Raw genomic sequence first — 144179 nt, forward strand, 5'->3', positions numbered from 1 at the left:
CGTTAGAAAAGGTCAATCAACTCCGTGGTGAAGTGGTTTGAACAGAAGGTCGCGGGTTCGATCCCCGGCCGCGTCATACCAAAATATGGCCTGGCGCTCGGCATTAATGGGTAAAACAGAGACTGGTCGGCTCGGATTCATTATAATGTGTCTGAGTGGGGTGTTCATGCTTATCTGCGGCATGGTATCTCAGCGTGCTAGCACTATAAAACCAGCTTAAGTATGGGATAGTACAAGCAGCCGCACATACGCATGCACTTCGTCATATGAGTGAAATATTCGTCATCTCACCTCATCTCCAATCAGAGCATTTAGGGGATCATTTATAGTTATCAACGAACCAGAACGTTGATATAAGATGTCATGAACCCAGCCAGGTCCTATATTGTACTCACCCAAGCCCCTTGCGATGAAATTGCCTTCAAAAGGAAGAGTATACAAGGCCGCCTTTGTTTTAAGAATGGTGTGATATTTCTGAAAATATTATTGTTCGAAATCAACATGGTTATGTTGATATTAAGATAAATTATAGTATTACCCTTTGCGCTTGATTCAATAGGCATCAGACGGGCGGACAGTCCGGTAATCAGGCTGGTATTAACACTGTAATTGATGCCATGGCATTTGATAGCGAACAGAGCTTTGTGGTCTTTCAGTCTGTGTAGAAATTCACCTTTCCGAGTCAAACTTGCGGTGAACGGACATTATTACTATACTAGCAGAACTCGGTGGCTTAGTTCTGTCTGGTGAGTAATTACTATTATTGTATTGGTGAAACTGGGCCTGGATTATGTCTAAGATTACATGGCGCATTCAGTTTCCCTCGTGTGAAGACTCGATTCGATCTAAAGCTTTACCATAATCGTGCGAAATCCAGAGTCCACTGAACCAATTTGACAATATCACACTCATGTGTTTCTCTGAATCATTTTAAATGGTGATAACTCCAGTTTATTTCGGACATACCGGGTGTACCCTGCCTCATCAACAATTCGTCACAAACACATGCATAGGCAAGACAATTTCTAAAAACGGGAATACATATCGATAAGTCTATCAAAGCACCATTTCATAGCGTTGCTAAGGCCTTGAAATGCTGAAACCTTAATAAGTGTTCCAGCATCAGTCGTGTGACGCCCTATCAAATCTTCGCAGATTAGGCATGCTCAATTGTCGTTGCGATATGGATGGACCTGACGGAACTGCTGGAATATTGGTAGGAATGTTTTCATACAGTCCTTCCAATATCTTAAAAAATATTTTTCTGCACTGATATGAAAACGTCAAGATCGAACCGTCAAATAGGTGTTGACTAATGGTTTCTTTTTTGTATGGAAAGGGTTGTGTCATAGTAAAAGCTTTGAAACATGTCCCCTTCAACAAACAAAAAAGTTGGGAAACCTCTTAATTCGTTCCTAATTTGATATTTTCCTTTACATCCAGGACACAGATCTCATTTGTACGTCGCGCACCAAATCATTGAGCATACTCGCTTCCCTCACATGTGAATCACTTCCTGCAAAATGTGTGACAGCGATATGACTGAAGATGAATACCATGTCCTTCTGATCTGTCCACAGTATGAAGATCTAAGGAGCTATTATACACCATCTAAGTATACGTCCTGTCCCACATTTTACAAATTCTGCATGCTAATGTCAACCGAAAATGTGCAGCTACTTCAGAATATTGCCATGTTTATACACCGTGCACTGTTAAAACACAAACATGCTTGTATCACTTATCCATTATAAGTGTTTTTACGTGTACTACCAGCCTCTGACCTACAGTGCAGGAATAAAGAAAGAAGAATCCCTTCTTCCGGACTTATTACTCACATCTAAGTTATAGGATATGGTATAACTGACACACTGATGAGATATAAAGTTCATTATTCTTCACTTAGTAGTACCAATGTTATTTGAAGTCTTTTGGACCCGTTAACATCCGGGTTAGAATTGATCTTCAGAAGCCCATGCTTGTCGTAAGACGCGACTAACGGGATCAGGTGGTCAGGCTCACATGCCATCGGTTCCCAATTGCGTAGATCGATGCTCATGCTGTTGATCACTGGATCGTCTGGTCCAGATTCAATTATTTACAGACCGCTGCCATTTAGCCGGAATATTGCTGAGTGCGGTGTAAAGTTAAACTCACTCTCTCACTCAGGTGACTATACATTCCGGTGAAAATGTTTGAACAAAAGCCCACATACAAACATTTATGAGGTACTAAATAATTAATTGAAGCACAAGTTCGTGTCTTGAAAATTGTGCTGTGATATTCAGGAATTTCGCAGAAACTCTTTCACTCACTTGAACTCTGGGCATTTGCAAAGAAACGTAAGAGAAGTTACCCTTTCCATAAACACCGAACTGTATCTTTAAATAGAACATTGACTCAAAGTACATCCTTTTGGTTGCATTAAACGATTACCAATGACGTATTCATGATCAATTCATGAAGACTTAAGTACATCACGCAACGAAAAACGGGTAAGTCAGTATGAAATACTTTGAATGAGGACAACGTATTTACGTCATTTAGAGCAATTCATTCTTAAACCTTTCAAAAGCAAATAGTGGAAAAAACACGGAGATGCTATTTCAACGTCCGATGAAAATGACTTGTGTAAATCGTCATTGACAGGACGCGGCGTGTTGTTAGCGAAACTGACATCCCGATCGATGCTTCATCAACATATTTCCTTCTTTTTCAGGACGAGTAACACGAGCTGTATGAGAATACTGACGAAGACAGGATCTCTAATTCAAGGCGAATAGTGTTCTCAAGTGCTGAATAACCTTTCCTCCTACGCTGGCTTGTAGGTGAATATATTCTAAAATTACCATACAAACAGGAGATGGCGTCAAACACCACACGGATTATCAACAATAGTGGTGACCTCTTAAACGATTCTTCTTGGAGAACTGTCGATAGCGTTGCTTTTGACATCCAGACGTATTATCTGTGGGTTATTCTCGCCTTGGGATTCCCCGGTAACTGTGCCACCATCGTTACAGTCATCAAAATGTCCCCTGCCAGATCTCTAACTGTCTACATAGCACTGTTAGCAGTTGTCGATAATCTCGCAATTGTTAATAAACTTCTCCTGATCGTTCTTCTTGACCACAATATACACGTTGGACAAATCGGGTGTAAAGTTCTCGGATACTTTGGAAATTTTCTCATTACCTTTGCCAACTGGCTTCTTGTTGCAATGTCCATGGAACGATTTGCCGCTGTGTGGTTTCCTCTGAAAATAGGACAAAGCTGGACATTTAAGAAATCCATTCTCGCAGTTGTGCTCTTATCCCTTCCATTATGTGTTTTGTTCCTTCATCTCTTCTGGACAATGAAGTTTCTTGTGGAAAAGGAAACCGGAACCTTCCATTGCGATATTTATAAGGAATATGAATATTTCATGATGCACATCTGGTATTGGATAAATATTATGGTATATGCATTTATACCTTGTATACTTCTCTTGCTCTTTAATCTGCTGATCATAGCAGGAATAATGAAATCCGACAAAGAACAAAAGTTTTTGCATTGTAACCATGGCAACAAGAACGCAAGTTCGGGTGTGGATCGCCATCGTCCTATCACAATTATGTTAGTAACGGCAGCAGCTGTCTTGGTTGTCCTAACAACCCCGCGATGTGTTATGCTTATTTTGACACCATATTGGAATCCTAATCACCAGAGTATGGAGGGGGCTATTAAATACCTCTTGGATACACTGGCATTTCTGTTGTGTGACTTGACTCATGCCATTAACTTCTATGTTTATTCCCTAAGTGCTAAGAGATTCAGAGGTCAATTTATTGAGCTGTGTTTATGTCGACATCACAAAGCTTCTCAGAATACAACTCAGGATGTTATTATTCCATGTCGAACATCAGTAAGAATAAACATGAAGTCACTTACCGGCGAGAAAACAATGATGTGAAGACACAGCCAAATCTGAGGAATCAGATACAGGGACCATTCCCGGTTTCTTATTCGTTGGAACCACATTTGTGACAGTTAAGACATATAGACACATAAAATCAAAGTAAATATTCCAATATGCATCTCAGTTGTCTTTTCGTCAAGCAAATTCTCCTTCAGATACGCTGAAGGATCTTATCTGCTGCCAAAATATACTGTATTAATAAGGATTATACTTGTCCTTATAATATAATGCGTAGGGATATTCTTCAAGTTTAACATGAACACTTACACTTTGCATCTTGTGTTTAGACAATTTGATAAGTTATATGTCAACCAAGTGAACATGTGGTTTATGTTTAAATTGGAAATTGTATCGAGCATCATTTTGGCTACTTATGCAACTAATTTGGAAATGACTTTTACATGTCTTCCGCAACCTGTTGACAGCAACATTACGAGCCATCTTGAATGCTGTTACTTGAATCAAGCAAACTTCTGAATAGTGAGTGAGTGAGTTTAGGTTTACGCCGCACTCAGCAATATTCCAGCTATATGGCGGTGGTCTGTAAATAATCGAGACTGTACCAGACAGTCCAGTGATCAGCAGCATGGACATCGATATGCGCAATTGGGAACCGATGACATGTGTCAACCAAGTCAGTGAGCCTGGCCACCCGATCCCGTTAGTCGTCTCTTACGACAAGCATAGTCGCCTTTTGTGGCAAGCATGGGTTGCTGAAGACCTATTCTACCCCGGATCTTCACGGGTCAACTTCTGAATAAGAGCTCTATGATTTCATTGTGGACACAGCAGGTTCGATTGTACCCCATATCATGCAGATACCAGGATGCAATAAGAATGTTGATGGTTTGATATCCATAACTGTTGGTCTGACATTACGCCACTTCTAACGTGTTTACTTACATCATAGCTTGATATGTCATACGACGCCTGAAGTGTCACGGTCACATAAGAGACAGATAGGTTAAATCTTCTCAGTTGAAATGGCAATATTCGTTAAATGTTCCTTATAAAGTAACAGGTATACAAATCGGGGTCTAATATTTAAAATACAGCAAAATTATAACGAATAATTGCAGCAACAATACCTTCATTACATAATTCAGGTCATATACGAAACCTGAAAACGTGTGATATTATGGTCGCTTTTCGATGTTTCTATTTCCACAACATATGGTTGATATTGGGTATTTAGAGGATGGTTTTAATTTTAGCTACACAACAATATATGTTCTGAAGATTCACATCTGCGGAATAACTTTGAATGGAAAACTAAGTTGAACAATCTGTCAGACAGAACATGTATCAGGTTCAACATGTCGTGGGGTGTAATTGTATCCTGGGGACAGAACAGTTTGTATCGTTATTTCATGGGAATAGGTGCCTGTACACTTGACACAATGATAGTATTGTTGCACAATCGTTTTCAGTAGACTTATTATACTGGATCGTAACTTCCTCGGGGGCGGTGGGATAGCCTTGTGGTGAAAGTGTTTGCTCGTCACGCCAAAGGCCCGGGCTCGATTCCCCAGATTGGTACACTATGTGAAGCCCACTTCTGATGTCCCACGCCGTGATATTGCTGGCATATTGCTAAAAGCCCCGTAAGGTTAGGCTCATTCCTCTCGTCCAACTTGATATTTTCATGTTCCTTATGCTATATTTTGTCGAATGGATAGCTTTGTTAAATCCTTGAATAGGGTATAGTGAGCACATAGGAAGCTATCACAGTGATGACACAGGGAAGATTGGCATTCATGTTCCATCAATAGTGAAATGAGGTCAAAGTCTCCATGAAATTGGTAGGATTAACATTTAATGTTTTTTTCTCGTTCTCGTACCTCGAGAGTCGGTCGCTTATTTTGAAACACTATTCCTCCATGGATTCGTTAGGTTTCAGCAGCAACATCCGGAAAAGCAATTTTTGTCCATCGGTTCTTGAAATATTGCCTATGCTACTTTAAATTTAACTCACTCGCCCACTCCTGATGGTGTGTGCTGACAATTTACCACGAAGCAACTGCTAGTAACTGCTATCGGGAATATGTACTCATCACTCAGATCAAGTGAACATTTCATTTTTGCGAACACCTGTTATCATTACATCACGTATTTGATATTATGTCGTCAGTGACACGGTCGAAGTCTTACAATGGACACATATCTTTTAACCATGTCAACTTTTTTTAACCATTGTGTTGACAAGTTCACTTGTGCATAAGTGACCGAAGAATCGTATTTTATTCTCTGTTGACTTGTCATGGAGGTTTAGGCGACCACCGTGGAAGGAGATCTGATATCATTAGAAGCAAATTGTATGCTTGCATGTGTCACATTTGAGTGACATGAAGAGTGAATGGCGATAACGAGGGTTGTACCCTTACATCAAGACAGCAGCCTAGGCATGTTCTGAGTGAGTTATTGTTTACACAGTCATTTCTTATTAAATGAATTGGACACAAGCTATCACAACTTGAATACCATCTCCCCTATATGCTCATTTACAATTAATACATCAAATGACAGAAAGAAAAGAAGAATAGAGAATTATACCCTTGTACATTCCCGAACCTCATTTCGTTCACATGAGTAGGCATTACAAACTTACACGAAGTCACTGCTAACATCACAAGTATGTTTCGCAATCAATTCGTTTCTAACTGATTTTAAAAAATGTAGACCTTCATTTCAGAAATTGATATGAGTCTACACAGTGGTTTCCACATCGGCATTTTCTATCCTCGCTTAAACCTTCTTCTGAATGAATCATGTTTTCATTCACTGTCACCATGTCTTAGTTTTGTATGCATTGTTTTCCATGATCGTTCAGATACATGAGACAATCATATCGACAAGCGTCGTGATGGTAACCCCTTGCATATGAAGTCACAGCTGGGGGATAGTGCTCCAGATTGGCAGGCATTTGGGTGGCGTTGACGATTCCGGTTCCTCAAAGGGTGCAACGTCTAAAGTCTTCTTATCAATGCAGTAAAGCGATTCCTAACGCTCCTATGACACAGAAGCTGCGTATAATTGGGCGTGAGTAGCCAGCGTCCTGGTTGATCTTAATCTGACAACATATCCTCCGTTCAAAGTGAACAAGACTAATTTCAAACGGTTAGACTATAACGTACCCCAGCTGCATTAGGTCTGTAGTTGCAGATGAAGCCATGCCATCCTCTCGCCATCTTGACATCGATCATGCTTTGCAAAGGAAAACTGCCGTTTCGCTCAGGAGGACGCCCTCTGAGACAAATCTAGTTTCCTGTATGGTCGAGGGAAACTCCTGTTCTTAAATGAAGATAAAGTGAATTTCAAACGCTGATTTGGGAGGGTGTGTGTGTGTGGGGGGGGTTCTTAATTCTAAGGCCGCACTGTGACTTCACATCACACGTTTATCCACGCAGAAACTTTAACCTTCAAATCAAACTAATTTGAATTGTTGTGATCTTTATGAACACGTAGGAGTGGGATCCCCAACCTATTCATTTCGTCTGTTTGTGCCCTACTGTTGTACTTTGTCCTGTCCTGGTTATCCATGATTCTATAAGTGTACAGGACGAGTGAGTGAGTGCGTGAGTGAGTGAGTGAGTTATAGTCACATCAGCAGTATTTCTGCCATATTGTGATTATGAGAGTCCCTTTTTAAAATAAACTTAGTCAAAATATATACATGTCAACGAATGACAGTAAAATAGGGGGGCGGTGGGGTAGCCTAGTTGTTAAAGCGTTGGCTCGTCACGCCGAAGACCCGGGTTCGATTCCCCACATGGGCACAATGTGTTAAGCCCATTTCTGGTGTCCCCCGTCGTGATATTGCTGGAATATTGCTAAAAGCGGCGTAAAACTAGACTCAGTCAGTCAGTAAAATAGGTATACTATCACAGATGAACATTTAAAACCAGCATGTAACTTATTAAGAGATATCACGACAGAGAACAATAGGAAAAAATAGGCTATATAGATCGCCAATCACTATTGATCACCATACTAGTTGCCATGGGGACTTTTGCTACCTGCATTGGCCCTAGCCGACTGTACAGCATCCACTCAGTCACTGTCGATAATTGGTACGTCTAGCCAAAAATTGAAATCACATACGTTTATAAGTGCGTTTTGAAACTCAGGCATAAAAATGCTTCAAGTTATGTGGAACTTACATAGTGTTTACAGGGCGAAGTATGGAAGATCGAAGGGGCGGTGGGGTAGCCTAATGGTTAAAGCGTTCGCTCGTCACGCCAAATCCCGGGTTCGATTCCCCACATGGGTACAATGTGTGAAGCCCATTTCTGGTGTCCCCCGCTGTGATATTGCTGGAATATTGCTAAAAGCGGCGTGAAACTAAACTCACTCACTCACTCATGGAAGATCTCTCAATCATTATAGCATCCATTCTGGATGCATTTCCGCGAAAATGTTGCATGGCCTACATTAGATAGCGCATTGTTTCCACTGAGTGAGTGAGTTGGGTTTTAAGCCACCTTTAAGCAATACTCCAGCGATATCGCGGCGGGGGACAACAGGAACGGGTACACGTGTGGGAAACGAACCTGGGCCATCGAGCGAACTCTTTAGCCACAATGTTACCTCACCACCCCTTACAGCTGCCAGATTCGCTATATGAACTCTAAACTGATATATTACTATCTACTAAGTGACAATTTTAATCTCCAAATATGATTCACTAGACTTAAACACTGGCGTCTCCTTCTCAGCAACGGGTCCGGCGAGCAATCACTATGTGTGCTTTTACATCTGATGATAAGGAGGTGGTCACGAAACTGTAATTTAATCATTTAGAACACATAAGTAACCCAGTCGGGTTCGTAAGGGCTTTCTATCGTACGATAAACACGGTTAATATCATTTTGCGTCATGCTTATTTCTCCTGACACGCATATGAAATCTAAGTAGTGTATCCGCAACCTTGAACGATTTAATGTCTCGTTTCAGCTCACACTCAGACTTTGCAGACTACGGATTACTTGTAAGGAGTCATCTTAGACACGAGCTGTCATAGCTTAAGTACCCTCCTTTGGCCAGCGCGTTCCTTTTTGAGACAGCCTCTGTTAAAAGCATTGTCTCTCCTGAAACAGCGAATCACTTGAAGGTGCAAGGCAATCGACAGACTCTTGCATCATATGTGTAAGCCTCCTCCAACTCCTCATTAACTCAAAATGGAAAACCATGATTATGTGCGGAACATTGCTCAAAGCGCTTATTACTTGTGTTTGTAAGTAACTTCAACGGTTACAAACACCGTAACTTTATTAATCTATACAGGATGAAGGCCTATGCACATGTAGTTGAGGTAGGTTGCAGCTTATATATGACGATACCAGCATGTCACCTCTATCTTTAAAGTATGGCCGCGGGGCCACAAGTATCAAATGGTCTTTTCCCTTGAGCAGCCAAAGCGTGAATGCTACATTGAATCAAACTAGCATTTGTCTGTGAGTGCCTTCGAGACAAACACGCTATCGTGACATTATTGGTAAAGTGCTCTGATCAGTCTTCTTGCTAATCTACGTATTCCTGGATCTGGCCTTTACGTCCCCGATATTCTGTGTGATTCTGAGTTTTGCAACAAATTGTTGGTTCCACTTATTACAGGAGTATTTACACTCTGCCACATCTAGCGTACAATATGTAGAAATAGCGGACGTTTTAGGCATAAAGTCGTGTGCATCGATAAACATGTATACTGGACTTGGAAACCTTAAACCTTGAGAAAATATATGATATGTGTGAAGGTATATGGGTTAATATCAGATTGATCTAATGTATAGATATGTGTAGGTACTGAAATCTTGCTAGAACTTCGCAATGTAGCATGCGGTTGGAGCTCCATCATGAATACTAAGCAAGGCATGTTTTCGTTCTACACCTCACGCCCTTGTTAACACATCATATTGCCCACAGTCGGTCATATCAAAGTGTCAAATTTAAACACAATTGCCACCAAAATCATGAAATACAGTATCTTTGTAGATTTCTATCGTGGTTTCAGCACGCAGAGGATTGCTACACACTTTTTGAATATTGTAGTTGCAACATCTTTGCATTTTATTTTGCAACCTATAATTGAAAGTGACTACTGGCAATGAATGAAAAAGAAATATTCTTGAAATATTAGCTCCAATATGCGGTGGTTTCTTTTGACTTCACAGAGTCTGTAACAGGCAATTTAATTTCTAACTGCGTATAACAGGTTTCAATTGATGCAGCTTTTGATATGACAGTTGGTGCAAAGCATTATATTTATGTAAGATTGACTATCACTTCCGTTGGCGCAAATGATTTCCTGAAAACAATATGATCCATTTAACTTTACCTCGCACTTAAGCTTACCGAATTTCTTTATTTAAATGTTAAAATTCGTTGATGGTGATATAGAAATAAGAACCCCAATTCCGCCATGTCGAAGCTGCTCCTTAAAAGGAAACGCATATTCATTGTTTTTGGAACGTGCACACATTTATTCATAACTTATCCCCTCATTGATGATGACATATTGCAAACAGGACAACACTGACATATATCCGGTATGAGTGAGTAAGTGAGTGAGTTAACATTTAGCGTCACATCGGCAATATTGCAGCCATATCGTGACGATAAGAATTTAATTTATATCAATATTATAATCATTAGATTTAGAACGTAAAAACCTGTCATCGAAGGACAGTAAAAATACTAGATTATCACAGCTCTTAATTTAAAACTAGTACGCTATCATAAAAATAAATCCCTAGAGACAACAGTACAATACAAACGGGCTATAGATCACCAGCAACTGAAGGTTGATCACCATACTAGGGACCATGGGGACTTACAGTACTTTTGCTACCTGCATGGACCCTAGCTGGATTTACACCATACCTTCAGCCGATGGTGATTGTAGGAAAGTAAACCCATAATAATATCACAAAATGCTACTTTTAAAATCTGGTATGTTTAAATGTACTTTAACCCCCTTTGAGGATAAAGCCACTAACAATCTCAGTTACTAATTCCAACATCCAATTATAAAAAAAATATATATCTAAAATACATATCAATCAAAAATTTTCAATAAGTTCCATTTTCTTTAAAAATTAAATAATTAAAAGATAATTAGCATTACAAAAAAGATCCTTCAATGTTTTGACATTGAAATACTTTTCCCTCGTGATGGAAAAATCAACACGGTCAAGTGTTTGGTATGAAGACGTGTCACAGACCAAGCTGATCACGGTTACTAGGTCAAGGTCATGCTGTCACATGTACACGAGATGCATTTCAAAGGTTCACAATGAGAACAATATGCTCTGTTTGATTTCACCTGTACATGTACCAGGTATGTTAAACTCATATGAAAGATACCCCCACATTAAAACGCCTCCACCTCTAAATCTGTCGACCATCCACATGCAGACGGCGGAAGCATGTTCAATTCGACACTGGTATCAGCGGCATCAGCATGATGCAAAATAAATCTCGACTCGTTCAACAATTCTCCATACTGTTTGGAAATGCTCTACGTGCTTGATACCTTTGTCGTTTTATCGGATACTGTTTTGCGCCAAAGCAATATCAACAGTTCAACAGTTCTGAATTCAGTTCAGATACATCTGAATTAATACAACTATTGAGGACGTTGCTGTACACTTGTGCCTCACAAAATCAGCCGTATAAAATGTTCCAGAATAGTCATTGAGTCAGTGGGGCGGCTTACCATGCTGCTGCGAGCATTATAGATTTTGCTTTGGAGGACAGTGTTTTGACTGACCAATGCTTTTCTCCTGCATCCAAGGACGTAGTTCCCTGGTGCTCTATGAGTAGTGTTCAGTTGACTTGACTGTGAGATTGCTTATCGAGCATATCTTTAAATATGTAGGCTGTCAATGCTTGGAATGACACAATAAGCTTCAAGTTCCTCTCAGTCATCTTACATAAGTACACACATAAGCTGACACAACTTTCAGAGCAACCCTAAAATACAATGGCTATTAACGTTTACTCACTCAATGTGCCCTCCTTAATATAATAGGTTAGTCCTGAAATATAGGATCAAAGACGAGGACGCAACGGGTCGTAAAATCTTCAGAACAGGCGGCGGTTCATCGACATGTTTTACCACACGTTACACTATTTGTCTAGGCACCAGTCTAAGTAAACTTAGGCTGAGTATTATTCGTCACACTCCTATACTGAGTCTAACAAACCCTAGTAGAAAGTCCCGTCAGCTAACCTTTTGAATTGACCAATCAGAACACAGCTTACCAGGTCACGAAAGTTAACATTTGCACATACCGTTTGAACGTTTACCTCGAAACCGTTTGTACTCGAACGATTCCGAATGCTATTTTCATCACGATCACTTCTGAGTGGAACACATGGAGGACACTATTATTTACAACAGTGAATAAACAGTCGCTGAAAATAGCGTTTTTATCAATATTCCAGAATGCCATCAGGCGGAATATAAGCTAATAGTAACCATGCCATCAGAAATCCCTAAGTGTATACAATTCAGGTCACATATCTGTGTTTTATGCAGATTTTCGTTTGTTGAGAGATCAGTGTCAACAATGGGGGAAGAGAAAATCCAAAAAGACTTCAAACAGAAAGTAAACTGAATTCTGCAAGAACTGAAATGATTAAACAAGTCATTGGTGATTTTGTAAAAGAAACCGTAATTCCCGCCGAACTCTAGATAGTAGTCGTTGTCTGATTGGTTAAATTCGTTCGTCCGTCTCGCGTTTGATTGGACGGACATAGGTCGCTCAAAGGTTAACTGACGCGATCTTCTACTAGAGTTTGTTAAACAGTGTAACGAAACTGTCCAGACACTAATCACACATTAACCAGTATAATTATTTACGAAAAGTGATAAACTGATTTTGAGGTTAATGCAAACGGAAAACATTGTTGACAAGAAAAGGTCATGTACCTCGGAAAGGTGTCGATGCATCTTAGGTGATTAGTTTTCAATCATTCAGAGATGATATTTACATACATGAGTGTGTGTGTGTGTGTGTGTGTGTATGTTTGTTGTGTGTGTTTGTTGTTTGTTTGTTTGTTTGTGTTTGTGTGTGTGTGTGTGTGTGTGTGTGTGTGTGTGTGTGTGTGTGTGTGTGTGTGTGTGTGTGTGTGTGTGTGTGGTGCAGGATAGATACTGAAGGAATAAAACAACTGTAAGCACTGATCACTGTCACTCGCGTCGACAGTTTTTGTGTACCTTTCTATACTTCGATCCATAAGGCCTCCTAGCTGTCATTATCAAAGACTATGATTGTATTGAATATGTGTCTAAACATTCAGAAAGCACGTTTCTGAAATCATTCGAGCTTCGCATTTTCCGGGATTTGGAACATGGAAGTAATCAGCCAGAAAATGTGTCATTCATAATGTGCCGATGAACGTCAGATGTGAGGTCACATGACAGGCATGTCTTCCAAGGTTTTTATCGTTTAATCGCGGAGCTATAATTGTGCATGATATTGACATACGCAAGTGTTATTGATTTTACTCGCAAAAATCAACAATAACAGTGCTCTGCCCACTTTGTATGCCTCTGTACAGAAAAATCGCCACATGTTCTGTGGGAATGGGTACAATTCACGCCCGGTGATCCTGAACCGTTTAGTTGTTTGATCTTAGATAACCAGTTCAACATCCGCTGCCTGTCATATGAACATACGTGTGTTGGAGTAGGATATTTATAACCTAATCTATCAATAAATCCCTTGTTACATTCTAAACTTCGAGTGAATGAAAGTACACACACGGATTAATCGATGTTGACACATCAAGATTTACATGAAAGGATTCAACTACAATCATATTTACACTACAGTGGCCACTTTCGGCTAGTATGCTAGATAACTACATATACACTATACCAGCAGTCCGTAACACCCCACAACTGAAGTGCCTCAAACAAACCAAAGAAAGCTATCCTCTGAGTAGAAATTGATCCAGACGTTAAACTTTGAGATTGCTTGGGGTATTCTGTGTCTTTGTCCGTTATGTCCCGGATGTAAATTGTTGATGACATCAACACTATAAAACAGACGGCGTTAAAATATAACACTCGATATCGATCACTGATTGCATTGATCAGGTTTTAAGTTGTTCTCGTATCGTTAATTTGATAGAGATGAACAGCCCCGAGGGGACTACAAATGGAATGGGCAATGCAGATTGGATTGTAAAGGCTCCGACGATAGTTTCATTGGTTTTAAAGATTGAAAATTGAGATCTAACAAACACCAATGCAATATGGGGCTTGGATGTTTGGTTTGGGTTTGGATCTTGTGTTAGATAAATAGAAAGACTAATGTAAGATTGTTTACGTCAAGAAAACATTATTTCGGCAATAACGCAGTCTGTCAGTTCATGAAATGAAGTCTTTAGTAAATTGATGAGAGGAAAGTTCTGGTGTGTTGGATTCGGTGTGGAAAGGAGAAGGTGGAGAGCTGGTATGTGGGAACGTGAACACTGGTATGATGGATGTAGTGTGGTATGAAGAAGATGGTGAGCTGGTATTTGGGAACGTGAACACTGGGATGATCGTTACTGTGGTATGAAGCTGGAGGTGAGCTGGTATGTGGGAGTGTGATAACACTAGCTAATTGTATAAGGAAATGTGACAACTGCAGTGAGCTGATACAAGGGAATCCAAAGACGGTAGCCAACGGATATGAGGGAACGTGAAGACTGTATTGAGTTGGTATGAGGGAACGTGAAGACTGTAGTGAGTTGGTATGGGGAACGTTGAAGACTGCGGTTAGTTGGTATGGGGAAAGTTGAAGACTGCAGTTAGTTGGTATGGGGAAAGTTAGAGACTGCGGTTAGTTGGTATGGGGAAAGTTGAAGACTGCAGTTATTTGGTATGGGGAAAGTTGAAGACTGCGGTTAGTTGGTATGGGGAAAGTTAGAGACTGCAGTTAGTTGGTATGGGGAAAGTTGAAGACTGCGGTTAGTTGGTATGGGGAAAGTTGAAGACTGCAGTTAGTTGGTATGGGGAAAGTTGAAGACTGCGGTAAGTTGGTATGGGGAAAGTTGAAGACTGCAGTTAGTTGGTATGGGGAAAGTTGAAGACTGCAGTTAGTTGGTATGGGGATGGTTGAAGACTGCGGTTAATTGGTATGGGGAAAGTTGAAGACTGTAGTGAGTTCGTGTGAGGGAATATGACAACTGTACTGACACGGTAAGAGGTACTTTACCACTGTAATAAGATGTGGGAATACGCAGTCTGTGTGGTGAAACTGAAGTAAAGTGCACATAACGTATTCCAGTGCTATTACCGGTTATTCTACCCTGGGAGATGCCCTGCGCAGCTGTTAGTATAATAATCACTGATTCCACTGGTGTCCCTTGATACTGACAAGGCTATGGACGACAGCTAAATGTCTGTCACTGGGCCCCGAGACGCGGAAGTCAGGAGGTTTAATGTCGTTTCGTGTGATTATGCTGGCGGTCACTGTAGGATCACTCACACCAAAGCTGTGTCTGTAATTTCTAAAATGGCATTGTCTGTACCTTCAGTCCATTTTGGTCTTATAATCATATACTTTTATAAAACGTAAATGCAACATTTAACATCGAACACCTTAAAGGGAAACATAATTCGCACTTACTCGTGTATAACATTTTGATAACGGTTGTTATGTACCCCTGTAATGCTTGGTAAAACTGTGTTGTGGTTAATTCTGTTAAGTACACGTAGATGCCAGTGGGAGACAGACACATTACACCAGCCTAGTTCAATCAGGTATGTGACAGAATGTTGCAGAATATATTTAGGCAATATATGTGGGGCACACACATATATACTCTCTTCAAAAAACGAAAATTGACATTAGAACAAATTGAATTTTAGGAATATATTTGACACAAACCAATCCATGCTCATCCCCAACTTGTATAGTAATGGTTGCCCACGACAAAACGTTTAAAAATAGAAACGTTGAACAAAATGTAACGTTACACTCACGTTTGTAGTGAATCACGCTACATGAAATGCATGTGCACCATGAACTTGTGTATCCCCCTGAGCTGAAGCCTATGACGGTAAGCTATATAAAGGCACATCAGCTGTACTCCACATGCATTGCTTTAAGCTACTATAGACGACAAAAGACTATAGATACCAAGACTGACAGACGCTCAACGACACAGCGCCATCGGCCGTTTGCAAGTAGGTGGCATTGCAGCATGAGGTGGCATGGCACTTCGGCGTGTCCGACAGACCATCTCAAACTTATTGACCCGATACAAATACAAATACAGGGAGTGTTCATGACAGACCTAGGTCAGGTCGACCTAGAGCTACCACCGCCGTCCAGGATCGCTACATCTGGTTGAGACATCTTCGTTCACGCACCACGACCGCAACATCCACAACAACCCAAATCCCTGGACTGCGCCGAACTTCCGACCAGACCATGCACAATCGGCTACGGGAAGCCAGACGTTTTTGCCAGAAGACAAGTTCGGCGTAACGTCTTGACACAAAGTCACCGGGCTGAACGTCTACAATGGACGACGAGTGAGATGGCCGCGGGCAAGATGGAGGACAATTCTAGCGATCTGTTCTCAGATGAATCTCGGTTTCTTCTCAGTCGCACTGATGGACGTTCACGTGTATACAGACGTCGGAACGAACCTTACGCCGATCACTGTGCACAGCAGGTCGATAGATTTGGTGGTGGGAGTGTCATGGTGTGGACAGGTATCCATCATAATTGTAGGACAGCTCTCGTGCACGTGGCATGTGCATTGAATAGGGTTCGTTTTAAAGACAAGATTTTGCAACGTCACGTCGTTCCCTTCATCAACGTCAACGCTGGAATTTTCCAGCATGAAAATGCTCGACCTCACGTTGCACCCGTTTGCCTGGACTTCCTCCAGCTAAACAATGTTCAGGTGTTATCATGGCCTTCTCGATCCCAAAACTTGTTCCCCATTGAACATCTATGGGATAATCTTGATCGACGCTTGCGCCAGCGTAATCCGCCACCTCAGACACTACAAGAACTGCACGCAGCACTTCAGCAAGAGTATAAAAACATTCCTCAAGACAGCATTCAGCATCTCCTTTATTCTATGGGCCGCCGCTGCCAAGGTGTTATCGATGCTTATGGTGGTCACACCAAATACCAAATACTGATGGTACTAATGGTTTTAATAGTCCACTGTGGTTTTACCAAACACTTTCTGGATAATCATATTTCAGAAATTTGTAAAGTGATGATTTTATTGTAATTGAGCAATGATGTCATGGTTGCATCAGTTATATGAGCACAGTTAAAAAACTCCCGAACAGCATGTCAAGTTCCTTTTTTTTTAAGAGTCTATGTCATCTCTCAGGGGACATCAAGACAAGCACTGTGTAATGATGATTTTTCATCCTGGATTTCAAGTCTAGACCAATTTTGGAACCTTGATAACTGTTGTTTCTTTGCGAATATGACCCTAACGGCTTTCATTCCCATAATCAAGAATACTAATATATTTTGTCGTTGTAAATGTACTACCTTTTGAATTTTAACAACCAGCTATAATGTACTGTCATTCTTTTAAAGTAATTTGTATAATTTTGTAAACTTAATTATTTTGCAATACAGGTTGTAATTGTATATCATGTCCTTACTGTTCGTTCACGCCAAATTCTTTTAAGTACAAATTTCTGTTAAACTTGGAAGTCTACATGCGGCAAGTACCAATTTCAACTTTAAAACATTACTGTTTCAAACACAAATCTGTGTTCTGGATATGCGTTTCATTATAATATGCCTAAATGAAATGGTAAGAATAATGTCCCAAAAAGTATTGCCTGATAAGTTTCAAATCAAAATATTCAAGCAAAGATGAGCTTGATAGTAACAATAACTGGACTATTGCAACGGATGCAAAAGGATGCTTTCAATGAAAGATAGTGTGTATAATAATTCATTCACCATATATATTTATCTTAACTCACAAATAAATGTCATTTTCTGATTGGCTGAACGCTCTTCTATTATTTTCAATGTACCCCGCTTACAAGCGAGTAACATTTCAATGTACCCTGCTGTCAATGGCAACTCATTTGGTACTTCGTGGTAGTAATTCTTTATCTCGAATAACATTGAATCACGTATGATGTACAGAAATTACCGATGTTTTGCGAATGCAAATCGATGAAAGGGAGATTACTCTAAATCAGTTTTTCTTGTCAGCAAAATCTAGCGATGGCTATAAAAAGGATTGTACCCGTGCTTCAAACAATTCAGAATTAAAATTAAGGTGTTCGGTAAGATAAATACGTTGTTCACTGGTCACGAGGGGCCCATGGGTTGATGTGCCCTCGATGTTTGTTTATGTTCCCTGAGCCCTCGATGTTTGTTTATGTTCCCTGAGGGCTCAGGGAACATAAACAAACATCGAGGGTACATCAACCCATGCCCCCCTCGTGACCAGTGAACAACTTATGATATATATAGGTTTAAACAGCCTTATGAACATTTGTTCATTTTCCACCCGTAATTGTTTATCATTGTTAAACAATTGATAAAACGCTATTGTCACTAACTGCTTAACGTCATACGCATGATGACGACATAGCTGAGATTTGGCAAGAAGAATTATCTGGACTCATATGTGTTATATTTATGGCTTATACACCTGCAGAAATCACTCGTTTATTGCTATAAGAATATAGTATGTATGTATGCATGTATGTATGTATGTATGTATGTATGTGTGCGTGCGTGCGTGCGTGCGTGCATGTGGGTGTGGGTGTGTATGTGTGTGTGGGTGTATGTGTGTGTATGTATGTGTGGGTGGGTGATTTCTGTGATTCCTGCAGGTGTACATAAGCAATAAATATATAAAATATGAGTCCAGTTATTTTTTCTTGCCAAAACATCTTGTGGTGATATAAAGGAATTTTAGCAAGAAAACATATCTGGACTCATATTTTATGTATACACATATTGTTTACTGCATAAGGAAAAAGGTTAGTGAACACTGGTTTCATCAACTTTGGAATGATAGTGGTCAGTGTAGTAGTAATAAACTGCGGACATGCCGCTTGTTTAAACATTCGTTAAATACTGAAGTTTATGCTTCTGCTTCTCAGTACATTTAGTAAACTACGCCGTGGCACCCTTTCCCCCTAGAAATAGAGCTAGGTAGGTTTCCCTGCCCTAAAGTGCCTCTTGAACAAAGAATCTGTAAATTTTGTAACAATAGCACTGAGGATGAGAACCATCTTCTCACTGTCTGTAATTTCTACTCTGGTTTGAGGTATGAGTTTTGGAAATTTGTATCGGCTGCTGATCTATTGAGTTTACATCTCAGTCCGGCTGACCCGGCTCTGTATTTATTGTCTAACGGTAAGCTGTGTGAGCCGCTGGCTGCCCTAGTATATAACATGTATAGACGGAGGTTGCTCCTTACTTAGCTCAACTTTAATCACCACATGGGTACAATGTGCTAAGCCCATTTCTGGTGTCCCCTGACGTGATGTTGCTGGAATATTGCTAAAAGCGGCGTAAAACCAAACTCAGTCAGTCAGTCAGTCAGTCAACTTTAATCTAGTCCATTTATTAACCCAATGGTTCACACACACACACACACACACACACACACACACACACACACACACACACACACACACACACACACACACACACACACACACACACACACACACACACACACAAACACACACTTATAATGCCATTTCTGTTATGTATTTGTATGAGCACATGACACCGAAATAAAATATTTTTTCTTCTTCGTTCCGTATCCTTGGTCTCTGTTGATGAAATGTTTATAGTGGCGGATTTCGATGGCTTCCATAAGTTTTCTTTTTGTGAAGTCCTGATTCTTGGTGGTTAGATTTTGAATAGGTCAAACGGGTAGGGAATTTCTCAAGAAGTTGTCATCCATAAAGTTGTAGGTTTCATTTGTATTAGTTCTTTAGTTCCTTAAGGATTATGGGATTAAAAGTCACGAGGATATGATTGTTTGTTTAACTTACTATGAGCTGGATGGTAGCAAACAGATTAATGAACTCATGGGATTATCAGATAATTCTCTTACTCAAATTCAGCAGCACAGTTAATTCAGAGATATCACGATATACTGGATATCCTGGAAGTGCAGTTTCATTCTAAACAGTTATTAATTTTCCATTATCACTTTAGTCATCCTTTATGTCATGGTTCAAGCTGATTTAACGCACTTTGCAAAATAATTAACATAAACCATTTACCTTTGAACGTCTACTGAACAGACAATCTATTGTTTCAAGCACCAGTTAATTACTTAATGACCGCAACTGTAAAAGCAAAGTGTAACAAACCTGATCTAATTAGCGCCAATTACCATTGTGTCACGGTCTTTTGACATCAGCTATAAAATTAATTTGAAATCCAGACGAAAGCTGCAAAACAAACCGTAGTTAAGCTCATGTAATTTTCCTGCCACGGTCACTTGACTACACCTCCAAAACACCGTGTGGTCTTATCCAATTAGTTACTATTAGTAAAAATATCTGATCTATGTCAACCATCAAAATCGTAATTAATAGACCTACTACATGTTTTTGGCCAATCGCAAAAGAATTCCAATATTGATCAGTGATGTTTCGATTATAAATAGGTCAGTGATTTCTTATCGACACACTTGACCTCAAAATATATATTGAAACATCTCCTTGACTGATACTTACTTACCTCATTCTCGATTCTATTTTAAGCATTAAAACTTGTTATATCATAACGAGCCGGGTAACAAAGTGGGATTAGTGCTCCTGCTGGCTTTTGTAAGCATTAATTCTTTTCCTTTTGCAACCGTCTTGGTGCTAAGATCGCTTCATTGAGTAAACTGACCAATTGTTCAGAAAAGTCATTTCAATGTTAAATCCATGCAACTGTACAGTGAACGTTTTGTCAGTGCGCCATATTGATTCACTTTATTGATTAATCTAACAACAATTTGACGATTTTGCAGCATTTACAATTTTATGCATAAATGAACTTTCCTTCTCTATTCATTTCAGGTGAACAAGAAGACCATTTCACAAGACCGTTGTCGGTTAGCTAGATCCAGAATAGAGGAAGTGAGACAGTTCAACGTAAAGCTGTCCACGCAGAGTAATAGGATAACGACTCAGTATAGAACTGATGCTTCACAGCCATGTTGTCACCAATGATGTTTGTTCTTGTCTGTGGTTATGTGTCTGTACAGGCATAACCCAGAAACTCCACAGGTGAGTTCCGCCTCTACAATGACATTATCTGGAACAACAACCCATACGAAAGGCCCATATACAACAAATCGAGAAATGTTCCGGTTCAATTTGATTTTCATCTACATACTGTGAGCCGATACATTAAATCTCAACAACAACTCATATGCACAGGCTGGTTTACCGTGACGTGGATAGATCAGTTTCTTACCTGGGATTCGGAGATGTATGACGGACTTGACTTCAACAGGCCTCCGGATAGCTACGTCTGAAAACCGGATATTGTTGTGGCCAACTCCTTCCAACAACTGGATCGCCTCGGGGGAGATTTCGTGTAAATGAAAGTTTTCCCTAATGGACGCTTGCAGTGGATGCCAGGAGACTTATTCTACCTCCCGTGTAGTGTGGACGTTCAGCTGTACCCATTTGATAGCCTGGAGTGTACAATGGAGCTGGTTGTCTGGTCACACTCAGTCACAGAAGTTTACCTGAAACCACTTAAATCTCTTGCTGGAGTATCTACTTCCAAAATACGGGGGCAATGGAGTTTGACGTCAACATCTATCAAGTCGAAGGAAAAAAGTTTGGACAACAAAATTATACCTAGCAAAACAAGTACACTCAGTTTGGAAAGACTCCCAACCAACTTTGTCTTCAACTTCATGATTCCCGTCATGATTCTGTCCCTTTTAGGGACGTTTGTGTTCCTCATTCCAGCAGATTCAGGAGAAAAGATATCATTTGCCATCACTATTCCTCTTTCATATGGCGTCTACATGAGCTTTCTGACAAACATGGTACCATAGAGCTCCGAGGGAGTGTCCACTTTCATTATATTCCTTGGAATCACGTTATCGATGTCTGCATTATTCTTTATCCTGAGTATCTTCACCGTCAGAATCTCGGAACGCAGTAATTTAAGACCCGTTCCTAAACCATTCCAAAGATTCACCATCTGGGTTGAACATGCTAAACACTGTGGGCGACACAGGAAGACGAACACAAGCCATGTTGCTAAGGTCACGGAACAATCAGATGATGGCGAGACTTAGGAACATGCTCAAGTAATAACTTGGAAGCGAGTGAGCAAGGCACTGGATCTGTGTTTCTTCTGGGTGTTGTGTTTACCTTTGTTGATAGCCATTCCGGTAATGTTGCTGTGCACAGCTTTCCCATTGTGACACAGTTTATCAACCGATCCGTTGATCATGTTTGTTGTGTTTAACAGACTAGATTGCACTAATTATTTGAGACAGCCATTCATTGCAAAATATTTCCTTTGAGAGAGCTATTTATTCAACGAAAACAAAAGTGTATGACGATGTTCGTTTTCTCTTAGCAGCCTAAAGCTTTGAAACGTTTTCTTAAGAATGGAATTTTGCTTGAATCAGCCACAGTGTTTGTATTTTTGTTCTTTAGGGTATGCATTTTCATGATATGAAGTGTATCACGAGGGAAAATCATCTCCATCATCAACTGCGATTCCATCGTGCACAAAAGGTACATAAGAAATACGATATGAATTTATCACAACAATTTGTTGGTGTACAATCAGCACCTACCAGCTGTTATTCGGGGGCATTTCAATCCAATTTAACATATGGTTATTCTTAGTGCATGGAATTCTTTAGGAAAGTGGCAATTGAGGCACTGTGATGATGTGTAGCATGAGGAAGTACAGACGAAAGGGCATCACATATTCAGATCTGGTTCTCGCTGCATTGCCGTTGATTCCATTTTGAAAATGTGAACCTTGTCAAATTTGACAAAACGTTGCATTGTACTGTTCCAAAAATATTGGGGATGGGGAAATCCAGATTTGTGAGTGCTGACCATGACATGACGTGGACACTTTGCTGTTGGTCAGTGAGTGAGTGAGTTAATATTTATCGTCACATCGGCAATATTTCAGCCATATCGTGAAGAGAACAATTAATAATTATATTTGAGATCAATAAAATAAGAAAATATATGCCTGTTGACAAAGAACAGTAAAACTACTAGTGTATCACAGATATGCATTTAAAACCAGTAAGTAAAACATTTGAAATAGAAATGACAAGACAGTGTAAAAGCAGGCTATAGCGTCCATGAATCGCCCATTATTATATATCCAAGCTAGATTAATTTGGTCGTGAAAGACGAGTGCAAATCTTATTCACTTTACAAACGCTGTATGATGAATACTGCTACTTTATGTGTCATTGAACGTGTTTAATAAAATGTTTTTGAGTTGATCTTTAGCAACCCATGCTTGTCGTAAGGGGCGGCAAACGGGATCGGGTGATCAGGGTCGCCGATTTCGTTAACAGATTCAGTGGAGAAAGTGTCATGGTGTGGGGTACGATATCCAGCACACAAAGATCTCATTTAACCCATTTATACATAGGTTCTTAGATTTTCATCAAATTTTGTGAGCTAGTTTCTTTTGGCAAGCAATGAAAAGAATGGGGTGTCATTTCATCAGTAAATGCTTTTTTTTCCACACTATCTTTACACTGCAAAAGTGCGTCCTAAAATGGGACGATATGTACAGGGCTATTGTACAGTGTTGGGTAGGTGCATTCACACACACATATCTTTCGTGGAGGAAGTGAAGGGTCTTGAGTAAGTATTTCTTGGTATGTTATACTCAATCATATACACCTTTAGTTTTGTTTCTTACATATTCCACATTGTATGCCAGTAAGTAGATTATTGATTTCTAAGTGCCAAACTAATCGTTTTATTGATCATGCGTTCCAGTTAGCTACTAGTTAGTGAAATTGGTAGATAATTTGAAGGATTCATATAAAAGGCAGTTCGGTTGTATTCCATAAAAGCTTTCAAATGAAAAGAGTCAATTTGAAGATTTAAGAGGTTGATCTCCCCTACCTTAGCCTAATAAATTACCTAATTTAAGTTCTCTTATCTGCATAGTGTCCCTTTTTGGGGACGGTATTTTGGTGGAAAGTTGAGTATGGAAAAAATGCAAACCATTTGAATAACGAAAGTTTTAAACAGGGACCAAGAAAAAATCATCTTACCCAACACTTCGCCGAATTGGCAGGGGACCCGCCTTGCCTCTGGAGATGGCCATGCTTAATGAACTTAAACTCTCCAAGTAATGTGAATGGTTCAACCACTAAACAATTTACTAAGCTTCATTCACGTCTACACTGCAAGTTTCTATCTTCAACGATAAGAGAGAAATGGTTTTGGTCCCCCAAAATAGGTATGATATGCATAAATGGGTTAATGGTGGTTCAGCGGAATTTGATAGCAAATCGGTACATCAAAGGGATTCCGATTATGGACCGACAGAGGGAGTTATTACAGCATGACATGATCGCTACTTCACATACAGCACGCCTTACGGCCCGCTACCTTGCCAATTCTAAAGTCAATGTCTTTTCATGGCCTTCCCGATCACCAGATCTAAACCCGATAGAACATCTATGGGATGAACTCGATCGACGTGTACGTCAACGTCAAAACACGCCTCAGCAACTTCCAGAAAAGAAATTGCAGAAAGATTAAGGAAGAATTCCGCAAGTACGGCTTCGTTTACTTGTTCAGTCTGTGCCGAAACGGTGCTGAGCAGCTATTGCTGGCAATGGTGGCCATCCAAAAAACAGACTTTGACGCCATCTTGTAGACTCAAGCAAACAGAAACACAACAACAAAGGCTGCTGTTGTGTTGGCAAGCTCTGTCTTTTCACCTTTTTACCATTGAAAGGACATGCAATAATTGCTCGTTAACTAACGAAATACATTCTTCTAACATATCTTATGCTTTCCTTTTTTCTTTTTCTTTTTTACTGAAAAGAATGTAAAGAATGTATTATCATTCTTTCAGGTTAATGTCGCCCGTTGATTTGTTTATCATATTTTGCGCAGTGAAACTAATGGTTTTCTTCGTATACCCATAACAATTGAGGTGTCGACTTAAATTGTATACCTTATAGAAAGTATGACTTCACTTTGATAACGAGCACATATGATCGATTCCTTGATACAAATTATACAATGCATGACCATTTCTACAAGGTATTATAGTGCATTGATCAAAAACAACAAATGACCCTGAAAATTGTATCAAGGTCAACGAAAGTGTCATCGAATGCCTTGATACAATATGCGATCAAATTCCATTAGGTTTTGAGATATTGTATTGCTGTGACCTTGAAATTTATCGGAAAGTCACTGAATACACCATGCGTTAGTCGATACTTGGAAACACAGCTTGGTACTACTTTTAAGTAACATATCTTAATTCTTTCGCTTGTTTTGGCGCTAAAAGACAAGGTATGTGCAAGACAATAAAATCTTAGCTGTGAACTAAAAAATAGCACAACTGGGATCAAAATTGCATACAAATGATAAGAATATTTCTCAAGAGTGTGACGTCCTCCATCATGGAGTGAGTGAGTGAGTGAGTTAAATTTTAAAGTCACATCGGCAGTATTTCAGCCATATCGTGACTAAGAAAGCTGTACATATATTAATGAATAAAAAGAAAGTTAGCAAATATACTTACCTGTCTGCAAAGGACAGTAAAAACAACTACATTATCACAGAAATACATTTAAAACTAGTAATTACATTATAAAAAAATACTTTAACTATAAATGACAAGACAATATAAAAACGGGCTATAGATCGCCAACAACTGAAGGTGGATCACCGTACTAGGGACCATGGGGACTTACAGTACATTTGCTTCCTGCATGGACCCTAGTGGGATTTACACCATCCCTTCAGCTATTGGCAGTTTTAGATAATCTAGCCATAAATTAAAATAACATATATGCTACGATTAAAAATAGTTGTTGGTTTAAATTAACTTTGAACTATTTTGGGACTTACTTACCCTCTCAGGAGGACGCCACCATCATGGAGTAGTTGGGTTAGCTCATTGTTTAAAGTGTCCCCATTTCACGCCGAAGGATTGAGTTTGATTCTCAGCAACTGTACAATGTCTGAAGCAAAGGACTAGTGATCTGCGACTTTATATTTCTTGTAGATTGCGTAAAACTGCGTAAGACCATACTTATTCTCAAGCTAAATTAGTTAAAAAATGCTCGAGAATTTCAGAGGAAGAGAAAGTTGAAAGTTATCAGTTACTTTTGTCGTACAGAACATGTACGAGAGAAACACCTATGAATAGTCTTTTTATCAGTTTGGAGAATGCATGTGCTGATCAAAGTACTGCTCCACCGAACCATGTAAAGCAATAAGATCAAGGTCAAAGGTCACGCTAATGCGATTTGTTGCTATTCGTGCTTGAAATTCTATGTTTTACTACGCATCTTTCTTAGCTTCTGAGTATGATATAAGTACAGCACCATGCATTTAGTATCATAAGACACCTCACAAACTCAGCTTTCTGACAAAATATATTCAGACAATTAATTGTTAAGACACATGGGATTTAGGGCGTTTCCGCGGTTACCATGCATTCTGTTAATTGTATCACACAAATGCCGTTATGTAACTAGATATTTCTTTTCAAGATTGTTTACAGGAGCTCATGATCATCTGCTCTCTGTGTGATAGATACATATGCATTAACATCTTCAAGGTCAAACGTCAAAGGTCACATCCATCAATTTGTATTGAATATTGAATATTTAGTGAATTTCTTCACAAATTGTTGGTATGTCAACACAGATAAGACCAGCTACATTGGTTCAGAGCCACTATTGTGTTGAACCAAATATTGCCAAAATGATAAGTGTAAACAAAACTTATTTTTGGGGTCGTCCGCCTGTCACCCATGAGTTTCAATGATATTCTGAATGTGAATAAATCAAAGATGAGAATTACAATTTGCTTTATGCATGTTTCAGTGATTGTTTGTGTATCATACAACCCAACTGTTTACAAACACGGACATGAACATGGTTTAAAGCTCAATTGTTTCAAGTTCAAGGCCACATGAAGATACTTGATAATTTCAAAAACATGTCGAATGTTTAGAACATTATTTTTTACATAACTTAGAACTTACTAACAGGCTTTTACTTTACAACCTTTTCACACAAATTTGATTACAATTAACACCATGTTGATTACAATCGCCGTGCTGGATTATTGCTAAAAGCGATGTAAAACCACACTCATTCACCCCAAGCAGGACAAGAAACTCATACGAGGATGTGGCAGTGGCAATACACCGCTAAGAATGTGTGCACCTGTGTGTTTACTTGTACTTAGCTTCTCTAATCCGATGTAAACTTCCATGTGAACAATCTAGAAGTGAACGTATTGATAATAGGAATCAGGAGCAAATTACATTGTGTGACGCATTAATATCACATGTCAGGCTGTACTGTTTTGTTCTTGTAATACAGTATTGGGGCCCCTGGAGGGAGCCAGTGGCCCTTGGAGCCATTGAACATGCGTAAATTAATCCCCAAAAACACAACAGAGAGTGTAAATGACAAGATAATGCTACGCGTTGAACTTTCAGTGCAATATCCAACCATAAGATGTAAAGAATCTGGCTACTGACATTTTTTTAACAGCCCAGTCTTATGAATTGCCCCAGATATCGGTCATGTTTCTGATTTTATTAACGCATCACTTACTTGCTTAGCTGGTTATTTTGGCCCACTGCTCTACGACCATAGTTCCAAGGTGATCTTTCCCAATTCCCACTACACTTATTGGTTGTCTTTGAGCGTCATGCAAATAGTTTTCGAAATAACACAACGGACTATGTTCCACAATGACAATACAGTAAATTCATTGTTTACTATTACTACCAAGGGACGTAACCTGTATGACCATGAAGGATTTAACGCTTCAGAGATTGAAGGAACTGCTAATTCATATCACTGTTTCTTCTGGCAAACTCTATTGCGCGAATAATTACATTGAAATACATTGCCTAACCCTACACACGTTGTGTATGTACGTTATATGTGTGTATATCCTAAGTCAGTAAACGTATGGCGAAAATTGTCCATACAAATATACATGTGTATGCATTCACCGTGTGGCAAACTCGTTGTAGTCTTAGTTTATCCCTTCTTTCTTTCAACTCTTACATTATCTCGTCGTTCTTTCGACTCTTGCCTTTCACCTTTTACTCTTTTCTTATCATGTCCCATACATCCCTTCCTTCGTGTAATCGTTATAGTATAAGTGATATATCAATTCTCTCTATGAATGCCAGGTGGCTATGAATTAACCAGATGAAGTGCAGAGATATATTCTATTTCCTACGAAGTAAACACTCAGCTATAATGTTTTGCAGGACTCATACGGCACTATTCAACATGATTACAAATAGGCAGCTAAAACGATGATTTTCTTTGTTTTGCCAAAAGCCATGTTTCACTTGTTTGGAGAAATGAATAATGGTGTTGCCACTGATAGTATTCTAAATAGTACCATAGCAATAAAAGGAATGATATTAGATTAATTGATTGATCATGGGGCAAAGCTGTAGCGCCTGACGGATTATGAGTAAACACAGAAGTGATATGTTGATACTATATTTACATGTACTTTTAGTAACGTTATGAATTATGTGGATTTTCCTGTAAAGAGGTCTAGAAGCATAATTGTTCTTCTTCACAAGAAATGCAACCTGAAAGATCGTAATTCATGTATTTACAGAGGTATTCCTTAATGGACATTTGCGGTAACATCTTTACATATAATCTTGACAGTAGACTGAAAGATTTGTTTAGAATTGTGCTATAAATACCGAGAATGTCAGACAGGTTTTCATCAACGGATAGAGTTGATACTGTTTTTACACCTTGGTCACTGACTGAAACGTTTGGAAAATCTCAGGGTAGATTCTGATTCTGTGAAACGTCCAGTTAGGACACTGGCCGAAGTCCGGATAGTTTACTACGGGGAACAACCGAAGTTAGCACCGCCGAAACTAAAGTACCCGTGAACACTGTGGAGGAATTTTTTTTTACTTTCTTTTTGTTGGAATGTCAACGGACTGTTGAGTAAAATCAGTGACTTTAACTTCATCCAATACCTTCGACAATATAAGGTAATATGTCTTGTTGAAACATTTGTCGTGTCTATCCCGAATAATTGGTTAGTAAACTATGACATTTTTTACAGTCCTGCCATTAAAGTATCCGACTACGGTCGTCTATGTGGCCGTGTATATGTGTGCATACACCGGTCCTACAGTAAATTCTGTAAACTGATTCCTTCCACACAAGATAACTTACTATGGTTACACTTGTCAAAAGAATTATTTAAGTTGGACAGTCATGTGAATTTGATATGTACCTATATTCCACCGTCTGGCTCTTCTTACTACGGTGGTTCCAATACTAAGTGTAGTTTAGAATATTTAGAAGAATTAATTTCAGACAATTCATCAATTATTCAGGACTCTCACACTATAATTTGTAGCGACATGAATTCTAGAACGGGAGAAAGGAATAACGCAAAAGTTCAAGAAAATGATGATGCAAATGATAATATTCATTTACCTTGGCCAGAGGAAGACGATACCATAGTTAATGATCGTAAATCTCATAATAAAGTTATAAAAAGGTTGGACAGTACCTGATTGATATTACTTTATTTGTTCACCAAATTTCTTCGAGCACATTGATAAGTTCAATGTAGGAGACATGTTGAATTCTGACCATTTTCCATTGGAGTTAACATGTAAATTTGCTGACTCGATAGTGAGTGACACAGGTAATCTGTTTGATGAAAAGATCATTTGGAATGATTCTCTTTCTGAAATATATGTTCATAATTTACAGGAACGGTTGTTGGCCTATGGTGAGAGTTTAAGCGAGACAATCGAAGTGAACGTGAATCATGCTATTGATGACTTTGTAAAGATTATAATAAACTCCGCGGATTGTATGAAAAAAAGGTTTTATTTAAATAGAACTAACAGGAAACGTCAGTCAACAAATCCACAATGCATAAATGCAAAACGAGCAGCGCGCAGAGCCCTAAGGCAGTTTAGAACTAAGCACACTGATTATCACCGCGCAATTTATTGTAGACAGAGGAATGCATATAAGACTTGTTGTAGAAAATATAAATCTGACCTCGCTAAAGTACGACTAGATAATCTTTGTAAATCTTCAAAATCTCCTTCAAAATTTTGGAAACAAACACGATCGCTACAGAATCGGGAAAAGATAACTTCTCCTATTTCTAAATCTGAATGGCTCGGACACTTCAAAAATATATTTGCAAATACTGATATATTCAACAACAATGCCACTACAATTGAAGATGATACCATATACTCCGATTACGATGATAGCGTTGATGAACAGGTTTTAGATTCTCCAATAACAGAAACGGAAATAAGGGAAGCTATAAGACATTTAAAGAGGGGGGAAAGCAGGTGGGCCTGATAATGTTATTATAGAAATGGTAAAATGTTCGCAAAATAAAACTATGCCTTTTCTTATAAAATGCTTCAATTACCTTTTTAACAGCGGTACTTTTCCCGCTAGCTGGTCACGTTCTATCATTATTCCACTGCATAAAAAGGGAGACTCTAGTAATCCAGATAATTACAGGGGAATATCTCTAATGAGTTTATTAGGGAAGATATTTTCAACAATATTGAACAATAGGATATCCCAATGGGCAAATATGCGCGATAAAATTCCAGAAACACAAGCAGGGTTTAGAAAAAACTACTCCACGACTGATCATATCTTCACTTTATATGAAATTATTCAAAAATGTCTATCACGTAGTAAACATAAATTATATGCTGCATTTGTAGACTTCAAAAAAAAGCATTTGATACAGTTGATAGGTTCAAACTCTGGAACTGCTTAAGAGATACTGGTCTCAGGGGCAAAATGTATTCCATGCTGAAGGAAATGTACTCAAACATAAAGTCCTGTGTCCGTTGTGAGACGGGTACAACAGACTATTTTGATTGTCCTATAGGTTTGCGACAAGGTTGCATCCTCAGTCCCATCCTATTTTCATTTTTTATCAGTGAATTATATAATGATATTGTTTCTTATGGAAAACATGGTATTCAACTGTTTCCAGATTATTTGGAAATTTTAATGCTTCTCTTCGCAGATGATGTGATTTTACTATCAGATACGGTAGTGGGATTACAACGACAACTTAACATTCTAGATAATTACACTAAGGAATGGAAGCTCTCAGTAAATCTTGACAAAACCAATGTAGTTATTTTTCGGAAGGGTAGTCACAATTCTCAAAAAGATAAATGGTTCCTTGGTAATCAACTTGTGAAAACAGTTGATTGTTACACGTACCTCGGTGTTCGTTTTTATCATACCTTCAATATGAACAAAAGTGTTTATGATCTCTCCCGGCGTGCTAAGAAAGCTCTTTTCCAGTTAATACCGGTTATTTACAAGACTGGAATGTTAACACCAGGTCTATTTTTCAAACTTTTTTGATGCCCAAATACAACCAATTTTATTATATGGTTCAGAAATATGGGGATTTCAACGTTTCGATTGTTTAGAAAAAATACATTTATTAGCATGTAAAAGATTTTTGGGAGTTGGATCGTCAACACCAAATATTATGGTGTATGGGGAGTGCGGGAGATACCCACTTTACATAAATTCACAGATAAGATGTTTAAAATACTGGCTTAAAATTCTTAACATGCCTAACCATCGTATTCCAAAACTGTCCTATAATATGTTGGTTCATTTAGATAGTATTGGCAAAGTAACGTGGGCATCAAGTTTAAGATATTTATTATTTTCTCATGGTTATGGGTATGTCTGGTTAAACCAAACTGTTGGTCATATCGATGTTTTTATTAATGATTTTCGCAATCGAGCTATTAATATGTATCACCAGGAATGGCAATCACGTTTGAATAATAGCACACGCTATGATTGTTATAGGACATTTAAAACTTTACTACAACCAGAAAAATATTTATCTGTACTTAGATGCAACGATTTAAGGTATACGTTTATAAAATTCAGACTAGGTTTGCTAAATTTAATGGTAAATGAAGGAAGAAAAATGTCCATCGAGAGGAATCAAAGAATCTGTCCATTATGCAAAGAAGCAGTAGAAAACGAAATTCACTTCACCTTTATCTGTAAATTTTATGCTGACATTAGAAAGAAATATATACCGGAGTATTACCTGTCAAAACCCCCGATGTAGCTTTTAAATCACTATTATGTTCTTGCAATGAACAAAATATTAGAAATCTGTCATTGTTTATAAAACACTCCAGTAAGTTAAGAGATGAATTGTTGAAACATTAGTTACAACTTACTTGTAAAAATACTTATGTACAACTCTGTAAACTGTATATGGGCCGGAGGCCTTGAATACAATAAAATTCTTGACTGGACGTGTTGGGAGGTTGTGTGCGGAAGTGGTAAGTGCAAAAGCCCTCATGTTTGGCACTTATTTGGGCCCGTTTTAGCCTAACCCTAACCCTAGCCTATACAAGTTGAGGAAACGGTGAGTGTTAGGATTATAGCTAGGGTTAGGTCATTTCGGACCCTTTTGGTCGATTTGGGTGCGGTTTTGGCCTTTGGGCATGTGCGGGGGTGCTGGGTGGATGTGGGAAGCGCAAAAACCCGTCTGCTTGGCACTTAATTTGGCACGTTTTGGGCCTATTTTGAGTCCATCGGCGGGGATCTGATGTTAGCGTTGTTTTGCCTGTCCACGGCGCTTAGTATGACGGGGGAGGGAAGGCGTATGGGGAGGGGTGCGTTTGGCGTTTGTGCGTGTGCGGAGACTGCGTGCAGATGTGGGAAGCGCAAAAAACCGCATGTTTGGCACTTATTTGGGCTCATTTTTGGGTTTTTCGACCCGCTACGGGGTGGCTTAGTGTGAGAGCTAGGGTTACGGGGGCGGCTAACGTTAGGTTTATTTCGACCCTTTGGGTAGATTTGGGTGCGGTTTTCTTTTGAGCGTGTTGGGAGATTGTGTGCGGAGGTGGTAAGCGCATAAAAACGCATGTTTGGCGCTTATTTGGTCTCGTTTTCGGCCTATTTAGAGTGCATCGGCGGGGATCTGATGTTAGCGTTGTTTTGGCTAAGTCCACGGCGCTTCGTATGACGGGGAAGGGAAGGTGTGTTGGGAGGGGTGCGTTTGGCATTTGTGCGTGTACGGAGGTTGCGTGCGGATGTGGGAAGCGCAAAAAAACGCATGTTTGACACTTATTTGGGCTCGTCTTGGGGTATTTCGACACCGCCACGGGGTGGCCTAGGGTTAGAGCTAGCGTTACGCGTCGGAGCTAGGGTTAGGTTTATTTCGACCCTTTGGGTAGATTTGGTTGCGGTTTTCGTTTGGGCGTGTTGGGAGGTTGTGTGCGGAAGTGGTAAGCGCAAAAAGCCGCATGTTTGGCACTCATTTGGGCTCGTTTTCGGCCTATTTTGAGTGCAACGGCGGGGATCTGATGTTAGCGTTGTTTGGGAACCTAACGAGAATAGGGGTTCTGGGTTTTTGTTTTGGTCATCAAAGTGTGTCGTAATGAGAGAGGAGTACTTTCCTTTCATTACTGAAGTTTATCGGATATTAAGCCAATTACCTTTTTAGAGGATATTGGTACTCTTCAATCTCTGATTTTGGATGGTATTTTGCTGTTTGTTGGTGGTTTTCAGCTAACCCTAAGGTTTTGATTCATGAAATGTCCCTCCTGACAGATTACTATCAGAGAACCTGGGCCGAAACCCCTTTCGTTTGTCAACTGAAAGTCGACCCCTACATCAAGCAATATAAGGCCAATTGTCACTTAGGAGGCAGTTTCAGTATTGATTTAGTGATGTATCTTTCACGATTGCATGCTTTACCTGATGACCATACCAGGCAACATCACGGGTAATCAGTACTCCCAAGATGGTATAGAACCAGCTGATGTCCAGCACTCCATTTGACCACAGTCCATGGATGATAAAGCCAGACACTGTCGTTTCTCTGCAGTATGAGACTGCCTCCAGAATAACGATAAGTCCACCATGACCCCCGTAATGGGCGACGGCAGTGATAGGCCTCACACACTAGATGTAGGCACTCGTAAAACAGGTCGTCGGCGGAGTGGGCGACAGTTTTAACCTGAGGGATAAAATACTGCTCTCTCATCTTTAGAATATGACGACGGGTAACTGGAACTCAAGCCTTAACCAGGCACATAATGGTGAAACCTTGATTCAAATGTATAGTTGCGCATTAAAAAGTGTCTGTCAGAAATTGAAAAAATGCACATACAATGTACTTCTTAAACATGTAAAATGAGAAATGTAAATGTCTTCAGGAGTTGATGTATATTTCTACACAAGGTGAAAATCCAAATAAAATATTGGATGCTATAGTTTTGACTGCCTACACATGATGTCCATAGAACAAATTAATTGGAATTAGATTCACAACATCAGATACAAGTCGACTTATCCATACCTGTAATTATTGGATTGGTTTCATTGATTGGAACAGCAGGGATCGGTTACAAAACAACGTTTTGCTTAAATAAATACATCTAACGGAAATTGAATTATTCTATTTGATTACAATTTCTAGTGATCAGTCACACAGTATTTAACGTGATCAACACTTGCCATGGAAATCACTATATTCACATCCGATGTTGTGAGACACACCACTCGTAATCACATTGGTATTGTGCAACGGATTTCCAGACAGCTGTCTGCATGTGGTGGTTATACATTAGTCCTGATGGCATCTGTGTAGATCAGTGTTGGAGGTGACAGGTCCCCAAAGCCGTTTGTTATGTTATTCGCCCTGGACGTGCTATACCGGGAATAGTGGAGGCCGACACGTCCATATCGGTTCGCCGTCATCGATCTGTGTATAACAGATTTGGTATTATGGTGGGTGGATATTTTTCGACGATTCAGTGTGTTTTGACGTTTTAACAGAGCAAATATGAGCTTACTGCAAGTGTAATTGTGAAACCAGGACATTACACCATCACGGGGACTACGGATTAACAAAGTTCTGGGCGTTTCACCAAGCAAGTTACTGGAACTGTCCTGGTAATGTGTGCTAGGAAGCGTGATGACTCCCAACAAACCTAGATTAGTTCCCTGGAAGGCTTTTGGAAGCATTAATGTTTATTTGTTACGACTTGATGCTAAGGTCGCTTTACGGAGTAGGGCTCTGGAAATGTTGTTTTGTAATATTCTCCATTTTCTCATAAAAAAAGCTATTTCAATGTGAAATTCATCCGGAAATTCATTTTGTCAGTATGCCTTTTGGATTCCTTTTATTGATAATATAACAATAATTATGTAAATTTAAATATATTTTAACAACAAATTAACGATTTTGTAGCATTTACAATTTTACGCACAAATGACCTTCGCTTCTGTATTGATTTGTACTGTAAGTCCCCATGGTCCCTAGTATGGTGATCTACCTTCAATTGTTGGCAATATATGGCCTGTTTTTACCTTGTACTGTCATCTATAGTTAAACTGTTTTAGATTTAATTACTAGTTTTAAATTCGAATCTGTGATAATCTAGTTATTTTACTGTCCTTCGTTGACAGGTTTTTACAATTTACCATTATTTACTATGTATAAAATCAATTGTTCTCGTCACGATATGGCTGAAATATTGCCGATGTGACGATAAATTTTAACTCACTCACTCACTCACTCACTCACTCACTCACTCACTCACTCACTCACTCACTCACTCACTCACTCACTCACTCACTCACTCACTCACTCACTCACTCACTCACTCACTCACTCACTCTGTATTTATTTCAGGTAAGCAAGAAGACCATTGTCGCTTTGGTAGATCCAGAAGAGAGGAACTGAGCCACTGAACTACACATTAAGCTGTCAACGCTTAGTAAGAGGATAACGACTCAGTATACGACTGATGCTTCACAGCCATGTTGTCACCAATGATGTTTGTTTTTGTCTGCGGTTATGTGTCTGTACAGGCACAACCCAGAAACTCCACAGGTGAGTTCCGTCTCTACAATGACATTATCTGGAACAACAACCCATACGAAAGGCCCATATACAACAAATCGAGAAATGTTCCGGTTCAATTTGACTTTCATCTACGTACTGTGAGCCGATACATTGAATCTCAACAACAACTCGTATGCACAGGCTGGTTTACCGTGACGTGGAAGGATCAGTTTCTTACCTGGGATTCGGAGATGTATGATGGACTTGAGTTCATCAGGCCTCCAGATAGCTACGTCTGGAAACCGGATATTGTTGTGGCCAACTCCTTCCAACAACTGGACCGCCTAGGGGGAGATTTCGTGTCTTTGAAAGTTTTCTCTAATGGACGCGTGCAGTGGATGCCAGGAGACTTATTCTACCTCCCGTGTAGTGTGGACGTTCAGCTGTACCCATTTGATAGCCTGACGTGTACAATGGAGCTGGTTGTCTGGTCCCACTCAGTCACAGAAGTTTACCTGAAGCCACTTAAATCTCTTGCTGGAGTATCTAGTTCGAAAATACGGGGGCAATGGAGTTTGACGTCAACATCTATCAAGTCGAAGGAAAAAAGTTTGGACAACAGAAATGTGTCTAGTATAATAATTACTCTCGTTTTGGAAAGACTCCCAACCAACTTTGTCTTCAACTTCATGATTCCCGTCATGATTCTGTCCCTTTTAGGGACGTTTGTGTTCCTCATTCCAGCAGATTCAGGAGAAAAGATATCCTTTGCCATCACTATTCCTCTTTCATATGGCGTTTACATGGGATTTCTGACAAACATGGTACCACAGAGCTCCGACGGAGTGTCCACTTTTATTATATTCCTTGGAATCACGTTATCGCTGTCTGCACTATTCGTTATCCTGAGCATCTTCAGCGTCAGAATCTCGGGACGCAGTAATTCAAGACCCGTTCCTAAACCATTCCAAAGATTCACCATCTGGGTTGAACATGCTAAACACTGTGGGCGACACAGGAAGACGAAAACAAGCCATGTTGCTAAGGTCACGGAACAATCAGATGATGACGAGACTAAGGAACATACTCAAGTAATAACTTGGAAGCGAGTGAGCAAGGCACTGGATCTGTTTTTCTTCTGGGTGTTGTGTGTACCTTTGTTGATAGCCATTCCGGTAATGTTGCTGTGCACAGCTTTCCCATTGTGACACCTTTTCTCTACCGATCCTTCGATCATGTATGTCATGTTTGAAGAATAGATAACACTGATTATTTGAGACAGCTATTCATTGCAATGTGTGTTTAAATACTTTTAACAGAGTCGCAATGTGTATTTAACATTTTCAGAGTGGCGTGCAAACGTTTTAACAGTTATTCCAGTGGTCTTATATCTGTGTCACAGATGTTTCCTTTGAGAGAGCTATTTATGAGAGGCCTAAACCCTGGAACCTATCTCTGTGGAGTACAATTTTGTTTGAATCAACCTCAGTATTTTTTGTATTTTTGTGCTTTGAGCATGAATCTTCATGATATGAAGTCTATCACGAGAGAAAATCACCCCCATCCTCAGCCGCGATGCCATCGTACACAAAAGGCACACACAAAGAAATACGATATGAATTGATCACAACAATTTGTTCGTGAACAGTCAGCTCCTATTTGAAATGGTTTGGACTGTTCTTCAATGAGAGCACTTGTGGGGGGATAAGAGGCCAGCAGATAATAGAAAGAACAGTTGTCGGCGAAGACCCGATAATAGAAGGACCAGTTGTTGGTGAAGACAAAAATGTCAGTCCAGGAACAGAGTGATCATACATCGCACTTTTGGAGCATTGCAGGTAAAAACATTTCAATCCAATTTAACATATGGAGATCCTAAGTACATGGGAGTCTTCAGGAAAGTGTACAATGATATTAATTGGGGCACTGTGATGATGTGTCCCTGTTTCTCCCATCCCTGGTTAAACCTGTATAATATATCCCACCTCGTGTAGAATGAGGAAGTACAGACGAAAGAGCATCACATATACAGATCTGGTTCTCGCCGTATTGCCGATGATTCCACTTTTACCTTGTCAAATTTGACAAAACGTTGCAATATACTGTTCCAAAAATACCGGCGATGGTTGAAATCCTCAATACGTAAATTGACGTAATATAGTAAATACACACATGGGTTCGGGGGTATAGATGTAAGTATTTTGAAAAGTGTTGCACAAAACGTAACAAACATTGTGTACATGTTGCGATATCACCACAGATATCGTACCCAGTTGCACCGTTAGCTGCAGCTCACGTTCCTCCGAAGACAAGGCTGAGTGCTGACAATGGCATGACGTAGGCACTTTGCTGCTGGAGGAATTGGGGCACGATGAGCAAGTACATCAACATGAAAACGTTGTTCACCGAGTGGTGCACATGCAATTATTTGTCCAGATAGTGTGTGAATTTGACGGAGAATGTGATTAGCGTAGATCGGCCTATTATTATGCGACCAACCCATGCCATTATGTGCTTTCACCCACGCCCCTCCCAAACAAACCCGATAATAACGTTGGTCTTTAGCAACCCATGCTTGTCTTAAGGGGCGACTAGCCTGATCGGGTGATCAGGCTCGCCGATTTCGTTCACACCTGTCATCGATGCTCATGCTGTTGATCACTTGATTATCTGGTCCAGACTCGATTATAAGCAGAATGCTGGAATATTGCTGGAATATTGCTGAGGGCGGCGTTCTTCGATTATGCGAGACTGGTGGAACAAAAATGGACATTGCCTATGTACGAGGTAAATTGTAATAAAACGTAATAAAAATTGACGTAACTTGTAAATAAAATTGACGTAAATTGTAATAAGAATTGACGTAACTTGTAATTATTTTAGTTGCGATAAAATGTAAGAGATATTTCGGTAAATTGTAATAAGTTTTAATCATTCGTACATACGCGTGTGTTTATTTTTCGTTGCATATCATACATCATATAAGCTTGTTAGAGCGACAACTCAAAAAAGAAATAATGGTACCAAGGTGTATTGGCGATATTCACCAACACCAGTTGAATTTAGCTACTTTGAGATAATTGTGCAAGGTCACAGTTTTGCCAATATAAAGATTGTCTATGCGATGTAATAATATCGTATCAAGGGTGCTCTTAGCTATATTGGGGAAAATCCAAACTTGTGTAGCTGATGTTTCTTTGGTCAAATGTCACTTGAGGTTTTGATATGTATACACATATAGGGTGGGGTGGGTTTTGTTTCGGTTCTGACGGGTGTAGCTACCATCCTAAAATACATGTATGGGGGTGGGGTGGGTGTTCTAATGGGTATACCTAATATACTTAAATGCGGGGGCAAGCGGGGATATATAACATACAACAATATATATGATTCGATGCATGATACGTGACAACATATGGAAAAGGGAGGGTCATAATATTTTTATCGCTTAATACTAACCAAGCACGTCTACAAAAATATTTTACGGAAGCTCTCAAAATCGACTCGACCAAATTTTATTCAAAAGTCTCCATAGCAGCCAGGGTTGAGCATCTTCACATCATCTTCCCTTTTTCTTCTTGTGTTTTCGTTTATTATCATTTCATCATATTTCCGTGTCTCAATAAATTCGTCCAAAGGGATTTCCTCCTGCTCTACTAATTCATCTAGTTCATCTATTGGAAAGCGACGCTAGTGTCCGATCACCTGCCATTTTTATCAAAGGTTGCCGCAAATAAACATTAGGTCATTTTATTGTGTTACATTCCATGACGTCGCACACAAAACTAAGGGGTCACATGTCGGTTTTCTTCCCCACTCGGAGCAGGGAAGATATGGGTTATTATGGATATGGACCCAACGACTTCGCCAATATCGAGGTAGCAATAAAACATGGATATACAGGGAAATTATTACTGTATTAAGTGATAATCATTGTTACACTTTAAAAAAACAACCGCACATGTGATTTTGAGAGTATTGGACAATACAATACAAATTATACTATTTCTTTCAAAACCTCATCTTTTCAGTGATCATAAACAACTTCCGCGCCAAAACGCGGCAATTTTAACTTCTTCCCTTGTTTTAGAAGCGCTTGAAGAAGTATTCGTCAAAAACGTCACAAAGGAAACATGCAAAGCAAAATGCACTAGCAAGTAAGCGGAAAAGCATGCGGTATCGATCACTATAAAAAGGCAAACGTTGTGTTTAATTTTGTTAATTACTTTTGCCTGGAAAAGAGGAAATCATCATGCCACGGCTGAGTGCCGCCAATCGAAACATCGCCATAGGCCGCCTTGAAGCTGGGGAGTCGCAGTCTGCACTTGCCCGACATGTCAACGTTCACCAGAGCACCATATCTCGCCTTTGGGATCGTTTCCTGCAGACCAATCCGTCCAAGATCGCCCGAGAGGCGGCCGCCTAAGAGTTTCCACCCAAGTCCAGGACCGAATCAATTCGAAGAGGGGATTCGACCAAGAAGGCCAGTTGTTGCAACCGTTTTGAGAGACTTCCACCCCCCGCAATAGCTTGTGGTGATGTTATAGATCTTGAACCTTAGAAACTGAAGGCGAGTTTGGTTCAATGATTATTCACGGTTTCTTCTTCACCAGCAAGATGGAAGACAGCGTGTTTACCGTCGGAGAAATGGTACAATTTTACCATTTGTACCATTGAAAGTACATGAAACAGTTGTTATTAAACTAACGCAATAAATTCTTCTAACGTGCCTGACCCGTGAAGATCCGGGGTAGAATAGGTCTTCAGCAACCCATGTGCTTGCCATAAAAAGGCGACTATCTTGTCGTAAGAGGCGACTAACGGGATCGGGTGGTCAGTTTCGCTGACTCGGTTGACACATGTCATCGGTTCCCAATTGTGCAGATCGATGCTCATGCTGTTGATCACTGGATTGTCTGGTCCAGACTCGATTATTTACAGACCGCCGCCATATAGCTGGAATATTGCTGAGTGCGGCGTAAAACTAAACTCACTCACTCACTCACTCTAACGTGCCTTATGCTTTTCTTCTTTTTTGGTATTTATTTATTATTTTTTGGTGGGGGGGAAGAGTATATTATCATTCTTTGAGGTTAATGTCACCCGTTCATTTGGTTGTTGTATCTTGCCCGGTGACACTAATAGTTTCCTTCGTATACCTACAACACTTAAAGTGTCAACTTACATTGTATACCTACAACACTTAAAGTGTCAACTTACATTGTATACCTTATAGAAAGTTTGACTTTACTTTGATAACGAGCACATATGGTCGATTCCTTGAAACAAATGATACAATTCAATAGCATTTCTACATGTTATTTTAAGTGCATCAATCAAATACAACAAATGAGTAGACAGACTGATTGCCATGTGTCACGGAATAACCAGGCACCAGCGAATCATCATATCCTTATAAAATGTAACATATAATTCCCTCTCATAAAAGTAGTAATACGATGAAGAAAATAATGCGAACAAGGCACAACTGTGACAACGTAATGTATGAATATAGGATCGAAACATAAATCAGAATAAATCACATATGATCAAAGCATGAAATAAACTTGTACTTGCGTCAACATTAAAAATTACTCCAAAATGAAGAAGAATAACTGTACTTTTCAAACCCTAAACAAACAATATTCTGTTGTTATTTTTTTATATGCCATGAAGAACTTTAAAATATAACAGAATTAACATTAAATTATTGGAAGCTATTTCTCGTAAAATATGTCCTTGTGTCAACATTGAAAGTAACTCCATAATGAAAAACAATTCTAAACAATATTTAAAACAGACACAAATAATCTCTGATATTTTTAAGACGTGCCACAAATAATTTCATAATTGGTTTCAAATTAACATGAAATTATAGACACCAATTGCTAACAGAAGTTTGAACAACCATAATGAAAAACTGTTTGTAACAAACATGGCAATTACCCCCGCCATTTGTCAATATCTGAAGCTCGCAATAGTCCTCTGCGTGACCCTGAAACTTATCTCAAGGTCACCGAAACTGTTATCGGATGGCTTGATACCAAATGCGAACAAATTCTATCAGTTTTTTTAAATATCACAATCATTTTCGCTGTGACCTTGAAAAATGTCCGAAGGTCACTGAATTCGACTGGGGTTAGACGATACTCCCAAAACACCTTTCGTGTGTTTTCGCACTAAAACGTTAGACATGTCCAAAACAATAACATTGTTGCTGTGAACTTAAAATTAGCACAAGTTTCCCTATCAACTGGGATCAAAATCTAATTATTCTTTCTTGAGTTCTCCGCTACCAAGGTTGCCATGTGCAAAACTGTTCAATCTTCGCTGTGACCTTTAAAATGACCTCAAGACCACCAAATGCGTATGGTTCAAACTTATATTACAATTTACGTAAGCATCTATTACATTTTACTGCAAATAAATAAATACAATTTACGTCAATTTTTATTACAATTTGCGTATTACAATTTACGTTAATGTTTATTACAATTTACGTTTTTATTACAATCTACGTCGTAAAAGCCTATACACACCGCCCCTTGTTTGTCCGTGCGTGAGTTTATGGCACTGTTAGGTGCACGTGCGAATTGGACTGTATAGAAAGTTATCATCAACAATAGGTAAATAACAGGCTCAAATTGATATTTTCCTTTTTAAGCTTCTCCTTTATTTTTATCAGGAAGACATAGAACAGATAATTTCTCAAAGTGCGTAAAAACTGAAACTTTACTATTTCAAAATGTAAAAGGATTACTAACAGATGATAATAATATTTCTCAAGTGTGAGGTACTCCTGCATGGGGCCGATGGAGTGGCCCATTGTTTAAAGTGTTCCCCTTTCACACCGAAGGACTGAGTTTGTTTCTCAGCAACTGTACAATGTCTGAAACACAGAACTAGTGATCTGCGACTTGATATTTCTTGAAGATTAAAAACGGCGTAAAACCTTACTCATTCTCAAGCCCAGCCATTTAAAATGTTCACCACGCTCGAGAATTTCAAAGGAAAAGAGAGTTTCTGATATCTGAAAAATTACAGTTACTTTTTTCGGACAGAACATGTACGGGGTAAACACCTTTTCTGAGAAACCAGGCATCGTGACTATTAGACAGTCATAATGATGATCAGAATCTCTCCGGCCATCCATAGTTCGAATGGCGACTCACTGGGGAGGTATTGTACAGATTGTACATATACTTATGAATCATTAATCATTTGGAATGATATTGCTCACATTGAAGGATGAGGACTATTTTTATGGATATACAACTTCTTTATTCTGTATAGGCGACGTATACAGATTCTGTATAGGCGACGTATACAGAATAAAGAAGTTGTATATCCATAAAAATAGTCCTCATCCTTCATCTACCCAACTTCTAGAATGCCAATCAAAGAAGTCATTGCTCACATTGCATATGTGAACTTGATATCAAATCAGAAAGCCTGACTGAGCAGGGAATGGTGGATGGTATATTGTGGCCTATATGTGTAAATATGCAAAAGAAAAAATTCAGTTAAAACTAGCACCAACTGATTTACTAACTAACCTTTTTCTCAGTAGAGCAACAGGTGACAGATTGTATGATCCTTCAGGGCAGATTAGGCAGTATCTGAAATCGGCTAACAATTTGAAATCGCTTGAGAATCATGTTCTTCCAAAACATGTTTAGGCGATAAGCTCAGGCGGTTCATTCTGCCTCACCTTACCGATTATCAAGCCGTTACGGCTACGGTTTATGGACACACTCTTCAGACAGGCAGGCACAAAATTTCCATTTCTTAGACAAAGGATGGTACTACTTTCGACGGATTTGTACAGGAAAAGGAAACTCTGATTGACATGCGTACTTCTTAGGAGGTCGATGGTGATTTTGATAGTATTAGGTAGTTGGTTTTGCCTAAGGACTTTTAAGCAGTGGGTGCCAGGAGACTTTCGAACATATCTTCATGAGCAGAAAGTTTATTAGTTGCACCTGGCTGCTATTTTTCTGATGATTATTCGTTAACTCAGAGTAGTAGTTTAAGGCAGTCAGTGTTTTCAAATGACTTTAGGCCAGGAAAGGAAGCATTGTATCTGGTTCTGAGTTTAATGACTTAAACTCAAGTTATATTCTAGTTAGTGCTAATGAGATGCCTGGATCTTTGTCAGTGCATGGATTTTCTGAGTGTTAAAAACGTGCTCTGAAAATAAATTTTCCCCTAGGCTTTTGTAAATGTCAAAATATTCTTTCGGTTCATCTGATTACCAGTTTCAAGACTGGTCATCAAAGTGTGTCGTAATGAGAGAGGAATAGTTTCTTTTCATTATTGAAGTTTATCCAATATCAAGCCGTTTACCGTTGAAGGGGATATTGATGCTCTTCAAACTCTGATTTTGGACCGCCTCCGTGGTATAGCGGTTAGAGCGGCCGGCCGGAGAGCGAAGGTCGCGGGTTCGATCCCCAGTCTCGTCATACTAAAAGACGTTAAAATATGGTACTTGTTGGTCCCTGTCTTGCACTCGGCATTAATGGGTACAAGGACTGGTCAGTTCGTAGTCAGTATAATGTGTCTGAGTGGGGTATTCATGCGTAACTGCGGCATGGTATCTCAGTGAACTAGCACTATAAAACCAGCTTTAGTCTGGGCTAGTACAAGCAGCCACAAATACACACGCATGCACGCGGTCTTAAGTGCGACGTTAAACCTCATTTCACCTCACCTGATTTCGGATGGTATTTTGCAACTTGCTGACGAGTAATAAGCTAATGCTGAGGTTTTGATTCATGAAACGTCCCTCATGACAGATTACCACCAGAAAACCAGGCAGAAAACCCTTTCGTTAAACCACTGAAATTCGACCCACACACCTAGCAATATAAGACCCGCTTTGATTTAGTGATGTATCTTTCACGATTGCATGCTCACCTGATGACCATACTAGGCAACATCACGGGTAACCAGTACTCTCAAGGCATTTCGCTTGACCTCAGTTCATGGATGATGAGGCCAGACACTGTCGTGAAAGAATACTCATACAACAACGCGGTGATGAATCTGGATTGACCCCCGTAATGGGTGACGGCAGTGATAGGGCTCACACACTGGATGTAGGTCTTTGGCGGACTGGGCGACTGTCTTAACCTTAAGGCTTGACTGCTGCTCACTCATCTTCAGAATATGACGACGGATAATTGGAACTCAAGCCTTAACCTGGCATATGATGGTGAAGCCTTGATACAAATGTTTTGTTGCACTTTAAAAAGACACTACCCATACAATGGACTTCTCAAACATGTAAAATGAGAAATGTAAATGTCTTCAGAAGGAGTAGATGGTATATTGCGACACAAATTGAAAATCCAAATGAAATATTGGCTGCTGTAGTTTTGACTGCCTACGCATGATGTGCGTAGAACAGGTTGATTGGAATTAGATTCACAAGTAACCGCAACATCAGATACGGGTCGACTGTACCTGTACCTGTAATTCTACAGATACCTGTAATTCTCAGAGTGATTGGAACTGTTACAGCAGGGATCGGTTACAAAACAAGGTTTTGCTTAAATAAACACATCCAAAGGAAATTTAACTATTTTGTTTAATTACAATTTCTGGTGATCAGTCACACAGTATTTAACGTGATCAACACTACGGAAATCGCAGTAAATACACCCGTTGTTATGAGACACGTCAACCGAAAACGATTCATATTGATATTATGCAACGGATTTCCAGACAACTGCCTGCATGTGGTGATTATACATTAGTCCTGATGGCATTTGTGTAGATCAATGTTGGAGGTGACAGGCCATATGTTATTCGCCCTGGACGTGCCATAACAGGAATAGTGGAGGCCTACACGGTCATATTGCTTCGCCGTCATCGATCTGTGTATAACAGATTTGTAGGTGATATTATGGAGGGTGGACGTTTCTTGTCGATTCACATTGTGCTTTGACGTTTTAACACCGAAAATATACACTTACTGCAACAATAGTTGTGAAACCAGGACATTACACCATCACGGGGACTATTAATTAACAAAGGATCTGGGCATTTCACCAAGCAAGTTACTGGAACTGTCCTGGTAATGTTTGTTAGGGAGCGTGATGACTCTCCACAAAGCGAGATTAGTTCTCTGGTGGCTTGTGAAAGCGTTAATGTTTTTTGTTGCGACGGTTTGGAGCTAAGATCGCTTTATGGAGTAGGGCTCTGGTAAATGTTGTTTTGCAATTGACCGGTTGTTCAGAAAAAAAACATTTCAATGTCTAATTCATCTGTACAAGTAAACATTTAGTCAGTATGCCATTTTGATTTATTTTATTGATTAAGCTAAGAATAATTGTGTAAATTTAAATATATTTTAGCAACAAATTGATTTTGTAGTATTTACAAATTTACGCATGAGTGACATTTGCTTCTGCATTTATTTCAGGTAAGCAAGAAGACCATTGTTGCTTTGGTAGATCCAGAAGAGAGGAACTGAGCCACTGAACTACACATTAAGCTGTCAACGCCTAGTAATAGGATAACGACACAGTATAGGACTGATGCTTCACAGCCATGTTTTCACCAATTTTGTTTGTTCTCGTCTGTGGTTGTGTGCCTGTCCAGACACAACCCAGAAACTCCACAGGTGAGTTCCGCCTCTACAATGACATCATCTGGAACAACAACCCATACGAAAGACCCATATACAACAAATCGAAAAATATTACGGTTCAATTTGATTTTCATCTACGTACTGTGAGCCGATACATTGAATCTCAACAACAACTCGTATGCACAGGCTGGTTTACCGTGACGTGGACAGATCAGTTTCTTACCTGGGATTCGGAGATGTATGACGGACTTGAGTTCATCAGGCCTCCAGATAGCTACGTCTGGAAACCGGATATTGTTGTGGCCAACTCCTTCCAACAACTGGACCGCCTAGGGGGAGATTTCGTGTCTTTGAAAGTTTTCTCTAATGGACGCGTGCAGTGGATGCCAGGAGACTTATTCTACCTCCCGTGTAGTGTGGACGTTCAGCTGTACCCATTTGATAGCCTGACGTGTACAATGGAGCTGGTTGTCTGGTCCCACTCAGTCACAGAAGTTTACCTGAAACCACTTAAATCTCTTGCTGGAGTATCTAGTTCGAAAATACGGGGGCAATGGAGTTTGACGTCAACATCTATCAAGTCGAAGGAAAAAAGTTTGGACAACAGAAATGTGTCTAGTACAATAATTACTCTCGTTTTGGAAAGACTCCCAACCAACTTTGTCTTCAACTTCATGATTCCCGTCATGATTCTGTCCCTTTTAGGGACGTTTGTGTTCCTCATTCCAGCAGATTCAGGAGAAAAGATATCCTTTGCCATCACTATTCCTCTTTCATATGGCGTTTACATGGGATTTCTGACAAACATGGTACCACAGAGCTCCGACGGAGTGTCCACTTTTATTATATTCCTTGGAATCACGTTATCGATGTCTGCACTATTCGTCATCCTGAGCATCTTCAGCGTCAGAATCTCGGGACGCAGTAATTCAAGACCCGTTCCTAAATCATTCCAAAGATTCACAATCTGGGTTGAACATGCTAAACACTGTGGGCGACACAGGAAGACGAACACAAGCCATGTTGCTAAGGTCATGGAACAATCAGATGATGACGAGACTAAGGAGCATACTCAAGTAATAACTTGGAAGCGAGTGAGCAAGGCACTGGATCTGTTTTTCTTCTGGGTGTTGTGTGTACCTTTGTTGATAGCCATTCCGGTATTGTTGCTGTGCACAGCTTTCCCATTGTGACACCGTTTCTCTACAGATCCTTCGATCATGTATGTCGTGTTTGAAAGAATACATTACACTAATTAATTTAGACAGCTATTCATTGCTATATGTGCTTAAGTACTTTTAATCGAGTCGTCGTGTGTATTTAACATTTTCAGAGTGGCGTGCAAACGTTTTAACAGCTATTCCAGTGATTTTATATCAATGTCACAGTTATTTCCTGTGAGCGAGCTATTTATTCAAGGAAAACAAAGGTGTATGACGATGTTCATATTCTATTATCAGCCTCAACCCTTGAACCGTTCTTTTAAGAATACAAATTTGCAGGAATCAGCCACAGTGTTTTTTGTATTTTTGTGCTTTGAGTATGCATCTTCATGATATGAAGTCTATCACGAGAGAACATCACCCCCATCTTCAGCTGCGATTCCATCGTGCACAACAGGCACAAAAGAAATACGATATGAATTGATCACAACAATTTGTTCGTGAACAGTCAGCTCCTACCATTTGAAATGGTTTGGGCTGTTCTTCATTGAGAGCACATGTGTGGAGATAAGAAGCCAACAAATAATAGAAGGAACAGTTGTCAGTGAAAACAACAGATAATTGAAGGACCAGGATTTGGCGAAGACAAATATGTCAGTCCAGGAACACGATGATCATACATCGCACTTTTGAAGTATCGCAGGTAAAAACATTTCAATCCAATTTAACATATGGAGATCCTAAGTAAATGTAATTCTTCAGGAAAGTGTACAATGATATTAATTGGGCACTGTGATGAAGTGTCCCTGTTTCTCCTATCCCTGGTTAAACTTGTTCAATATATCCCACCTCTTGTAGACTGACGAAGTACAGACGAAAGAGCATCACATATACAGAGCCGGTTCTCGCTGTATTGCCGATGATTCCACTTTGAAATTGGTTTTTTATGTGAAATTTGTCAGATCACTGAGGACATCATAGTGTTCTGTGGAACAAAAAGTCAAATGAGGCTGATCATTAGGGCGCAGCAAAATGTCATGCAGAATAATGTCCCTTAAGCATGCCTGCCTGAAACCTGTGGGCGTGGTTTTGGACCCCTGTTCATGATTATGTTTTTAGGTTCATTAAAATGACAGTGTGCTGGTCAGTTTCACAAAGGTGTGAACTTGCAAGATATTCAAAAGCTTTGAACTAAATTCTCCAATGAATACACATGTATGAATGCCAAATTGTCTCATGGTACTGTAACAAATATTGCTTCTGTGGCTCATTCTAAAATGTGGCAAATATTGATGTTTTTACACATTGGTATTGGTCATATAAAGGTGGAGTTAAAACCCTCACTCACTATAGAACAAATTAGCTGCCACATGTTATTTTTCGGTCTTAGATTTGACTTCTACCGTGACATCATCACTCGCCGCTGGGCGAGACATTTAGGAGCTATTGCAGAAGAAAGACCAAAGTGGCACTGGTTGCTGATGTAAAAATTAGATAGATTGTGGGTTATGATTAAAGAACGTAACATAATAGTTATTGAATTGTGTAAGCACTGGTGTATTCAATTTATCACCCAATGCCACTTCACAAGAGTAAATGTATAAGGGCGTCTCAAATGCTATCGCTAAAGTTTAAATTAAATGTTCTGATGAGTCAGTGAGTGAGTTTAGTTTTACACCGCTTTTAGCAATATTCAAGCAATATCTTCGGAGTAACGACCAAACGTTTTAACCATAACACCCCCACACCACCCCCACCCCCACCCCCAATGCTCTGATGAGTGAGTGTGTGAGTTTAGTTTTAGCAATATCACAGCAACATCACAGCGGTGGACACCAGAAATTAACTTCACACATTGTACCCATGTGGGGAATCGAACTCGGGTCTTAGGCGTGACGAGCAAATGCTTTAACCACTTGGCTATCCCACCTTCCCCTCTGATGAAGATATGGAATAAAGTGTGTTACCATCACCAGTAACAACTGTTTTTAAAGCTTCATGTATGAATGATCTTTTAAATAAAGTTTATTACTGAGTAAGAAATAGAATTGATTGAAAACATTTTTAGAGATATATTTCGTGGTATATGTTTTTCTAATATGGTAGATTGCCTAAGCAGCTCAGTTTGCTTGTGCCAAGCCCTGTGTCCTAAATTTGCCTGTTATCGCTAGCATCTGAAGGACTGGTGTAAATCCAACTAAGCTTCATGCAGGTAACAAAATTATTGTAATTGCCCATGGTCCTTACTAGTATTGGTGATATACCTTCAGTCGCTGCTGCGTTTCATAATGATGTGGGGCGCTGGTGTAGTCTAGTGGTTAAAGCGTTGGCTCGTCACGCCGAAGACCCGGGTTCGAATCCCCACATGAGTACAATGTGTGAAGCCCATTTCTGGTGTCCCCCGCCGTGATGTTGCTGGAATATTGCTAAAAGCGGCGTAAAACCAAACACAGTCTGTCAGTCAGTCATAATGATGTCTCGTGTAGTGTAGAAATATCGTTTTATGAAACCTGCTGGTTGTGCACTTACTAAACTCAATCAGTGATATTCTAGGTATTTTACTGTCCTTTGTTGACAGATAGTTATATCGTTTTGGTTTGTTTATTACTATGTAGCTTTCATTGCCACGATACGGCTGAAAAATACTGCCAGTTTAACCCTGAATAACTCACTCACTCAGTATGTAGTTGTGATATGCATGATGAATGAGGTATTATTATCCCATTGGCCTATCACCACTTTGGTGTCATCGCATCTTTAACTGACCATTCACTACTGCCAGTTGCTGAATGTCAAACGTGTAAATTTACTGCACCACATTACAAACTTGACACTTGTTCAATTAAATCCCACAGAGAAGTAGTGTGTTAATGTTATGACAAAAGATGTGTATCATACTGTTATCATGCAGTAACGGGGGCGGTGGGGTAGCCTAGTGGTTAAAGCGTTGGCTCGTCACGCCGAAGACCCGGGTTCGAATCCCCACATGGGCACAATGTGTTAAGCCCATTTGTGGTGTCCCCTGCCGTGATATTGCTGGAATATTGCTAAAAGCGGCGTAAAACTAAACTCAGTCAGTCAGTCAGTCAGTCATGCAGTAACGTTCCAGAAGATGAAAGGTGGATTACGGCATCAGTATATTGGAAAAATAATCCACGACCTCCCATGCCCCCAAAGCGACCTTCACACTGACAATTCTTGTTTGAGTGGCATTTTGAAGTGTCAGATAAGGGCAAACTTCATGGATGAACATGGCACTTTCACGTTGCTGATATGTGATTCGCGGCATAGTAGCTTTTGTACTAAACTTGCAATTTCTATGGGTTTTCCTTTTGACCAATGTGTACTTGCATTCCAATGTACGTGCGGTCGCTGAGGAGTTCACGGTACTTGTTGCACGTTAGTGTTACCTATTACGCATGTTCACGTTTTATGGCATCTTACACGAAGGTTCATTTTACACCATGATAAAAAAGCCCACTTGTCATTGTGGTGTGTGTGTGGCACTTACGGATCGGGTGGTCAGGCTCGTTGACTTGGTTGACATGTCATCTGTTCCCACTTGCGTAGATCGATGCTCATGCTGTTGATCACTGGATTGTCTAGTCCAGACTCGATTATTTACAGACCGCCACCATATAGCTGGAATATTGCTGAGTGCGGCGTAAAACTAAACTCACTCACTCACGTGTGTGTGGAACAATAAGAAACTAAAAGAAATTGCCACCATCACAATTATTACCGATAATGTGGGTGTCAAGTTTCTAATTTGGTTGAGTTGAATATCATTATCGTTTCACATTCTTTTTATTGTCAACAAATTGCAAAATTATGTTAGTTTTATGTGTTCGGTTAGTACACGTGCGTAGCAAGTGCACTTGTGTTTATCTATAACGGAGCAACTTCAGCGACCATCTCGACCCAACTATTCTTGGGTTGTCACAGATGTTGCACACAGTTGCATTTAATGGTCCACCCTGCTTCACTGTGGATATGGCGATAACGTGTTTTTGCAGTTAATACAACTGATTTAAGAGGTCGGTTATGGACGGTTATTGATGCTGTGATGATCCGAGCGCCTGTGCCAATGTTTACTTTGCTCTTTCTCGATCCCGTAAATTGCCCACGAACGACGGAAGCAATGAGACACGAAACCGCTAGTTTCATGTTGTATTGCCCATTGCTGCTTCACTGCGAAATGTTATCCTGATCAGTCCAAGCTATTAGGTGCAAACAGAGTCTGTGACATGATCCTGGAAACGTGAATCACTGCGTGGTGATACCAGGAAGATTAATGCAACAGTTCACCTGTTGCCATGACTTGACATTGTCCATTGCAGGAGGTGATGTTGAGGATCTAGTCAAATACAAGCAATAATGGGAATGATGTGAAGTGATTTACGGGAAATTGGTGAGTACATAACTATACGTTCCATTTATCACGAATATTGTTCTTGTATGTTACTGAGAGGTGACGCAGAGTAAACGCTGATCTTCTGAGACCCATGCAGTTTCGTCATGTTGTTGTTATCGAGATTCACATTGAACATTAGAGTGTTAAGTCTCTCATCACAAGACAACCCTATCAAATAACCATCAATAACCGACTTCTTAAATCAGTTTGCAAAAAAAGTGTTATTGCAGAAAAACAACATTTTGCTCTGTTTTGTGACATTTAGGTTACAGTGACTTGGTTTGACACAGCTTTGAACAAGTTTCGAATATTACGTCAGTTACATTAATTTCCGATATTGCGTCAGTTACTTTAGTTTCCGATATTGCGTCAGTTACATTAGTTTCAGATAATGTGTCAGTAACATTAGTTTCCGATATTACGTCAGTTACATTAGTTTCGGATATTGTGTCAGTTACTTTAGTTTCCGATATTGTGTCAGTTACATTAGTTTCCGATATTGCGTCAGTTACTTTTGTTTCCGATATTTCGTCAGTTACTTTAGTTTCCGATATTGTGTCAGTTACATTAGTTTCCGATATTGCGTCAGTTACCTTAGTTTCAGATATTGCGTCAGTTACTTTAGTTTCAGATATTGTGTCAGTTACATTACTTTCCGATATTTCGTCAGTGACATTAGTTTCCGATATTGCGTCAGTTACAATACTTTCCGATATTTCGTCAGGTACAATAGTTTCAGATATTGCGTCACTTACATTAGTTTCAGATATTGCGTCACTTACATTAGTTTCAGATAATTCGTCAGTTACATTAGTTCAGATATTGCATCACTTACATTAGTTTCAGATAGTTCGTCAGATATTCGTCAGTTACACAGTTTTAGATATTTTCAGATATTGCGTCAGTTACATCAATTTTGTTTCAGATATTGTGTCAGTTACATTAGTTTCAGATGTTATGCCAGTTACATTAGTTTCAGATATTGCGTCACTTACATTAGTTTCAGATGTTGCGTCACTTACATTACTTTCAGATAATTCGTCAGTTACATTAGTTTCAGATATTGCGTCAGTGACATTACTTTCCGATATTTCGTCAGTTACAATAGTTTCAGATATTGCGTCAGTTACATTAGTTTCAGATATTGCGTGAGTTACATTAGTTTCAGATATTGCGTCACTCACATTAGTTTCAGATATTTCGTCAGTTACATTAGTTTCAGATATTGCGTCAGTTACAATAGTTTCAGATATTGCGTCAGTTACATCAATTTTGTTTCAGATATTGTGTCAGTTACATTAGTTTCAGATGTTATGCCAGTTACATTAGTTTCAGATATTGCGTCAGTGACATTAATTTAGTTTCAGATATTGTGTCAGTGACATTAGTTTCAGATATTATGGCCAGTTACATTAGTTTCAGATATTGTGTCAGTTACATTAGTTTCAGATATTGCGTCAGTGACATTAATTTAGCTTCAGATATTGCGTTAGTGACATTAGGTTCAGATATTGCGTCAGTTACATCAATATAGTTTCAAATATTGCGTCAGTGACATTAGTTTCAGATAATGTTCTTCACGTTGGGTGAAAGCCCACATTTAACACTTTGGTAAAACCAATAGCTACGGCATGATGCTGATAAACCTAGAAACATAATCACAGACAATCGGGGTTGGAACCAATGTCGCCTATTAGAAGGATGTCCACACAGTGAATTACCACTAATGGACCAGCCGGAACCCAGCATGAAAGGACTTTAATCGCTGTCCTCAATATTCTAGAAAGATGTATTCATATCTGTTTCGTTGTTGTGAGTTAAAGGTTTGTTGTTTAACGCCATACTCAGCAGTAGTCAAGCTATATGACGGCGGTCTGTAACTAATTGAGTCTGGACCAGACAATCCAGCGTTCAACAGATTGAACATCGATCTGTACAACTGGGACACGATGACAGGTATCAACGAAGTCACCAACCGATCCCGTTAGTCGCTTCTTACGGACAAGCATGGGTTGCTGAAGACCGGATTTTCACGGGTTATTTAAGTCAATATGTTTAACCAAATTAATGTTATACAGTCAGATACACATACCATAGAGAATGCGTGTCACGTGGTACGTCAGGAAGCGATATCCTTGATAGATGTACACACAAACCATTACAAGTATTAACATTTAATCAAAGTATTGCTGTGTTGTTAACACCCCATTAGTTCCCGTCGCTAACAGCTGGAAGCGTGCAAATGCAATTGATTACACACATTTGCCGGATTCCCAATGAAATGCAGTGAATCGAAAATTTGTGTCAGAATGTATTGCACGAGGCTATGTTGTGTATTAATTACATGACACTATGTCAATGAATAAAGCATCGCTGAATTCTAACCATAATCCCCATTAACTCTGGGTGAGACTTTGTCTGCAATCTCCAACTGCAAACAAATGTAACGATATCAACTATTATATTATCTCAGAGAAACGTTGTTGGTTTTTTTCGGTATTGCAGCTCGACAACGTCATCATTCTTGCAACACAGACACCCTGCACCGAGACGAGAGGCGCCGCAGAGTTCTACTTTACAAGGAACGTTTGTGCAGCCATGCTGGTCCTTTCCGTCTACATTCTGGTTGTTGGTTTTGTCTCTGTTGAATCAGCCAGGTATCCCACTGGTGAATCCCGCCTCTACAATGACATTATCTGGAATAACAACCCATATGAAAGGCCCATATACAACAAATCGGAAACAATTACAGTTGAATTTGACTTTCATCTACATACTGTGAGCCGATACATTGAATCTCAGCAACAACTCGTATGCACAGGCTGGTTTACCGTGACGTGGATAGATCAGTTTCTTACCTGGAATACGGAGATGTATGACGGACTTGAGTTCATCAGGCCTCCAGATAGCTACGTCTGGAAACCGGATATTGTTGTGGCCAACTCCTTCCAACAGCTTGACCGCCTCGGGGGAGATTTCGTGTCTCTGAAATTATTTTCGGATGGACGCGTTCAGTGGATGCCAGGAGACCTATTCTACCTGCACTGTGAGACGGACGTCACGGTGTATCCATTTGACAGCCTCTCGTGTTCCATTGAGGTAGTTGTCTGGTCATATTCAACCTCAGAGGTGGAGCTGAAAGCCAGGCAGTCAGAAGCTGGAACCTCCAGTTCCAACATTGGCGGTCAGTGGAAGCTGAAACCAACATCAATCACATCAAGGGAAAAGACTCTTGACAACAAGCCAATATCGCATGTGATCATAAACCTCACCCTGGATAGACGGCCTGTAAATTTTGTCTTCAACTTCATCCTCCCTGTGTTAATTCTGTCCGTCCTGGGGACGTTTGTGTTTCTAATTCCTGCAGATTCAGGAGAAAAGATATCGTTTGCCATAACAATTCCTCTGTCATATGGCGTCTACATGGGCTTCCTGACAGACATGGTGCCACAGAGCTCGCACGGTATATCAGCCTTCGTCATCTTCCTTGGACTCACGCTTACACTGTCTGCAGTATTTGTCATCGTCAGCATCTTCAGTGTCCGGTTCTGTGGGCGAAGTGACTCAAGACCCATTAGTAAAACATTACAGCGTCTCACAATTTGGATTGAAAAGGTAGATGCAGCCGGGCGGTGTAGAAGTCGTGAAAACCCTCCAACTGAGGAATTAGGGCAGTTACAGGAGCTTCCGGCCAAACCTGCTGCTCCCCCCGTCACATGGCAGCGGGTGAGCAAAGCCCTGGATCTGTGTTTCTTCTGGTTACTGTGTATCCCCTTATTTTTGGGAATCCCAGCAATATTGATTTACATTGCACTGAACTTGTACTACTAGGTGATGAGTGAGTGAGTTTAGTTTTACGCCGCACTCAGCAATATTCCAGCTATATGGCAGCGGTCTGTAAATAATCTAGTCTGGACCAGACAATCCATTCATCAACATCATGAGCATCGATCTCCTCAATTGGGACACGATGCCATATGTCAACCAAGTCAGCGAGTCTGACCACCCGATCCCGTCGCCTCTTACGACAAGCATGGGCTGCTGAAGGCCAATTCTAACCCGGATCTTCACGGGTTGCTTGGTGATGAATCATTGATATCATATGTTTAAAGCTGCTGTATCAGTACGAGTAGTAATGCTGCAATGCTCTATTTAAAAAGGCACTAGATGTTCCTTTGATTGTTCAGGTAAACACCTTGCCTTTGCATGTGTTTGTGACGGCCGAAACCGACCTATTCTATTATGGGAGCTTTTATCACTTTTATTGAAAAGGTCTGATTATATGAAGCATTTTGGTGAATAAAAGTGTTGCAGTTTATAATTATTGAGTTTGAAAAATATCAAATAATCAAACTCAGATATGACGCAGCCAAACCTGTGACTTAAAGAGCAAATATTGACTTCAGCAATACATCTGGCAGATCACACGTTAGGCTCCAGGAATGGTCGTCAGAGAGGCGGACTATTCAGAGAATGAACTTGGGTATGAAGAGTAAATGCTCTAAACATCACTGAACCGGGCCTACGGGTAATGACGTCATTGACCAACGGGAGACGCTGTTATTAATGATGTATAATACACGCAGGTAATGTTGTTTGCCCCATACCCAAAGGATTCAGTGAGTTAAGCATGATGGATATTTTTTTTTTTTGATGGCTGACAAATGGAATTTTTAATATACATCCTACAGTGAAATTGTCTTGACACCCGACTTCACCCTACATCATCTCAGGATACATACTGTAAATATTTACTTTACCTCATTCCTGTGTTTCATCTTAGCTGGTGGCTATGGGGAAAAACGTTAAACTGTTGCATTGTGACTCGGCATGCTTGTTCTGTAAACCGGCATTAGTGCGGGCATACACACACGTACACGACGTTCAAATCGCCCTCAATGATGAACCTACTCTCAAGAATTGGCATTCCATTACATTCATCTGCCAACATTTCCCTCAATTTTCTACTTTTTCCAGCTTCTCGGTTCATCTTTTAATTCTTACACCCCTTTAAGAGGCTCGAGAGCAGGACCTCATGAGACACGAGTAATATATTGGTCTGCGTGTCACCTTCTTCATACACAGGGACGGTGTGGTAGCCCAGTGGTTAAAGCGTTCGCCGAAGAACAGGGTTCGATTCCCCACATGGGTACAATGTGTGAAGCCCATTTTCTGGTCTCCCCCCGCCGTGATATTGCTGGAATATGGCTAAAAACGGCGTAACTAAACTAACTCACTCACATAAACGCACGACAAGTAAAGTTGACAGACACTTCCTGTCTGGCTGCAGTTGTCACTAGCAATGGTTTATAGCACTGATAGCAATGTTTGAGTTCGTGCCATCAGGACTGATAACACGACGATTGCAAGACGTAGTATTTCAATCAGTTTTTTATCTCACGCCCTGGAGGGTCCATGACAATGTAACTACTTGTTCACTACGTGTCTGGGGTAGAACAGTGATTACACCAAATTCAGGGTTCTTATCGACGGTTTGTGTATAAAGAGTAAACCCCACAATCAGCAATTGATTATTAACAGACTGCCATCATATAGCTGGAGTGACTGAGTGAGTTTGGTTTTACGTCGCTTTTAGCAATATTCCAGCAATATCACGGCGGGGGACACCAGAAACGGTCATATAGCTGGAATATTGCTGAGTGCGGCGTGAAAAAACAAACCAAACTATACCATGTTCGATTCACCAGATTGGAAGATGTTTGAATCTTATTTCCAGTATCCCCGGCCTGGATGTCGCAGATTCTCTTAAAGCGGTGTACCCATGAAGGTCCGGGCTTGAATTGATCTTCGGTAACCCATGCTTGTCGTAAGAGGCGACTAACAGGATGGGGTGGTCACTCTCGCTGACTTGGTTGACACATGTCATCGGTTCCCAATTGCGCAGATCGATGCTCATGCTGTTGATTATTTACAGACCGCCCCCATATAGCTGGAATATTGGTGAGTGTGGCGTATATCTAAATTCACTCACTCACTTAAAGTGGTGTAGAAGAACACTGGCTGACTCACTCACCCACTTATGCTAGGTGAGTGAGTGAGTATGGCTTTACGCCACTTTTAGCAATATTCCAGCAATAACACGGCGGGGGACACCAGAAATGGCCTAGGCTTCACACACTGTACCCATGTGGGGAATCGAACCCGGGTCTTCGGCGTAACGATCGGACACTTTAACCATTAGGCTACCCCACCGCCCCCTTATACTAGGTAGCATTACAACTATGGAGGCTGGACCAGGCACACCAGTGATACAGGGTGAAGAAAGTTTTAGCCTGAATGGGAATACATTGTGTGGTTGATTTCGCAGCCTTAGGAACACTAGACGTCAATATTAGCTGCTGGAGTTCCAAAACAAACACAACTGGCAACTGGAGTGTGGGAAATACAATAGTTCTAGCCAGGAGAGCGGTTTGGAATGATTTCCAGCCCATTACAACCTTCGATGTCCATGCATTATACGAGATAAAAGGATATGAATGAATAAAAAAGGACTGGCGCTCGCACAATGTTTGGTCACTGCCTGTTGACCAAACACTTTCGGCAAGAGGCATATCTCAATTGGAGTAGCTGTTTGTGAGTGAGTGAGTATGGTTTTACGCCGCTTTTTGCAATAAACCGGCAATATCAAGACGGGGGAAACCAGAAATGGGTTTTCAAACATTGTGTCAATGAGTGGATTCGATTCCGGGTCTCGACGTGACGAGCGAACGCTTTAACCACTAGGCTACCCCATCGCCCCACTAGTTTGTGGTAGGACGTGTGCAACGGGTGCGACATTTTGAAGCCTATCCTTGTAGTTTCCTAGTGAGAAGATTTTACCGAGAAAACTCTATGTTCAAAAAGTATAGTCCAGAATGGATGCCAAGCGATACCACATAGCGACATGTAACAGCTATGAAAGTGGTGGGCATCTGATGCCAAGGAAGCATGCCAAATTTGGGTCACTGGACTATTGATTTCGAAGGTAATAGGAGCCATTTTCTTAATCAATTACTTCTAAATTATCTGCCCTTGTTCACTGAGCCTAGAGCCCTCCGAATTTTGTGATATCTGGTTCCACACAATTTTGGTTTTATTACACATAAAGTTTAAACTGAATCGGGCCACTCGTTATCTAGTTAGTTTGCTATAAAAAGTAAAATATATTATTGCCGATAATTGGGCCTTTGCCTTGAGACCGTAATAATCATGGATAATAAGATAAATGTCAAGATAGGATGAGATATATGTCAAGATATGGTAAGATATATGTAAAGATAGGATGAGATATATGTCAAGATATGGTAAGATATATGTAAAGATAGGATGAGAAATATGTCAAGATAATAATAATAGTCCATTTATATTGCGCATTTATCCATGCACATTGCATGCTCAAAGCACTGACATATTACCCCTGGTCAACGAGTACAGAACACTCCATGTGGAGAATACAACCGGTCGCCTGTCAGGCGCTCAAGGTTCAAATTCAGACTACCACCGTATCATACCAGGTACCCAATTTTACTGCTGGGTGGACAGAGGCAATTTTGAACAAACTCACTTGCCTAAGCTGAGACCACATGCGTCACATGTGCTTCGTTGTGGGGCAGGACTGAAGTCCTAGAAACTGAAGCTGCCAAACACGGTCACCCATCCGAGGACTGTCCGCGACCAAGGTTGCTTAACTTCAACTGATTGTGACCTGAGCTCTACGCACAGGACCACACACCACCAAGGGTAAGATATGTCAAGATAGGATAAGATGTCAAGATAGGGTAAGATATGTCAAGATAGAGTAAGATATATGTCAAGATAGGATAAGATATATGTCAAGATACGTCAAGATTGGATAAGATATATGTCAAAGATAGGGTAAAATATATGTCAAAAAAGGGTAAGATATATGTAAAGATAGGATAAGATATATGTCAAAGATAGGTAAAATATATGTCAAGCTAGGGTAAAAATATATTTCAAGATAGCATAACATATATGTCAAAGATTGGGTAAAATATATGACAAGATAGGATAAGATATATGTTATGATAAGATAACATAGATGTGAATATAGCACGAAGGGCGTTCAGCCATGTTCTTTTTAAAGAGAACAGATTTGCAGATGAACGGAGCTTGATGGCATTCTTCCGTAGAGCAGTGCTGAACACAGTGCCCTCTGCTTCAAACAGAAAACTCATTATTGGCATCTGCTCAGACTTTCCCTATATCCTACGGATGTATGTATTGCAGCTGAGGAGCTGTGGGTTCAAAATGAAAAACACTCAATCAGTCAGAGGCAGCAAGCGCATCACTGGCAATCAGTCAGAGGCAGCAAGGACATCACTGGGTTCTGCTCATATATCCTACGTAGGTACTTACTGCAGTTGAGGAACTGGCAATCAGTCAGAGGCAGCAAGCACATCACTGGCTTCTGCTCATATATCCTATGTAGGTACTTACTGCAGTTGAGGAACTGGCAATCAGTCAGAGGCAGCAAGAACATCACTGGCTGGCTTCTATGTAGGTGCTACTGCAATTGAGGAACTGACAATATCCAGCAAGCGTAGGTACTTATTGCAGTACTTTGAGTTGAACTGGCAATCAGTCAGAGGCAGCAAGCACATCACTGGCATCTGCTCATATATCCTATGCAGGTACTTATTGCAGTTGAGGAACTGGCAATCAGTCAGAGGCAGCAAGGCACATCACTGGCTTCTGCTCATATATCCTACGTAGGTACTTACTGCAATTGAGGAACTGACAATCAGTCAGAGGCAGCAAGCACATCACTGACATCTGCTCATATATCCTATGCAGGTACTTATTGCAGTTGAGGAACTGTCAATCAGTCAGAAGCAGCAAGCACATCACTGGCTTCTGCTCATATATCCTATGTAGGTACTTACTGCAGTTGAGGAACTGGCAATCAGTCAGAGGCAGCAAGGACATCACTGGCTGGCTCATATATGCTCACGAGGTATCACTGATTTCGCTCAAATATCCTATGCAGGTACTTATTGCAGTTGAGGAACTGGCAATCAGTCAGAGGCAGCAAGCACATCACTGGCTTCTGCTCATATATCCTATGTAGGTACTTACTGCAATTGAGGAACTGACAATAGTCCTACTGGGTTCTGCTCATATATCCTATGTAGGTACTTACTGCAGTTGAGGAACTGGCAATCAGTCAGAGGCAGCAAGCACATCACTGGCTTCTGCTCATATATCCTACGTAGGTACTTACTGCAATTGAGGAACTGGCAATCAGTCAGAGGCAGCAAGCACATCACTGGCATCTGCTCATATATCCTATGCAGGTACTTATTGCAGCTGAGGAACTGGCAATCAGTCAGAGGCAGCAAGGACATCACTGGCTTCTGCTCATATATCCTACGTAGGTACTTACTGCAGTTGAGGAATCAGTCAGAGGCAGCAAGCACATCACTGGTTTCTGCTCATATATCCTACGTAGGTACTTACTGCAATTGAGGAACTGACAATCAGTCAGAGGCAGCAAGCACATCACTGACATCTTCTCATATATCCTATGCAGGTACTTATTGCAGTTGAGGAACTGTCAATCAGTCAGAAGCAGCAAGCACATCACTGACACATTATTGCAGGTACTTATTGCAGCTGAGGAACTGGCAATCAGTCAGAAGCAGCAAGCACATCACTGACATCTGCTCATATATCCTATGCAGGTACTTATTGCAGCTGAGGAACTGGCAATCAGTCAGAGGCAGCAATCACATCACTGGCATCTGCTCATATATCCTATGGAGGTATTTATTGAGGTTGAGGGGCTGTGGGTTCAAAATGAGAAACTGACATTTGTCAATGAATCAGTCAGAGGCAGCAATGTTGGGTTCTTGAACAGTGACTATCATCACCAAAATGAAGGGTACCAGCAAATCAGGACAGTCTTGCAGATGCCTCAGGGGGGTCCATATGTTTCCCCATATACACATTTTGAAAAATATACCTGAAAGGCAACTTACACAGTTCCCTTCCCATACTTCCAAACACCAGCATTTGTGGTCATAAATGTCTAACAGCTCAACCACTCAACCTCTTTCTGAAAGCTACACTTGGTATGGAATAAATACACCTGGATCCATGTCCGCTTCAGATCTCATCTAATTAATCACAGTAATAATAAAACGTGTAGTCAACACCTGACAGCAAGGTACCAGGTACTCAGAACAACAAGGACTTGTTTAGTTATAAAAGATAGGAATTTTATTTCTGTAATCTAATATGCAAATTGTTGTGTAAAGTAATATCCTAACAACCAATACATCATTCTGTAAAGAAACAAGCAACACCATTAATTTATCATAATTAGCAAACTCAATACATATAAATACACACAAAGCCTTCATGTTATGCATTATACAAACTGGGGATTCCTTGGAACATGATACTAGTGATTGAGGAGCCTCACTTCAAACATCCATGAAGAATTATCAATTTACAAGAATACATCTCTCATTGTGTGTGTGTGTGTGTGTGTGTGTGTGTGTGTGTGTGTGTGTGTGTGTGTGTGTGTGTGTGTGTGTGTGTGTGTGTGTGTGTGTGTGTCCACTGGGTTCAGGATAACACTCAAACAGGAAGGTCTAAACAATTAAGTGAAAGTAAGACTGAACAATAGTAATTAATTAACTAAGAATAGACTTTATTGCATTTATGGAAGTATGAAGTAATAACGATGTACAAAGCACTTGGTTGATGCATGCTATCATATCGGAAATGTCCATGTTGATTCTCCTGCTGCCAATCACTGGAGTCTGTTCCTGACTCAATTATTTACTGACCATTATCATATCGGGAATATTACTGAGCAGCATTAAACAACAACCAAAACAAGCATAGCCTTAATTCACTTCTTAACAAAACTTGGTGTTCTTTCTATCATTTTATATGTATCACATCTGAACTTTAGATAGACGATAGACACCAAAAGTGTAAGCTTGAAAGCCATAATGCCCTGTGGGACGATATGGATGTTATCTTCACAACTAAACTTAATCTGATGGCATGTGATAGAACTTCCATGAAATCAAAAACAGGAAATCCTACATTAGACCCATATTTGAAATGGGCAGGACAGGTCACCACAGGAAATTATACGTGTTCCAGATTTTATTACACAGTTAGAAACATCCTTCAGCTGCTGCTGCTGCTGCTGCTGCTGCTGCTACTCTACTGAAAATGTTTACTGTGTGGATGAGCTGGTTTGCTTGTAATCATATGATTATCTGACAAGGTCCCTAAAATGACAGATGCTCAGCATCAGCAGCTGTCATACACAGTTGTGGACAATCATAACTATTGGATCAGCTTGTGTAAAGAAATTTGACCCTGAACTTAGTAGGTGAGAGACGGGTTTTACGCCGCATTTAGCAATATTCCAGCAACATCACAGCAGGGACACCAAAATAGGCTTCACACATTGTACCCATGTGGTGTCTAATTTAGCCCTTAATTATGTTATATATTATCAGTTCTGTTATTTTGTGGTCATTGCTTAAATTCATGTGAGCTATACCTGACAAAAAATATCCCTACTACGTCCAGGTTATATTGCATAACTTTGTTAATGCAAGCAAGGTACACTAGTATTGTCCACATTAATTTACAAAACATTTCATCGTCCACACTTTGTAAACATTTTGGTTCAGGCTGACAGTCAGAGTAAGGACTAAACAAAGGCATGGACATTTGCTTTGGGAAGACAAAGTTTTCAAGATATGTTCCAGAAACGAATCTTGCATGGACAGAGTATCCGTATCTACTTTAATACCACTTGTAAAATATGCTGCCATGATGAAAACGCCAATAGCCATTTTGCAGATTGGGTCAGTATACATGAGGATAAACATCCACTTCAGATCTAATAGCCAAAACTTAGTATCTCCTAGTGGGCAGACAGTTTCATGATTAAACACATGTGGACCCACATCTTCTTCAGATCTAAGAGTAAAAAATTAACATCTTCTAGTGGGAAGAGAGTTTCATGAATTAAACACATGTGGATCCACATCTACTTCAGATCTAATAGCCAAAACTTAGTATCTCCTAAAGGGCAGACAGTTTTATGAATTAAATACATGTGGATCCACATCTACTTCAGAACTAAGAGTTAAAACTTAGTATCTCCTTGTGGGCAGACAGTTTCATGAATTAAATACATGTGGATCCACATCTACTTCAGATCCACATCTACTTCAGAACTAAGAGTTAAAACTTAGTATCTCCTTGTGGGCAGACAGTTTCATGAATTAAATACATGTGGATCCACATCTACTTCAGATCTAATAGCCTAAACGTAGTATCTCCTAAAGGGCAGACAGTTATATGAATTAAATACATGTGGATCCACATCTACTTCAGATCTAAGAGCCAAAACTAAGTATCTCCTTGTGGGCAAACGCAGTGGTGCCATGTGGATCCTTATCTACAAATCAGACAACCATGACCTTTTATATGTTCACAGACCTTGGCAGGAATTAAATACACATGGATTCACATCTAATATAAGAAAATCTACATCTGACACATAATTCAAAACAATATAATCTGATAAAACATCCAAAAGCAGGCTGGAAATATATCATCACTGAAACATCTACTTCAGATCTATCCAATATATACTATATATCATTCAACATAAACTAATCTGACGAACCTATACAAAAGAAGGTTGGAAATATATTATGAATGGGACAATTCTAGTAGAACAGTTTATTGAGTGTTTCAGAATCTTCCTCATCAAACACACACATACACTGCCCATACACCTATATCCCCCAGTGGAGTATCACCAGCTGCAATGTCACATGACTGTGCACTCATATCCCCTCCATTACCTCTAGTCAACGTGTTTAGTTTGACGTCGCTTTGGCAATATTCCTGCAATATCATGGCGGGGTACACCAGAAATGGGCTTTACACATTGTACCTATGTGGGGCATCTAACATGGGTCTTCAGTGTGACGAGTGAACGCTTTAACCACTAGGCTACCCCAACCCCTATCTCTACCTACTAAGCCACATGATTGTGTACCTATTCATCTATCCCAGAGTCAATGCTCAAAGAGATCATAGAAAACTTCTGTTATTAGAATTTTCTTTGAGTGGCATCTAAAATTAAATGCCTCCCACTGCTATGCTACAACACTGTGCACCCATATAGTCTGCCTCCCACTGCTTACCACACCACTGTGCACCATATCCTCTCCCCTATCTGACTGGCCACTGCTCTAAGAGATCATAGAAAACTTCTGTTATTAGAATTTTCTTTGAGTGGCATCTAAAATTAAATGCCTCCCACTGCTATGCTACACCACTGTGCACCATATCCCCTCCCCTACCCGACTGGCCACTGCTCTAAGAGATCATGGAAAACTTCTGTTATTAGAATTTGAGTGATGCAGGCAGCATACACATTTAACTGAAGTGAGGAGCTCACAAACCAGCACCATAACCATTCAAACCAAAGACAAAGGTTTCTTGCTTGATAAGGGGACATAACTCAGTGAAGCATAAGTATGGATCCCCTGTGCCCACAACTGGATCCCCTGTGCCCACAACTGGATCCCCTGTGCCCACAACAACTGCATGACCTGTTTCCAAGACAAGTGGGTCACCTAATCCCTGAGTTTGATACTCTCTGTGGATGACATTACACCTCTTACTTCCACAGACTGCCAAAAAGGAACAGATGAAGAATGTCATGTTGAAGAAATCACTGCATGTAGTTATTCAAAACATCACATGAACACAAAAATACTTCTCAATGAGCTATATCACACAAAGTTCCATTTATCCCTGATAAATATAAAAAGCCATTCTGGAATATTTTTAGAAAATGATATATGCATAAATAACACTGATTGCACACATGAGTTTTTGATTTTATGAATTAAACGCCACATAGAACGGTGAAATATGAATTCCTTGCACACACAAAAAACAAAAACGTGGAGTGCCAATCAAATCTTCTCATATGTTGCTTCAGTCTTGAATCCTCGGAATGTGAAATACACTCCTTCCTGCAATATAGAGCAGAAAAGAATGGGTGAATTGGGTTGAATGCCACCACAAACAGCAGTTCCAGGGATTTATTCAAAATTCTAAACTAAGTGCCAAAGCCACCCTGGCAGGAAAATAATTCTTCTGCTGAAACTTTGCATGAACGGTACCAACAAGAAAATGCATTGTTCTTGAATATTCGGAGTCAGTGAGTTTGGTTCTAAACCGCTTTTAGCAATATTCCAGCAATATCACAGCAGGGGACACCAGAAATGGGCTTCACACATTGTACCCATGTGGGCAATCGAACCCGGGTGTGCGCTTTAACCACTAGGCTACCCCACCGCCCCTTGAATATTCTGGGGATGGTGGGGTAGCCTAGTTGTTAAAGTGTTAGTTCATCATGCTGAAGATCCGGGCTTGATTCCATACATGAGCACAGTGTGTGAAGCTCATTTCAGGTGTCCCCCTCCGTGATATTGCTGGAATATTGTTAAAAGCAGCACAAAGCAATACTCACTCACTCACTGAATATTCTGTTTGGGGGACTGTAGTGAAGTATATCAGTTTAGATGTTGTGCCACTACCATGTGGTTCAATCTTACCCGTATATAGGAAGGCAAGGCAGCCCAAAATTCGACGTAGTTCGGAACCATTTCTGTTCCCTCAGCTTTTCGGACAAACTTCAGGAACAAGATTCCTGCTATCAAATACACCAACAGGAACACAAAGAATCTGTAAAACAAAGGAGAAATAATCATCTTAATGACCTTGAGCTTGTTGCCTGACAACAGTCTATGACGTTACCTGAACAGGTTTCTTTGTTTGCTGTTTAATACCACATGTAGCAGTATCAGTGCGACATACATAATATGACTGTGAACAGAATTCCTCCAATTCTTCACTTTTGCAGAAAACATATTTATTTTTTCTGTACGTTGTTTATTTTATTGATTTTATGTTGGCACTCAAATTTGTATTGCTAGTTTGGTATATTTGTATCCGTACCAGCATACCATACCAGGGTACCAGTGTAACTAACTGTGCACTAGACCAACATCCCAGACCAGCATACCATACCAGGGTACCACTGTAACCAACCGTACACTAGACCAACATCCCAGACCAGCATACCACACCAGGGTACCAGTGTAACCAACTGTACACTAGACCAACATCCCAGACCAGCATACCACACCAGGGTACCAGTGTAACCAACTGTACACTAGACCAACATCCCAGACCAGCATACCATACCAGGGTAACCAGTACACTAGTAACCAACTGTACACTAGACCAACATCCCAGACCAGCATACCATACCAGGGTACCACTGTAACCAACTGTACACTAGACCAACATCCCAGACCAGCATACCACACCAGGGTACCACTGTAACCAACTGTACACTAGACCAACATCCCAGACCAGCATACTACACCAGGGTACCACTGTACACACCAACTGTACACTAGACCAACATCCCATACCACCATACCACACCAGGGTACCAGTGTAACCAACTGTACACTAGACCAACATCCAGGGTACCACTGTAGACCAGCATACCATACCAGGGTACCAGTGTAACCAACTGTACACTAGACCAACATCCCAGACCAGCATACCACACCAGGGTACCAGTGTAACCAACTGTACACTAGACCAACATCCCAGACCAGCATACCACACCAGGGTACCAGTGTAACCAACTGTACACTAGACCAACATCCCAGACCAGCATACCACACCAGGGTACCACTGTAACCAACTGTACACTAGACTAAATCCCATCACCACATACCAGTGTAACCAGGGTACCATACCAGTAACACTAGACCAACATCCCAGACCAGCATACACCAGGGTACCACAGTGTACTGTACACTAGTAACATACCATACCACTGTACAATTTTTCGGATATCTGAACCGAGGACCATATGGAAAAGACAGACAAACAAACGAACATAATAAGCCTCAGACCATTGACACAAATAACAAATACTGTAAAGACCAGAGGTTTTATTTTCGCGCTTTTGAAGACCACACCAGGAATCATACTTAACTGTCGCTGTAATGGATTTACCACATCGCATCAATTAGCCTCAAGATTAACTCAGTGTCACCTTGCTAATTAAGGGCAGTTAATCCTCTCAACCTTCAAAGAATGCCACTGCACGCAAGGCCACTCGGTAAAATGCGCTGTGTAAACATACTGACAGGTGCTCAGCCATCCAGATATACGAGAAAAATGCATATGATTTAGCAATTGGTATGTGAAAATGACCATCCGTTACGGAAACCGGATTTCGGTTAAGTGAGTAGTTTTACACGCTAGAATTGCTTTTAATGAACCGGATATCTGAGGTTCGATAAACGGGCAGCATACCACACCAGGGTACCACTGTAACCAACTGTACACTAGACCAACATCCCAGACCAGCATACCACACCAGGGTACCACTGTAACCAACTGTACACTAGACCAACATCACCAGGCACTTTACACTAGACCAACATCCCACACCCAACTGTACACTAGACCATCATTTAATGTCAATCTCAAAGGCATTTTCGAAGCTCTCTTCCATAGTTATTAAGTGCCAATCTCAACTACCTTATCTTAGCTAAGAGGGACTACAACTCTGTGCAAGCCACTAGGCTAGGCACTTTGTTTTTCCCTGAGTTAATCTGTGGCATATTATTTCAACTCCCCATCTGAGTTAATGTGGTTTTCCAAGGTACCCATTCACAGCTGGGTAGACTGGGACACATAGTCACAGTATTTTGTCCAAGTTTACTGCACGTTGCTGTACCCGCAACTGGGTGTTTGCACGTGTTCATGTGGCCACCATCTGGTCATTTACCCAGGAATGATGGGTTCTTCAAGTGCACAGGGTTGTGTACTCTACACTAGGGGTTGTGACAGCACTGAAACAGTCTGCACACAAAGTTGACTTCAAGGTTTTTACACTCGGTCACAGGTGGGCTCGATCCCGACACCTCAAGCTTACTGGATTACTAGCCATGGCGATTTAGACAGCGCGCCCACCACGACCCCTATTTCCATGGCAAGACTACACTTGGGGAATCTGTGTTAAATCAGATTCAGAGCAGCCTATGACGCCAGTACACAATACAAGATAATGATGGTTCTGAGACTAAATGATCAGCAGAGGAACATTTCTTTAAGGACACAGAATTTCTTTAGATGATGACATCTGCATCTATTGTAATAAAGAAGTTGTCTATCCATAAAAAGTTTAAAATTGTTCTTCTTCATCATACCAGCTTCTAAATGTTTTGGGTTTCTTGGGGGGTTAGGGGGGGTTATTTGCAGATTTTTATTCAAAGTACAGATGACATGTCACACATAATCAGTAGAGGGTTGACAGTTGTATGCTTTTAGCACCTTCAAGTACAAAAACAAAGAATATGTATACTTGAGTAATGATACTAACATTAGAGTCTACACATCTGTGTACATATATGTATATTGAAGTACAATCTTTGCTTACAATCAGAAATGTTGGATTTTGGCTTTATCAAAGGCTTATATTATATCAGACAAACAAAGTATGCAAAGAAGACCAAAATTTTGTAAATTTATCATATGAACACGTTGTGAAGGCAATACATTTTGAGGCATAATAGTATTGGCTGCAAGTTCTAGAAATATATTTTTGACCTGTTCAAAGGATCATTTCTCTTTTCCTTTCATCCAAAGAGTATAATTTGTGGTAAAGTTTAATTCTTATTCCAGCATCAGATATCAGCCATTCTTCAATTTTCCTCCACAACCTATTTATCAAATAACAGTCCCAAAATAGGTGCAAAACAGTTTCATTAGAAGTATTACAATAGCTACACAATGATGAGTCACTGACTTTTATATTATGTAAGTAAGTTAATAACTTTCATTTTGAACCATTCTGTACTCTGTGTACATCTAAATGGTATAATATTGAAGGTTCTCAAATCTGATTCATCAATGTTAGATTCAAGAGCTCCTAAATGTTACACAAAGAAGCTAAATGATCAGCCGTTCAGGCTCATGACTTGGTTGAGAGTCATTGTATCCACGTTGCATGAACTGGTGGTCATGAGATCAACCACTGGTTTGTCAGGGACATAGTCAGCTATTCACAGGCCAATCCATATTGCAGAAATACTCACATAATTACAAGCACAGATCCTGTACTGAGGCCCCCGGACTGCCCTCCAATACACATGTGTTGCGTGTACAACCTAAAGTGCTGAAATTGACACAAAAGACACTTTACAATCTGTTCCTTCGAAACTGAATGGAAAACATCTGATAATGCGTAGGTTAAAATATTTAGTCTGTCAGTATTTTAGGTCTGTTGGTTTGTTTGTTGTTTAACGCCGCACTCAGCAGTATTCCATCTATATGGCGGTGGTCTGCAAACAATCGGGTCTGGACCAGACAATCAAGTGATCAACAGCATGAGCATTGATCTACGCAATTGCAATACAATGACATGTGTCAACCAAGTCAGCTAGTCTGACCACCCGATTCCGCTAGTCGCCTCTTATGACAAGCATGGGTTACTGAATACCAATTCTAACCCGGATCTTCAAGGGTCCAGTGGTTTAAAAGTAGGCGAGAGACCTTGTCTCGAATAAATCTGCCTTATTCCATGTTTGTTTCTTCCTTTGTAATACTAAACCCTGGAGAAATGGGCAGCAATAAGATGACAGAGGACACCATAATTGGTCGCTCACACTACACCTGTCATTACATTAGGAGAGTGGTTGAAATATCGTTCACTTTCCAAGAAACATTGTAGTCTAGTTTCAGATCAATAACATTTATCATCCAAAACTGTGTTCCACAGGAGATATCGCTTGTGTGAGATCAAACGATATCTCCTAGGAGATATCGTTTTGACAGTAGATTTTGTACAATGCCCTGACAATGCTATGACGTCATGTACTTGATGACGTCACAATGCTATGACATCGCTGCACTGCAAGTCTAATGGCAGTACCATCTTCAGAGATGTACATTTTTCATTGAAAATTAATGAAGAGTGATTTTGGATGATAAATAGAATCTCACCCTCGTGTCTTCTGATATCAAATATATCAACACTCGTTGATAAAAGTACTTTTATCAACTCATGTTGATATAATTGATATCAGAAGACACTTGGGTGAGATTCTCTATATACCTTGTGAACACGTAATTTAGATACATAGAATATCAGCATACAAACATGAGAGAGAAACAAAGCAAATAACATCACATGTTCCAGCATACCTTATCATGCATATAGAGGGATGCAACTCTGCACAAAGAGTTAACTCAGATGACTGGGCCAAACATGCCTCCATCAATGACAAGGTCTGAACAATATCACAGTAAAGATCATCAGCCACACTATTGTGGCAAAGATGTATACTTACATAAGTACCTGTTGGCTCCTCATTATCAAAGACCAGTTCATCCGTATTTTGCTTGCACAATAACTTGATGTTTGAAATTCTGGAAACACAAGAATACAGACACATTACAAACCAATAGTATTCAAATGAAATTCAAATGAGTTTTACATAAGATATAGTTCATCTGGTATGGAAGGTTATGAAATTGTTCCCACTGGAACATCTTTAACATTTGTTGAGTAGTATACTTGAACAAACAAATGATATTCAGTCGTGCAAACAACAAACAAACACAGAGGATACTAAACGACCTTCCGTGTAATACCATTTTTATTAAACGAGTTAACGATTTGGTATCAAACCATCGAGAGCGAGTTTGATACTAAATCTTTCACGAGTTTCATAAAGATTGTATTTCACGGAAGCGAGTTCAGTATTCTGTTTATTACTCTCCAACATAAATTGATAGAAACTGCTTACAGTGTGATGACACTGAGCTTTCCGCGAGTCAAGCAAGGCCTAATGCCATTGTGACAGAGGTATTAGCATTGTGACTTCATAACTGTGAACCATTAAGACGTCATACGTCTAGTGGTATTACACTAGTATAATATTACCGTGAAAATATTACACTGCAGTATCTTCCACAGGCGAATAATAAACTGGTGTTCCACCGTCTTCATTAACACAATAGGTAAAGACAATATCGAAAAACAACGAGGAGAGTTCTATGGATATACAACTTCTTTATTATTAATATGAGCGACGTTTCGGTGTAGCTACTAACACCATTTTTAAGCAAAGCGATCATTTGTCAGTTTACTGTAATAGGCATCCAAGGGATAGCATAATTTCTGGTTGTTTCTATGTGTCATTATATGTTTTAGCTTGCCTGAAACACCCTGTCTACAGGACGAGTGGAAACATTATTTCACTATTTGAAATAGATTTGAAAAAAGATTCATACAGATTACAATCTAAACTCCAAATATACAAATGAGCACATTTCTAATGTCATGTTTCCCGAGCTAAGCTAGATAATCGTTATAAATGGACCAATGTGCATACATAATTCAGTACCAATCCCGTCAATATGGTCTTTCCAAAAACGTGATCATGAGGGTCTATGGGGAACGGCATCTGACAGCTCATAAACTGTGATGAAGCTAAACATATTAGCAACGGTACACTGGCTAGTTACGACAACACGCTACCAACTACCTGATCCAATTAGTTGCCCCTTACGACCAGCAAACATTCACATATAAAACATTCCCACCTCATGAGAGCACCATCAGCGTGTTTATAGGTCAAGACCAAGGTGCCAAGGTCAGGGTCACCAGTGAAGGCTGCTGTACTGTCATCCCCATTGTCATAGTCAACTCCACCTTGTTCTTGAATGACCTGTGTTAAGACAGAAAAAGTATTAAGATGGGTCACTTACCAGAGTGAGGGTTGAGGTCAATACTCAACTCAAGGTTGCTGCTCTGTCATCCATAATAGACACCCATCTTGTCATGGTATATCCTGAGTCTTGTAGGCATAATAATAAAACACTATCATCTATCATAAGTACAGTAAGAATTCCTGTTATTCAAATTTAATTTTTCGTATTTGATGTCATCAGTTATCCTGATATATACACCTTGCACTTTATCCATTTAGAATAGGCGAAGTGAAATCAGGATTGAAGCCGAGCTCAAGATCGCTGCACATATGTAGTGTTTGTTTGTTTGTTGTTTAAAGCAGACACAGCAAAACAAAATCATGCAAGTTTTATCGTTTTGGAAACTAATGATTCAATTTGAAATCATGATATTCAAAAATACTGATGCTATAGTGATGGCTAATTGAGAAACCATGCCACAGACTAACATGGATAAGAAACACATATTCAGGACTCGATTTAGTGCTTTGTTACTTGCACTGGTGCAACCCAATATTGCAAAGTGCAATCTAGTTATTAGTCTAACTTGCACCAGGTGCAAGTCAGTTTTTGAGAATTATCTAACATTACAAACATGGTTGTGTTAGCTCATTTGTCTTCTAAACTTTGAATAATTCAATACCATATTTCTTTCATTACTTATTGCAACAAAAGCAGTGCAGCAAGAATTTGGCTGGTGCATTTAGGTTTTTATCTTAGGTTGCACCTGGTGCATGTAGGTTACCATCTCTTAAACTGAGCACTGCATAATGCTGACTCTCAGCAAGCCAGTCTTTTTTTTATCTCCTACTCCTAGGCAGCAGGCAGGGAATGAGTGAGTGAATCAAGTTTTACGCCGCTTTTAGCAATATTCCAGCAATATCATGGCTGGGGACACTAAAATGTAATTTTCTGAATAAAATTGATATTTTATACTTATCCTGACTCATGCTTAATTGCTTGTCTCCTTCCTCTTGCGAACTTAGTGGAACACTTGTATCTCCTATTGAAGCTCCCTTCAATAAAAAAGAGACGTAAAATCACCACTCACCAAGAGTTATCTGTCTGGCCGTTTTGGCGGGAAAGCGGCGCCACCGGACTCCCATGCTTCACTCTCTCCGAATTATGAGCCCGACACTTGAATTTACAGGGAAATCCAAAGTGTCTAGCGGGGAGGTTGGGAGGGCTTACCTCATGAGTCAGGATAAGTATAAAATATCAATTTTATTCAGAAAATTACATATTTTTCCTTATCCTGACTCATGCTTAATTGCTTGTAGAATGTGAGGGTTTTGGTGGTGGGTCAAGCCACTTCTGGATTCCAATTTGGTGATTTACGTCTTACATACCCCCCTATGGGAACTTCCTGGTAGCACTTCTTTTACAGCTAGGCTCTGCTGCTGCTGTAACCCTTCACTTCCAGCTTTCTCTGATGGGGGGACCACAATTGTTAACTTTTGGTCCTTGCTTCTGTTAACATTTTATGTGGATTTTGCAACTCCATCTCTTGATGCGAGCACCAAGTGGAGAAGCGACCCTTTCCTGTACGAGTATGTCCTTACAAGTACTGGGTCATATCACTTATGCTAGTCTGTCCTAGACGTGCATATAGACTCTAAAGCTGAACTCTCCTGAGTGTAGGCTTTTGCAAGTCATGTGATAAAAAGGGCGAGACTCCGTCTCAGCGCCTTTGTGGGACTGTCAATTGTAGTGCTACAACAAGTGGGCCGAAATGGTGAATGCCAGAGACGTCCTCGGTGACGATGTCCCTCAGGTAGTGGTTGTCAAACAGCATGTCCCATTTCCAGAAGCAGTCCTCCATTATCGTCCTGAAAGAGCAATTCCCATGTAGAGCGAGTGTTGACGCCAGAGCTCTAACTTCATGTGGGTTGGAGGCTCTTGGAGGATCAAGTTCTGCTGCTTTGTAGGCCCGTAGGATGACAGTTCTGATCCAGATTGATATCTTAGTGCGGAAGACCTCCGTCTGTGTCGCTGTCGATATCGGGACGAAAAGACACTTGAATTTCCGTCTCCTTGACCTAGATCTTGTAGGTAGACTTGCAATGCTCTCACTGGGCACAAGGATAGGTCCTGCGTATCCTGTGGTCCAAGGACTGATGATAGTGTTGGGACGTGGAACTGTCTGTCTGGATGACCTGGCAGTTGATTCTTGCTATGAAGTCCTATCTCAGTCCCATATGCACGATGTTTTGATTTCCATCAAATCATGTTCTCTCGAAGTCCAGAGCATGGATTTCCGACATCCTTGCTGCTGTTGCCAAAGTTATCAAGAACAGCGTCTTCTGCGTCTAGAACTCGAATGATGTTCTCTGTAATGGTTCGTAGATGTCACTAGTGAGATGTTGTAGAACTACGTTGAGGTCCCACGCCGGAGCTTTAAATCTCTGTTGTTGGTCCTCCAATTAAAAGGGTGTAGTAAGGCCAGTAACTCTGGTACTTTCATCAGTTGCACTCGTCCTCATGGCGATAACTGAGCTCAATGCCGCTAGGTATGTTGAGAGTGTTGACCCTTTTAACCGCTTTGTTTGTCTAGGTGACAAAGGTAGTCCGCCACTTGAGGATGTGTCACTTTCATGGCTGTGAAGCCGGTCCTCGAAGCGTATGTCTCGAAGTGTCGCCACTTGTCGTCGTACAAGTTGCGTGTAGACTTGCGTAAAGCTAGTGTGACTGCTTTCGCTGCCCTGGCGGAATATCCTCTCTTGTTCAAGCATGCCTTGATACAGTCCACACGTGTAGTCGGAACACCTCTGGGTTGCCGTGCGCCTGCTTTGTGTGAGGATGTACTAGTAGATTCGTCCAATCTGGTAGTTGCAGTTGAGGCAGTCCTAGGTCTTGTATGACAATAGGGAACCATATTCTCGCTGGCCAGTAAGGCGCGCCTCAAGTAGTTGTAGGTGTCTCGTCTGATTTTCTGCAACACCCTTGGTATTAGAGCTGGTGGTGGAAACGCGTAAGCGTTTAGTCCTTGCCAGGAGATGCTTAGCGTGTCCGTTGCCCATGCCCGTGGATCTAGTATTGGCGAGACGAATGTTATCAGTTGACCCTTGTGGCGAAGAGGTCTATTAAAGGTGCTCCCATCTCTCGTATGATCTGTTTGAAGATCTCTGGATGTAGCATCCAGTCTGTCCTGCGTTGGACAGGATAGTGCATCTGCTATCACATTCTTGGCTCTTAGAATGTGGCATGCTCTGATGTGGACATTCAGGTTGACTGTTATGCTGGCCAGTGGAAAGCAGAGGTCCAGAAGGTTCGCCGACCATGTTGATCCTTCTGTGGATGTAGAACGCCACTGAGGAGGTGATTGTATGTACTGTCAGATGAACATTCTTCAAAATGCTGGTCCAGTGGAGTATGGCGTTTATCACTGCTTTCATTCCCAGCATGTGGAAGTGCAGATCTTCTCTGCTATGGTCTATATCCCAGCTGACACATTGTTTTCGAGGTGTGCTCCCCAATCTTGGAGAGATGCGTCCACATAGAGATGCGTCTTATACTCCGGCTCTGCTAAATAGGTGCGACTGCGACCCTCCGATCTCTGAGTCCACCATATTAGATATGGATTTAATCTGTCCGGGAGTCCGAAGGGGTCCGGATCGTCGAGTTGTACATTCACGAAGACCTGTAGTGGGTGTAGTGGTAGACTCCCTCTGCGTGTCATGTCTTGTGCTGACGTGAGAAGAACCAACAGACTCTGCCACCGTAGTAATAACGAGAGAGTAGTGCTTGAGATACAAGGACTTGTATCTATATCCTCACGATCTTGAAACCCTTGCCATGTCCGTATGGGGAAATGAAGCGATGTCCAGCTCCGTGACTGCCATCGGTGTGAAGTCTATATAAAGTCGTGTGGCTGCCGTCACCCAAAGCCTGTACAACGTATGTTGCTGCAATTCGTCTGATGAATCGTCTGCAATGATGACAGGGAAGGTCTCTAACCTCGTGAAGACAGCCAAATCAATGAGGGTCCCGCTAACTGGACTGTAATTGAGGCCTTCCTCTCTCGCTGACAGGTTGTTGTCACTTGTAACCCACTTCTTGACCTGTGAACTACGGCCGACCTCTGCGCAGGGCGTTGTCTCTCGTGGTCCAATCAAAATAAAGCATTTTGATTCCTTTGGCTTGCCGCGCTGTGACGTCACCGGTGTAGCAGGAAAAAAGGTCCTTGTAGAATCTAGTGCCGCCGTTGACATCTGATCACCTCTCAGTCTTGTCCGTAGCCTTCCGGAGTTACACGAGTGGCCACGTGTATCGAGGGTTGAATGGTAAACGCGCGAAATATTTCGCCGCGTAATACCGATGTAGGTAGGCTGTTTTCCTGGCTGCTGTGACTGTTACTTCAGTCCTGAAGATAATGTCGTCGCCCTTTATACAGATGATCAGCTGAAATCGTCACATTGTCAGTGCTGCTCTTGTAGACTGCATACAGCCATCTCAATGAAGCGTCGTAATTGTAGAATTAATGCTGAACTTTGTTGGAAATTCTACTCAGGGAATCGTTGACGAGTATGTAGTTACCTAGCCTTAGAAAGGCTGCTATTGAACCACGCCAGTGAGAATATCTGCAGATTTGTACGGAAGTGAAGATCTCTAAATGGCCATGAGTCTTCTAAAGTAGATATATCAATCTATGTGAATCCCGTCCTGGATTCAGTCTGAAGAGCCGTCCGGTGATGAATTCGGACAAGAGTACCCCTCTTGAACTTTATTACATGCCCTTTAGTCTGTGTGCCTACGAAGATCTTTCCCTTCTAGGGTGATGCTAGGTCCAGTCGCCCTCGTGTCCTTGTTGAATAACCTTGAAGATCTGCGTAGCGATCTGCGTGGTGGTCGGCGTGGTGTGTCTGTATGGCGCCTTGCGTGTAAGTAATCCTCTCGTAGTCCGGGATTGCCTTCCTGGCAATATATTCCGAAATGGTGATTCCTGTGATGATCTGCGCGCAAGTTGTAGACGACATGTAGCGTTCTGTTGAGAAGCTAAGTACTGCGACGTCTCTGCGTTGTAGATGGCCTGCGCGAATGCCTTCGCGCAGGCTTGTTGACGGCATTTAGCGTTCAGTAGAGAGACTAAGTACTGCGATGTCTCTGCTTCGCTGGGGATCTGCGTGGAGACCTGCGTGGAGACCTTCATGGAGACCTGCGCGGAGTCCTGCGTGTAGATCGGTTTGGAGAGGAGCCCGGTGAACTGCGTCTGTAAGGCGACCTGCGTGGAGGTGAGCGTCTCTTGGTTCGCGAATGCCTCGGTGAATCCCTCGACGATCTATGCGATGTTGAAGATGTCTTTGAGGCTGTGTCCGAAGTCCTTCGCACGTGCCTTCGCGAATGCTGATCAGCTCATTCGGCAACTGGTGGTAGGCGTGGGATAGGCGTGTCATCCTTCGTGCAGGCTGGTTGACGTCCGGAAGCGTAGATCTGTTCCCGGTCGTCACGTAGCTGGAATGCCTCTCTGAAGCATCGTCTGCGTTGGAACCTTCGCGAAGGTCCGGGTCCGTTCTGCGGGCTGGTTGTTGATCATGCGATGCCCTTTCCAGTGTGAAGCGCCTCTCCATCATCTCCAGGATCTGCTGTGAGAACTGCTGCATGAAGTCTCCCGGGTTGAATGTCTGCGGTGAGAGATGAGCTGCCCACTCCGCATTGGTAGCGATATAGCCCAGGGATCGCTCATCTGCCGTCAGTGTAGATACCTCGGACTGCGTAGACAACTGCGCTGACGTTACCGTTGCTGAGGCCCGCTTCTACCGGTGATGTATCTCGGGGATGATGAGCGGCGGCTCATCATAGAGTCCTCGTTCCGTCATCGGGACAATCTCGGCCGAGAAAGTCCTTCTAGTCTGCTCAGACATCCCCGTAGAGTTGGTCGTCATCTTAGGGGTGTGTAGCCTTCTCTGGGTAGAGGATGGCTTCTTTTCTTATTAAATGGCTCTGGCGATGATTGTAGAGCTGCCCTCTGGCGCTGATAGCAATATGGTCCAGGGATCGCGCCATCTGCCGCCCTCAGACTGCGTGCTGTATCTCTGGGATGATCAGCAGCGGCTCATCATGAAGTCATCTCACTTCCATCGGACCGATGTCGCCGAAGGTCCCTGTAGTCTCGCGCAGAAGTCCCCGAGAGCTGCTAGCGCCTTAGGGTGTGAGGCTTCATTCTGCGTAGAGGATGGCTTCTTCTTCTACATCTGGCGCGTTGAGGGTTGTCGATGTAGAAGCCAACTTCTTCAAGTAATGGCGGACAACATCCCACGCCCATCCTCCGAGGACATCTCCGGCAGGTCACTGGATGGTAGTAAGTCGCCTGACAGCAGTAGACAGCTTCGTGAGGGACTCCAGCCAGTTTATCCATGACTTGTAAAGTCACCTGGATTGTCGGTAAATACGTCTAAGTACAGAGAAAATTATTTATTAAATTGAATCCTGTTAAATGCTGATAAAGATTACATCGATAGCTGGAAGTACATGTTTTTGTGTAGCTAGGGCACAGTCAATGCGGGTTTGCAGCAGCGAACCTAAACCTACAACGAAAATAGGTTTTCATGAAATGTAAACAACTGAACAAACACGGACAAACCGTGAATAAACAGTGCAAAATACGAATAAGTTTTAACCCATATTGTTGTAAGAAACTTCCTACACCTCTATAAAAGTAAAATAGAGGGCAATAACTAAGTAATAAAAGGAGATAGTGCCGTATAGGAGACACAGGCGCTCTCCCAACCGCTCACTAGGGCGAAGAAGGAGAGAGTGAAGCATGGGAGTACGGTGGTGCCGCTTTCCCGCCAAAACGGCCAGACAGATAACTCTTGGTGAGTGGTGATTTTACGTCTCTTTTTTATTGAAGGGAGCTTCAATAGGAGATACAAGTGTTCCACTAAGTTCGCAAGAGGAAGGAGTCAAGCAATTAAGCATGAGTCAGGATAAGGAAAAATAATGGGCTTCACACATTGTACCCATGTGGAGAATCGAACCCGGGTCTTCGGCGTGGTGAGCTAACGCTTTAACCATTTGGCTACCCCACCACCCCAGCAGGCAGGGAAACAACGAGTACCATGTGGTAATGTCGTTTGTGACATAGTAGCCTACTGCTGTTTGAGAGAGCTTCTCACACAGAAAGTTAGTATGAAGCTCATTTGATTGAAGAACCAGAGGAAAACTTCCTTGAGCGGCATATTTACACGTTGGCGAGTCAGTTAAGGACAAACTTTATGGATGAACAACTCCTGTATTCAGGTGATGTGATCTTTCGATACAGATTCTTGTCATTCTTGCTTGACAGTGATACAAGAATCTGTATCGAAACCTGAAAATAAAGAAGTTGTTCTTCCATAAAATTTGTCCTTATAGAAGCTAACGGTTATTGGATGAATCATCGATATTGTTAAATTTGTTGTTTGTGGTGAAACATTATACTGCAGGCCTTACGTACATTTCCTTTACATGTTTACACATTGTGACCTCATGCATTACAGGCCAAACAAAGCTTTAGTTTTAGAGGCAAGAAAACAGAATGGCCTTTTAGAAAGTGGCACAAAATCACCAGCACAGAAAGTCTGCCATCAAACCTACTCAGTCACTGCAGCTTCCATTCAGTACCAATCTCATAAATTTGATTAAATGGAGCTGCAAATTTGAAGCAGAGATAGAAATGCAATTTTTTCAAGGGGCCATAGCGCACCATACAGATAATGTACAAGTGCCTTTGTTTAAATAAGTGAGCCCATACCTTTTGATGATCCAATTAAACTTTAAACATCACAACACTTTCAGTTTATTGATGAATAAATCAGTAGACATAATGCAACCTTAAGACCAGGATTTCCTAATCACTATCATGACTGCAAGAATACTTCAGCTATATTTGTCCCGGACCCATAAACCTGCCAACAAACTATGTTATCATCCAAAATGAGATTTCCTGTTAAGCTTCTAACTTTCAAAATGGCCACGCCCATGCTCACCTGTGAGATAATGAGAGTGACAAAGTTTGATTGGGTTCAAAATCTCTTTTGAATCATTTCAGTTGCTCAAATTTATTGCAGTTTTCATCAAATGAATCAATGTATGTATGTTTTTTTCAATTTTAGTCATGCTGCCAGGGCATTTTCAAAATATGTTCAGGGATTCATATCAGGCCAGTCTAAGTAAACTTAGGCTCAGCATTATTCGTTACACTGCTATACTGAGTCTAACAAAACCTAGTAGAAGATCGCGTCACCTAACCTTTTGGACTGACCAATCAGAACACAGCTTACCAAATCGTGAAAGTTAACATTCGCACATACCGTTTGAACCTTTACCTAAAAAACTCGAACGATTCCGAATGCTATTTTCCGCACGATCATTTCCGAGTGATACACGTAATGAGAAAACAGTCGCTGAAAATACCGTTTTGTCAAAATTCAAGGATGTCATCTTGTGAAAATATAAGCAAATAGTAACCATGTCACTAGAAACCCATAAGCGTATATACTGCAGGTCCAATATCTGTGTTTTATGTGGATTTTCGTTTGTTGATAGATCAGTGTCGGCGACCAGGGAAGAAAAAATCAAAAAAACGTTTTGTAACTCCCGCCGAACCCTAACAAGTAGTCATTGTCTGATTGGTTAAATCCATTCGGCCGTCTGGTGTTTGATTTGACAGTTATAGGTCGCTCAAAGGTTAGCTGATGCGACCTTCTACTAGGTGAGGTGAAATTGGGTTTAACGTTGTGCTTGAGAATATTTCGCTCATATGACTACGTGCATGCGTGTGTATGTGCGACCTTATACTAGGTTTTGTTAGACTCAGTATAGCAGTGTAACGATTAATACTGAGCCTAAGTTTACTTAGAATGATATCAGGCAGCCTTGAACAAACATATAGAGTTTTATGTGACGCACACATGTGCATCCCGTACACACAAATATAGAGAATGGACACAGAAACCCAAAATACTGCATCTGGAGTGACGCACGAAATCACCAAGTGCACATCAAGAGCAGTTGTCTGTGTTTGTTATTTCACCCATCAGTCATGCCTACTCTCCACATGACCACTGATTCATTCCAGGTCTCTGAAGTAATTATCTGACCATACACTACACAATTTCAATTCTTTACAGGACTTTCATATTATCTGCAAGAACCCGTAAAATGTATTCATGGGGGTTTACAGGAACCCTAATTTCGTAAGTCAAGGTAATACCCTGAAAAAAGCAAAGGTCAGTGTTAGTTTCACTGGGTCCTCCCTTTTAAGTATTCCGTCACAAGAAAGTGACCCCATTTTAAAAAGGTTGTTGGTCCCTTACCCTTTGGCATGTTGAAGCAATGGCTGTTCTGCCATTAACATGTAATACCCACTCAGCATTATTCAAGGTATGTGAGTGCATTCAGTTAATAATGAACTATGGACCACTATTACATTATCTTCACCTGGAATCCAACGACTGACATTGTGGACCCGTGAAGGTCCGGGTTAAAATATTGATCTACAGTAACCGATGCTTGTCGTAAAAGGCGGCTAATGGGATCGGGTGGTCAGGCTTGCCGACTTGGTTGACACGTCATCGGTTCCAAATTGCGCAGATTGATGCTCATGCTGTTGATTGTTGGATTGTCTGGTCCAGACTCAATTATTTACAGACCGCCGCCTTACAGCTGGAATATTGCTGAATGCGGCGTAAAACCAAACTCACTCACTCACTGACATCGTGAGCATCCAACGACATCATTGGAATATGATGACATAAACTATTACTGAATGATTACTGGATGCTAATATTTACAAAAAGATATTTACACCTGTTTTGCAATTCTTTTGTTTTGATTGTGCAGCATCCATACTTATTTCAAAACAGTTTATGAGGCCGAAGGGATTATCAAAATTCTAAACAGCATTCCAAATTTATTAGTTACCATGGTAAAATTTAAGGAGTCATTGCTTTATAAATGGTAATAACAAAGAAATGGAACCACTGGAAGATACACCTGTACACAATAAAGCCTTAGCACTCATTCAGTATCATAATCAGAATAAAGGCAAAATACGAACTTGCAGCCAACTTACCACACCAGTTATACCTCCCTTTGTGAAATCTTTGCATGGATTGTAGAAGTGCTTGTCGTTGCTTTTACCAGAAATGGTGAACCTGAAAAGTTGGTATCAGCCATCAAATTTAAGGTCTTTCTGGGGGCTTTTTAACATTTGTTTAAGGCCCAATCAACAATTTTATGGAACTATCAAAACACATATAACACATAGGTAGTTGAATACACACAAGCTTGGTCAAATGTGGGACCATCGAAGGGAAATAACTCTTAGCTACATTAGCTGCACTGGGAAAGTTTTGCTTCTTGGAGATTAATTAACACCCACTGTCATTGCAAGGTCTTTTTTATTACATATTAGTTTCCTGCAATATCATAACTTGACATGTTTCAAAACACTGGTAATTAAGACCTTTTCTATGCTAAATGTCAGAATTTCAGGCTTTTTGAAGTCAGTGTAAACCAGGTGATAGGTTCTCTGCCCCACTGAAGTGATCTTAACTACCCAACTTTAACACTAGTTTCTAAATGTTTTAGCACCAAGATCAGTTCGGAACAGACTGATAACCCAAGGTGATAACTCACACATGGCCCGAAGATGACTATTGGCAGAAGCTGAACTCAGAGGTGACTCCTGATCCCATTTTCATTGGATGTTACACCAAGCATGAGATATTGAAGTTGACTTGCTGAAAGAGTTGCAGCTCTGGGCGTCTCGGGTTTGGGGATTGAAATATTATGTTAAATTATCACAGAGTGGTGGGTAGTGTAAGGCATTTGTGTAGTCATACATTGTAGAAGCTTATGCCCATGCGGGTCTGGTGACCGGGAAGACAGGACAATGTCACGCTTCTTGCATGCTCAGCCATCTTGGGGGGCAGAGGTGTAAGGAGCATGGACATTGGCTATATTTGTGTTTCCCCGGTCACATGGCCCCCATGTTTGCCATATAAGGTGGGGAACCATCACGTCGTCACGTACCGCATTGGGTAAGCGACTTGGATCAGAGCCATCTTCACGGTTTCCAGTTCAAGTTACATTTATTTTGGGAGAATACATGATGAAATTTGTGATAGTTGTGGGAGGGGGAGAAATAGATTAGGAACAAGTAGGTGTACTTTGTTGATACTTGATTTCAGATGTTAGGTTACCAGGGTGGGTGTAACAGAAAGTTTATGGTGTTGAAGAGGTAGGAAGTATGTAGGGAGGGGAGGTCGAGAAATATGTACAGTTGTTTTCTAGGTTTTCCTGTACAGGCTTGCCCCTTTATTGATTTTTACATGATTTATCTTTAGGCCAAATAAAAAAATTGTTGTGGTTCCGATTTCACCCCTTTAAAATTTAGGGTAGGGAGGTAGGATTTTTTTATTTATTTTTTAGAAGTAAAGTGCAAAATAATAATTACTATTATTATAGGATATTTATACAGCGCACATACCCACGCAACTAGTGCTTGCTCAAGGCGCTGGTATTTTTTCCCCTTGATCATTGGATGTCAATTTCAACGGGCACATTGTATTATCAATCTCAACTCCTTGGGGAGTATACAACTATTGCAGCCACTAGGTGCACCAAGTTAATGTGGCTTTCCCATTCTCACGAGGTACCCATTCACAGCTGGGTTGAGTGGGACTCATAGTCACAGTACTTAGTCCAAGTTTACTGCATGCTGCTGTACCCGCAACTAGGTGTTTGCACGTATTCATGTCGCCACCATCTGGTCATATACTAACGGATTCGTGGGTTCTTTTAAGTGCACAGGGTTGTGTACTGTACACTAGGGGTTGTGACAACATGGAAAGAGTCTGCACACAAAGTTGGCTCCAAGGTTTTTACACCCGGTCACAGATGGGCTCGATCCCGACACCTCAACCTCGCTGGATCACTAGCCTGGCGCCTTAGCCAGCTCGCCCACCCGCATTTATCAATGTGTAATAGTATATTCAATCAAGCTAGGGGCCATCATGTCAGCTTTCACTGTCAGAATGACCGATGTCCATCGGGCCAGGAAAAAACAATGGTATCTGAAAGCTTATTTTATTCATACCGCTTAAAAAAATAATAGGGTCTGCACCAGAATTCAAGGGTCGGTCAGGTAATCAGAACCACAACATTTTATTTTTAGGCCTTAATAAAATGAATGGAAACTTCATTTTCTTGTGTTGTGTCTATAATTAAGGAAATTGGAACACCAGGCCAGGCCAGGAACCTTTTACAGAACACGTAGGCAAGGAGTACTGACCACATAGAATAAGAGAGAGAAAACACAACGTAAAACACACTCAGCAGCCATCTGACCTACCTTGTTCTGCTGTCACTGGGCGTGACACAGCACATGTTGCTTCAACAGTGACGAGGTAGGGGTGCAACTTGCTGGAGTGAGTGAGTAAGCTTAGTTTTACGCCGCACTCAGCAATATTCCAGCTATACAGCGGCGGTCTGTAAATAATCAAGTCTGGACCAGACAATCCAGTGATCAACAGCATGAGCATTGATCTACGCAATTGGGAACAGATGACATGTGTCAACGAAGTCAGAGAGCCTGACCACCCGATCTCGTTAGTCACCTCTTACGACAAGCATGGGTTACTGAAGATCATTATTCTAACCCGGACCTTCACGGGTCGCAACTTGCTGGTGTTCATGATAAATGCACTTACACTGCACATATTTTGTGTGCATGTGTGTTTGTGAGTTGTTCAGTCTACGATGGGTGTTTGACTGGCTAGTGGTGCCGAACATTAAGGTGAGGTAAGGTGAAATTGGGTTTTACGTCGGGCTTGAGAATATTTCGCTCACATGATGACGTGCATGCGTGTGTATGTGTATGTGCGGCTGCTTGTACTAGCCCACACTTAAGCTTGTTTTATAGTGCTAGCCCACTGAGATACCATGCCGCAGTGAAGCATGAATACCCCACTCAGACACATTATACTGACTCAGAGCCGACCAGTCCTTGTTGTACCCATTAATGCCGAGAGCCAGGCAGGGACCAACGAGTACCAAACAACGCCTTTTGGTATGACGCTGGTTAGATCGAAACACCTTCTTTGGTATGACGGACGCTTCAACCATCAAACTGGAGGCGGTCCGAACATTAAGGATCGCTGACGGGTGCTTCATTGGAATGGGACTGACTGACTGAGTTTAGTTTTAAGCGCTTTTAGCAATATTCCAGCAATATCGCGGGGGACACCAGATATTGGAATGGGATACAAGGGCTAATGACTGAGGTTGGTGTAACCTAACCCAAACCCTAAGGATTGCAGAGGTGCACAAGATCTGTGAAGCGACAGTCAGTCAGTTGTCTCACACAACTCGAACTACTCTTGCATCATAATATTAACAATTCATATACTGGCTGCTGAACAGTTATCGCCATATTTTAGTGGTATTTACAAAATTACTCCACTGTTGTCAATTTAATGAAAAAGAATTAATTATGATACGTAATTAGCTATTCACCGATGTGTCCAGTCCGTTCACTGCCGCCGATCATCATTTTATATAACGCGGCGGAAGGGAATCATGTCAGTATAAATACACCTGTTCTCACAACTACCTGCAGTTATCACCATTTCTGAATTTGTGAAATAATATATATATATATCATAAAGTAACCTTGAATAATTGATATGTGTGACTAGTTGAGTGTTATTTTTACAGTAGATTGATAGGGAATGAAACTATTAAGGACTTTGTGAACTAAACTTGCTATTATATAGATCATGTCACATAACCTCCCCCACCCCACCCCACCCCCCACTAAGTTAAAAACAACTATAGGGTTCATAACTTTATCTTTTATTTTTCTCTTATGTTTGTGAAGCATTTTCCTTGGCTGTCCTTTATTGTTGTCAAATACTGTTGGGGAAAATACAAACACTTAATTAATCGGAACTGCGCAAGCATGATACTGATGTATTGGCGATAACTGTTTCGCGGCGGCAATAACTGTTCGGTAGTCAGTACAAGATATAGCTTCCACACAATCCTGCATATATAATGGAAAGAAACTATTGCTTGACTTATGTTATGATCTAAACAAATAATTAATAAACAGCAATATTCCCTCATGAGACATAATAGATGAGGTTTTTTCACACCATGTAGCTGTACCTCAGATCTTGTGTTAAGGAATGACAGATATGTTTCTTGGACTTTGGTCACAAGACTAAAAATGGTGTCTACCTTCAGCTATTTAAAGATATTAAAGAGTTGTTTTGATTTTATGCAATTATAACCATGATGACACGGGGCCGTTTTATCCTGGGCCCTCTTAGCGCTGGGGAATCTTAGGGTGGTATCGGTCACCACGAAGGTGTAATGTTACCGCATGTACAACAACTATTCTGAAAATATCACATAATGGCCTCAGAACCCAAACAGGGCCTCAAGTATCTAAACCCGTTTCGTTATGTACATAAGCAACACAACTTTATTTCGTCAAATGATTTTTCCAGTTGTAAAATGATGATGCCACCTGTTATAAAAGGTTTCTTAGTTCTGTTATTTTTGTTTACTGATTTCTGTAAGCTGCCAGAATAGTCGTCTGCAAACTCAAGCCACGGGTCTCGTGACAAGTTTCAAGCACGTGATCGTGCGTCCTATATCCTTACCTTGGTCCGGGATTTGCTGATAACGGGTGCAGGTTGATAGTCCGTTTTGATGTCTTGCATGTACATGAATCAACCTTGGCACAATCATCAGCTGCAGATAATACTGACATTATACATAACACGAAATAAGAATGGAGTATCATTCGCAAAACTCGATCCACCGTCCCCGGTTCCATGGTCTATGTTTACCTCTCAGCAGTGAATACAACAATGGCTCTTGATTGGCTGAAATACGAGTATGCGGAAACAAGTGATATGCTTGTCTGCCCACAACACTGCATTGGCGGATCTATAGGGGGGGTTCAGGGGGGGTTCGACCTCCCGTTTGAAAATGACACATTGAAGATTTTTTGGGGGTTGGCGGAGGCAATGGGGGGTTCGAACCCCTTACCCCCCCTTCAAAATTCCTTGATCCGCCCATGCACTGTATGTTTTTATTATCGCAAGTGCTGCTGTTGATTTGCGAACAAATTAAATGTCTCATTGCATTTCAATTGCAACATCTAAAATTGTTCTTTTGAATTTATCTCACAGATTTATCTCATAGTCTCTAATAGTGTGATGTTGTTTAATCAAAGTTTTCGCATCAATGTAATCTATTTTGTGATTTCTTAAAATAATGATGAATATTAGATATCAGTTTGTCGAATAACGTCAATAATTCTTTTTCTCTTTTTCTATTCATTTTATTAAGTTTTCATGTCTATCTTTTGTGTTTTATTTGTTTTTGTTTGTTGTTTGTTTTTTCTTGCGGGTGGTATCGGTCACCACGATAAGTATCTAAACCACTGGGGTTTTTTTGGGTGGGTGGGATTTTTTAGATCTGTTTTACATTTTTTACACACATCGCAAACCATTTAATTTGACATTTACCAAAAGTGAATATTTTATATCACAAATTCAGTTTTTAGATATTAATAAAACATTGGGAATTTGTGATTATATATTTGTTATGTCAGAAATATGGCACAAATTCTATCACATGGTTATTAATATATCGTTCAGTAATTGTTTAATATACCTGGGTGTTATTATTTGTAAATAAGATGAGCACTGGGCCGTGACACAGACCGCACATCGCCAACACGTCATCCCTGGTAACCGAACAAAGTGATAGATGCGAGCTCATGTGGTAGTGACGATACGAAGTGGGAGTAGCCTAAATATATTTTAAGCCGTCATTCTTAACATAAAGTTTAGAACTATTCTTTCCATATTTGTTTTCTGGACCCATGCAAAGCTTCCATGTCAGAATTTGTGACCAGAAATGTAAATGATTGTGTGAACATACACACCCGAGGGGGCATATATATGTATTTATCTATCCAATTCACAATAATTGAAATCGATCAAAACATGTTTGTCTCTAATAACCTTCTCAGTGATCGACCAGCTGTTACTGTGTAGAATATACATGAAGGTTGTGTTCAATGGACGCACCTGTTTGTCATTCAACACCACAGCTGTAGTCAACAACATTTACTCCTATTCCCCCTGCAACAATAGCGAACATCTCCCGCCCCAAACTGGTATTGTGTACTGTTTCCAGCATGTTGTGTTGATGTTGTCCTCTTTATGTGGTTCATGCTAACACAAAGCAATATTCACGTGGAATCGATGATAAGAAAGAAGTATATATTTGTGTGAATTAAATGCAGTTTTAAAATCAAGATAATTATGTAGCACCTAAAGATGCTCTTCAAACACTTCCGGAGAGAATTGTCTTGCAATGACACACTTCCTGGTTCCATCATGACACAAACATCATTCAACACATGTCGGCATTGAATGGAGCCACACCCACCATGAAACAAACATCATTCAACACATGTCGACATTGAATAAAGCCACACACATCATGACACAAACACAGGACCAAAAACCGGATAGTAAACCATTGAAAAAACGTAAATACAGTAGGAAATACATGCCATGACCGGATTTACATATGTTTTCAGATATTTCCTAACTTCGGGCATATAATCTGTTTGATTGGCATTTAGAAGTTGGTGACTAATAAGAAAGTAAGAATATTTATGGATAACAACTTCTTTATTATATATGATGCGACGTTTCGGTATGGATTCTTATACCGTTGTCAAGCAAGAGTGAAGTACTACAGCACAGACCAGGCTTATATACATGAACAGGGATTAAGTAATAACAACATGTAGGACTGAATGAGGGGGATTAACAATAACAACAAGGCACGGTGGCAATAATGTAGTGACAATAGGAAGCCAATGGTGGTTGATGTAAAAAACAAAATATACATGCTGATGAGATTAATTAACAATGATGGCTGAGGTGCTCTAATCTGTTGTTTTTATGAGATCATTGTATGCAGAAGGGATGAGATATCCCTGGTCTCTGTTGATTGAGGGCTTGTGTCTCCGGATTTGAACTGCTTCTGCAAGTTTCCTTTTGGTGAAGTCCTGGTGGTTTTTTGGATAATATGTCCACATTGTCCCAAATTATGTTGTGATTGGGGCAGTTGATGATGTGGTCTGATAATGCCGATTTTCTATCAGATTTAGTGGTAGATGATAAGTGTTCTTTGATTCGGATATTTATGGGCCGGGAGGTCAAAGAACACTTATCATCTACCACTAAATCTGATAGAAAATCGGCATTATCAGACCACATCATCAACTGCCCCAATCACAACATAATTTGGGACAATGTGGACATATTATCCAAAAAACCACCAGGACTTCACCAAAAGGAAACTTGCAGAAGCAGTTCAAATCCGGAGACACAAGCCCTCAATCAACAGAGACCAGGGATATCTCATCCCTTCTGCATACAATGATCTCATAAAAACAACAGATTAGAGCACCTCAGCCATCATTGTTAATTAATCTCATCAGCATGTATATTTTGTTTTTTACATCAACCACCATTGGCTTCCTATTGTCACTACATTATTGCCACCGTGCCTTGTTGTTATTGTTAATCCCCCTCATTCAGTCCTACATGTTGTTATTACTTAATCCCTGTTCATGTATATAAGCCTGGTCTGTGCTGTAGTACTTCACTCTTGCTTGACAACGGTATAAGAATCCATACCGAAACGTCGCATCATATATAATAAAGAAGTTGTTATCCATAAATATTCTTACTTTCTTATTCGGGCATATATTTCATATGAATCTATACCTTTGAAACATATGCTCATCGTACATTTTCGTATGCACAAGAACCTCGTTCATGTATGCCATGACCGGATTGTCAGGTATTTCCAAACATGAATTGCAAAACAGATACCCCAGTAAATACATGATCAGACAGTATTTCCGATGCATTCCTTTGAATTTCAAAGGTTGCTGAAATTACGATTTCGTTCTAAGTTTACCCAGGTTGGAAACATGTAAATTTACTAAGGTGGGGAAACACTTGTAAATTTTCACATGTGCAAATGTTTACACACATTACATATTTATGTATTATACCGGATTTCAGGGGTATGTATATGAACGGTTCATACACCTTCATGTTACCTGTGCTCAAGCAAGATGATCATTTGTTTCCATCATGTGAATTACTTGGTTCATGTAATTTCATTTTCACACATTTTAGTACGTTTGAAATCAACGTTCACGTGACCTCATTATTCTTATCATCAAAAGAGCCTGACTAAGAAAGCGGTATTACGCAAGCTAACATGGCTTATAAGCTGCGCTCGCACTTGTTGCCAGTATCAGTTACGCTTTGTCTGCGGTGTTGGCAAATCTTGTGAGTGGTGAACAAAAGGGCGATGAGCTGCCCCTTCGTCCTTGCAGTGTCCCTAGCTGTCCCAACAGAACAGCACTTTATCTCTCTCTTGTAGTCTGTCTCACAGTCCCTGAACCACATTATATTCCCTGCTGCCAAGCCCTCTCTGCAGTGCTAAAGCCCTAAATAAAGCAAGTCTAGATTTCCACAGGTCCTGAATCTCTAGTCTCCCTGGGGCTCCTTTCCAATTTAAATGGGCTTGTTTGTTACTATCAAAATTATATATATTCAGAGACTAAGCATTAGTCTATCTCTCTTTGAGCACGGCCAAATACGCTACACAAACCAACTCGTAATTTCTTAAGTCTCTTCAGCTCGCGCATCAGTACTGTAAAATAAGTTTTGGCAGTACATAATTGGAATATTATTGCACTGCATGTGACCTTTCTTAATAGTCTCACAGTGCCTGAACCATGTTATTTCTCCTTCTGCTCAGCCTTTGCTGTAATAACGCCACCAAAAAATAGTTTTTATCGTGTAGCGATTATGTCCGGATGGCACAGGCGGGTGCGTTCTTTGAGTATACCATGGGCATGTTGGGCCTCTGTGCCTTTGTGAAATTTGTCTTGATTGTCCTGTCCAAAAGCAAATGTCACACAAGTAAATGTGATGTTGCATTGCTGCAATTTTCCATGTCGGAGAAGTCCTTCTAACAAGATATATATTCCGTTGTTTGGAGCAGGCCTATGACTATTACGCCCCAGTGTTGCTAAACATCTTGCAGACCTTTAACCTGACATAGACGCAGACCTCGCATGTTCAAGTTCAGATCTGACAGGTGCCGAACATATTGATTCCGGCAAGAATGCAATATCTCAGTGGGTTATTGTTTTCCTAAGTAAGTGGAGTGCTTTCTACAACATTGGAGATAATGGTATCGTTGTCTTCCTGATATTCCCCCGAACGGAAGCTCTACCCATTTATGGTACAATGTGTAAGTTACAGATTTGTAGGGAATAGTCTTAAGACTTTTTTACTTTGACCAGGATTCTTCGAACTTGCAACAGTCGTTTGAGAAGATCAAGAGAGAAATCTGGCGGACGTATATGGAGAAAGTTCGAAGAATTTTTTCTGTATAAATACAATAAAAGAAATACCGGTTATGTTTGAAACGTACCCTCAATCTGATAGCCAGTGAGATTATTTTGAAAGATCGCAATATGTATCATCATCATAAACGGGCCCAGATAAAAGTACATATCATTCATTCCCACATTATATCCCCTTTATAGACACGGGACATGGTTGTTACAGGTAGGGCAAACAATTTCTTCTATAGGTATCTGCTTGTTTCACGCTACATACATGTATTCAGATTACTGAGAAAAGTAGCGACGCAGGTTCTCCTCCTTCACACATATAATTTATCCAGTGATTAGGGATAGCGCTGCAGCAACTTATTGAAATTTACGACATACACTATCGTATTTATATCGTATTTATTTCTCTCTTACATAAGGTGAAATGTCACAGGGTTGTCATGGTAACGATAATTTGGCATACTATTTATTGTCTTATTCTTTTATCTGCGATTAGAATTTAAATCAGTTTTGGCGTGAGCATCTTTAGAGATATATAATCTTTTATGCTAAAAGTCATATATATATACTTGCACTTTAAAGAATAGAATTCCCAAAGTAAATAATGTCTTAAAAAAATTTAAAGACACTTACACGGTTGAAAAAATCATATCCAGAAGGAACAATAATTTTGATAATTTTCAGAGAAATGGTTCCTTTATCCTCAGTTTTCAATCTCTGACTTAATCTGTAATCAAACTTGAATAACTTTATTGCATTATAATTTCTTCATGCTACCAAATGATGAACTTTGATCATGCATATGTACACTTTTTGCTTTACTTTATATGCTTGTATTCAATTATGCGAACAAATGAAAAAATAAATCACAAAGAGTTTAAGGTAGCTGGTCACGTGATCATTATCGTATTATAGTTTCAGACCATCACACCGATTACAAATGAGATATTCTTCAAGATCATTAAGGTTAACAGCTGTGTTTGTTCAAACATTCCAAAGAAAGTCAAGTGAGTGTATGAGTGTGTTTTTTCCAACACGTGGGCGGACATACATACATACCATTGAAACCGCTTCACAATATATTATATGCACAAATATTCTACATACACAATGAATTTTAGTAGAGTGGGTCGTTTATGTTTCCTTAGTTCCACCAGAAGACATTTTGGATAATAAATATCACACTTTTGATATAATCATACACAAGTAAGTGTTTTGCCATATATTCTTACAAACTTAGCAGCAAATACTTGCAATACTGCTGACTCACCTTTAAGCAGTATTTACGTATTCACTCACTAAGTCGTTTGTCACTCCAGATGTTTTGTATGCATGCGTTGGTTATGTACAGCAAAGTATACCATGTATACAGCTTAGTATTTCTAAGTAACCCACCTTCGTCACACTTTGGTGTGAAAGGTGTCAGTTGAATGTACACAGGACCCTTTGTGTGCCCTGTTGATACTATTTGCACTCATATGGTCCTGCTTGCAGGTGCAATATAGCCATTATGTCACTGCATTCACCATACATTACGGATTTCCATATTGCATAAATACCTACACTGAGCACTTATCATCTTTACTTGACAACGACTGGTCAACATCTTTTGTCTTCAATGAATAACCTGTAAACACCATTCGACAGCTTAACTACTGCACCTGTGACAAACAAATGTACTATGTGAACACCGAGAGGAGAGAGCAAGGTTCACATTCGTCATGTGGAGGCACCTTTAGGACAATTGTGCATGTAGCTATGAGAAAAAGTGTACCGCAACCTTGAATATGACTTAGTTCTTTGTCCAGAAAATGTATACCAGTTCAGGTATAAAAAGAGGGGTATGGTCTTACAACAGCACGTAGCTCTCTTGATTCCAGCAGCGAGATTCTGACTTGGTTTCTGTTAAGCCCGGCAAAGCCATAACATACCATTACATTGATTAAATTGCTACAGTTCACAGAGGTGTCATAGCTCAGCACAGTTATCATTGAGGTACACAGACCAAAATAATGTTCAACAGGACCCCTATGAAACTACGTCAGTGTTAAGTATCATGTGCACGCATCGCACGTTGACAATGTTTTTCTCAAACTAATGTTCAAACTAATACATCGAAGTGTTCAAACTAATACATCGAAGTGTTCAAACTAATACATCGAAGTGTCCAAACTAATACATCGAAGTGTTCAAACTAATACATCGAAGTGTAAAGAAAGGAAAGAAAAAGAAAGAAAGAAAGAATTTAAATTTTTTTTTCGTGTAAGCCCGGTAGGTTGCAAAGCTTTATATTTAGTTAGTGTTGAGAGCTTGCCCAACTTTTCAAAATCATGTGTGAGCCCGGGCTTTTTTTCATAATGGTAGCTACGCCCCTGTTTACCTTCGTCCTTTATTTTGCGCAAGGTACTGACAGATATACCAGTAGCATCGCTGGCTTTTTTGAGTGCACTGTGTGTGCTGTCGGAAATAGTACACATGTACTGAATGACATTGTAGGCAACCTCACGTGTTTGTGAATGAATGACTTGACCCCGTTTACCCAATTTAGAGTGCGACATGATAAGTTTCAAATACCTGCAGAGTTTGATACTCTTTTAACAGTCCACTTTACAAGATACTAGTATACACATGCTCGAGCAGAAACACGACATTTCCGAATCATTGCGCAGAAAGTGATTACTGCAAGGATAACAAAAATCACGTGCCCGAAGTTTTCACACCTGTTCCCACTTCGAGTAGGTAGTGGATCAGTTCACGACACGCTCCCAGCTCTCCTTTAACAAACGCGTCTTTCGCGCACCTCATTCTAATGTTGGTTGGACAGTAGGAATATTTGTTTGTATCTGTTACATGAACAAAGTAGTTGGTGTAGAAGTGATAGAGTGTGAACATTTTTCAAACTCTGTGAACTGTACAATACTTGTCTTCAAGCAATTGACATATGTTTTAGTTGTTTGACAAATAACACCATTTATTCACAACTATGAATGATGTCTTAGCTTTGTTAAGAAAGAGAACAAAGATAAGATAAATTTAGACAGCAGACTTAAAAGTTTTTTTCAGTGATTCTGAATTCTGATATAAATTACATTGAATTGTTTGTGAAAGAATTGGTGTGGAAACACAACTTCCCAAAGGAAACTTCAGTTTCAAATGTATTTTAAGGTGTGCTGAACATGTTTGACTGTACCTTCTTCAACATGAAATGCTGAAATTGTATGAGATCAACAGCTCTTTAAGTGTGTGTGTGTGAAAGTAACACAGGTTTTAATGAATTTATAACTATTTGTAATCACGATATGGCTGAAATACTGCCACTGTGACTGTAAACTTTAACTCACTCACTCACTCATGATATATCGTCTCGCCTCATTAAACTGGTATCAGAATGTATCGTCTCTCCACTTAGACTACGAAGCACAGCTCTAATACCAAGTATGTGCATATTTACACATTTAAAACAGGACTTCACATCAATAATACATTGTAATCATCTTTTTCGAAAGTGTAGATAATGAAATTTGTGCAGCTATGTGAACACACCTGTCTGTGTTTTATTGCAATAAGCTGTCTCTCCTTGTATGTCATATATAAGCAGTGTACCTAAGGTCAATTATTTAAACTATAATGTAATTTCCATTACAAAAAAGTATAAACGGTATTACCTACTGATCAGAAAGGCTTATCAGTACCCCACCGCCACCACCCCACCCTAGGCCTACCCCATCCTACACCCTCTCCCTCTCACACACATGCACACACACACTCCCTAACATGCATATCGCTCCGGCCCATAGACCCAATAATGTAACCTTTTAAACAGACATCATGTGTATGTCAAGAAAGGCAGGCACGTTAATAGTGGTGCTCAGTCATGGGTATCACTTCGCCATGTGTTTCTAATGATCTGCGTGCATTATGGCGTGGTCCGACGCGCTAACGAACCCTATGTGAAAGTTACATTACAGAACCATTGAAATACATGTTAAAGTAGTGTTAATCTTGTAACACTATATTTACCCATTACAAACCATTTACGCGTGTACTAAATATATGACAAACCTAACCCTGGTCATACGAGATTTCAAAGGTATGGAAATGCATGTCCTACAATCACAGCATTTACATACGTTACACATGCTAGAAAACACATGAAAATAATGGCCAGATTTACACACCTGTGAAATACAAGTAAATACAGACTTGAGTGTTCATTTATTTTAACACCCCTTTAAACGTGTGTAAATCTGACAGCCAGATGATACGTAGATTTTAAACGTTGTTCATATGGCCGCCGGATGAAACGTATATTCCCTAATGTTAGTAAACTTGGGTAATACAGTCATTTTGTATGGTGAAACATCATTCAACACATTTCGGCATTAAATGGAGCCACACCCACCATGAAACAAACATCATTCAACACGTGTCGACATTGAATAAAGCCACATTTCTAATGAAAACCTAGAAATGGATATATGTTTTGTTAATTGGATAATTCTCCATGAATTGACATAAAGCCAGCTCATGCCCACCAACAGTTTCACGGAAATATTTCAACGGAAACTGGCCTCACACATTGTCTTTGCTGACTTTGAAACTATAGTCTCCTTATTTATCGAGTCCTACATTTAGATTGCATAATTAGTTGTAATTTATGCGGTTCCCAAATTTCATTTTCGACCAAACATACATATCAGAGAATACCTCCACACTATTGACAAAGTAGATGGCTTTACAACTCGGACATATACTAGTCCAATGAAACATCCATTGTAATTTTTTAACGTCAGCAATATTGCATAGCTCTTTCGCCTTGAAAATGCCACTATAATATTATTTTGAAAGGCTATATGTCGTGTCTAGTGGTATCATCAGTTATTTATTACCTACGAGGGCGAAAATATCGGCGTTAATATTTTTCATACGATGCTCTAGGGCAAAATATCACTTTGTCATGGTGACGTCACGTCATAAACAATGCTATGACGTCACATTTCTTCTGTGACGTTGCGTTCTATATGCGGCAACAGCGGTTAGCCAGCCTATGATTGAAAGTAGATTTGGGTTTATTTTCCTCAATTTGACTACTTCGGTAATAAACAGAATATTATATTCGTGCCCATATCATACTATGTTTACGACACTCGTGCCTAAATATCGGTATATCCCTTGCTCTTGCGCGGGAACTACCAATATTTAGGCACTCGTGTCGTAAACATAGTATTACATGGACACTCATATAATATCCTCTATATATTAATTGTAAACGACACGGATTAGTTGACTTGGAAGTAATGCGGGAGTGGTGGGGTAGCCTAGTGGTTAAAGCGTTGGCTCGTCACGCCGATGACCCGGGTTCGAATCCCCACATGGGTACAATGTGTGAAGCTCATTGCTGGTGTCCCCCGCCGTGATATTGCTGGAATATTGCTAAAAGCGGCGTAAAACCTAAGTCAGTCAGTCAGTCAGTGGAAGTAATGCAGATCTCAGGCACTTACCACGTTGGCGAATCCCACAAGCATGGCGGTGCTGTCATAGAATCATAATCAAGAGAACCACATTTGCGGAGTGCCACAAGCATCTTAAAGAGTTGAACGAGTAGACCACTCCTTTTTCAAAATATCATTTTGACACACCCTGGGCATCACGAGGATTAGGTCACTAAAACTATTACATGTCAAGTTTTATTGGAAATCACGAGTATCACTAAAAGTATTACACGTCCAGTGTAGCTTTCACTCATGTTCAACGCTTCTGAATAACTCAGATAAAAATGTTTAATTTAATGAATAGGAATAAAATATAAACATGAACTGTTAATGTATGTATACACTCTTTAATTGAATGAACACTTACACTTTTCAGGATCCCTTTCCTGAACCTTCTCTTCAATGTGTACAGTATACACATGTTTTGTAACTTTTCTTTGATGTTCCAAGCACTTGCTGGTCACGTGTACATTTTGGACAGGATTACGGTTCGTCAATTTGGACAACAATTCAACTTAGGCGTTCCGACTTCTTTAGTGTGCACCCATAATGTACATAGGTCTAGTCATCCTCCACCTGGAAAGAAAATAAAACAGCAGAGTCAAGTCCCTTGAAACTTCAAACCAAATGAAGTGAACGAATGAGTTTAGTTTTACGCCGCACTCAGCTGTATGGCGGCGGTCTGTAAATAATCGAGCCTCACCACCCGATCCCGTTAAACCAAATGAAACACATGGTGTTTGCACACTCTTGAGTTAGAATGGTATTTACTTCCAGCAATAACGTCGTCTCCTACAAATATAGGATCTACAAACATAACAATAAAATCCAAAACGTCCCCAGAAGAATTCTCAGTAGACCAACATCCCAGACCAGCATACCAGACCAGGGTACCACTGTAACCAACTGTACACAAGACCAACATCCCAGACCAGCATACCACACCAGGGTACCAGTGTAACCAACTATACACTAGACCAACATCCCAGACCAGCATACCACACCAGGGTACCAGTGTAACCAACTGTACACTAGATCAACATCCCAGACCAGCATACCATACCAGGGTACCAGTGTAACCAACTGTACACTAGACCAACATCCCAGACCAGCATACCACACCAGGGTACCAGTGTAACCAAATGTACACTAGACCAACATCCCAGACCAGCATACCACACCAGGGTTCCACTGTAACCAACCGTACACTAGACCAACATCCCAGACCAACATACCACACGAGGGTACCACTGTAACCAACTGTACAATAGACCAACATCCCAGACCAGCATACCACACCAGGGTACCAGTGTAACCAACCAGTATAAGAGACCAGCGAACCAGACCAGACTAAATGGATTGGCTCAATAGACCAGGCCAGCTAATCAGACTAACATGTAGATAATGCGCCTTATTCCACATGTTATTTCCACATTACATTACATTATAATCTATTTATGTAGCGCCGAGTTTCAGCTTGGCTGCTCAAAGACACTTTTTTTTCCCCTTGATCATTGGATGTCAATCTCAAAGGCACTCCGTATTATCAATCTCAAATCCCTGGGGACGTACAACTCTTGCAGCCACTAGGCACACTGAGTTAATGTGGCTTTCCCATCCTTACAAGGTACCCATTCACAGCTGGGTAGACTGGGACACATAGTCACAGTATTTTGTCCAAGTTTACTTCACGTTGATGTACCCGCAAATAGGTGTTTGCACGTATTCATGTGGCCACCCAGGAATGATGGGTTCTTCAAGTGCACAGGGTTGTGTACTGTACACTAGGGCTTGTGACAACACTGAAAGTGTCTGCACACAAAGTTGACTTCAAGGTTTACACTCGGTCACAGGTGGGCTCGATCCCAACACCTCAAGCTTACTGGATTACTAGCCATGGCGACTTAGACAGTGCGCCCACCACACCCCTTATTTCCATGGCAAGACTACACTTGGGGATTCAGTGTTAAATCAGATTCAGAGCAGCCTATGACGCCAGTACACAATACAAGATGATGATGGTTCTGAGAATAAATGATCAGCAGAGGAACATTTCATTAAGGACACAGAATTTCTTTACATCAATAGATGATGCCATCTGCATCTATTGTAATAAAGAAGTTGTCTATCCATAAAAAGTTTTAAAATGTTCTTCTTCATCATACCAGCTTCTAAATGTTTTGGCTTTCTTGGGGTTTTTTTATTTGCAGATGTTTATTCAAAGTACAGATGACATGTCAAACATAATCAGTAGAGGGATTTAGGCTTTATCAAAGGCTTATATTATATCAGACAAACAAAGTATGCAAAGAAGACCAAATTTGTGTAAATTTATCATATAAACACGTTGTGAAGGCAATACATTTTGAGGCGTAATAGTATTGGCTGCAAATTCTAGAAATATATTTTTGACCTGGTACTATTCCATACTTTCGGTTGTGAAAAATTGTCTGTTTAGTAAGAAGCAAAATTATATTCAAAGGATCATTTCTCTTTTCCTTTAATCCAAAGAGTATAATTTGTGGTGTAAGTTCTTATTCTAGCATCAGATATCAGCCATTGTTCAATTTTCCTCCACAATCTATTTATCAAATTACAGTCCGAAAATAGGTGCAAAACGGTTTCATTAGAAGTATTACAATAGCTACACAATGATGAGTCACTGACTGTTGCATTTATATTATGTAAATAAGTTTATAACTTTCATTTTGAACCATTCTGTGCTCTGTGTAGGTCTAACTGGTATAATATAGAAAGTTCTCCAATCTGATTGTTGGGTGTGTGTGTGTGTGTGTGGGGGGGGGGGTGTGTGTTCGTGTTGAAGCCCATATCTGCCATTTTCTTTTTATGACGTAACATAGGTGTGACCCTTGTGTGACCCATCCTCCTTCGGTAGTCCCCCTTCCGGTGTGTGTGTGACCTTCAGGTTGACCTCATTTCACAAGGAGCTGACCGTGGTACTTTCCCAGAGGTATTTTTAGACTCGTGTGCAGGCAATATAAAGCCCCCGAACAGTCCCCATGTCATTCAGTCGCCAGAGACAACGCACACATGCTCTTGACTCTACTGATTCTGGTAGTCGTTTACCTCGAAGATGGAAGCCGTTCACCGTGATATCCTGAGGAAGAATTACTCCGGCCTAGTGCAAGCTATACAGTGTGTACAAGAGGTGGTCGACAAACTGTTACAGTTTGAAGTCCTTACCATCTTCATGAAGGCAGAGATTATCGAGAAACCACAAACCTCCTTTGACCGGGTCAGAGCTTTATAAGATACGCTTCCCCGGCAGGGGCCAGAAGCCTACACCCTCTTCTTTGGAGGAATGCGGAGAGATACAGGCCATGACATTGTTGGGATTAGAGACAGACAAGACATAGCTACAGGATCCACGTTGTCATATAGACTTAGGCAATGACATATTTGTGATGGCCAAGATGAGGAATGATGTACTTAACATTCATGTAAGGAAGTACGATGTATATCCTAGTGGGAGAAGTTATCCTACCAAACGTGGTATTGTCCTGAGTTTGAAACATTGGCTGGAACTTAGTGGAGTCCATTTCAAGCTTCAGGAGGCCATCGAACAAGGGAGGACCCATGATTATGCTCATGTGGGAGCCAATATGTATGCTACTTTGGATTCAAATGGTGGTGTTGATCTACAACAGTGGGAGAAATATGAACAACTGGGAAGAGGGTATCTTGTTGTCCCTGGACCAGTGGAAGAACTGAGAGACTGTTGTAATATGATGACAGATTTCGTGCCAGAACTCAAAGACATGGTTCCCTGTCTTCTTCAGGATGATCATCAAAAACAGATGGGAGCTTTAATGTGTTCCTTCTGTAATCCCAATGACTATGAATGTTGGAGTAACTGACTGTGTTTCTATGGATGGAAGTCTCCCTTCAGTAATTTTCATTCATGCACATTACACATAGATAATCGTATCTTCAATTGTACTGAACAATATTACATGTATTCTAAGGCAATTTACTTTGGTGATCATACACTCGCATGTCGTATTTTACAAGAGACTGTTCCGGCTAAGCAAAAACGTCTTGGGAGATGTGTGGGAAGGCTTTACTCAGAAAGTGTGGGACAGTGTCAGTCTTGATGTTATGACTAAGGCATTAATGGCTAAATTTTCCCAAAACAATGACTTGAAACAGATATTCTTTCTCTTTTTTCATTCAATCCTACTCTAAACCGTTAGCTGAAGCTAGCCCCTTTGATTAAAGATGGGGGATAGGAATTGATGTTTCTCATCCTGATATTGACAAACCCTGGAAATGGCTTGGGAAAAACCTGTTGGGAAAAACATTAATGTATGTCCATGAAAGGTTGTTGTTGTTGTAAATATTGTGCTCGATATAAATAAAATTCTTGTATTGTATTTTCGTCTTGGGTTTTGTTTAACTAGCATGATGTATGTGAAACATGTTCAGTCGTGTTTGAGATGGCACCTTGGGAACAATACCTGAATAGGATCTATTACGATCCAAAACACACTGGTAGTTATGCTGGACCCAAGAAGTTGTACGAAGCTGTGAAAACAGAGTGTCAGTTTAAAATTGGTTTACATCGAATTAAGAAATGGTTGAAAGGTCAGGAGAACTATACTATGACTCATCAAGTGAGAAGAACATTTCCAAGAAATGAGTATGTGGTGGAAGGTTTAGACAGTCACTGGCAATCCGATCTGATGGAAATGGTATCACTGGCAAAGTACAAAGGGTTGTTGAACAGAAGCAGATAATGACAGTTTCTTCGATCTGTGGGATCCTTACTGTAATACAAATTCTGGTTCAAGGCTATCACAGAGATTACGATGATGACTTCCTTCGGTAAAAAGATCTGTAATGCGTGGGTCTTTGCTGGCAGTAGACATTAAGTCGTCAAGGATAACCACGTTCACAACACTGGGGTCCAGAAACGCATCCTTTTCGAGGTGAGTAGGAATGCCTTGATGAAATCCAACGTAAGGATAAACACAGGCTTGAATGGTGTTATACAGTGGCTGCCATCAGGATAAGGTTTAATGTTCATCCTTTCTAAAAGCTGTTTCACTAAGTAGGTTTTCCCACAGGAAGTGGGCCCTGAGACAATCATGGTGAAGGGGTGTAGGAGCCTAAATTCTTCCAAAGCACCCACATGTGGTAGCACTGGTTGCATCATAGGTGATGGTACTTGTGGTGGTGCTTGTGGTGGTGGTGGTGATGCTTGTGGTTGTGGTGGTTGTGGTCGCTGCGTTGCTCGTCTGTGTTGATTCCTGAAATGTCTAAGCATGGCATCCCTTCTGGAAAAAGTCTGATTGCACATGGGACACGTTGTTGACTGCATGGTGGTCCAAGTCTTAAAGTCGTCTTCCGTTTCTTCATGGGAATCTGGGAGAGCTTCCAGCTTTAGATCCCCCTTTCTTCTGCATCTGAATAAGAGCCTTGGGCTGTTCGACCACTTGTTGCGTAGTGGTAACAAAATTAATTGTAGGTTGCTCTGTGGTTTCTTTTGGTTTACCTTTCTTCCACTCTGGGTCATACAGTTCCAAATATCGTCCACAGACATCATGGCAGACTTGTCTCCTCCACGCATTATAGAATGATAAGGATCTCCTTTCCCTTCAGCCTGGAGCATATAAAAGCGGGTCCATTTATCGGTATCGGGTATGAAGAGTTTGTATTGTGAATTATTCATGATGAAAACGGGAGCGACTTGAGGTGATGTGTCACTGTCACTGGTCCAGGGCTAAATGAAGCTGGATAGCCCTCGTGGCCTGCTATATATAGATATCCACGGTTTGAATTGACCTTTCATGGCTTGGTATAGCTTTCAACATCGCTGCCAGGATGGTCATACATGCTCTTTTCTCTCCCCGGATTGACAAACTAAACCTAAGCCTGGTGTACCAGTTGTACTAAGCCAATGCTCTATCAAACAAACAGGCGTTTTGAATGGCCTCATCTCTAAGTGCAGTGACAAACTGTGGTTTCAAAACAAATGCGACGATAGGCATGTAACTGGCAAAAAGACTCTTCCACATACTGTCTGTCGTCCAAAGTGGGTGAACTAATCTTCGTAACACCGCTAGATAGTTATTTCTATCATTTTTCCTCATGAAACGACGCCTCTCATATCGAGTCAGTGGTAATCTTCCCTTTAATAACCTATTGATAATACCATTGACGTCAAGAATCTGTTCTCTGTTCATTTCTAAGATATCTTGTCAAATCTCCTCAATGTCTTGAAACATTAACATGAACCTTAAAAATTCGTAATGTTTCAACACGTACCTAGCGATAATAATTCTAGCAAACAAGCTCTTATCATGGTTGGGATCTCAATGAGATTAGTATTTGAGTAAACCTCTGTTTATACATCGACAAAAGACTATACATAGACAACCAATGCAGAAGTACTCTTAACATTGATTTATTTCTAATATTCACACATTTTACATCACACTCTTGGTTGCAAATCCACATGACTACCCGTGCGGGCCATATTTTTCTGAGGTACTCCCACCAGGGCCAAATACGGACAGTCTGGAGACCATTTTTCATGTTCGACCCTGCGATCGTCATCTACTTCTCAGTTCTTGAGAACGAGACCACACTGTAAACACTTGCAAGTGTCCCCTCTGATTAAGTACACAAATCCTGCCTGGGCCATGCGACTAGGACTCTGTTTCATCTGCACTGGCCAGTCCTTAAACGAATCGAGTCTTTTCTGAAATGAAGTCCATTCAGTACTGATTGCACAGCAATCGAGTGTCTTGTCGAGTGGGTAATGTCCACACACATCTATGATATCCCAGAGCAGTGGTGATACGTCCCCACATTACAGTGTCTAAACCAAGAATGGCTTTACACCCAGTAACTGTAGTCACTAGGGTTACAGAAGGAACACATGAGGTACCCCATCTGGTTTTGGTGATCCTCTTGTCCAATACAAGGAACCATGTCTTTCAGTTCTGGCACGAAATCTGTCATCACATCACAACAGTCTCTCAGTTTCTTCCACTGGTCCAGGGACAACAAGATACCCTTAGCCGTAGGTACCACTCTTCCCAGTTGTTCATTTTTCTCCCACTGTGGCACAGCAAAAATAACTTAGTTTCCGTTCTTGCGGAAACCTAATTAATACTGGGTAATGTAGGTTTCAGCTAGGTTTCAGCATCCGGAAACAGACAATGCGAGTTTCCGCATAGTTTACAAAACTGAAACTAACAAATCTAGGTTTCCGTCAAGTTTCTACAACTGAAACTATCATTATGCGTTTCCATTTAGTTTCAGTTGGCTGAAACATTCATAGCAAAATGACTTAGTTTCCGCTATTGCGGAAACCTATTGAATACTGGGTAATGTAGGTTTCCGCTAGGTTTCTGTTGGTTTCAGCTTAGATGAAATGGCAAACTTAACTTTGTGCTGTTCCATTGGGGGACAATATTTACTTACTGTTACATTTGCAAGATAATTTCTATATACAGAATCCAGCTAGGGTCCATGCAGCAAGCAAAAGTACTGTACGTTCCCGTAGTCCCTAGTATGTTGATCAACCTTCAGGTGTTGGCAATCTATAGCCCTTTTTTTATACTGTACCGTTAAAGTGTTTATGGTTACATGCCAGTTTTTAGTGTACATTTGTGATAGACTAGTTATTTTACTGTCCTTAGAAGACAGGTAGGTATATAAGTTTGTTTTTATTTCATGTACACATTTACAAATTTAGATTTACGACTTTCACGATATGGCTGCCAATGTGACTTTGTAACTCGCTACCATTCTGTATAACTTGTTAATGTACCATTTATTACATTGTACACGAAAAACAACAAACACAGTAACACAGTCACTAATATGATTCATCTGTTTCATTATTTTGAATAGCTCACATTTCAACAGAACCGAAAAAATGTATGTGTGTGTGTGTGTGTGTGTGTGTGTATATGTATGTATGTATGTATGTATGTATGTATGTATGTATGTATGTATGTATGTATGTATGTATGTATGTATGTATGTATGTATGTATGTATGTATGTATGTATGTATGTATGTATGTATGTATGTATGTATGTATGTATGTATGTATGTATGTATGTATGTATGTATGTATGTATGTATGTATGTATGTATGTATGTATGTATGTATGTATGTATGTATGTATGTATGTATGTATGTATGAGAGAAGCCACATCAAGAGGGAATCTTCAGCATTGGAGAACACAACTTCTGTATGAATATGCAAATACAAATATGTCAAAACCCTACAACATTTTATGCATATGATGAAATGATGTCTACTAGTGCAGGCATAACATACTTGCTGTGGTATTTATTAAACAGATTTTAAATTCAAATTCAAATGTTTATTGTATGAAAGGTCATGGGCCCATATGCATGAAGTATACATTTGAAGCTGCCTCAATGTATCTTAACATATACACACTAACAATCTCACATAGTAAAGACTTGGCAACTTGCTGACAATCATGAAGCTTCTGTTGCACTCATACTGAGCTGACAGCAATCCTCTGATCTGGTACATATGAAGCCATTGTTTTGGGAAAATTTAGCCATTAATGCCTTAGTCATAACATCAAGACTGACACTGTCCCACACTTTCTGAGTAAAGCCTTTCACACATCTCCCAAGACGTTTTTGCTTAGCCGGAACAGTCTCTTGTAAAATACGACTTGCGAGTGTATGATCACCAAAGTAAATTGCCTTAGAATACATGTAATATTGTTCAGTACAATTGAAGATACGATTATATATGTGTAATGTGCATGAATGAAAATTACTGAAGGGAGACTTCCATCCATAGAAACATAGTCAGTTACTCCAACATTCATAGTCATTGGGCTTACAGAAGGAACACATTAAAGCTCCCATCTGGTTTTGATGATCATTCTGAAGAAGACAGGGAACCATGTCTTTGAGTTCTGGCACGAAATCTGTCATCACATCACAACAGTCTCTCAGTTTCTTCCACTGGTCCAGGGACAACAAGAGGTAGGTACCACTCTTCCCAGTTGTTCATATTTCTCCCACTGTTGTAGATCAACACCACCATTTGAATCCAAACTAGCATATATATTGGCTCCCACATGAGCATAATCACGGGTCCTTCCTTGTTCGATGGCCTCCTGAAGCTTGAAATGGACTCCACTAAGTTCCAGCCAATGTTTCAAACTCAGGACAATACCACGTTTGGTAGGATAACTTCTCCCACTAGGATATACATCGTACTTCCTTACATGAATGTTCAGTACATCATTCCACATCTTGGCCATCACAAATATGTCATTGCCTAAGTCTATATGACAACGTGGATCCTGTAGCTATGTCTTGTCTGTCTCTAATCCCAACAATGTCATGGTCTGTATCTCTCCGCGTTCCTCCAAGCTTTACAGAAGAGGGTGTAGGCTTCTGGCCCCCGCCGGGGAAGGGTATCTAATAAAGCTCTGACCCGGTCAAAGAAGGTGTGTGGTTTCTCGATAATCTCTGCCTTCATGAAGATGGTAAGGACTTCAAACTGTAACAGTTTGTCGACCACCTCTTGTACATGCTGAATTGCTTGCACTAGGCCGGAGTCATTCTGTTCGGGACTGTTCGGGGGCCTTATATTACCTGCACACGAGTCTAAAAATACCTCTGGGGAAGTACCACAGTCAGCTCATTGTGAAATGAGGTCAACCTGAAGGTCACACACACACCGGAAGGGAGACTCCCTAAGGAGGATTGGTCACACAAGGGTCACACCTTTGTTACGTCATAAAAAAAATATGGCGGATTTGGGCTTCAACAACCCCCCTTACAACATCTGATCATCAATGTTACATTCAAGAGCTTCTAAATGTTACACAAAGAAGCTAAATGATCAGCCGTTCAGGCTCATGACTTGGTTGAGAGTCATTGTATCCACGTTGCATGAACTGGTGGTCATGAGATCAATCACTGGTTTCTCAGGGACATAGTCAGCTATTCACAGGCCAATCCATATTGCAGAAATACTCACATAATTGCAAGCACAGATCCTGTACTGAGGCCCCCGGACTGCCCTCCAATACACATGTGTTGCGTGTACAACGTAAAGTGCTGAAATTGACATAAAAGACACTTTACAATCTGTTACTGTAAACTAAATGGAAAACATCTGATAGTGCGTAGGTTAAATATTTAGTCTGTCAGTATTTTAGGTCTGTTGGTTTGTTTGTTGCTTAACGCCGCACTCAGCAGTATTCCATCTATATGGCGGTGGTCTGCAAACAATCGAGTCTGGACCAGACAACCCAGTGATCAACAGCATGAGCATTGATCTACGCAATTGCGATACAATGACATGTATCAACTAAGTCAGCGAGTCTGACCACCCGATTCCACTAGTCACCTCTTATGACAAGCATGGGTTACTGAATACCAATTCTAACCCGGATCTGCAAGGGTCCAGTGGTTTAAAAGTAGGCGAGAGACCTTGTCTCGAATAAATCTGCCTTATTCCATGTTTGTTTCTTCCTTTGCAATACTAAACCCTGGAGAAATGGGCGGCAATAAGATGACAGAGGACACCATAATGGGTCGCTCACACTACACCTGTCATTACATTAGGAGAGTGGTTGAAATATCGTTCACTTTCCCAGACAAATTGTAGTCTAGTTTCAGATCAAAAACATATACCTTGGGAACACGTAATTTAGATACGTAGAATATCAGCATACAAACATGAGAGAGAAACAAAGCAAATATCATCACATGTTCCAGCATACCTTATCATGCATATAAAGGGATGCAACTCTGCACAAAGAGTTAACTCAGATGACTGGGCCAAACATGCCTCCATCAATGACAAGGTCTGAACAATATCACAGTAAAGATCATCAGCCAGACTATTGTGGCAAAGATGTATACTTACATAATTAGCTGTTGGATTTTCTTCATTAAAGACCAGTTCATCCGTATTTTGCTTGCACAATAACTTGATTTTTGAAACTCTGGAAACACAAGAATACAGACATATTACAAACCAATAGTATTCAAATGAAATTCAAATGAGTTTTACATAAGATATAGTTAATCTGGTATGGAAGGTTATGAAATTGTTCCCACTGGAACATCTTTAACTTTTGTTGAGTAGTATACTTGAACAAACAATTCAATCGTGAAAACAACAAACAAACACAGAGGATACTAAACGACGAGTAATACCATTTTTATTAAACGAGTTAACGACTTGGTATCAAACCATCAAGAGCGAGTTTGATACTAAATCTTTCACGGAAGCGAGTTCAGTATTCTGTTTATTACTCTCCAACATAAACTGATAGAAACTGCTTACAGTGTGATGACACTGAGCTTTCCACGAGTCAAGGAAGGCCTTATGCCATTGTGACAGAGGTATTAGCATTGTGACGTCATAACTGTGAACCATTATGACGTCATACGTCTAGTGGTATTACACTAGTGTAATAATGCCGTAATAAATATTACACTGCAGTATCTTCCACAGGCGAATAATAAACTGGTGTTCCACCGTCTTCATTAACACAATAGGTAAAGACAATATCGAAAAACAACGGGGAGAGTTCTATGGATATACAACTTCTTTATTATTAATATGAGCGACGTTTCGGTGTAGCTACTAACACCATTTTTAAGCAAAGCGATCATTTGTCAGTTTACTGTAATAGGCATCCAAGGGATAGCATAATTTCTGGTTGTTTCTGTGTGTCATTATATGTTTTAGCTTGCCTGAAACACCATGTCTACAGGACGAGTGGAAACATTATTTCACTATTTGAAATAGATTTGAAAAAAGATTCATACAGATTACAATCTAAACTCCAAATATACAAATGAGCACTTTTCTAATGTCATGTTTCCCGAGCTAAGCTAGATAATCGTTATAAATGGACCAATGTGCATACATAATTCAGTACCAATACCGTCAATATGGTCTTTCCAATGACGTGATCATGAGGGTCTATGGGGAAGGGCATCTGACGGCTCATAAACTGTGATGAAGCTAAACATATTAGCAACGGTACACTGGCTAGTTACGACAACATGCTACCAACCACCTGATCCAATTAGTTGCCCCTTACGACCAGCAAACATTCACATATAAAACATTCCCACCTGATGCGCCCACCATCAGTGTGTTGATAGGTCAAGACCAAGGTGCCAAGGTCAGGGTCACCAGTGAAGGCTGCTGTACTGTCATCCCCATTGTCATAGTCGATTCCACCTTGTTCTTGAATGACCTGTGTTAAGACAGAAAAAGATTTAAGATGGGTCACTTACCAGAGTGAGGGTTGAGGTCAACTCAAGGTTGCTGCTCTGTCATCCATAATAGACACCTATCTTGTCATGGTATATCCTGAGTCTTGTAGGCATAATAATAAAACACTATCATCTATCATAATCACAGTAAAAAATCCTGTTATTTAAATTTAAATTTTCGTATTTGATGACATTAGTTATCCTCATATATACACCTTGCACTTTATCCATTTAGGTGAAGTGAAATCAGGGTTGAGGCCGAGCTCAAGATCGCTGCACATATGTAGTGTTTGTTTGTTTGTTTGTTGTTTAAAGCAGACACAGCAAAACATCATGCAAGTTTTCTCGTTTTGGAAACTAATGATTCAATTTGAAATCATGATATTCAAAAATACTGATGCTATAGTGTTGGCTAATTGAGAAACCATGCCACAGACTAACATGGATAAGAAACACATAATCAGGACTCGATTTAGTGCTTTGTTACTTGCACTGGTGCAACCCAATATTGCAAAGTGCAATCTAGTTATTAGTCTAACTTGCACAAGGTGCAAGTGAGTTTTTGAGAATTATCTAACATTACAAACATGGTTATGTAAGCTCATTTGTCTTCTAAACTTTGAATAATTCAATAGCATATTTCTTTCATTACTTATTGCAACAAAAGCAGTGCAGCAAGAATTTGGCTGGTGCATTTAGGTTTTTATCTTAGGTTGCACCTGGTGCAAGTAGGTTACCATCTCTTAAACTGAGCACTGCATAATGCTGACTCTCAGCAAGCCAGTCTTTTTTTATCTCCTACTCCTAGGCAGCAGGCAGGGAATGGGTGAGTGAATCAAGTTTTACGCCGCTTTTAGCAATATTCCAGCAATATCATGGCTGGGGACACTAAAAATGGGCTTCACACATTGTACCCATGTGGAGAATCGAGCCCGGGTCTTCGGCGTGGTGAGCTAAAGCTTTAACCATTAGGCTACCCCACCACCTCAGCAGGCAGGGAAACAACGAGTACCATCTGGTAATGTCGTTTGTGACATGGTAGCCTACTGCTGTTTGAGAGAGCTTCTCACACATAGAGTTAGTATGAAGCTCATTTGATTGAAGAACCAGAGGAAGACTTCCTTAGCGGCATATTTAGACGTTAGCGAGTCAGTTAAGGACAAACTTTAGGCTGAACAACTTCTGTATTCAGGTGATGTGATCTTTCGATACAGATTCTTGTCATTCTTGCTTGACAGTGATACAAGAATCTGTATCGAAACCTGTAAATAAAGAAGTTGTTCATCCATAAAATTTGTCCTTCTAGAAGCTAACTGTTTCGGATGAATCATTGATATTGTTAAATTTGTTGTTTCTTGTGAAACATTATATTGCAGGACTTTTCCTTTACATGTTTCCTTTACATGTTTACACATTGTGACCTGATGCATTACAGGCCAAACAAACCTTCAGTTTTAGAGGCAAGAAAACAGAATGGCCTTTTAGAAAGTGGCACGAAATCACCAGCACAGAAATTCTGCCATCGAACCTACTCAGTCACTGCAACTTCCATTCAGTACCAATCTCATAAATTTGATTAAATGGAGCTGCAAATTTGAAGCAGAGATACAAATGCAATTTTTTCAAGGGGCCATAGCGCACCATACAGATAATGTACAAGTGCCTTTGTTTAAATAAGTGAACCCATACCTTTTGATGATCCAATTAAACTTTAAACATCACAACACTTTCAGTTTATTGTTCAATAAATCAGTAGACATAATGCAACCTTAAGACCAGGATTTCCTAATCACTATCATGACTGCAAGAATAGTTCAGCTATATTTGTCCCGAACCTATAAACCTGCCCACAAACTATGTTATCATCCAAAATGAGATTTCCTGTTAAGCTTCTAACTTTCAAAATGTTAAGCTGTGAGATAATGAGTCAATGTATGTATGCTTTTTTTCAATTTTAGTCATGCTGCCAGGGCATTTTCAAAGTATGTTCAGGGATTTATATCAGGACAGTCTAAGTAAACTTAGGCTCAGCATTATTCGTTACACTGCTATACTGAGTCTAACAAAACCTAGTAGAAGGTCGCGTCAGCTAACCTTTTGGACTGACCAATCAGAACACAGCTTACCAAATCATGAAAGTGAACATTCGCACATACCGTTTGAACCTTTACCTAAAAAACTCGAACGATTCCGAATGCTATTTTCCGCACGATCATTTCCGAGTGATACACGTAATGAGTAAACAGTCGCTGAAAATAGCATTTTGTCAATATTCAAGGATGTCATCTTGTGAAAATATAAGCAAATAGTAACCATGTCACTAGAAACCCATAAGCGTATATACTGCAGGTCAAACATCTGTGTTTTATGTGGATTTTCGTTTGTTGATAGATCAGTGTCAGCGACCAGGGAAGAGAAAATCCCAAAAAACTTTTGTAACTCCCGCCGAAGCCTAACAAGTAGTTGTTGTCTGATTGGTTAAATCCATGCGGCCGTCTGGTGTTTGATTGGACGGTTATAGGTCGCTCAAAGGTTAGCTGATGCGACCTTCTACTAGGTTTTGTTAGACTCAGTATAGCAGTGTAACGAATAATACTGAGCCTAGGGTTACTTAGAATGATATCAGGCAGCCTTGAACAAACATATAGAGTTTTATGTGACGCACACATGTGCATCCCGTACACACAAATATAGAGAATGGACACAGAAACCCAAAATACTGAATCCGGAGAGACGCACGAAATCACCAAGAGCAAAAGTTATCTGTGTTTGTTATTTCACCCATCAGTCATGACCACTGTCCACATGACCACTGATTCATTCCAGGCTCTGAAGTAATTATCTGACCATACTTTACACCATTTCAATTCTTTACAGGATGTTCATATTATCTGCAAGAACCCGTAAAATGTATTCATGGGGGTTTACAGGAACCCTAATCTCGTAAGTCAAGGTAATACCCTGAAAAAAGCAAAGGTCAGTGTTAGTTTCACTGGGTCCTCCCTTTTAAGTATTCCGTCACAAGAAAGTGACCCCATTTTAAAAAGGTTGTTGGTCCCTTACCCTTTGGCATGTTGAAGCAATGGCTGTTCTGCCATTAACATCTAATACCAACTCAGCATTATTCAAGGTATGTGAGTGCATTCAGTTAATAATGAACTATGGACCACTATTACATTATCTTCACCTGGAAACCAACGACTGACATTGTGGACCCGTGAGGTCCGGGTTAGAATATTGATCTTCAGTAACCCATGCTTGTCGTAAGAGGCGACTAACGGGATCAGGTGGTCAGGCTTGCCGACTTGGTTGACACGTCATTGTATCCCAATTACGCAGATTGATGCTCATGCTGTTGATCGTTGGATTGTCTGGTCCAGACTTGATTATTTACAGACCGCCGCCATACAGCTGGAATATTGCTGAGTGCGGCGTAAAACCAAACTCACTCACTCACACTGACATCGTGAGCATCAAACTACATCACTGGAATATAATGAGATAAACTATTACTGAATGAATATTGGATGCTAATATTTACAAAAAGATATTTACATCTGTTTTGCAATTCTTTTGTTTTGATTGTGTAGCATCCATTCTTATTTCAACACAGTTTATGAGGCCGAAGGGATTATCAAAATTCTAAACAGCATTCCAAATGTATTAGTTACCATGGTAACATTTAAGGGGTCATTGCTTTATAAATGGTAATAAGAAAGAAATGGAACTACTGGAAGACACATCTGTACACAATAAAGCCTTAGCACTCATTCAGTATCATAATCATAATAAAGGCAAACTACGAACTTGCAGCCAACTTACCACACCAGTTACACTTCCCTTTGTGAAATCTTTGCATGGATTGTAGAAGAACTTGTCGTTGCTTGAACCAGAAGTGTTGAACCTGAAAAGTTGGTATCAGCCATCAATTTTAAGGTCTTTCTGGGGGATCTTTAACATTTGTTTAAGGCCCAATCAACAATTTTATGGAACTATCAAAACACATATAACACATAAGTTGTTGATAACTCACACATGGCCCGAAGATGCCTATTGGCAGAAGCTGAACTCAGAGGTGACTCCTGATCCCATTTTCCTCAGTTCTTACACCAAGCATGAGATATTGAAGTTGACTTGCTGAAAGAGTTGAAGCTCTGGGCGTCTCGGGTTTGGGGATTGAAATATTATGTTAAATTATCACATAGTGGTGGGTAGTGTAAGGCATTTGGGCTGGGGGCTGACATGGTACCTACCTTTGAAGTCATACATTGTAGAAGCTTATGCCCATGCGGGTCTGGTGACCGGGAAGGCAGGACAATGTCACGCTTCTTGCATGCTCAGCCATCTTGGGGGGCAGAGATGTAAGGAGCATGGACATTGGCTATATTTGTGTTTCCCCGGTCACATGGCCCCCATGTTTGCCATATAAGTCGGGGAACCATCACGTCGTCACGTACCCGCATTGGGTAAGTGACTTGGTGCAGAGCCATCTTCACGGTTTCCAGTTCAAGTTACATTTATTTTTGGAGAATACATGATGAAATTAGTGATAGTTGTGGGAGGGGGAGAAATAGATTAGGAACAAGTAGGTGTACTTTGTTGCTACTTGATTTCAGATGTTAGGTTACCAGGGTGGGTGTAACAGGAAGTTTATGGTGTTGGAGACGTAGGAAGTACGTAGGGAAGGGAAGGGGAGAAATATGTACAGCTGTTTTCTAGGTTTTCCTGTACAGGCTTGCCCCTTTATTTAGTTTTTATACCATTTATCTTTAGGCCAAAAAAAATTGTTGTGGTTCCGATTACACCCCTTTAAAATTTAGTGTAGGGAGGTAGGATTTTTGTTTAAAAAAAATTAGAAGTAAAGTGCAAACTAATAATTATTATTATTATAGGATATTTATATAGCGCACATATCCACACAACTAGTGCATGCTCAAGGTGCTGGTATTTTTTTCCCTCAGTCATTGGATGTCAATTTCAACGGCACATCGTATTATCAATTTCAACTCCCTGGGGAGTATATAACTCTTGCAGCCACTAGGCGCACCAAGTAAGTGTGGCTTTCCCATTCTTACGGGGTACCCATTCACTGCTGGGTGCAGTGGGACTCATAGTCACAGTACTTTGTCCAAGTTTACTGCATGTTGTTGTACCCACAACTAGGCGTTTGCACGTATTCATGTAGCCACCATCTGGTCATATACAAACGGATTCGTGGGTTCTTTTAAGTGCACAGGGTTGTGTACTGTACACTAGAGGTTGTGACAACACGGAAAGAGTCTGCACACAAAGTTGACTCCAAGGTTTTTACATCCGGTCACAGGTGGGCTCGATCCCGGCCTAAACCTCGCTGGATCACTAGCCTGGTGCCTTAGCCAACTCGCCCTCCGCGCCCCCCGCATTTATCAATGTGTATGCATATTCAATCATGTCAACTTCCACTGTCAGAATGACAGATGTCCATCAGGCCAGGAAAAAACAATGGTATCTGAAAGCTTATTTTATTAATACCACTTACAAAAAAGTAGGGTCGGCACCAGAATTTAAGGGTCGGTCAGGTAATCGGGACCACAACATTTTTTAGGCCTTAATAAAATGAATGGAAACTTCATTTTCTTGTGTTGTGTCTATAATTAAGGAAATTGGAACACCTGGCCAGGAACCTTTTACAGAATACTTAGGCAAGGAGTACTGACCACATAAAAAAAGAGAGAGAGAACACAACATAAAACACACTCAGTAGCCAACCGACCCATGTCATATATACCTACCTTGTTCTGCTGTCACTGGGCGTGACACAGCATATGTTGCATCAACAGTAACGAGGTAGGGGTGCAACTTGCTGGAGTCCAAAATAAATGCACTTACACTGCACATATTTTGTGTGCATGTGTGACTGTGAGTTGTTCGGTCTACGATGGGTGTTTGACTGGCTAGTGGGGCCGAACATTAATGATCGTGAATAGGTGCTTCATTGGAAAGGGATCCAAGGGCTAATGGCTGAGGTTGGTGTAACCTAACCCAAACACTAAGGATTGCATAGGTGCACATGATCTGTGAAGCGACAGACAGTCAGTTGTGTCACACAACTAGAACTACACAAAACTGTGACGGGTAAACTGCACTCTTGCATCATAATCTTAACAATTCATACACTGGTTGCTGAACAGTTATCGCCATATTTTAGTGGTATTTACAAAATTACTTCATCGTTGTAAATTTAATGAAAAAGAATTAATTATGATACTTAAATAGTAGGGGTGGGTATTGCAGAGAATTTTCATATTACAATATACACTGTATTGCGATTCGAAAGCATATATTGCGATATGTATTGCAACATTTTGCAAGAAGTATTTTTAAACAAAAAACTACATATAATCGAGTAATGCTTGATTTATATAGCATGAACACAACAAAATCACTATGCTTCATAAAACTTTAATATAAACTTTTAATCATGACTAAATAAAAACATAAATAATATTTGGCACAAATAAAACAAGGAAATATCCGAAGACTTCCGAGTGGTACAAAGTTTTCCGAATGCAAGTCAAAATACCGGTTTTCGATCAGCGTATTGCAATACGTATCGTTTTCATGTCTGAACCGGTAAATACCGGTAAACCAGTTATATTGCGCAGCCCTATTATTTGCTATTCACCGATGTGTCCAGTCTGTTCACTGCCGCCGATCGGGTTTTTATATACACGGTGGAAGGGAATCATGTCAGTATAAATAGACATGTTCTCACAATTAAGTTAAAGTTACCCCATTGGCACACGAGAGGTTCGTCTAGTTACAACACGGTTTGTCCTGGCTTTTGATTGACAGGCGTAGGGCACTTGTGTATCGGAACTGGTTCGTTAAATTTCAATTCAAGATTGAAAACAATCTAAATTTTAATTTCTTTGCTCTTTTTGTAGTTTAATACAAATGTTTTAAAATAATGTTCATTTTTTCCAAAATAAATTTGTCAACATTGTACTTGTTTTTATGTTCTACAATGTATCTCAACTTCCTTCTGGCGAAACCTGTTTACGATGACGTCATAGTTTCGGCACACGAAAGGGGACGGAGCAAGCATTATCCAGTGAGAATCAGTAGGGTGAAACCATGTAATAACTAGCAGGTTACAACATGGGCAACATCAAAGAGACAGCCGCAAAGCCATGGTACAACTACAGTTATCGCCATTTCAGAATTTCTCATGTCATTCGTGAAATAATATATGCAAATATAACCATGATGACACGGGGCCGTTTTATCCTGGGCCCTCTTAGCGCTGGGGATCTTAGGGTGGTATCGGTCACCACGAAGGTGTAATGTTACCGCATGTACTATTATTCTGAAAATATCACATAATGGCTTTCAGAACCCAAACAGGGCCTCAAGTATCTAAACCCGTTTCATTACATAAGCGACATAAGTTTATATCGTCAAATGATTTTTCCGGTTGTAAAATGATGATGCCACCTGTTATAAAAGGTTTCTTAGTTCTGTTATTTGTGTTTACTGATTTCTGTAAGCTGCCAGAATAGTCGTCTGCAAACTCAAGCCACGGGTCTCGTGACAAGTTTCAAGCACGTGATCGTGCGTCCTATATCCTTACCTTGGTCCGGGATTTGCTGATAACGGGTGCAGGTTGATAGTCCGTTTTGATGTCTTGCATGTACATGAATCAACCTTGACACAATCATCAGCTGCAGATAATACTGACATTATACATAACACGAAATAAGAATGGAGTATCATTCGCAAAACTCGATCCACCGTCCCCGGTTCCATGGTCTGTTTACCTCTCAGCATTGAATACCACAAGGGCTCTTGACTGGCTGAAATACGGGTATGCGGAAACAAGTGATATGCTTGTCTGCCCACAACACTGCATTGGCGGAGCCAATGGGGGGTTTCAGGGGTTTCGGCACCCCCCCCCCCCTTTCAAAATTCCTCGATCGACCCATGCACTGTATGTGTTTATTAAGTGCTGCTGTTGATTTGTGAACAATCTAAAAATTTCTCATTGCATTTCAATTGCAACATCTAAAATTGTTCTTTTGAATTTATCTCACAGATTTATCTCATAGTCTCTAATAGTGTGATATTGTTTAATCAAAGTTTTCGTATCAATGTAATCTATTTTGTGATTTCTTAAAATAATAATGAATATTAGATATCAGTTTGTCGAATAAAGTCAATAATTCCTTTTCTCTTTTTCTATTCATTTTTTTAAGTTTTCATGTCTATCTTTTGTTTTTTATTTGTTTTTGTTCGTTCTTTGTTTTTCTTTGGGGTCATTGGGGCTGGGGAGAAGCGGGTTTTTTTAGATCTGTTCTACATCTTTTACACACATCGCAAACCCTTTAATTTGATATTTACCAAAAGTGAATATTTTATATCACAATTTCAGTTTTTAGATATTAATAAAACATTGGGAATTTGTGATTATATATTTGTTATGTCAGAAATATGGCACAAATTCTATCACATGGTTATTAATATATCGTTCAGTAATTGTTTAATATACCTGGGTGTTATTATTTGTAAATAAGATGAGCACTGGGCCGTGACACAGACCGCACATCGCCAACACGTCACCCCTGGTAACCGAACAAAGTGATAGATGCGAGCTCATGTGGTAGTGACGATACGAAGTGAGAGTAGCCTAAATATATTTTAAGCCGTCATTCTTAACATAAAGTTTAGAACTATTCCTTGCCATATTTGTTTTCTAGACCCATGCAAAGCTTCCATGTCAGAATTTGTGACCAGAAATGTAAATGATTTGTGTTAATGTACACACCCGAGGGGGCATATATATAGAGAATACTACACGAGGTCTCATTACATACGAATTACACGAAACGAGTGTCCTTCCTATGGTATCTGACCGAGCGAAAGCGAGGTCAGATAACATAGGAAGGTCACGAGTTCCGTATAATTCGTATGTAATGAGACCGAGTGTGGCATTTTATTTATTACCCACTCTTACATGCATTAAATTGACAAAATAGCGTATTTTTGTTATTTTTTGGTTTCAAACCGAAACCGGTTTCATAAAAAGGTTGCGGAAGAGTTTTGTACTGTAGTACAAGATTTGCATGACGTCACACTGTAATGACGTCACTGCCTTGGTAACCGACGTCACGATGCATGTCAGTTGTCATCGCCTCGTATAGCCTCCTACAGTAAACTACTCCGTAGCACCCCGCTTCTTGGTTTGCAACTGCTTCACTCGGCTAACATCACTGGTGGAAACATTGCGTTTATGTTTTTCGACGGATATAATGTCTCAGTTCGACTCACAATTAAACAGCGACACGGCGACGTTCGCAATGTTTACATTCCCACAATGCATTTAAGTTGTAGAATGAATGAATTCACGTGTTTGTTAAGAATGAAAAAATAGTTACGTCAGAACGTGACCTAATTGAGAGGTCATCGGTTATCCAATCAAATGGTTATAATCTCAGGTCAAGTTGTTACGACACAGGTCAACGCGATACGACACTCGTGTGACGTACGAGATTAGTATGCAACTACCCATACGTTGACCACGTGGGTAATAAATGTATTTATCTATCCAATTCACAATAATTGAAATCGATCAAAACATGTTTGTCTCTAATAAGAATATTCCCGATCGTTCGTCGTTACCATGGTTTAATGAAGAAATCGCTTCTTTAAAAAGAGAGCGTCGTGTCATAGAACGGAGTTGGAGACAGTCGGGTTTAGAAGTGTATCGTCAAATGTTCACTGCCGCTAGAAACTGTGTAACTAGGGCAGTACGTACGGAGGGCAAAGTCTGCATACACTCTATCAGCTCTACAGTCAGTAAGATCCAGCAGAGAGATGTATCAGCTCCTAAACCGCTTAGTTGGCAAGGCTAAGGATTCTCCTCTCCCACAGACGTCTGATCTGGGGGAACTTGTGGATAACTTCAATAGCTTTTTTGTTGACAAAATCTGCAAGATTCGAAATGAACTTGATTCATTGGATATACCTGTAACGCATCATGAACCAATGCCATTGGGTCAAGTACACTTCATCAGTGCTTTTGCACCATTTTCAGAAGCAGAGGTCCTAAAGCTTTTAACATCAGCAAGACCAACATTTTGTATGTTGGATCCAGCACCAACACGATTTGTTCTTGAGTTCATTGATGTTTTGCTTCCAGTGATCACACGGATAATAAACAGCAGTTTATCTTCCGGATGTGTCCCCAAGTGTCTGAAGGTCGCTGTTGTTAAGCCACTCCTGAAAAAGCCTGGCTTAGACGCTGACACACTATCGAACTATAGGCCTGTCTCTAATTTATCCTTCATATCAAAATTGCTTGAGAAGGCAATCAAGGTACGCCTTGTTGATCACTTGACCTTGAATGATCTCTATGACGTGCATCAGTCTGCATATCGCTCCGATCATTCCACAGAGACCGTACTTCTGCATGTGATGGAGAGACTTCTTGCTGCAGCTGATGCGGGCTATGTTACAGTTCTAACGCTGCTTGATTTATCAGCGGCTTTTGATACCATTGACCATGTTCAACTAACTGAGTGTCTGAAAACAGAATTTGGTATTCATGGCACAGCTCTTGGATGGTTTGTCTCATACCTCAATAATAGGACACAATCTGTGGTCATTCAAGACGTGAAATCGTGTACGCATCAGCTTACATACGGAGTGCCACAAGGTTCCGTTCTTGGGCCCATTCTCTTTTCACTCTATATGAAGAATCTCGGCAATATCATTCGGCATCATGTTGTGATGTACGAGTCATATGCTGATGACACCCAGCTGTTGCGTTCCACTAAACCGGACTCACTTCCAGCCGATATGTCTATAATCGAAGACTGTATCCTTGACTCCAAAGCATGGATGATACAAAGGAAGCTGAGATTAAATGACAGTAAGACCGAGGTTTTGCTGTGTGGATCACCCAGTAGCACTGCTAAGGTGGATGTGTCTTCGTTGGTAGTGGGTAATGAGAAAGTTCCTTTCAGTGATTCCGTGAAAGACCTTGGTGTTTTTCTAGACTCAAATTTATCCATGGAAACACACGTAAACTCTGTTTGTAAGTCATGCTATTTTCATCTCAGAAATATTGCTTCCATTCGTGATATTCTGACATTTGATGCAGCTCACCACCTAGTTCGTTCACTTGTTCTCTCACGTTTGGATTATTGCTGCAGTCTTCTTGTAAATATCCGCCAAGATCTATTGTCCAAGCTCCAGAGGATTCAGAACTCTGCGGCGCGATTGATTTGCCGAGTCAACAAGCGCAGTCACATTACACCATTGCTGATACGCTTACATTGGCTGCCCACGAAACAGAGAATAGAATATAAAATCCTCCTCACTCTCGCTTTCAAGTGCCTCCATGACAAAGCTCCAATCTATCTGAAAGATCTCCTCAGTGAATATGTCCCACCACGGCTTTTAAGATCAAGTTCTAATTGTCAGTTGAATGTCCCCAAGGTCAGATTAAAGTCATATGGACATAGACAGTTCTCTTACACAGCTCCCCTTTTCTGGAACTCACTGCCTCTTCACATCCGACAAGCCGCGTCCGTGGAATCTTTCCAGTCCCAACTGAAAACTTTCCTTTTAAACAAGCTTATGAACTTTAATCCTTTCTTCAGATCACTCTATCTTTTAGCGCCTAGAGAAATTGCCTTGCAGTTTGATTTGTGCGCTATACAAGATTGTCTTGCAAACACTTATTATTATTCAACACATTTCGGCATTAAATGGAGCCACACCCACCATGAAACAAACATCATTCAACACGTGTTGACAATGAATAAAGCCACACCCACCATGAAACAAACATCATTTAACACGTGTCGACATTGAATAAAGCCACACACAACATGACACAAATATTATTCAACACATGTCGGCATTAAATGATGCCACACCCACCATGAAACAAACATCATTCAACACGTGTCGACATTGAATCAAGCCACACGCATCAAGACACAAACATTATTCAACACATGTCGGCATTAAATGATGCCACACCCACCATGAAACAAACCTCATTCAACACGTGTCGACATTGAATAAAGCCACACGCATCATGACACAAACATTATTCAACACATGTCGGCATTGAATGACACCACACCCACCATGATACAAACATCATTCAACACGTGTCTACATTGAATGACACCACACCCACCATGATACAAACATCATTCAACACGTGTCTACATTGAATGACACCACACCCACCATGATACAAACATCATTCAACACGTGTCTACATTGAATGACACCACACCCACCATGATACAAACATCATTCAACACGTGTCAGCATAATGGTGCAACAACAACCAAGATATAAACAAGATTCAACAAATGTCGACATTGAATGATTCCACAGTCATCATGATACAAACATCATTCATCACATGTCGACATCAAATAACACCAAACCACACATTGAACCCATTGTGGGAATTAAACCCGGTCTTCGCTTGACGAGCCATTGCCCTAAACATCAGCTCTGTACATGAAATGTGTGTGGGTCTAATGGAAACCTAGAAATGTTTTGTCAATTGGATAATTCTTCAAGAGGAGAAATAAAGCCAGCTCATACCCACCAATAGTTTCACGAAAATATTTCACCTGAAACTGGCCTCATACATTGTACCCATGTGGGGAAACGAACCCTGGTCTTTGACGTGACGAGCGAACACTTTAAGCACCAGCCTAGGCTACCCCACCGCCCCTCAGTATGGTATTACCCAAAGTGGACTCAGTTTCCCGCCATTGCTGACTTTGAGACTATAGTCTCCTTATCTATCGGCTACATTTAGCTTGCATAACTAGTTATAATTTATGCGGTTCCCAAATTTCATTTTCGACCAAACATACATATCAGAGAATACCTCCACACTATGTTATGAATAGGAACCAAGCAAATTTGAATAGGATATTGCTTTAAATTTGAAATGGGTGGAATGTTGCTCATGTCTATAAATTCATAGCTGATTCTAACCGCTTTCAATAAGTGCTTGGTACCATAAGTAATATGTTCATTAAGTAGTACATCTTATTTGTTAACACTTGTAAGCTAGTCTGTCGTACAGACCCTGAAGCAAATATATCCAAGAAAGCCCTAGCAAATCTAGAAAATGCGGCAAGTCTAGATTTCCTCAGCTTCTGAAAATGAAGAAAGTCTCAGGGCTCCTTTTCATTATATTATATATTTTTTTACTATGAACTTTTTTGAGTAAAATATGTTCATTAAAGAGACTAGTTGTTAGTGTAACTTGTAAGCATGCATCACTTCTAACGTTATATTCCATCAGAATTCCAACCTAGAAATGTAGCAGTCTATTTCCTTTTATATGTAATATCAATGTTCAAACCTTGTACATATAGCTTCTTTGGAAATAACATATTGTTTAAATCAAATGGTTTGAAAAGAAGTACAAACATATGTAAATATGGTTTAAACATATTTTTATTCCGTCAATGAAGAAACCTGGATAGGCGAACAAGCCTAGTGGCTTATATAAACGCCGCTCCAGTACACGGTTCCAATATAGCTGGATACATATTTGAAATAGACGGACAAGAAAAGAATAATACTGAGACAAAATTACACTCAGAAAAATAATTGAATAATAAATATTTGGTTATGGTGTTGGTTGTGCCTAGCAACGAAAAGAGCTGCCGCAGAAAATCAAGTTATATAAATCTTGTCTTGCATTGAATATACATGTATATGTAGCGATGATAATCACTGGAAGCGCTTACTTTTAGAAATGAACTGGTGTAATGAGTTGAGAATGTCACAATTTGTTGAGTTATCCAATGCGCCGTTACCGTAAGGGTTGTTTTCACATCGTATCCTTGAATATAAAAATACACCGTTGTTCTTAAATTTTGATAGATCCGACATGTAAAAAGGTAGTGAATGACGTCTTCGTTATAATGACCACATGAACACTTAGCTGTTTCTGATATATGTCGATTATATCTGTCTGCGTTCAGATCACTACAGCCGAGCTTGAGGCGACAATGGATGATTTGACAAAATCTAGTCCCAAAATTTAAATCAAAGTAGTTGTCAGTTTCTGTTGGATTTATCATGGTTTTAAACTGCCTCACGGAAATAGCGTTAACAGCTCCTTCGGGCAATGAATTCCACGACATAATCGAGCTCGGTAAGAATGATTGAGAATATCTTTGTGTTCTACAGTTAGTAGTTTGAACGGAAGTACTATCTCTAAGATTATAGTTGCTTTGTTGAAATACTCCACCTAGTACAAGATCATTCAGATAATCAGGAGTCAGACGATGATACATTTTATAGAAAGTTATAAGTTTAGAGCGATATCGTCTTTGTTTCAGTGTGCTATAATTGGTTTCCTTGTATATTTTATCATGACTGGTGCCACGAACCGAACCGCATATAGTTCTTAATGCGTCTAAGTGTAATATTTTCCAGTAAAATCGCCTGTTCAATCGTACAATTATCCCATATATGACAGCATTAATCAAAAAGTGGTAAGATAAAGGAGTTATATAAAGTATTTAGCGTTTTCCGAGATAAACGATATTTCAAACTTCTCAGACAATTGATCATATGACTAATTTTCTTAACCATGTCACCTATATGAACTTTCCAAGAACAATCGCTTTGAAGTATTATACCTAAGTGTTTATGGTTATCAACTTCTTTAATAGTTTCGCCATTCATTAGTAAGTTCGGCCTGGAATAATTTTTCTTTTTACGAGTGAATGTTATACTCTCAGTCTTACTAGGATTAAAACTTACCTGCCACTTTCTGGCCCAGTCTGAAATTTTTGCCAAATCATTGTTTATAATTGCGGCTGCTGTAACATGATCATCTATTATAGCATATATTGATGTATCATCAGCAAAAAGGCAATTGTTACTGTCTATACCATCTACAATGTCATTAATATAAATGATGAACAGAAGTGGTCCTCATACGGAACCCTGGGGTACACCAGCTTCCACAGATTTGATACCTGAACTATATCCATTTATTACCACGTTCTGCATTCTACTATCTAAATAACTTTCAAACAACTTCAAAAGTTCTCCCTGTATACCATAAGCGTAAAGTTTATGAATAATACCTTTGTGCCAAACTTTGTCAAAGGCGTTACTTACATCACAGAATTTCCTTTCCTTGGCCTACGGCACTTGCGATAAAATTATAAAGGTAAGTTAGTTGATTTACTGTAGAATCACCAGGCATAAATCCAGGTTGTAAGTTTGATAAAATATTGTTATCCCTGAGGAAGTTGAAGACGTATTTAAAAATGCATTTTTCGAAAACTTTAGCGACACAGCTTGTTAACGCTACAGGTGTATAGTTTGAGCAATCGTGTTCATCACCTTTCTTATGAAGCGGAATCACCGAAGCTAGTTTCCAAGAAGTAGGATACGTTTTATTACGAAGGGAGATGTTGAACAACTTAGCTAACAACGGGGTTAAAGAGGTTGCAGTTACTTTCAGTATGATGTTTCCAATGCCATCAGGCCCCGTGGTTTTCGATGTATCTAGACTCAGAAGAATATCGCGAGCATCTCTCTCCATTACTTATTGTGATAGATGACATAGGATGATCGATTTCACGCGGTTCGAAATCAGGCAGATCGGCGTTAGGATCAGCAACTTGGGATTGTTCTGAGAAAAATGAGTTGAGTACATCAGCAATATTCTTGTTCATTGTCATAAACTATGTTATTGCTGACAATTGATGGAAAGGACGATTTTATCGAATTTATTTTAACATAATTCTTAACTAATCGCCACCACATTTTAGTACCATGAGTTTTATTTATAGATTCATCAACTCTTGCATCAAAAGCGCGTTTTGCATTTCTAACTGTTCCTATTACTTTGTTCCGAAGTGTTCTGAACTTAGTCCAGTCATCAGGAAGGTTTCTGTTTTTTGCAATCTTATGAACACGATTTCGTTTTCTTATTAAGGATCGGATTTCGTTATTCATCCACGCGGGATCTTTGGTTCTAATTGTTACAGTTATATTTGGAATATGTTCATTCATGATATTCAATAACAAGGATGTAAGGTTTTCAGTGATGTTATCTACGTTCCCCGAAGAGAAAAATATATCTGAGTTTATCTCTTTGAACATCCATTGAAGAATAATCATAGATTTTCCTTTTGAATGAATTCTTGTGCTGCATCATTTCTGCTATGTTAACAAATGCGGGGCAGTGATCGCTGCATATGGGATCTAATACACCAGAATCTTTGACAACGTCGACGCGAGAAAGAAATATCAAATCGATCAAAGTTTTACTACTTGCGGTTATTCTAGTAGCATCCGTGATTATTTGTCGAAGGCCGTAGTAACTTTGTATAAAGTCTATCTTTTGATTATTGCCATGAAGTACGTCAATATTGAAATCACCGGTTATAATTGTCTGCATATTAAGATCAACTGCGTTACCTCAAATTCCAATATTCGGAGCTCTTGTCGGCGCGATAAACAGTTCCAATCAGGTAGTTTCTTGTTTTACATTTAGTCTGTATCTATAGCGCCTCAAGTCCGACTATGTCTAAATCAGACATCAACAACGCACAAATAGTATCTTTTACATAGACTGCTACACCGCCACCGCGAGTTTGTCTGTCTTTACGGATGGGTAGATGGAAGCCAGGAATTTTTATATCAATGTTATTTGTATCGGAAGTTAACCAAGTTTCGGTTAGACATATCACATCATAACATCCAAGTTCAACTCTTAAAATATCTAATTTCTCCTTAAGACTACGTACATTTAGATGGACTATCCTTAAAGCATTTGTGCATTTAGGTCCTGGATTAGGATGAATATCTCCACAGCACAGTAACAACAGTGAAATCATTATGGAAACACAACTGCCATACAGACAACGAAATTTGAATAGATGTTGATAAAGAGCAAATTTACCTGAGTGATTAGAATGAAGTGCTGCAGCAAATGTACCCACTGCCTGTCTATATTGTGATATTTCAACCGACATCGAAAATTAGAAACTGGTGACAAATATAGTAGACAGTGGGTCTTGAGGATGCAAAAGTGCATAGGCACACACCAACACCATAATTTAATGATATAATGCGTAAACAAAACAAGGGCATTCTTTTCTTGTCACATTCATAAAAGAAATAATCAAACAAACAGAAGAGGAAAGGGTAAAAAAGGAAATACAAAGACAAAAGCATTTGTCTATTTAGTGAAAGGAAAATTCGAGAAAATTTCATATATATAATGTTTTCAAATTGCCTTTAAATGAAAGTCATATCAATTGCCCAAAATATCTACATCAAAACATAGTTAACAGTAGTGAGAATATTTGTATCCGTGTCGACGCATGTACATGTGCGAGAGAACACGATGTGGGCGTTTAGCACGAGAATGTGTGCGTGTGTGTGTGTGTTAAGGATGCATGTTCAGGGCACGACCAAGACGGACTGGATACCTGTGCGATTAGATGCATGGTGTTGTGAAACAACGCGAGTACTGTTGTTTGTTACATATCCTATTCTATATAGACATATTCAATGCTTTACCATAGACGGAAATAAAAAGGGTACTGTAAAAAATGTATAATAATGATTTGTATTGTACAGTAGTTGAGTCAAGTGTTAATTGACACAAATAGGTTATTGTGCACATTGTATGAATGCAAACTATTATAAATGTTTTGAACGTAGCACGATCACTCATGAGTATGTTATTCATTCATGTAAATATGAATGGAAGGTTTAGCCTGGTGAGTCACGCAGATTGGAATGTCAGTTACTGAAATTGAAAACATTCACCCAAACGCAACAGTCCACGTTAAAGTGGGGTCGAAAGTTGGTCATCTCGCCTCAAAGTTGTGTTTTGGCGCTACACTCCAGCGGATCGCATTATTTTCAATCTTAGCTTAAACTCACTAGTGAAAATTAAGTAAAAATAAGGGTTAATGGTACCTGCGGCAAAGATTAATTATTTACAAAACCCTGCAAGATATCATTACACAGCCAACTTACATGAATTCGATATGGGTCATGCTTCCACAAAACAAGGTCATTTCCGATTTCCGTAATTCTGCAACAAACATAACTCTCTGAGATTGGAATGTGTAATGAATTTCAACTGAGTATTTCTCTACTCCAGCAGGTAAAGGGTTAACAGAATGTATGAAATACAGCTCACCTTTTCTAGCTCATTGTACATGTCTGCATATGAATATAATTCTGCAGTATACAAGCAGGTCAAAATTAAGACTATTCTCTGCAAGAAATGAAATATCAAATGCTCAATGGATGAGAAATATTACTTTTAAGTCAATCAATTCTAACAATTTGTACAAAGTTTCAATTACATACCTTCAACTGAACAACATAGGGTTTGCAGAAACACCGTTCCTGGTCTTGAATTGATAACACTAAATTTTTCACTTTGCTTTTAAGGATAGGTATAGTTTCACACAACTGCTTATCATTCAGCGGAATCACACGCCAGACAGAGATGTGGTCGTTCACCTGTACCTGTGATATTTTTATACCAACATAAAATTAAATCACGTATATCTTCAATGTCTTACCACCTTATTTTGAATGTTTAATGGTAGACGCTATTTAGAAAATGTCACGATTTATATTACACTATATCATGACTTACAATTCCTTTGAATTTTCAGTACACATATTCCATTAAAAATGTCACGATATCAAGATTTGCAAACTTTTTTTGTTTGCAGACAAATAAGAAAGTATACCATATGACCTCTTTACACTATTATCTGATTATTGCATTGTATTCCAATAGTTGTGCCACAAAATATTTTATTGATACTTCATCAACTACAACCTTTATATTAAACTGAGGTTAGATTTAGTTTCATGTGTTTTCTGTGGAAGGTTATTTAGTATGTATGTAACTCATTAATAGCTAAAGATATGCATGATATGCATAAGTCAGCCAAGTCACGGTTGGGTGTATTGTTCTCATGCACTGATACATTCAGTCATCACAGCCTTCATTAAAGCAAAACAATGGATAGTATAAAAACGTAGTAGCCATTTCCAAATAGGGAAGAGCTGACACAGAAAGGAATGTGTATTTACGTGACAAGCTCACTGTGTGGTCATTGTTGAGATGTTATTATAGATCATGAGCCACAACTGACTAGTGTGGGGGCTGCGACTTGACACTATTGAAAAGAGATGCTGTGTGTCAACAACCTGTTTGTGAGCTTTTTAGGTAGATAGTAGAATTCGAAGGACAGGATTTTGCAAAAATATGAAATTATCTAAGCTGTAATCGTTTTGTGTTTTCTTCACACGAAAATTTCGAGTTCAACAACACCACCTGGATGTATTGTAGGAATAGTTTCTTTGGTAAATACTTTAGGTTTTTCTGTTTATTTGGTCAAAGCTTCTTTAACTTGCTTTGTTGTTACCTCTCGGTAGTTATGTAAAGTGCATGAACACTCATAAACACGCAATGTATGCATGAAATCAAGGTTAGACGTGATGACAGATGCTAATACACTAATGCTATATTAACCTCGACTCTTCATGCAGCCAAAACATGGCGTAGCAGACCTTTCCATATAAGGGTTCGTGGGTTCGGGGACGGTGGGGTAGCCTAGTGGTTACAGCGTTGGCTCGTCACGCCGAAGACCCGGGTTCGAATCCCCACATGGGTACAATGTATGAAGCCCATTTCTGGTTTCCCCGCAGTGATGTTGCTGGAATATTGCTAAAAGCGGCGTAAAACCAAACTCAGTCAGTCAGTAAAAGCCTGTTCAAGATCATATTGTTTTGAACAATAGGATTGCTGAAAAATATTTACAATGTGTATGACACCATAGAAACATGAATTAAAAACAACGAAACAAAAATTGTAACAGACCTTTTATTAACAACATAAGGTGTCAGTCTTCACAAGTGTAGGGTTCAAGGGATTTTTCACAAGAATAAAAAGCAATCTTGATGGTTCAATGATTTTAAAGCTTGTATTGTGTTTTAGTCTTAACATGAAACATGAAACAGATACAGCGGGTATAAAACAGAGAAGACTATCGTTTAGCGGCATTTATGCCACAGAAAGATGTTTGTGCCTTGGGGGTCCAAACTTGGCTGCTCTCCTGGTGTATAGGACCAAGTGTTTCTTTGATAGGGAGCTGTTGGTGTCATTTCGAGAAAACTGTTTTGTCTTCTTGGCAGGTTGTGTTTTTAATATGTGGATAAGTCCACATCTCTTCCTTCCTTTATGTCGGCTTGGTGACTGATTCTTCTGTGTCATTATTATGGGATGATAAAATCTCGACTGAAGGGTTGTAACGCAAGACAAGAATTTTATTCTTGCTGACCCTCATCATCATCATCATCATTATCGTCATCGATGGAGACTGATGGGATAACCCGCCTTGGTCAATATCTTGAATCTATAAAAGACAGCTATCATTATACCTATATAATTCTTGCAGGCGATTTTAATGCCAGAATGAGCGACTTTCTTGACTTTATCCCTAACGATGATCTTACTCACATCCAGGATGACTGTGTTGACTATCCAGAGGATGTATTTAATATTTATAGAAAAAGTAGAGATAAGTGTTATAACTCTTACGGTATCAAATTAGCAAATCTTTGTTGTACTTTTGGAATTCACTCACTTAATGGTAGACTATTCGAAGATGCTGTTGTAACTTTACATGTTCTACATATAACGGTACAAGCGTCGTTGATTATATCTTAGCATCTTCTGATTTATTTCAATATTTCACTGACTTTAAAATACTTGATAGGGATAACTCTTGTCATTTTCCTCTTGCTTGCACCTTGAAAGTGGAAAATTTTGGTAATGTTCAATGTCCAAGTCACCGAAATAGTTGTAGCAACAAGAAATCTATGCACACTAAATGTGATCCATGGATAAAATATGTGTGGAACAGCAACTCTGTGCAGCCATTTTTAAATAAGTTTCAGGATGTCTTTCTCTCTGATTATGATCAGTTATATAGACAATCAGAAGAAAATGTAATGAACTGTGTCTCAATATTAATAAACATGTACCAGACTGCTGCCTGTGACTTGAGGAACATTCATAAACCTAAACAATCTTTAATTAACCCAACTGGAGACTTGCAACCACCGTGGTAGAACAAAGACTTAGACTGTGCTAAAGGAAGAAAATATGCAGCACTGAGGCTGCACAGAACTTTGGGAAATAGTTTTGATATTTATAAACAGCTACGTAAAGAGTTTAAATCTCTCTACAGAAGAAATAGACAAGAATACTTTAATCAACAAAAAATGTTACTGGTTAATTCTAGAAATAATCCCAGATCCTTTTGGAAAGTTCTCAGAAGGGGGAAAAAAACCAACTCACTATCTACAAACATTAGTCAGGATGATTGGTGTGACCATTTTGAGCATCTGCTCTTCATGCAAAATGCTACTCTTGATTATTAAACATTATATTTTGTTGACCAAAATACAGAAGTGGTCTCAGACAGTTGTATAAACAGACCCTTCTCAGAGGAGGAAGTACTTTTGGGGCTAAAGAATCTTAAACTCAATAAGTCACCCGGACCAGATGGTTTGCAAAGTGAATTACTTAAAGCAACTAAAAATTACTTAACACCTATCCTAACAAGAATATTCAACTCTTTGTTGAACAATGGAACATTCCCCAAACAGTGGGGCACTAGTATAATCTGTCCCATTCACAAATCTAACAGTATCCATGTGACGGATAACTATAGAGGAATATCTCTTATTGCCTCACTCTGTAAAGTGCTTTGTGCTATTCTTAAAAGTAGACTTCAACGCTGGTGTGATATAAACTCTGTCTTGTCTGAAACCCAGGCCGGTTTTCGGCCAAACTACTCAACGGTGGACCAGATATTCTGTTTACAAGCGATGATACAAAAATATTTATCAAAAAAGGGTGGTAGAGTGTACTGTATATTTGTAGACTTTAAAGAAGCCTTTGATAGTGTTGACCATGAAGTATTATTTAAAAGTCTAACCAACATGGGAATCAAAGGGAAATTTCTTAATCTAATTGTCTCTATGTATTCAAATCTATCTGCTTGTGTTAGGACAGATCAGGGACTATCCAGGCATTTCAAGTGTAATATCGGTACCCGTCAGGGCTGTATCTTGAGTCCGTTGCTTTTTGTAATCTTTATAAATCAGTTATCTCAAATGTTTGATAGTAGTGGTGGTAATGGTATCTTATTACAAATGAATTCCCCAGTGTTGCAGCCCTCCTGTTTGCAGATGATGTGTCGTGTTTATCTGACACAGCTGTACAGTTGCAGAGGAAGATAAATGTGCTCGAGCAATTTTGTAATGATACAGGCATGAGTATAAACTTGAGTAAAACAAAAATTATGGTTTTTCGTAAAGGTGGTCCCCTACGCCACTATGAGAAATGTTTTTTTAAGGGCAGGAAAATAGAAGTAGTAAATGTATATAGATACCTAGGTGTTGTGTTTACACCATCTCTCTCATGGACTAAGGCTCAGTGCTGTCTTTCTGCTCAAGCACAAAAAGCTTGTATGTCATTGTATAACTATCAAAATAAATTTGGAGCAATTTCAAGTTTAGATATATTCAAAATTTTTGATGCAGCTATTTGTCCTATCCTTTCTCATGGAGCAGAGATCTGGGGCACATCATACTGTAGACAGGTAGAAAGTTTGCAAATATACTTCTGTAAAAGGTTTTTGAAAGTTAGTAAATATACCAGCAATGTTATGGTGCTGGGTGAATGTGGCAGAGTTCCCCTACAATATCAGTACATGTCTAGATGTGTCAAATATTGGTGTAGATTGCTTCAGTTAAATACTCACAGGTTGCCATATCAGTGTTATCAAATGCTTATGTTATTGGATAAAGCTGGTAGAAATACTTGGGCCACATCTGTTAAAAACATTCTGTATCAGTTTGGTTTTGGTATTGTATGGTTATCCCAAGATGTAGGTAATGTAAATGTATTTATGTTTACTTTCAAACAAAGGTTGTATGACAGTCTATGTCAAGACTGGCATTCTTTAATATCCAATTCATCAAAGTGTAATGTATATCGTAAATTTAAGTCATTGCTGAATGTAGAAAGATACTTAAACGTAGATATCCCATATTATTACAAGCATGTCATTTCCCAATTTAGGTGTAATAATTTCCGTTTAGCGGTTCAGTTAGGTAGGCACAAAAACATCAATTATGCTGACAGGATTTGTACTTATTGTTGTACTAAAGGCTTACATTTAGTGGAGGATGAATTTCATGTTCTCTTAATATGTGAGAGATATGAAGATATTAGACAAGAATGCCGTCCTTCATGTACACTTGCTAATCGCAGTTTTGATACCTTTATTGGGATAATCTCTTGTAACAACACACACACTTTATCTTGTCTTGGACGTTTCCTCCGTCATATAAAGAAAGTAAGAAGCAAACCTGATATTACAATCTGTAACTCATTATAGTCACAGTACTAATACCATGTACAATATGATGTTACCATTGTACTTGCATTTCTGTATTAATATCTCAATACATGAGAGATATGAAGATATTGGACATATACACTTTTAACTCGTCTTGAAATTTTAGAATGCTAATTTCTTGTAATAACATAAACACATTAACTTGCCTCATACGTTTCTTCTGTCATAGAAAGAAAGCAACAAGTAAATCTGATATTAAAATGTTTTATTTATTTTATTCACAGTACCAATAGTTAAGCATTTACAACACGATGTTACCTCTTTGCCTGTACTTGTATCAATATGTTGACATATGAGAGACATGTAAATTTTTTGACAAGAATGCTTTCTTTCCTGTACACCTTTTACTGCAGTCTTGATAATTTTGTCAGGCTAATCCATATTAACTATTGTCTTGAGAATTTTACTATGCTAAGTTTTTGTACCAACATAAATACATTAAATTGCCTTGTACGTATAAAGAAAGTAACCAGTAAATCTGATATTAAAATGTGAAATTGAACGTAATGCAACAACATAATCATAATAATTCGTCTTGGACGTCTCCCTTGTCACATAAAGTAAGTAAAAAGGAAATCTGATATCACAATGTTTAATCCATTATATACATTGTATCTAATACACTCAAGCATGTATAATGCGATGTACCTATTTGTCTGCATTTTGTATTATGGGCCTCTGGCCTAGAACTACAGAAATAAATCTGTCTGTCTGTCTGTCGGCAGCCATGACAGATTCACTGTCACTTTCTACTTCGGGTATATCTATACGAGTCAGAATGTCTTTCATGATCGTTTTCATGAAACGGGTTATCTTGTTTTTAATGATAGATTGATCAGTGCCAGGGTCCATATCACTCAGGCTGTCTAGGTTGGGTTGAAATAGAGGTGCTTGTTTAAAGTATTGAGTGAACTCTATGACATTGTTAAGGCTATTGGCCAATTCATTTCCCCATATCTGTTTCATTTTTCTGTCAATCCAATCTTCTGTTCGACCCTGTTGTCTGTACTTTTTCCTTTTGAGTTTCATCACGTCATGGTTGATGTTGTACACACGATTCCAGATGCGTTGTAAACCCACATTTTGCCACTCCTCCATGTCAGTGTTTGAAGGCTTCCCAAGACATTGTTTTCCAGCAGAACCTCCTCCTTTCTGTACAGGAAGTTGTTCCTCGCCTTCACTGTTGACGTCACTATCATATCTGAGACGTTTGCTCTTGGATTTCAAACTGGTGTTTGCTGGACACCATGTTTTGATATGTCGCTGTAGATCATGTATATTGTCTATCAATACGCCGCAGTCGGTACACGCAGTGGCTATGGTGAAAGGTCCTGTGTCGTCACTCGAGATGGATGCTGTTTCAACGTCGCTGTCAAAGCTAAGAGATCTTTCTTTGGATGTGTGATCAGCACAAATGTCGGAAGCTGTCTGAACGTCTAATACCGGAGAGACCTCTTTTACCTGTTCTTGTTGCAAACCACTCTGTTGATCAGATGTACTGAGGTTGGTTTTCAAGAGATTGACATGGAGTCTATTCTTTTCACTTGTACTAGGTTTGAGATCCGCTGTGAGGTGTCCATAAGGTGTTTCAACAGCCTTTTCATAAAGAGTCATAAATCTACTAATGTCGTCAGGAAATATCCTTCTGGCAAATAACGTCACCTGCTGTCTGTCCACTGGTGAATTGAAAAGAGTTACATAATGTGAATTTAGAGCAATGTCACGAGATTCCTTACCTCTTGGGAAGAGGTTTTGCAATAGCAAAAAGATAATAACATTGTGTGGTGGAAGGTTTGAGTAAACAGACGGGAAATCCGCTTATCGTTCTTTGCTTCAGACAGAAAATCATTCAACACCATCATGTTCTGGTTGTGGGCATCAAAGTAGTTTTCATCTTCGATATTGTAAGGTATTCCTTTCACAAAACGTACTTGAGATAAAGTTTGAAGAATGCTATCGTAAAGAGGTTGCCACACGGTATAACACCAGACTATACAGTCAGATAGAGGTTGAATGAATCCACGTCTTAATAGGTTGAAGACAAACATCGACTTTCCACATCCACTGGGTCCAACGATGATGTCATTGAAGGGAATGAGAAATTTGAATTGTTCGTGCTGCTTGTGCTCCTCCTGAGGAGGAGGAGGAAGAGGAAGTTGTTTATCCTGAGGAAGAGGAGGATGTAACTCTTGAATTGATCCATGCATATGCATCTGCTTCTGATGTCTTTGTAAATTATCTTTTCGCGTAAATCTCTTGTCACAGTCTGGACAGGTGGTAGTAAGCTCCATAGTGATGTAACACAAGTGTGTGATTAGAGGGTCTGAAGCATTCTTTTATACCTTTGAGCCATGTTACGTTTCAAGGCAGCTTTAGTCCGTTTCATAATGATATTCGACACAGGTTGTATTTTCAGTGCAGTCTTCTTTTTGCCCTTCACAGTTGTCCTTCTTTTTTTGTTGTTAGATGTAACCTGTCTATTCAGCGATCCCATTGTTTTCTCTGACGTGTTTTGTTGACTTGCTGTTGCCAAACTTTGTGAACATGGGTGTAGGGCAAAATATATCATCAGAAGCTCTCCTCATGTTGAAAAAGGACGTCTTATCCGTCAGCAGGCAAGAGTGAAAATGCCAGTCATTAGATACTTCAGTTTAGTATTATTCTACCTTCTTACTATGCAGGACATTTTTGCAAATGATATTGGGTAAGGAGGAATGCAAAGTATAATTATAGTTGTGTAGCAGTTCAGGTAAAACATCAAGGTAATGTTTGGTATTGTTGCGTGTCATGTAACGGGTGACCAACGATTTTAGTGTTCTATTGAAACGTTCCACATAATTGCTTTTGATGTTTTCATTCTCGTTCTAAATAGGATTTGAATACACCCTTAAACTCACTTCCAGCATCTACATATATATTGAGAAACAAAATTATTTCATTGTAAACAATTAGGTAGAACAAATATAATTAATTATCGTAATGATTACACTTACCTTGGTTTGATTGCTGGACTGGCTACCTCCTTTTTGGTCTTCTGCTTTTGTGTTCTTTTGCTCTTCTTTGCAACTGGTTGCCTCTCGTTCTCCTTCACTTTTCTAGTTTTCTTAGCCTTAGGATCAAGATCAAGATCAAGATGGTTTGTTGTACATAAGGCCTCTGGCCCGTATACATAGTATTGTAATGACAGGCAAGGTATGGACATTGCAAACAGTGGAAAGCTTTTATCATAACATTGTTAGATTAGTTGACAGGAGAAATTAGACTCTTCCTTCCCGAATGTGCTAAAAACAGGGCTAATTTTACATGGACAGATTCGTCTTTTGATGATAAAATTGTTATAAGTGTTTCCCTTGTAGGGTGACTCAGATATTTTTGTGGAATGTACTCCTTTCTTAAATTCGGCATAAGCGTCACATATAAATAACAGATGATATTCGTCTTCGATATCCGCCATACAGACAGGGCAAAATCTGAGATGTTTGGCTAGTGACTTGTTACGGCAAGTATTGATCATTATATCTGTCAAGCCAAGTCTAAATCAAATAACTGTATTTCTAAGTTTCTTGCTTGTAGTGTTTGATAGATATGTCTCAGGTTCGATCAATGTTTTAAAGGATCTATATACATCAAATCTTGAACTTAGATTAAGGGTATTCATCCAATTCTGGCGAAACATATCCACGGCTCTTTGGCGAAATTCATTCATAAACAGCCACTCGTTACTGACACCTTGGAAAATCTACACATATCCAAATCCATACAACATAACAGATATCTAATATTTGATGCCCATGTTACATAACCAATATTATCTAAATTAAGTAGCATGCACCACACAAAATGACAGTATTGCCCAAATTTACTAACGTTAGGAAATATACGTTTCATCCGGCGGCCATATGAACAACGTTCGAAATCTGCGTGTCATCTGGCTGTCAGATTTACACACGTTTGAAAGGGTGTTAAAAGTAACGAACACTCAACTCTGTATTTGCATGTATTTCACAGGTGTGTAAATCTTGCCATTGTTTTCATGTGTTTTCTAGCATATGTAACATATGTAAATGCTGTGTTTGTAGGACATGCATTTTAATGCCTTTGAAATCTCGTATGACCAGGGTTAGGTTTGCCATATATTTAGTACACGCGTAAATGGTTTGTAATTGATAAATATAGTGTTACAAGAATAACACTACTTTAACATGTATTTCAATGGTTCTGTAATGTAACTTTCACATCGGGCTCGTTAGCGCGTCGGACCACGCCATAATGCACGGAGATCATTAGAAACACATGGCGAAGTGATACCCATGACTGAGCACCACTATTAACGTGCCTGCCTTTCTTGACATACACATGATGTCTGTTTAAAAGGTTCAAATATTGGGTCTATGGGCTGGAGCGATATGTTTGTTAGGGAGTGTGTGCGTGTGCATGTGTGTGAGAGGGAGGGGTGTTTGATTGGGCAGGCCTAGGGTGGGATGATGGCAGTGGCGTACTGATAAGCCTTTCTGCAGCTGGTCAGTAGGTAATGCCGTTTATACTTTTAGTCATGGAAATTACATTACAGTTTAAATAACTGATCTCAGGTACACTTCTTATATATAACATGCAACGAGAGACTGCTTATTGCAATACAACACAGATAGGTGTGTTCACCCAGACATGAACCGGTAGGTCCCTAATTTTAGTGCACACTTGTATGAGTTATCAGACTGATCATAGCTGCACAAATCTTATTATCTATTCTTTTAAAAATGATGATTACAATGTATTAATTATTCCCAGTGTAAACTACTGTTTTAAATGTGTAAACATGCACATACATACATGGTATAACCTCTTTTTTATTCGGAATCTAGATATTATCCCATACGGACGTTTTCTAAAATGTCAGTTCCCCGACGGAATATACATAAGTGTACACCTATTTTGATTCCAGTTCTAGGGTAGATTATAGAAAATTCTTGTGATTACAATTAGTTCATAAGCTCAGGTTACTACGCAGTTTCGATAATTACTGGAAGTTTACCACCTGACAGCATTTGTTACTCAAAAAAATTGGGGGTTAAATACACTTTGAAAATTAGAAATGGTACATTTGTATGCCTGTAAAATGTTTTTGGGTGTTTAACAAAACACTCCAAATATCATGATCTATGGAGAATGTGGCAGGTTTCCATTACATATACACTCTTATTGTAAAGTAATTCGGTATTGGATAAGGTTAATACACATGCCAACATATCGCTTACCAAAGAAATGTTATAATATGATGCTTTTATATGATAGAAATGGACACAAAAACTGGATGACTGAGATAAAGCAATTATTATTTTCTACTGGATTTGGAGATATTTGGCATAACCAAGAAAATGGAATATATCCGGAATTCATCAAATTATTTACTCAAAGACTAAAAGATATGTATTTTCAAAACTGGCAAGAAGAATTATCTATGTAAAGCAAATGTGACACTTACCTAATGTTTAAAAACAATATCCATACAGAATTCTATCTATCATGTTAAATTGTAAACAAGTATAGAGTAAGTTTAGCACGATTCCGATGCTCATCTCATGAACTTCTAGTCGAGAAAGGTAGATATGTAAACATGGATAGAGAACATAGAACTTGTAAATTGTGCAATACAAATGCAATTGAAGACGAGTATCATTTTCTTCTTGTATGCCCTAACTACAGTAGTCTTCGAAGCAAATATATATAAGAGAAAACTATTATGTCCATCCAAACAGGCTTAAGTTTTCACTACTGCTGAAGAGTTCAAATCCTAAAGAAATTGGAAAACCTGTGCATGTATATTTTCTACTCATTTGTTCATAGAAAACATATTGTTCCTTGAACGTGTATAATGCAATGTATATGGTGTACTATAGGCCTGAGGCCTTTTCAGTACCGGAATAAATAAAGATACTCATGCGTTTTCATTTTTGCTTTTTGCTCTCTGATTTGTTATACATTACATAATTATGTTAATCATTTTGGCATCCCGATATCATGCAATAAATGTTTACTTATTAATCTATCAAAGTGCAAAGTGCCGAAACTCATTGTCTGTGTGCGTTACTGTTATTGAGTGCGTTACTGTTAAATGTCCCTTCGTACAGAATTTCCAGGAAATAGAAACTGAAAATTGCTAAATAAATGGAAAACTAAATTTGGTACAGATTGCAGACAATTATTATTCATATACCAGTTTTAAAGTATCAGTGTGCAAATGTTCAATGGAAAAAAGACCAAGTAATTTGGAAGATTCACAGACTAACAGTATTTCTTTACAGTATTTTCTTTAGACATATATAGAAAATTATTTTTACAGGTATGGAACGAGTGGGGAAAAACATCTGCAAAGCATCTGAGTTAGCTGAGATTATCCTTTAAAAACATCATATGTACATTTAACAATTACTTATCATTAATTGCAATCAAAGCATTACATAAAGGCTATATTTCCAGACTGCATGACATCACCTTTGGCCGGAGTTCCAAATATTTGATACCGAAACCTGTCAGTTAACGCAAAGGAAATAACCCTTGTGTTTTACAATGATGTCATCGTTCACAATGAAGTATAGGTTGCCATATTATTTCCAATATGACAATATGACTGAGTCAGTGAAATACTAATATTTACCAAATAAAATTGTAATGAAGCCTTTCTTCAAGCAGTGACTTAACGCCATACATAGCTAGACGTGCTTAGATCATTAAAAAAACCACCAAACAAACAAAATCACACAAAAGAAACTAACAACTTCATGTAAGGCATCATAGATATTTCACAAACATGGTACAGGACCCTTCCCCCTCATAAACGTATTGCCTCACTACTTGCGAATTAAGCGTTGGCAGATGTAAGGCGTTAGCATTACAGTAAGGGCTGGGCGGAAGGGGAAATAATATGGTTCTGTGACTGTGAGACAGACTGGGAAAATATGTGGAAAACCAAAAATTTGGACAACAGACCATTGTTTGGGTATTTTAATTGTAAATATGATTCAAATATCTTAGCCTAAATTTCAATATCCTTACATATAATTCAAAAGTATAACAGCACGAGTATTCATTTTGTCTTTTGTCTTCTACCCGTCCCTACTAGACTAACAACTAGTCTCTGAAATGAGCATATTTTACAGAAAAAAAGTTCATAGTAAAAAGGAAAAATATAATAAAAAGGAGCCCTAAGACATTCTCCTGAAGCTGTGGAAATCTAGACCTGCCACATTTTCTAGACTTGCATGGGCTTGGATATATTTGCTTCAGGGTCTGTACGACAGACTACGTCCCTACATACAATCAATCACAAGTGTCTCCAGGTCACGGAGGATCATTGGTGCAGGGGCCCGTATTGCAATTCTCGTGCGTTTGCATGTGTTGTTGACGCTGCATGGGCGCCTTGTAACATAACTATTTGATTATGATTCACAAACACATGCTCATGATATGGTCGGAATCATGCCACGGATTAGCAGATATTTATCATGAAAACAGGTTTTTATGTAGGTGGCTTGAAACTTGCTTTTACAAAGGCCAATAGATTCGATCACAATACTTTTCGTTTTACAGCTTCTTTTCTCTTAACATGCTGACCTCAAAACTGATTTAAATTCTAATCGCTGATTAAAGAGTAAGACAATAAATAGTATATCAAATTATCGTTACCATGACAACCCTGTAATATGTTACCTTATGTCAGAGAGCTATAAATACGATGCTGGGTGTGGCAGTACTAATGCAGTTGATGGTGTCTGTCGTAAATGTTAATAAGTTGCTTCAACGCTATCACTAATCACTGGGTATCTATACAATTATATGTGTGATGGAGAAGAACTTGCGTCACTAGTTTTCTCAATAATCTGAATACATGTATGTAGCGTGAAACCGGCAGATACCTATAGAAGAAAGTGTTTGCCCTACCTCTAACAACGATGCCCCGTGTCTATAGAAGGGATATACTATGGGGATGAATGACATGTACCTTTATCCTGGCCCGTTTATGATGATACATAATGTGATCTTTCACAATAATCTCTCTGGCTATCAGATTGAGGGTACTTTTAAATCATAACCGGTATTTCAATTATTGTATTTATACAGTAACATTCTTCGAACGTTCTCCGTATATACGTCCGTCAGATACATCGCACACTACCCCTTTCTCTTTTGATCTTCTGAAGCGACTGTTACAAGTTCGAAGAATCCTGGTCAAAGTTGAAAAGTCTTAAGACTATTCCCTACTATTCTGTAACATACACATTGTACCTAAAATGGGTAGAGCTTCCGTTCGAGGGAATATTAGAAGGACAGCGATACATTTATCTCCAGTGTTGTAGAAGGCACTCCACTTACTTAGGAATAAAATAACTTAATGAGATATTGCATACATGTCGGAATCAATATTTTCGGCCCCTATCAGATGTGAACTTGAACATGCGAGGTCTGCGTCTATGTCATACTTAAGGTCTGCGAGTTGTTTAGCAGCACTGGGGCGTAATAGTCATAAAGGCCTGCTCCAAACAACGGAATATATATCTTTTTGAGAAGAACTTCTCCGACGGGTAAAGGTACAGCAATGCAACATCACATTTACTTGTGTGACATTTGCTTTCGCAATCTGAGTTCATCGATCGTCAATTTAAACAGGAAAATCAAGACGAATTTAAAAAGGCACGGAGGTCCAACATGCCTGTGGTATACTCAGAGAACGCCCCCGCCTGTACTATCGGGTCATAATCGCTACACGGAAAAAAATAGTTTTCATTTCATGTCTCACAGAATATATAATTTGATATGGCATTGTTTGTTGTCGCATACTTTTGCGCTAGTGAAACAAATGTGGACAACTTAAAGCTGATGTATGGCGTTATTACAGCAAACGCTGAGCGGAAGGAGAAATAACATGGTTCAGGCACTGTGAGACTATCAAGAAAGGTCACATGCAGTGCAATAAATTTCCAATTATGTACTGCCAAAAAAGTATTTTAATTAAATTAGTAAGCTGAATAGACTTAAGAAATTACGAGTTGGTACGTGTAGCATATTTGGCTGAGCTCTAAGAGAGATAAAGTGCTATTCTATTGGGACAGCTAGGGACACTTGAGAGGACAAAGAGGCACCTAATCGCCCTTTGTTCATAACTGAACCTTTTAATCCCTCGAAACAAGCACTTCACAAGATTTCCAACACCGCAGACAAGGCGTAACTGATACTGGTAGCAAGAGCGAGTGCAGCTGAATAAGGCGTGTTAGCTTGCGTAATACTGCTTTCTGTGTCAGGCTCTTTTGGTAATAAGAATAATGAGGTCACGTGAACGTTGATTTCAAACGTACTAAAATGTGTGAAAATAAAATTCCATGAACCAAGTAATTCAGATGATGGAAACATATCATCATCTTGCTTGAGCACAGGTAACATGACGATGTATGAACCGTTCATTTACATACCTCTGATATCCGATATGATACATACATATCTATGGTGTGTAAAGATTTGCAAATGTCTAAATTTACATACGTTTCCCCACCTAAGTAAATTTACACGTTTCCAACCCGAGTAAACCTAGAACGAAATCGGAAATTTCAGCACCCACTGAAATTCAAAGGAATGCACTGGAAATACTGTATGATCATGTATTTACTGGGGTATCTGTTTTGCAATTCACGTTTGAATGTACCTGACAATCCGGTCATGGCAAACATGAACGAGGTGCTTGCGCATACGGAAATGTACGATGAGCATATGTTTCAAAGGTATAGATTTGTATGAAATATATACCCAAAGTTGGGAAATCTCTGGAAACATACGTAAATCCGGTCATAGCATGTATTTCCTACTTTATTTACGTATATTTCAATGGTGTACTGTCCGGGTTTTGGTCCTGTGATGTTATATGACTTTCTTGGTAGACGCTGTTCATGCATTTTCAGTATTATAAACCAGTATTTTATGCAGCGAAGGTGAGAGTTTATATAAAGTGGGTATCTTCCACATTCTCCATATACCATATAGTTTGGTGTTGTAATGTTAACATTCAGGAACTTCTTACATGCCAATAGATGTATCTTTTCAATCTGTTCAAAAGTCTGGAAAACCCATATCTCCGCCCCATACAAAAGCATTGGTTGTTCTGTGCATCGAAAAGTTTAAAAAACATCTTTGGTGTTATTGGCACTAATGAATACAGTGATGAAAGCAGATACACCAGAGCCTTTTCTGGCTTTTGCTGATAAGGCAAAAGCAGTTTTACCCATATTCAATGTATAATTAAAAAGTATTCCAAGATATTTGTATTCAGA

The 144179-nt window shown here is 39.8% G+C and overlaps 4 protein-coding genes across 6 annotated transcripts; 3 read left to right on the forward strand and 1 right to left on the reverse strand.

Moving 5' to 3' along the window:
* The first annotated feature begins 34762 nt into the window (after nucleotides 1–34762).
* Nucleotides 34763–37255, forward strand: LOC124274611 (neuronal acetylcholine receptor subunit alpha-7-like). The gene is made up of 2 exons (XM_046709980.1): nucleotides 34763–34987; nucleotides 35895–37255. The coding sequence occupies exon 2, from the start codon at nucleotides 36023–36025 to the stop codon at nucleotides 37253–37255; it is 1233 nt and encodes a 410-aa protein (XP_046565936.1). The 5' UTR covers nucleotides 34763–34987; nucleotides 35895–36022.
* Nucleotides 37256–46877: 9622 nt separating this feature from the next.
* On the forward strand, nucleotides 46878–47834 carry LOC124274623 (neuronal acetylcholine receptor subunit alpha-2-like). Its single transcript, XM_046709986.1, has one exon. The coding sequence runs from the start codon at nucleotides 46878–46880 to the stop codon at nucleotides 47832–47834; it is 957 nt and encodes a 318-aa protein (XP_046565942.1).
* A 6983-nt stretch (nucleotides 47835–54817) lies between these two features.
* Nucleotides 54818–56108, forward strand: LOC124274258 (neuronal acetylcholine receptor subunit alpha-7-like). Its single transcript, XM_046709603.1, has one exon. It carries the CDS (start codon nucleotides 55090–55092, stop codon nucleotides 56047–56049), a length of 960 nt encoding a protein of 319 aa, XP_046565559.1. The 5' UTR covers nucleotides 54818–55089; the 3' UTR covers nucleotides 56050–56108.
* A 6767-nt stretch (nucleotides 56109–62875) lies between these two features.
* LOC124274270 (cation-dependent mannose-6-phosphate receptor-like) lies at nucleotides 62876–118165 on the reverse strand. Of its 3 annotated transcripts, none has more exons than XM_046709613.1 (7): nucleotides 117945–118165; nucleotides 114155–114236; nucleotides 72946–73070; nucleotides 71688–71766; nucleotides 70434–70513; nucleotides 66861–66990; nucleotides 62876–66275 (listed from the first exon to the last, which is right to left on the reverse strand). In XM_046709613.1, the coding sequence occupies exons 1-7, from the start codon at nucleotides 118139–118141 to the stop codon at nucleotides 66216–66218; spliced, it is 753 nt and encodes a 250-aa protein (XP_046565569.1). In that variant the 5' UTR covers nucleotides 118142–118165; the 3' UTR covers nucleotides 62876–66215. The 3 variants fall into 3 exon arrangements, with proteins under 3 accessions (XP_046565569.1, XP_046565577.1, XP_046565584.1); XM_046709621.1 differs by lacking the exons at nucleotides 114155–114236; nucleotides 117945–118165 and adding exons at nucleotides 83147–83228; nucleotides 87747–87974; XM_046709628.1 differs by lacking the exons at nucleotides 62876–66275; nucleotides 66861–66990; nucleotides 70434–70513; nucleotides 71688–71766; nucleotides 72946–73070 and adding exons at nucleotides 98327–98628; nucleotides 108072–108151; nucleotides 108966–109044; nucleotides 110189–110313 and having other exon boundaries at nucleotides 117945–118155.
* Nucleotides 118166–144179: the final 26014 nt, after the last annotated feature.

The sequence above is a fragment of the Haliotis rubra genome, unplaced genomic scaffold (assembly GCF_003918875.1).
Source record: "Haliotis rubra isolate DU_JTF1 unplaced genomic scaffold, ASM391887v1 Scf104, whole genome shotgun sequence".
Lineage (NCBI taxonomy): Eukaryota > Metazoa > Mollusca > Gastropoda > Lepetellida > Haliotidae > Haliotis > Haliotis rubra.

What these genes read in the sequence shown, in the direction of transcription:
- LOC124274611 (XM_046709980.1), top strand. Translation starts at nt 36,023, where the DNA reads ATGTTGTCACCAATGATGTTTGTTTTTGTCTGCGGTTATGTGTCTGTA.
- LOC124274623 (XM_046709986.1), top strand. Translation starts at nt 46,878, where the DNA reads ATGTATGACGGACTTGAGTTCATCAGGCCTCCAGATAGCTACGTCTGG.
- LOC124274258 (XM_046709603.1), top strand. Translation starts at nt 55,090, where the DNA reads ATGTATGACGGACTTGAGTTCATCAGGCCTCCAGATAGCTACGTCTGG.
- LOC124274270 (XM_046709613.1), bottom strand. Translation starts at nt 118,141, where the DNA reads ATGCTGAGAGGTAAACAGACCATGGAACCGGGGACGGTGGATCGAGTT. An exon ending in TCAGCAAATCCCGGACCAAG is followed by an intron (nt 114,237 to 117,944) that starts GTAAGGATATAG and finishes CCAACTTTTCAG; the next exon opens with GTTCAACACTTCTGGTTCAA. An exon ending in GGATCTGTGCTTGTAATTAT is followed by an intron (nt 66,991 to 70,433) that starts GTGAGTATTTCT and finishes TTTGTTTTACAG; the next exon opens with ATTCTTTGTGTTCCTGTTGG.